The following is a 123,148-nucleotide window of genomic DNA, read 5'->3' on the forward strand; positions in this document are numbered from 1 at the left end:
GAAAAAAAATGTCATATTCTGCCACATTGCCATATAATGTGTGATGACAAGCACAAGGAAAAGGATAAGGGTAAAGTGCAGGACAAGAATGATGATTGCAGCATTATGCCTAGCAAGTCTAGTGTCAAGTTTGATGAGATTAATGTAGTGTAGCTTGATGCATTTGATAATCTTATATTGGCAACCTCTTCCTTGGATGCTTCACAGCTCATTGATGCTTTGTCAAGATATATTCAATGTTGGTTGATAGATTTAAGGGCTTCCTTTCATGTGACACCTCATAGAGAGTGATTTTACTCCTATCGTAGTATGACTAGATCTCTCCATTTGGGTAATGACCTGGCATTGGAGATAGTTGGTATTGGTGATACTCAACTGTAATTTGGTGATGTCCAACTGCAATTTTGGTGATGTTTCAGCTATAGTTTGGTGATGTCCATGTGGTTTGGTTCATGTAGTATATGTACTCTTTATGATATAAGTCATGTCCAACTGTAATTTGGTTCGGACAGCATACTCACTCTTCATGATTGAGACAACATATTCACTCTTCATGATTTGGTGATATCCAACTGCAGTTTGGTTTAGGTAGTATATTCACTCTTCATGATATATGTCATGTCCCAACTCTCATGAAGAGCCTTATCTCTGCTAGTATCTTGGATGTTGCAGGTTATATTGTCTCTTTTAGTGATTTCTCATGGAAGATTACCTGTAGGAATCTTGTTATTGCATGTGGTGCTAAGTCTAGTATCCTCTATCCTTTACTTGTATCCTTTACTTGTATCTAAGTTAGTTGACCATGTTTTGGATGTGACTACAGTTCCACATGTATCTCTTTGGCATCATCACCTTGGGCACATGTCTTTGAAAGGAATGAAAATGTTTACCAGTTTACAATATCTTCCTAGATTATAAGTGTTTTGAGTCTTGTGATTATTGTTTATATGACAGGCAGATACATAGTACACATAAGAAGCCTAGCATGAAGTGCATGAGCGAGCCTTTGGCTCTTGTTCATTCGAATGTATGTGGTCCCATGCCCTGTCAGTCACTAGGTGGTGCAAAGTACTTTGTTACATTCATTAATGATTACTCACATAAGGTTAGGGTATTTCCACCCAAGAACAAATCACACTCAGGAGAGTGAATCACACATTCAAAACCAAATTACATAGTTACCCTATTAACCAAAAATCGGATGTTTTGTCTACCTTTCAGCATTGGCTTGCTCTTTTTGAGAATCAATTTGGGAGTAAGTATGTCTTGAAAGATTTTGAACAATTTTGTGATGAGTTGGGTATTAAGCATCAATTGACTGCCCCTTACACCCTTTCCCAGAATGGTATTACCGTACATATGAATAGGACAATTTAGGAGAGAGTCCATAGTATGCTTATCATAGTAGTTTTGGATCGACACAGTTACTATTTAGCCAAGAAGGCTTACCATAGCACTTTTGGATTGAGGTAGTTACTATTGCTGTACATTTGATTAACTGGTCCCCTTACACTGCTATTGCTTGCCACGTTCCATTATATGCTTTTTTGTGCATCTTTGATTGTGAGGCCTTTTACCATGTCCCCAAGGACAAACGTAATAAGCTAGATCCTAAGTCCATGAAATGCATCTTTCTTAGTTATGGGAATATAGGTGAGATTGGCTTTTGCCTATGGGATCCGCAGTCTTGCAAGGTTATCTGTAACCATGATATAATTTTTCATGAGAAAAAGTTGCATAAGCAACTTGAGTAGGTAGTTGACTTACATAGGGTGATCTTTCAAGAGGAACCTCCTACACCTATACAACTAGCTAGATAGCCTACATCAATTGATGCTCTAGTGGCCCAAGCTCCACATGTTGTGCAAGATTTACCTACTTTGAGATGATCTACTAGAGCTAGACATCAACCTCTAAGCGCTTTATGCCCTCCATAGATTATGTTATGGTGACAGATGTAGGTGAGCCTCTCTCTTATGATGAGGCCATGTACAAAGATGATAACCACTCATGGGACAAGCTATACAATTGATGTTTGATTCCTTATAGACTAACCATATATAGGATTTGGTTTCTTTGCCTATTAGCAAGAAGGCATTGCCACACAAGTGGATATACAAGTTGAAAAGTATCCCTGGACATCCCAAGCTTGCTTATAAGGCCATATTGGTAGCTAAGGGTTTCAAGTAGGAATATGGTGTTGACTTTGATAAAGTCTTTTCTCCTCAGGTAAAAATGATGATCTTATGTTTGGTACTAGCATTGGTTGCTCAGCTAGATCTAGACCTTTATAAGTTGGATTTAAAGATGGCTTTTTTATATGTAGAGTTGCATGATAAGATCTATGTGCAACAGCCTAAGGGCATTGAATAAAAATGTAGGAAACACCTAGTGTGCATGTTGAGAAAGAGCCATTATAGCCTTAAGGAGATACCTAGGGAATGGTACTAAGGGCTTGATGCTTTTATGCATACACATGGATATAGTCGTAGTGCTATGGATCTTTGTTTGTACAAGAAGAAGGATCGTGATGGCACCCTTATGGTTTTAGTACTCTATGTGAACAATATGTTTATTGCTAGGAGAGCTTATGATGAGCTGGATGCCTTGAACCTTAGCTCAAGTATCATCCACATGTTCTAGATCCATCTTATCTAGTTCCCCTAAATATTTAGATATTGTATTCCTAGATATTCTCTAAGTACATGTTCATATGAGTACATTCTAATATTCTAACATAAAGATATGCAAGAAAGTACCATAAAGTTTAGGTCCTTTAGTAAGGTTTTGGATAGCCCCATACCCCCATGAGGCTAGACCAATGCGATGGCAATTTTAAAGGTAACCTCATACCTAGTAGCTACTCCAAAATCCCCACTTAAAACCCCCCACCCCCCCCCCCCCCCTTCGATGCTGAAAGAAACTAAGGTACTTTTGGGACATCACTTAGCTTTAATGGTGAGGGTAAATATGCTGAAAATAGAGCCCAAAATACATCAATCCCAAGTGGTCAAAGTGGTTGAAAATCCATTTCCCTAGACATTATGAAAGATTGGAGAGAAAAAGATATGTTTTAAGTGTGGAGATAAGCACACGATAGACCATGCCTCAAAATGCCCATACAAGATAACAAAGGTCAAAGTTCATAGCATGTAGGTTATGAAGGATTGGCAAAATGATGAGGAGGAATTACATACATTGAACGCTACAAATACCCTTGCACATATTGCAAATGAGAAATATGCAGAGGACTTAGACCATGAAAAGTTCTATGATCTGAAATATGGGTTTCCCTTTGACCTAGCTGGTTTCCCGCCTCATGATATTGATTTGATCACTCCTACTACACTCCCTTGGGCTACCACTTCCCTTTTCTCCATCTCCATGGATGCAAGGACTGGGCTCTAGGAGGCCCAGTACCTTATGCATTCAAGGAAGCATGAATGGAAAGCATATATTTATCCTAGTGGATAGTGGTAATATACATATATTTGTTAATAAATTAACCATTGATAGGTTGAAATGCATCCCTATGGAATTACAACACCCCCTCAAAGTTCAAGTAGCAAACAATGAAGAAGAAATCAACACACATGTATGCTCCAAAATTTCCCTATGCTTGGTTCAAAACTGTGTGGCATCAATTGATCTAATCGCATTAGACATGGGCCCCATTGATGTTGTCTTGGGTTGTGATTGATTGAAACACTTGGGTAAAATTTCTATGGACTTCTCTTGTCTCTACATGAAGTTTGTTATGGATGGACAGTGCATCTTCTTAGAGGGAGTTTATGATAATGCTGATTTTCAGCTAATAATAGCAAAGCAACTCAAACATGAGTTAAAAAAATGCTTACAAATCTTTGTCTTGCACTTGAATATAGAAAATTCAAATTAGCCCTCACAAGTATTAAAGAATTCATAATTAAAAGCCTTACTAGAGGAGTATGATAATTTATTTCAAATCCCTATAGCCTTTCATCCTAAGAGGCAAGTGGACCACTTGATTGGTCTAAAACCCCATTTTAAGTGAGTGAACAAGCCACCTTATAGACTCTCCATGTGTGAGCATGAAGAAGTTTCAAAGCAAGTCAAAGATTTATTTGAGATGGGTTTATTGAGCCGAGTTCCTCACCTTATGTATCTGTAGTTCTACTAGTCTTGAAGAAGAAAGATGGCTCTTTTCACATGTGCATTGACTACAAAGACTTGAATAAGATCATAGTCAAGAACTGGTATCCTATCCCAAGGATTGATGACTTGTTGGATGAGATGAAAGGGGCATGGTATTTCACTAAAATTATTTTGTGCTCTGGCTATGATCAAATATGTATGTGAGAGAGTGATGAGGTCAAAATGACTTTTAGGACTGATGGTGGGCTTTAGCATTTCTTAGCGATGCCATTTGGATTGAATAGTGTTCCCCCTAACTTTAGATGAATTCCTTATCCTAATGCTATTGCAAGGCATGCAAAAAATCATGGTAGACATCAAGTCAAAGTTAGGCAAAAGCTTTATGGAAGTGTAATCGAGAATAGGTATACCTAAGAAATAATGTCGGGCATCGGCCTCCAAAATACAAACTTGCTCCTTGTAGCTCAACATTTTGCCCCTCCAAAACTTGGCAATGCTCCATCAATAATTCTAGTTTTAGATTAGCCAAATAGCTACCTACAAAACAATTAGACATCTAGAAAGGGATCCAAAAGTGGCTGAGCTTCATCACATCGATAACTAGGGCTCCTCTAATATTGGTGTTTTACCTTTACCCATGACAACTCCTAGAGTAGCATGAGAATTTGGAGCAAGGACCAAAGTTGCTTGACTAGGTAGGATTCAGAGAGTATCGGAACCAGAACAACCTGGAGCTATTTAAACTTGGGCTGCGAACCACATGGAAGGAGTGGTAATTGAAATTGAAGTTGGAGTTACAATTTGTAGAAGTAGGATTCTACAAACCTACTCAAAATTTCGATATTGTCTCATCCCAATCATATTATATTTGCACCTAGAAGGGTACGTGCAGTGCCCCTAGAGAATTAGGAGAAATGGGTAGCACGAGCAAGCTAGTTTTAGATGGTATTTGCAAAATCTAACCGAGTGGCTTGGCAAGCAAAAATACATTTTTGTTGTTGTGAGGACTTAGCTTGATAGCAACATACTTGCTCTGGAAGGGTTGTGTGCTCTCCTATTGCACCACCACCACTTTTGCTTGCACAACACATCGAAATTCTTGCTGAACAATAACTCTATGTCCAAGCTTAGTAAAATAAGGTATGCTAGACAAATTTGGGCATATACATGCTGATCTAATTCCCTCGAAAAAGTGACAAAGGGGTCGAAACCAAGGAGGGGACCAAGTTTGGTTAATGTTTAGGAAGCAAGGGAAGTGGCTCAAGATATAGTAGCAAGAGTCTAGGAATCCTCCTTCCTCGGAGTCCACTTCATGCCATGCATGGATCTCTTCACCATCATGAACTAGGTCTTGAAATCGAGCTTGCTAGTAATAGAAACTAACCTAACAACACTAGTAGAAAGAGGTTGATCTACAGCATACCATTGACCTGTTGTTCTACTATGTACTACACAATGCCCTTGTGATCTGCTATTGTCTCCCAAAGCACATTGGATAGACCATTAGCCTCCTATTGCATGTTTGCCGCCTCAAGGGAGATGATTCTTAGCAATTCCCTGAAGCTTCCCCTTTAGCACAAGTTGGACATGTAGTGCCAATGATCATAGATGACATCAAGGCCTCTAGGAGCACAAAATTCAACCCATGTTAGAGCTCTTTATAGCACACCAAGAGACAGAAACAAAAAGATGAAGTGCGAACCACACATCATCCACATCAACTTCAGAGTGGCTATGTGATTTTCCACTCGCTTGCACTCAAGCAACATCCTTTCCTACAAGGTCTTGGGCCAATTGATGCAGGATGATCTTCTAAGAAGAACATTAAGGCCTTGGTCCAATGTAGGAAAATCTTTCAAGAAGAACATCAAGGCCACATTCTTAGACACATTGAAGGTTTTAGCCCACAAAAAGTTGAGGGCCTCTAGAAAGAATTTGAGCACATCGTGCTTTGCTTTGTGTATTTTCAACATGCCATACTCACCCAACACTTTGGACCGAATAGAGCCTCCATGTGGGGAAAGATATAAAAGTAGGAGGCTCTTTATTGCCACCAAAAGGCAACATCAAGTGCTTTTGGATGTGATGTGTATTAAACTCATAGTGAAGTCTACTAAGTTGCACCACACTACCTTGATGTAATCGTGTGACAATGGACTTTGCCTCTGGGTGAACTAGCATGGTACTCTAGGGCAAGGAAACGAATGTCTCAAGAAGTAGAGACCACATCCAAGGGTGAACTGCCAAATGATCTGGTAGCACATGCACAATCCTATCGAATGCAATATGATTGGCCACCATGGTTGCAGAAAAGATATTGTAGAGAAGAAATCATACAAAGAAGGAAAGAAGGAGATGAGAGAGGGTGAGCAAAATGCAACAAGGTGAGAACGAGTCTAAGTTCAAAAGAAAAGTGCATTTCTACGTCGTTGGGCCAATGATCAAAGCTTAGAAAGTTTGCACCAAGGGCCTGTGTGAAACAACTCACTAGAAGAGACTTTAAAGACCACATATGCAAAGATCATACTCCGCATGCAAGTGTCCTTTCATGGGCATATCTATTAGCTCTTGTCTCTCCCCATAAACAAGGTACAATACCAATGAGAAGACAAGCTTCTATCAATGGCAAAAGTTCCTTCATTGATCAAGCCTCTATCTCTGGGATACTTGCCTTGAGTACAATAAACCACTCTATTGTTACTTCCTCATCATTGACTTTGTTATCTCTCTTGAAGAGCCTTCTTAAGTTTGTTGATCTTACAATCACATCTAACTTAGAGAGGCTAGAAAGTCCTTGTACTACATTGTATTTCAAATGAAAGAAAATAAGAAAAGAAAAAGAACAATATGCATGTATAAACACGTCACTATACCTATAGGTCCTCAAGTTAGGTATATGCCAATGGCCTTGGTCAGCTAGCTCCCTCCTTAACCTCCTAGCCTTGCTTCCTATTTCCCCACGTACACTTAAGGCACATCGAGGTCTCGGTCAGTCATCCCTCCTTAACCCCTTAGCCTTGCCTCCTATTCCCCCACATAGACTCAATCATTGATGCAAAACTAAATCCATAACATTGTCTTCTAACTATGTAATATCCCATGTAAGCACATGCATTCACATAATAACTATGTCATAACCTATACACGGGTTGGGTCCTCAAGTGTAGGACAAAACTCTAGCTTTTGCATGGAGTTCGACCCATCTCTCCCAATCCATCAATATGTCATGTGCACATAAAACAAACTAGCACTCCTAACATGAGAGGTTTTCTCTTGTAGGTACAAGCGAATCTTGCAACTTGCGATTTCTACCCCAAGTTAATATCCTCCATGGTGACAAACTTCAACCATTCCATTCAAATCCAACTAGTCTCAAACTAGAATATCCTAGTCTCATGAGCTCCAACTAAATCCCATTATTGCTTCTTGCTTTACATCTAACGTACAAAACAAATCCAATTTCCACATTGAGCTCCTAGCAACTTCAATATCCTAATTGAGCTCCAACAATAGCCACTACTCTTGTCACAACTACCCCACAACCATCCTCGACATTCCTTGTCAATGGTGCAAGTCAAAGCATGCTATCTTTGATGAAGCATGCCATGGGATTGGCACTTGACTAAGGGGGAGCAATGTTAATTGTAAAATGAAAAAGATGGAAGAATGGTAGAATCAACCAAAAAATGTGGGCAAAGGTAAAAAAAGCAAAGAGGAGTACAAACAAAGCAAAAAAGTGCAAGGTTGACAAAAAGACTGTACTTTTTTATCAATGTTTGCAATTAGTTTTAATATTATTTTGAGCCGAGTGTAGCATTCATGTGAGTTGTAACATTTTCCACCAAGAAGTAAAACCTGCAACTTGGCAAGAGGACGGGGACTAGTTTTCATTCATTGTGGTGATGCTTGATGTGATCCAAATATGTATGCATGAATTAGAAAGATTGACCTAGAGCTAAATAGGAAGAATTGGTGCCCAACTTGAGTGGAAGCCCAAACTCGAATGCCATGTATAAAAGCAAGAAAGTGAATGGATATGCTTATTCAAACTTGAGAGTATGCTTCTCATTCTTGCTTTTACACTATCCTCTTGTGGTTTATCTTGAGAGTGAGGGACAGTGAGAGTGTGAGAGAGAGGGATAGAGTGAGGGACTCAAGAGGTAGCCAAGCATAGGTGATCCTTCCCCTTTAGCAAGTGGTGGTGGGCTGGCGTAGGCAACAACAACATCCAAGCCTACAACTTGTGAACTAGCGCCGCTCTTTCATCACACAATTGCTTAACTTTTCTCCCTTCCTATAAGGCATAGCATACTCATTTTGAGATGTGTACAAGATCCTTAATATAATTGGATTTACACCAATGAAATCTTATTTCCTTTTCGTGTCCCACGTATAAGTGTCCAATGTTGTTTCCTTTGTGTTTCTACGTTCTTTTAAAAAATACAAAAAATGTGTTGAATATTCTATGCTTATGACTTATCAAACACACTATCATACAAAAATCTTGCTCAGTTAAAAAAAACAAAATCCAAACATTTGTTATGTCAACAAACAAACAAAATAAAAACTATCTATTCGCATGTATTTTAGAGTGGCACATGCATACCCCTTCTAATCTATAATGTGAAGCATGCAAGTAACAAGGTGGCTAATGTTACCTTGGTCTCGATGTTAGAATCAAAATATTACACTCTATGAACTCAATGTTAGCATCATTGGACACATCCTTATTCGTTCAAGGATTTCAACCTACAAAGTGTATGGCAACCTCTCATCTAGCCTACTCACTTGCTTGACAAATCTAACGATTGGATACGAATAAAGAATGCACTTATCAATACTCATCACATTGTAATCATTGCATCGACAAGCCACATCCATGATCCACATGTGTACTTCTTCACTCTTGACCTTGCTTTCGTTGTTGTGGATGAATGAGAGGAGTTGACAATGACAAGCTTGAGGTGATGAAGAGAAGAAGAGAGCTTCATGGACCACATCTCTTGCACTCTCAACTTCACACACTCTTGCTCCCATTCATGACTCACCAAGAGGATGGGATGGAAAAGAAGGGGAGAGAATGCACGAAGCTTCTTGTTGCCATGTCCCTCACTCCATATACATTCTCACACTCCCTCTTCTTGACTCTCACAAGACAAGAAAATAGCAAGAAAGATAGAAGGCAAAGTTTGCACACACATAGAAAGCTTGTTCTATTCTTTTCATCTCTTTTGTACACGAGTTTTAGGGTTAGGGTTCCCCCATTTCCCTTAGGCATCCAATCCTTTTGGTGGCCGCATGATCGATGTCTCTTATTGTATACTATTCCTAAAGTGAAAATAGAATACAACCTCTTCATTTTGCCTTGGGAGCCTACATCATTGATAAAACTTTCATAAGGTTAAGCCCCAGCTCTCAGATCTACACAAATAATAATGCAACTACTTCATGATTTGCAAAATAATAGTACCACTCCTTTTTGCACATTGACAATGGTGATCCTTAGATTATGATAGGACCATGCAATTCTATTGTGCTTTTGCATGACTTAGCAATTGTCGCTTTTGTATGTTGCTCTTGCAGTTAACACCCATTGGTGACGATGGGATCATTGTGGTCACCGAGTGTAATGGGTATAAACATCTATATCCAACACACAGAGTGCATCTTGAATTTAAACAATTTACAAGTTAATTGCAAAAAGACAAAAAATAATTGAATACAATATACATAGAAATAATTCCTAGAGACAAAGAAAGGAAAAAATCATATATTGATAATTGTGAAAAGACCCTTGATACATTGCATGATCTGCATATATATGTCACATGATTACAATCGACAACCAACATGCATGTGGCTTCAAATAAACACCAATGGTGGTGGACTCATCACATGTCTCATGACTAGTGAGTTTTAATTGCTACTAAGGCTAATTGGCCTGACTCCCAACACTTACATCATATATTTCATAGCCAAACCATCCAAAAGTTAGAGATCCATACAAAGCTTCAACGTAACCCAACTTCTATCCATGACTTCTAACAAATCTTAGGAACATTATACATAAATAGAGAACTCTCTTTCTTGTATACAAACAAATAAACAACCTTTTTTCAATACATAAATAATCTCTAAACTTTAGAGACCCTTACCTACATACAAGACTGAAAGTAAATTCACAAAGATGAAATGCAAAATGATTTCCATGCTTATCAAATTTGTACTCAATTAATATGATTATAGTATGTAATAAGTTTGCAGGAGACAAAGTTTGAACATACTCAAAAGAAAACTAAGGAAAGAGCATCTAGATCATTTCAATTCCTACCCATAGCTATAAGGGGACAAGTCCAATGAAAGCTACATCTTATCACCCTATTGCTCAAGAAAAATGCATTAAGACCCATCACCTAATCCCCAACTTATGGATCATTTAGGCAAAGGGTACCTTGACAATCCACCTTCTCCAAAGTCAAGCATCTTCAATAAGAGTTGATCAATGCTTCTCCAATTAGCTCATAAATCTTCATTGGTTTAGTAAGTTTAGCTCTTCTTTGACAACAATATCATTATCAAGCTTTCAATCTAAATTAGTATCTTATTGAGTCTCATTCTCATGTAGCTCCCTATGTGCATGTCATTTGATTTAGAGCCAAATGATTAATTACCAATTGGACTTTCTACTTTAAATCCCATATAGGAAATGCTAAAAGCTTGATATAATAAAGTATATCACAAAAAATGAGATAAAAAGGGAAAAAAGAAAATATGCACTTACGTTCACTATACCAAACCAGGGTTTCTCAAGTTAGAGATGCCTGATGGTCTTGGTCAACTAGCTCTATCTCTAATCTCTCCCCACTAATGACAAGGGGTAAATTGTCAAGAATTGCGTGGTGGGGGGACTTGCTTGAGCCGCTGTGCCAAACACACACTGTATACATAAGAGAAAGCTCACTTAAGAACAAAGAAGAGAGATGGAGGCCAAAACGTTTTCTTGTTGATTTCTTCTTCTTCTTTCACACACTATAAAATGTACACAAAGTATAGATACGATACAACATAAATGAAAGTGGCCTACTAAGTCAAACAATGCATAATAGACTACACTAATCGACTAGTACTATATCTTTTGCCAACTGTAGGTAGGTGTAACAAATTAAATATAATAAGTGATAAGTCAGTGGCCATGTGAGTATCATAATGACCACCAACGTACTAAGTGTAGATGTGCGGATCCATCTATCCAGGCGGTCCATCATCAATGTCCGCACATGTTAAGCTTGCCATCTCAAAACTCCTCCTCAAGCTCAACTCTATCTTTGCAACTCCAAGTAAGCTTCGGAACTTTCGAAGCTTCTCTACACCCAATGCCTTTGTGAAAATGTCAGCTATCTGATCCTGTGTGCTGACATATACCAAGTCAATCTCTCATGTAAGTACCTTCTCTCTCACAAAGTGGTAGTGTACCTCAATGTGTTTTGTCCTAGCATGGAACATTGGATTCCTAGCTACCTGTATGCTGCTCATATTGTCACAATGAATAACAACTGGACCATCTCCCTGCACATCCAAATCACCTAATAACTCTTGTAGCCATATCACCTCACATGTTGCCATAGCAACACCTCTATACTCAGCCTCTGTACTCGATAAAGCAACTATAGGTTGTTTTTTGCTGCTCCATGTAATTGCTGTACTACCAAAGGAAAACATGAATCCACTAGTAGATCTTGTATCTGATATGCTACCAGCTCAATCTACATCTGTGTATCCAAAGACCTGTATATCCTTACCTACCTCATAAAAAAGTCCATAATATAAAGTGGACTTCACATATCTCAACATACGTCTAACTGCATCCAAATGAGGCTTTCTAGGCATTTGCATAAACTAACTAACAAGACCAACAACATAGCTCAAGTCTGGCCTTGTGATAGTCATGTAAATCAAACTCCCTACTATCCTCCTGAACATAGTAGGGTCTTCTATCTCATCCCCAATGTCGGCACTCAACTTCACATTTTGCTCCAATGTTATTGAAAGAGGCTTACATGCTGTTATACCATACTTGGATAACATATCCAAGCCATACTGCCTTTGTGATAGCCATATACTATCATCACATCTGATCACCTCAATACCAAGAAAGTATCTCAACTCACCCAAATCCTTCATCTCAAACTTTTTCTTTAAGAAGTCCTTAACTTCAGCAATTCCATTGTCACTATCACATGTAATAATCAAGTCATCCACATAGATGACTATGATAACCAAACCTGTATCTCCCTTTCTCACATAAAGTGAGTGATTGGCATAAAAAATACAAAATCCAATATTGACAAGATAATCTCCAATCTTATTAGACCATGCTCTAGGTGCTTGCTTCAACCCATAGAGAGCCTTATTTAACTTGCACACATATGTGGGATGCTCTAAATTCTCATAACCTGCTGGCTGCTCCATATACACTTCTTCTTGCAATTCGCCATACAAGAAGGCATTCTTAACATCCATTTGCTGCAAACTCCAACCTTTGGCTGCTGCCAAAGCAATCACTCATCTAATAGTTGACATCCTAGCAACTGGACTAAATGTCTCTTTATAATCTATGCCATATGTTTGAGCATAGCCATTTGCAACCAGCCTAGCCTTATACCTGCTAATGGAACCATTTGCATTATGCTTGACTTTGTAAACTCACTTACAACCAATAGCTTTCTTACCCTTAAGCAAGGATACTAAATCCCAAGTCTTATTGGCTTCTAATGTAGCCATCTCCTCATCCATTGTTGCATCCCAATAAGCATGGCCAGTAGCATCCTCAAAACAAGTGAGTTCAACATTCTCAACTAGTTTCACAATATAAGCATAATGGTGAGCTGTATAACCTTTTTAAAAAAATCTTTTAACAGGGTATCTGACCCTACTAGACTTGCGTATCAATGGATCACTCAATGGAGCCTTTACATGAACCACTAGAATCTCCATAAAATCCCAAATGACTAGTAGATACATCATTACCATCCAACATTTTCTTCTTTTCTTTGTCTTTGCCTACAACACTTATAGATCCACCTGAAGATGTGGGGCTACTCCTTAGTCTCCTAGACCAAGGGCTCACTATAGGTGTAGTACCAGATGATGTTTCTGGTCTACTAAGACTCCGTGATTCTTACTTTTCTTTATGTACATAGCTATCATGATCATTATCATCATCTAATATATCACTAGCAGGTGCATACCAACAACTCATCTAATAAAAAATAACATCCTTGCTCACTTTGAACTCACCTGTAACAGGGTTATAACAACGATACCCTTTCTGCTCTAAAGAGTATCCAATAAAAATATATTTTTCAATCTTTGGATCAAGCTTCTTCCGTAGCTCATCTGGCACATGAACATATGCAACACAGTAAAATACCTTCAAGTGAGACACATCGGGCTTTTTGCCAGTAAAGCATTCTTCGAGAGTCATCCCATGAATTGCAGTTGTGGGAGTTCTGTTCATAATATAGACAGCAGTATGGAAAGCTTCAGACAAAAAATATTTTGACATGTTTTTTTCAGCCATTAATGCCCGTGCAACTTTTACAATATGCATATTTTTTCTTTCTACAATCCCATTTTGTTGTGGGGTATACGTGCAAAGTAAATTGCCTCTTTATCCCATGAGTCCTCAAGAAGCTGCTAAACTCATTAGAGAGGTACTCTCCTCCTCCATTTGATCTCAAGCACTTCACTTTCAAGCTTGTTTCTGTTTCAATAGTTGCCTTGAAAGTTTTGAAGTGCTCAAATACATCACTCTTTTCCTTCATGAAATATACACATAGCTTCCTTAAACAACCATCACACCACCAAGAGATACATTTAGCATACATAGTAGCATCCATTGCAGGAATTTCAACTTCTAAAGTGAACATGCGATCAGCCTATACTTATAATTAAAGTCTTCTATAAAACAATCTTTTGCATTGAATCGGACCTACAACCCTTGCTCTACCATTTGGCCAATAGACACTAGAATCTTTATGATTGAGGGCACATGTAATACATCTGTCAGACTTTGTCTAGCCATCGTGCAAGGACAAGGAAACCTTTCCAATGTGTTAAATTGGGGGGCATGAATCATCACCCCCGTCTGCACATAACTTGGATTTCGTAAGTTCATCTCTCCAAACCATTCAACATGACTAGTCATATGACTAGATGCACTTGAATCGACATACCATACATCGTCATGTGCCCCCTTTCCTATGACTGCATTCATCATATGCTGCATAATAAACGGACACTCATTTTTGTATTCATTCTATCGTGAAGACGATGTATAGTTTCTTTGCTGCAATTTACCACTGTCTATATCATCCTTCTTAGCATAATAATGGGTTGCAATATGACTTGTTTTGCCACAATAATGAGAAACAATAGCAGAATTTTGAGAACCTCTATTCTGTCATCCATCTTTTCCTCTAGAGCTTCCCCTGCCTCTAAAGTTTCCTCGGTCTCCTAAAACCTGCATTTCACTAAATTTTTTGTTAAACCTGTTTTGCTAGTTATCGCTAGCACGTCCCATATCACGAGTAAAATGCTTGGACATGTTCACCATTTCTTTCAAACAAGTCACCTTGCATATTGATCTCTTCAGTAATAATAAGAGAGACTAGCTCATCAAAATCTGAAAATGGGTTCCGTACGTATACTGAAGGAAAAAATGATTTCTATACCTTCTCATTATTAAGGCCACTCAAAGTGGATGAAACTAAATCATCATCATCAAGATTGCATCAATGGCTGCTAAAGCATCCGTAATGCTCCTCACCTTCAAAACATACTCATTGATAGACATTTTCCTTTCTTCAAGGTATTCAACTCTTTCTTGACTTGAATCTTTTGTGCCTTTGTATTTACGAAAAACATGTTCTCAAAATTTGTCCAAGCTGCATGTGAAGTTTTTGTATTCCTGATATGTCCCAGCATAGTATTAGAAATGACTACAGATAGCCAGTACATCACCTTTTTATATTTTGCATTCCATTTTTTCCATACCTTTAATTCATCTGCAATCGAAGAGATACCTAGCTTTGGCTCCTTTTCTTCACTTGAAACAAACTCATAAAGGCCCTTTCCAATGACGAAGTTCGTTACACGGAACTTCCATAAATGGTAGTTGTTCTTGTCGAGCTTCTCAATAATGGGATTTTCATTGTTCTCTGTCATTATCACAAAAAAGGATACAATACAACAAGCTAGTATTTTGCAGCCTTTCACAATAAGTGCACAATAATACACCAAGCAACATTTTTCATTGATTGCTCAATAATACATGTAATCTGCAACTTGTTTGTAGATAAACCTTATGTTTGCTTCTTGGCAAACACCTCAAAAATTGTAGATTCAAAATTTGTGACATGTGCATCCACCTTCGGTCAATACAACTGAAATCACAGTGTACCCTCAAATTACTATTTGTAACCTTGTGGCTCTAAAACGGGGCCTGAAACGGCCTCAGAAGCCCAAAAAAGTTGCAAAAAAGTCCCCAAGGCCTTATCAACAAAGCATATAGTGCTCTGCTTGCACACCAAATCTCACAGCAATATGAGATTTTCACTCTATTCTGCTTCCAATGTCTCCACGTGCACTATCCAAGAGAATGAGTGAAAGAATGATAGAGCTTCTTACCGGTTGCTTGCTTGCTCACTCGAACCTTGCTTCTTTTCCTTTACTTCAGCCTTCAAAATCATCCTCCCTCAGTGGTGGAGCTTTGATACCATGTCAAGTATCGCATGGTGGGGGGATTTGCTTGAGTTGCTGCGCCAAACACACATTGTATACACAAGAGAAAGCTCACTCAAGAACAAAGAAGAGAGATGGAGGTCAAAACATTTTCTTGATGATTTTTTCTTCTTCTTCTTTCACACACTATATAATGTACACAAAGTATAGATAAGATACAACATAAAGGAAAGTGACCTACTAAGTCAAACAGTACATAATAGACTACACTAATTGACTGGCGCTATATCTTTACCAGCTGTAGGTAGGTGTAATAAATTAAATATAATAAGTGATAAGTCAATGGCCATGTGAGTATCATAATGACCACCAATGTGCTAAGTGTAGACGTGCGGACCCACCTAGCTAGGCGGTCCATCATCAATGTCTGCATGTGTTGAGCTTGCCATCTCAACACAAACAAATAACAATAAGGCTAAACTATATCATTCACAACAAGAAGATTCCTTATACAACAACTATCATCTAAAAAACTAATGGTGTTATAATTGAGATTGCTTCAATTACTAGTTGCATTAAACTCGCATGTTCACCAATCCAACATTTCATCTCATCACAATCTTCTATAGAGTTTCTTATATTTTCTCTTCTTCAACATTGACAAACTTCCATATCCCAGAACCATGGAGATTACTGTTGCTAGTACAATAATCTTCAACAAGAAGTAACTAGAGAATATATCTTTCATAATTATGTATTAGACTATAAATACGTATACATATATATTATTCATACTACAACCTATACACAAATAGGGCTTTCAAGTGTGGGAGATTCATGGGGAGTTCTCAACTAGTATTAGAACCATCTCTCAATCCAACAACATATATCTTGTGCATAAAAAGGCTACCCAGTGCCCTTAAGAAGAGATTGCATGTAAGATTTTAATTGCAGACATCAAAGTTCATGGAAAACTTGAATCTTCATCTCTACTCCTACAATCAAACTTTTTATTTTTCCACACCCTTAAATCCTTGACTTGCAAAGCTTTGAGGTAAATTTATTAAGACATTGATTACATTTCTTGCATGTAAAAACATGGCCATCAATAACCACCATTGCTCCATCCATGATTCACCACTTAACATTCCACCTTACTATGTGACACTATAGCATGCTACCTTTGACTACCAATGCTAAGGGACTAGCGCTCATCTAAGAGGAGACAAATGCACAAAGGTTAGGAAAAGCATCAATGTCACAAGATGCCACAAATAGTGCATGTGAAAATAGTAATTACTAAAAATAATAAGTGACAATCAATATTTTAAAATATTAAAAAAAGGCTACAGCAAGAGCAAAAATATACTAAATTAATTCTTGAATATAAATCCTTAGTCCCAAAACTAATCCATAACACTTTAGAATCAATTTGTAAAATATTCGCAGTATATAAAAAACATTTGTTGTGACATGTAAGTACTGAGCTCTTTTCCGTACAAATCATATAAATCTATTGGTAAAACTAAAATGTCTAACAAGCACATGTGCATTACATCTTGCAATACAAAAATCTCATACATGCACTAATATCTCATGTGCAAGCCCCAAACGACCTAGTTTAGAGACTTAAGGATTGTGAATGGATAAGAGAGGGATAAGGTATTGAGGATGCCCACCCAAAATATAAAATCTTGCGTGTATAATATTAAATTGAATCTAAAGCTCACTCTTGTGGGTGCATACTTGAGAGCTCCCCTTCTCACTTCTATCTCTCTCTCTCTCTCTCTCTCACACACACAAATTGGGAGTGAGAGAATGTGTGAGTGATTGTAAGAGAAGTATCTTCTCCATTCTATTACTTTTCATTTCTTCTTCCTCTTATACCCACTGCTATGTAAATAGCTTGAGACATTCATAGCCTTGCTTAAGAGAGAGAGGGAGTGAGTGGGGAGAGTATGTACGAGAGGAACCGAAGGAGAAGCTTCCCTTATTATTGGAGGTGAATAGTGAGTGGGTCGGATGTAAGAGGTGGCTTAAAGATGACCAAGAGAGCATCACTTGAGTTGTGCGGCAATTAGAGCTCCTCTTGGCAAATTGAACAACAAGAGAGATAGAATACAATGAGCCTACTACATCCATTCAAGCCTTCATTTGTTTTATATATTCATGGAGCTTAAGTGAAGAGCATGTGATCTGTTTGAAACTTGAGTATGAGATGGCTATGTGAGAGGTAGCTTGTGTCCAAAAGTGGCAGCTCTTGAAATAATTAGACTTTCAACTATTGCCACCATAATGTTGAGCTCATATTTGCGCTTGTGTCCACCTTCCGAACAAGGGACTCCTTGGGTGTACACAATATTATTATCAACAAAGTGATATGTATAACATCTAGTCAAAACCACATCATTTATGCCTTTGGGCCACCCTTTCCTAGTTCTCTCTTTGAGAAGAAACTTGGAGCCATGATGTCCTCTTGAGTAATCTACAATACCTTGCAGCATTTTGTCATCTCCAATCAATCCCATACATTTCACTCTACAATCTAGTCAAATCCTATGTATTGTCCGATAGTTGGATTGATGGTATGATCCACTATTGCAAATTGCTTGGTCACTTGGGCTAACACATCTTGCTTTGGTATTGTTGTATGGTGCAATGATTCTCCATCAAACAAGATTTTTCAAGGGTAGCCTTTCTATCGTCACTCCCTAGCTTCCATGACATACCCCAACTTGTGCAAACAAGTTCCTATTGCATCTATCGATGATTTCCTTTTGTGTTGCACACTTTCCTCATGCCCTTCTACATTCAATGGCTCCTCAAACACGGGCGTCCCTACCATTGCGCCATGCACCATACGTGCAACTTGTGGCAGGCTTGGGACGTTCTTTGCTGCAATGCGCTGCAAAAGTGCTTCCACGCCTGGGCCATCATCAAGATGTAGGCATGTTGCCTTACACTTTAAAGCATTGCATTTGCCGTGTTGCCTTACACTCTGAAGCACTGCATTTGCCATGTTCGGCAAACATGCATCAGAGTGAAATCTTGTCTTTACATAAACGAGCTCAATTACCAAAACACTCTTCATTCCAACCAATTCAAGGGACGATCCTGCTTTGGTAGTCCAAAAGTGGCTTGTAGTATGAAAGTGATGGTTGACTGTTGCTCATGTATGTTCAGATATTGCTAGCTAAGAAGTACGCTCCTCCAAAGAAGTTGGGAGTCCAGATTGGAGAGTAGAACAAAGTCTGGCTAGGACATATGGCAGAGGTACTTTGGTGGAGGGTTTGGCAAAGGTATGGTCATGAAATGTACACATCCTGTCTTATACAGGTGGGCGTCTGTTCTACAGCTCTCATGTGGTGAGGTGAAAAGATAAAATAATGTATAGTTGAGGCAAGTTCCAATGAAGTAATCCACCATACTAGCACCATGACCAAACAGGTTGCATGTGAAAGAACCGCAACCAGCTACATTGATCGTTCATTCCAAATGGTTAATCCATGAACACGCCCAAACACAAAATGTTACCCTTGTTCCACGCATGTAGCAGTACCCTCTTGAGGCCAGTATACTTACTCCAAACACACTGGAGTAAAAGGAGGAATGAAACAAACCCTAAACAACCAAACTCATCAGTGAATAGGAGTTAGGGATTGAAGAGCTACTGGGCAATTCAGTCACTCGCATTCTGTATTATAGCTGCATGTTCATCAGGAGCATCTAGCTGCTATGAATCTGCTTCCCTGACTGTAGCTTGGTTCCGATCTGGAAACACCTGTACAGGACGTCATGAAGCACTTCACAAACTGTCTTTACAGGTGGTTATAGTGTAATGTCTTGAATTGAGCATCTTCTCAATTCGATCGGTCATCTACACGACTCTAAAGTAGGTAGGTAGAGCACTTCTGTATCCTCTTTGGATCTGTTGTCTCAAAGTAGCTTTGACATGGCAAATCTATCTCCACAAGGCTTCACAGTAAGACAGGAACTTATGTTGCAGAAGCAATACAATCTGTCCCATTGGATCTCATATGGTCTGGTAGGTGAGATAACACCCAACTTAAAATCAGCACCAGGCCATGAGTGTGTCAAACTTATGGACCAGATAATCTGCAAAATCACAGGAAGATTTGGCAGATGACCAGCTAAGATAAGAACCCTAATGCAGAGAGAGATGCAACAGGTGGAAAGAGATTAAAAAGACCGAAGACCAGCAACATGTGAGCTGCCTCTAGGATGCAAAAGAAAGTGTCAACACCAAAAGATTCATCTATAATAATAGAGCCAAGGTTATTACTCATAGCCTATAACGTGTGATAGTCCTCAGGTCTGAAGCGCGCGCGCGCGCGCACACACATACACACACACACACACACACTCTCTCTCTCTCTCTCTCTCTCTCTCTCTCTCTCTCTCTCTCTTTTCGTAAACACACACTCTCTCTCTCTCTCCCTCTCTCTCTCTCTCTCTCTGCAATCCGAGATCGACAGGCTGAAGACACAAGTAACAAAGGAGCTCAACACGGTGGGCGAATATAGTGAAACAAGCACAAGCCGAAGTGGCCGAGAACTCCAAATGGATTGAGGTAGCCAAGAAGTCGCCAACAAAGGAGGAGGAGTTTGTGAATGCAGCACTGGAGGAGGAGAAAAGGAGAAAGCTTAGAGCGCTCCACATCCGGGTGGTCGGATGGAAGGAAGGGGATAGCCCCCTGGCAGATGCCCAACAGATATGTGGAAAGCTGGGAGTAGAGGACCCTCAAATAGTGGAGAATGCATGGCGTGTAGGGAAAGACCTCACCAAGGGAAGGCCTCTTATCCTCAAATTTGCCAACTTAGAATCCAGACGAGCCTTCCTCTCTAAAAGGACAGCTCTAAAAGGGGAAAAAGTCTACCTGGAGGATGACCTCACACCCGCATAGGTGGCACACCGTAAAGAATGCATGCCACAGATCCTAGAGGCTCGCAAAGCGGGAAAATGGGCAGTATACAGAGATGGTCGGGTCATCATCACAGATAAGCGCCAATGACGGGGCGCGGCCTATGAGACCCACCTGAGTTTTGTAGTGTGGAACTGCAACGGAGTTATGAAGACAGATGCAGGATTATTCCAGGAGACCTTCACCGGCAAGGACATCGTCCTCTACACAGAAACCCACCAAAGCCCAGGCACCTACTTACCAGAAGAGAGGGGATATAGATGGGAGACGGCATGACGCCCTAGAGCCCGAACAAAAGGAGGGACCCGAGGGTCCGGAGGGGTGGCTGTGTTGTACAAGGAGGAGCTACAGCCCATGATGCAAGTCATGCGGAAAGATGAGGAAGCCCGGTTCATGTGGATCTGGATACACACAGATCGCCCCCGAGACATATACATAGCGGTGTGCTATTTCCCACCAGCACACTCCCCATACGCACCACAGAAGGGCGAGTCACCATACCTACCACTGTACGAAGATATCATGCACTACTTCAGCTTGGGGGATGTCATGTTGGCTGGAGACTTCAACGCACGCACAGCACAAAGGCAGACCCCCTTCTTCGAGAGCGAAGACCACATGTACAAAGAGATTGCACCGGAGGAGATAGGACTCAACCGGGCGTCACAGGACATAGCTGAGTGCACCGAATATGGCGAACACCTACTGGCGTTAGGGGGGGCACACGGACTAGCCATCCTCAACGGCCTCGACAGATGGCCCGGGTCGGATGCCCTCACATGCTTCCCACACAAGTACGCGGCCAACTGCATCGGACGGGGGGCGCATGGAGTACCCACACAGAAACTGGGAGCAAGCACAGTGGACTATATCCTTGGCCCTCTATCACTTATCCCTGACGTCCAGTCCTTTAAAATATCACCTCGCCCACTCCCAGTGGCTGCCGACCATGCATACCTACAATTTGACATAACCTGCAGGTATGACCTAACCCCCCCAGCAAGCAACCCCCCAAGATTCCCCACGTACCACTTTACCAGCGCATACCCCGACCACCTCTATTGGAGCCTGCAAGAAATGAACCCCCACACACCCCTGGAGGAGGTCACAGCACAGTTGGCGGGCACACTACACACCTCAACTGCCGAATACTTCCCCCCACCCCACCCCTCCGAACGAGAATGTCCCACAGAATAGCTGGTACGATGCAGAGTGCAGGGAAACCCGGCTCCGTCTTCAACAGGACGAAGCACGGGGAGTACACACGCAAAAACAGGCACGCTTGATCTTCCGTCGCACTAGGCGACGGAAGAAACGAGCCTACCTCTCCAAAGTGGAACACGAATTCTACCAGCTATTCTTAGGACAGGACAGCAAAGAGGCATGGAAGGCGTTTTAGGAACCCCGAGCCCAGACGCCCATCACCTCCCCGGACACTTGGCACGCATATGCAACCTCACTATACCAAGTACCCAAGCAGCCCCAGCTACCCCGGCCCCCAGGGAGCAGACCCGGATCATCCACATTCTTCAGCACGGGGCGGGTTCGGACGCCATTGACAGACTCCAAACTGGCCGTGCCCAAGACCACGAAGGCTTGGTAGCAGAGCATTTGACCCATGCTAGAGACACACTGGCGCCCTATGCGAAGGCTTCCCAGCCAGTTGGTCAGCCAACACCATCATACCTATCCTGAAGGCCGGAGACCCCATGGTTCCCACGAACTACCGAACAGTCATGGTTGGCCATGTACTAGCCAAGCTCTATGGATCCATACTGGACCACCAGCTGAGCAAGTGGGCAAAGCAACACCAACACCGAGTAGTAGGACAAGCAGGGTTTAGGAGGGGGTTCTGCAGCCTTGACCATATCCTCACACTGAGAGCCATCATAGAGGAGGGCAGAGCACATGGAAGATGGGTGTACTGTTGCTTTGTGGACTTCCGCAAGGCCTTTGACACAGTCCCACGAGCGAGGCTCACGCAGAGACTACAGGAACTGGAGGTACCAACCGAAATACGATGGGGGATACTGGCACTATACGAATCGGTAACGGGCCGAGTTCGGGCACCGGGAGGGCTGTCAAAGGAGATCACCAGCACCATCGGAGTCAAGCAGGGATGCCCACTCTCGCCCACCCTATTTGGCCTCTACATTGATGAGATCTCAGAGTACATAGATAGATTGGGCGAGGAGGGATCGAGCCTGGGAGGGATACTGATACCTATCTTACTATATGTGGATGACATAGTCCTCATCTCCAGCACACCCAAAGGGCTGCAGCGCCAACTGGACGCACTACAGGCCTTCTGCCAAGACAAAGACCTAACTGTGAACTTGGGGAAAACCAAGGTCATGGTGTTCAACACGTCAACCCAATGGCTCCGACGGTCGGTACCCCCCTTCACATACGGTGGAGAAACCGTGGACATGGTCCAAAGATACGTCTATCTAGGGATTACATTCTCTCGACCAAGATTTACCCTGAGAAAAGCCGCGGAAGATAGACTAACCCGAGGCTATGCAGCCCTCGGGTCAATGGAGAACCAATGTGCCCGCATACAGTTCTGGGAACCCCGGACAAAGCTCTGGTTTTTTGACACCTTGGTCACACCAGCCCTCCTGTACGGGGCTCCCATATGGGGGTCCAATCTCTACCACACGCGGAGGGCCCCACAGGATCAGCCACTGCCTAAGGAGGAGGCCACCTATGAGGGATGGGACCAGATGGAGAGACCCCTAATACTTATGATCTCACGGATGATCCGAAGCAAGCCCTCCGTACCACACGAGATCATCCGCGCAGAGTTGGGGGCACCGCCCCTCGTGGCTGAGGCCCTCTTCCAGACCGTGACCTTCTTGTGCCGAATATGGGACCTGCCCCGGCACCGGTACCCCAGACTCGCCCTGAAGTCATCCAAACAGCTAGCAACACAAGGGGACATTGAGTGCTGGTATGCCCGAACAGAGACCTGGCTACGGCTCCATGGCCTGCACATGGACCACCTCCCCCCACTACAATACAGCCTAGACTGCCCACACCTGGAGCTCAGCCGAGAGGAGGTAAATCGCATCACCAGAATGGATATCATCCAGACAGACACCGACAGGACATGGGTGACCCCTACATCGGAACCAGGAACCAAGAAGGCTTTCTACCGAGAACACTTCCTGCATATCTCCCCGGATGGCTTCATCACCCGCCCAAGCTACATGGACACACACCTGTCTCACAGGGTCAGAAGTGCCATCGGAGGGCCCTGCCCTGCCGCTTTAGCCTCTCCATGCTAGACCGACCCATGCGGAACATCTTAGGATGAACACTCCAGGAGCAGTTCCACACCGCACTGGGAGTACCTCTAGATTGTATCTAGTCCAGATATCATTTTGTACCTACTCAATTTAGTTCAACATAGCATAAATATTAGCTTCACTGGGACTTACACTCCAAGAGCAGTTCCACACCGCACTGGGAGTACCTCTAGATTGTATCTAGTCCAGATATCATTTTGTACCTACTCAATTTAGTTCAACATAGCATAAATATTAGCTTCACTGGGACTTTTGAAATCTCCCAGACATTTGTATGCAACATTTTGGTCTCATAGGCCAACTTGGCCTGTTGTAGACGTTAATATAACTTTCTTTCTTTCTTTCTCTCTCTCTAATGCTCGGCTCATGTGGTGGAAGTGCCAGGCATTGCTTAATCATAACTGACAACATAACTGTAATTAACAAATCCAGTTCCATCTGCCAAGAATTGCGTGCACATGCGCACACACAAACCCCCCCCCCCCCCCCCAAAAAAAAAGCCAAAACCCCCACCAAAAAAGATTCATAATTTAGCTGCCAGTTAGAATGTTGCATGTAAATCAATTTAACATGTGTAGAATTTAAACAAATCATCAGTCTTTATTTATACAGAGTGCTGTGTTCATGATCTCAAGTCATGGGATCAAGAGCCTTGTCAATGAAATTAGGCATTGTCAACATGTCCGATTGAAACACTGTTTCTGCAGATGGTGTCTCCATGATATCAAGCTCATGATCCCTGCGGTCTTGATCTGAGACACCATGTTGCACCATTAATATAGGACCAAAGTCCAAGGAAGTCAGATCATCTAGGCCATAGTCATCTTCACATGACCCTTGTGGTGGTGGTATATCCACCCAAATCGGCACATTAGAATTTTGACCCAAAGGAATGGCAGGAGCATCCGACTTGGTAGCTGCATTATGAATATCTTCTCTGGGTTCCAAACTTGCTAGATGCAGCTGCTGCCGCTGCTGCTGCTGTGATGGAGACTGTCCAATAGAAAACAACTTTGCAGTTTCTTTGAATGGTGAACTGGATGTAGGAAGATAAGAGCGTATTGAGGACAAAGCAGGAGAGACAGAGTTGCTAAGAGCTGGATAAGATGGCCTTTCTGGGGTCCGAAACTCTTTAATTTTCTCCATGAGATCATGCTTGAGGGAACTTGACACAAATCTGTCGGATAACTTAGATGGGGTTCCAGGCTTCAACCCAAAGCTTCTCGAGTTTGTAGAAGTAAAGCTACCTGATGGCTTTTTAGATCTCGCTCTTTTCCAGGGATTTTTTGATCTTTCCATTTGACTCTCTTCCTCTAATTTTGCCAGCCTGGATACACACAAGACAGTTGTCCATCATCTGCAATGTCATCTGAAGAGGAGAAATCATAAGCACCTGCAAAATACCTGTGTCTAATCAGCTGGAAAGCTTCCTTTGTAGCATATGGTATCCCAGTCAACGGATCTATATACCTGCCATTTATGATACAAGCCAATGTATTACAGTTGCCAAACCAAAAAGCATTACTGTGAGTTAATTTGATCAAAAGAGCTTCTAAACAAATCATGTGACTGCATGCCATGTGCAACACCCTCACATACAGCAACACATTACAGAGCATATGTAGTCACCAAACTCAATTAGTTTGTTTGATGATCTTCCAGTACAACAACATATGTACATGCATACCCCTTTTTCTAGTAGTTCATTATCTTTCTTATTATATTACACATGGCAGGCCGGAATCTGAAAACCTGCCAGTGCAACAAGGCAGTCAGCTGAGAATGGCACACTCTCCAACAGACAAATATATATAGATTTTAACATCAGTGCATGAAAAGCTTTGGTTTTGCAAACTTGCTGGAAAGGCCATAGGATCCAAAAACTTTAGATGTCTGACAAAAGCACAAGCGCTTTATAATCTCCTAGGTTCCCAAGAAAATAACAAAATGTACCAACTAAACAAACCCTCATTAGAAAGACTATAAAGATGGGCAGTCTTCACTCACAAATCTGAGAACATCTCTAGCATTTTTGCAAGCACCAAGTTATGGTTCTCCACAAGCTTTAAATGGACAAGAACATGCCTTACATCTTCAAAGAAAAACCCACACCTAGCTAGAGAGAGGAACAACAACTATGATAGATGGAACTGAGAAGAGAGAGAGAGAGAGAGAGAGAGAGAGAGAGAGGGGAGAAGCGAGAGATGTCGCCGCACGAGCGTCCCGCCCTGCTGCCGGCCGCCTGACCTGCAGGCCTCGTCGCAGTCGTCGCCTGGCTGACCTGCGGGTCCTGGTCGGTGGTTGCTGTCAGGCCTGGGCGCTGTCGCCTGTCTGCTCGCCACAGATCGTCCTCTGGTCTGCGTCGCCTCTCAGCTCGCTACAGCGACTCGTCTTCAGCTTTGCGCCCCTGCCTGCTTGCGCAACCAGCATCACGTGCACAGGCCTGTGCAACTCTGCGTGGTCCCCTGTGCGCAGGGCTCAGGCAGAGAAAGCGAGAGAGAGAGCAAGCAAATCGGGGATGCTGTCACCTGCACTGGCCCTGGGCGCCCGTCAACGTCACCTGCACACTGCCTACCTGGCACGCCAACGTGACCTGCACACTGTCTACCTGTAACCGTGCGGCGCTGCATCGTGGAAGCCCTGACCAGAGAATCGCCAGGATCAAAGGGTGTGCTTGGAGAATACGTCCCTGCACAGGCCGGGACACGACAGTTTAGGGACAGGCAGATAGACATTTTACAAGGACAGATCTGTGCCAAGGAGGCAGCAGATTATCAAAGAGCAGAGACTGTAGACAGTACATCCTGCTGCTACAGTGAGGGAGCGAGCGAAAGAGAGAAGACAGCGGTATGGCTGGCCTGGATATGGATTTTCTCGACCGGACGGTGGCAGCCCTTGGCCCTGATTCCGATACAGAGGAGCCGGAGGATATGGTGCCATGCACGGAGGAGCCGCCTCCGGGTTCTGAACTGCCGCCGGCAGGCAAACGCTCTAAGCACACTTCAGACGAGCCAATGGGTCCTCAGGACCGTTCCTATGCGCAGGTTGCCTCCGAACCTGTGGATTCGCAGGAAATAGACTGGGAGCATTTGCTGGACTTTGCCAATACTCTGCTTGGCGATTATGTCCAGCATAATAATGAAACCTTCTCTGCTGCGGCTGCGGATGATGTGCTGGAAGCGACAGTGGACCCAAAATCAGTCTTGCGGTCCTTCTCAGTGTTCTATGACCGTGCAGTTATACTTTTTTTCACCGGCAGGATCCCAGTGCTCTCACATATTCGCCAGTGGATGCACCACTTATTGCAAGGGGAGTATGTTGAGGAGATCTTCCTTGGACCTCGCGGCTTTTATGAGGTGCTGTTGAAATCGGAATCGCATCGAGCTGAGCTACTGTCCAAGTTGCCACTATTCTTTGACCGCCGCTTGGTCCATGCGGTACCATGGCGCCCTATGGCTGACTTCCTGCGTCTGCTTCAACGCGAATGCCCGGTGTGGGTGGAAGTGGAAAATTGTCAAGCGGTATATTGGCCATTGTTGAAGGACGCGATGGCGGTTGTGGGCACAGTGCTGGTTCCCCCCAGCCTCAGGGCTATGAACCGAAACCGTTTATGCATGTTATGGGATACGGCCAGGAAAAGGCCTGCGTGGCTTCGCCTCAATTGCTCTGGCATGCATCCTTTGCATTTTCGCCTGAAATGGGGCAATTTTACCGGACACTGCTTTTCATGTGGTAAATTAGGGCATTTTGTAGCTGAATGCCCGGAACGGCAACTGTCTTCTGAGGAGGCGCAGGTTGTGCAGCCCAAGGATGACATGGTGCTTGATGCCCAGACACAGGAGACCCTTCAGCCCCCTACTGTCATGGATAAAGGTAAACAACAGGTCCGAGCTTTGGATTCTCCTAGCTCTGATTGGATTGAGGCACGACAAAAAAAAGGTAAAAAGTTGGACGCAGGCCTGGCAGATCCTGGGCCTCATGTTTCCCTGGATTCCGTGCGCACGTACACGCGCAGGAAAGACATGGTCACCCCACAGCAGGTTGCGCGTACCATGGCCCCGTCAGCCCCCCGCAATCCGTCTTCAAGGAAAGTCTATTCCGAGGGCCCCAAGGGCCCACCTGCTAAGCTGGCGTTTGATGCAAAAGGCAATGTGATTACTCCTTGGGATAGGCGTTATCCCCGCCCTGCTCCCAAGGTAGTGGATTTCCCTTCTACCTCTAAAGCAGGTCGCCCGAATTCATTTGCAGTATTGGCTGATTTTCTGGATGAGGGTGTCCTGGATGCCCTCGCGGAAAAGATGCAATCGAGGCAACAGGCGCCTCATTCTTGACTTCCTTTGTTTGAAAATATATGAAGATTGCCACGTGGAACGTGCGAGGCATTTGCTCTCGCCATAAGCAGCATACCATGTGGTCTGTCTTGCATGAGAATCAGTGGGATGTATTATGTGCAGTGGAGCACAAAAGTCATGGTGAGGCAGGAAAGGTTGTGGATTGTCGTGGATTTCGTCTGTTTTATGCAGGGACACATGCTAAGCATTATTCGGGCGTGCTGATGATTGTTCATGAGAAATACCAGCCTGTTCTTGTTAAAAATGATGTGCACGGCCGCTTTCTAGTAATCGAAGTCCTATTTGAAGGCGAGATTTTATGGCTGCTGGGACTTTATGCTCCCAATGATCCCGCATCCCGACGGGATCTATGGTTGACTTTGCAGGGCTCCATGGCACTTGGCCGTAGAGGGTTTTTGATGGGAGATTTCAATATGTGTGTTGACTCTTCTCAGTCCACCTCAGGGCATTCGGTAATGGATACGCCAGAAAGCCGGGTGTGGAACTCCTTTGCTTTGCACATACTTAAGCAAGATCTTTGGTCGTGGCTTCACCCTTCTGTTTCAGGTTTTACTTTTCATTCTGCGCAATATGCAACCACTTGGTTGCGATTGGACAGAATGTATATCATGCAGGGGGATGATTTTCTTCCCGAGATGCTGGAGATGAAGGTCTTGCAGCAATATGCGTTGTCGGATCATTTTCCCCTCCAGCTTGAGATGCGGGCACAATCTGTTGCACCTTTTATGCAATTACTGGATAAGCTCCCTTTACGCTTCAACTCCTCTTATTTGAAGCATCCAATTTTTTAGGATTATATGCAGCAACTGATTGAGAGGTTCTTATTGGACTTTGCCTCTGAGGGCTTGGCTTCGTTTGCACGCCTGCTCTCTAATGTGCAGCGGGTTGCTCGGCAGTATGGGATTCACACTGCCTCTCTTTGTCGCCGCCGTCGACTTGCAGCAGAGGACTTATTGGCCTTGGTCCGTTCCTTGCTCCTGGATTCCCCAGATGATGATTTTCTGCTGTCACTGGAGCGGCGTTTGGCCCATCTTATTCAAGTCTTTAGCTTGAAATCTTATCAGCAGGCCAAGCTGCATAACTTAACTGACACATTGCAAGATAATGCCTGCTAGTCTCATAAGTTCTTTCGCGCCTTGCATGCTTCTCCGGCTCGCGAAAATATGACTCGACTTCAGGACTCGGAAGGTCGCATGGTCACTGATCCGCAGACCATTATCAATATGTGCAAAAATTATTTTATGGATCTTTTTGGTTCTTCATCCTTGCCGTCTAGCCAGGTTACGCATGCCCGCTCGGTCTTCTATCAGCTGGTCCACCAGCAGGTTCCGTTTGATATGCAAGCCTCTTTGGAGGCGGATATTTGTGAAGAGGAGGTTATGGATGTGTTGTTGCACCTGCCTAAGGATAAAAGTCCTAGTTGGGATGGTCTCACTAATGAATTTTTTGAGCACTCAGCCACGCAGTTGGTAAAGCCTTTAGTGGTCATGTTCCAGCAGGTTTGGGAAACAGGGGTCATGCCTTCTTCATGGAAAGAAGGCCTTATCAAACTGATCCCCAAGGTCCCTTCGCCGTCAAAGCTGCAACACTGGAGACCAATTTCGTTGATGGGCGTGATGTATAAAATCTTTTCCAAAGTGCTGGCAAATCGGCTTCACAAGCACCTTCCAGCTCTTGTGCACCCCCTCCAATATGGTTTCATTAAGGAACGCAACATTTTGCACAATATCTTGAATGTGCAAATGGCTATTGATTATGCGAGGCACTCCAATCAGCAAGTGGTCTTGATTCAACTGGACCTGGAAAAGGCGTTTGACTGTGTGGACTGGTCTTTCCTCGCAGAGCTTATGTCTGCTATGGGCTTTGGGATCCGCATGTCCCGATTGATCTACACCATTAGTACTGAGGCTTCTTCAAGAGTTATGCTTAATGGTGGGGTCACAGAGCCATTTCTCCTTGCACGCTCACTCAGACAAGGCTGCCCTTTGAGTCCTCTCTTCTTTGCCTTGGCGACTCACCCGGTCCTTTCAATGTTATCCTCCATGGCGGCTTCTGCCCAGCTGGCAGGGTTATCTCTTCCTTTGGGGCAGCACTTCATTAGCCAATCTTTGGCTGATGACTCCTTTATGATTTTGCAAGCGGACAGGGATAACATTCGCAAGGCATTAGATGTTTGGACGCTCTTTGGTCAAGCTTCTGGTCTTCGCATCAATGCCTTTAAGTCAGCCATTCTCAGTTGCACGGAGCCTGATTTAGAGTCATTAGGCTGGCAGGGCCAGGTGGTTTCTCGTGGCTCGATTGTCAGGCATCTTGGATACCCATTGGGGGTGGATGTACGGCCAAAGGCCCTGCTGGAGTGGATTTCACACAAACTGGCCGTGAAGTTTATGTATTGGAAGTCGCAAGCCTGGCCGTTCCATGTCCGCCTCAAAGTGGCTCAGACAATTATGCTACCAATGCTGACGTATTTCCTGCCATTACTGCCATGGACGCCCTGTACTTTGAAGGCTCTTACTCATCCCATTCGTTTCATGCTATGGAAGAAAGATTCACTGCAGGCAGGCATTTCCTGGATTTCATGGTCACATGCATGTACCCCTAAGCGCATGGGTGGTGGAGCTATTTTGGATGCAGAAACTCATATGCTGGCTCTTCGTTGGTCTCTGTTTCGTGCCATGTGTGTGGATCATCACCCGTGGACCATCATAGCCCGTTATTTTCTTGAGGACAGCGGCCTCCGCCAGGGTAACACACGGCTTCGAGCCTCATGGTGGCATGTCCTTAATGCTGACGCTCGATTCTCCAGTCCCTCTTCCTCTTTGTTAGTGCATTTGGTCGGCTCTTGGAAAGTGGTGCTCCAAAAGGCCCGTTGGCATCCTGTAGGGGACCGCGTGCAGACAAATTCTTTTCAGCTGGAATTGTTGGCGGTATCCACATTACTTTCATGGGAAGATAAACATCAGCTCAGACCAAGATTTAACCGCATGGCCCGTTTGGGTGTGACTTCGATTGCGGATGCTACCCTCGCCACTCGCAATGTCCTTGCATCATTTCGGACTGCTAGGAGGCTTTTCAGGATCCCGCGCGGATACCGTGATTTATGGGGGAAGCTTTTCTCGGAACTTCAGGGTAGGCAACCCTTTCCTGCCCTGGCTATGGATCGCCCTTGGCAGGACTGGGACCTTGCAGGCCGGTTGAGTCTGGAAAAGGCCTCTACTAATCAGGTGTATCATCTTCTCATTAAAGATCACCAATGGTTGGGCGTGAAAGTTAATGCTGTTTGGGGCCTGCGGAAATCACTGTCATGGTGGCAGGCAACGCTGATGGAGGGATGGCAGAACAAGACACCTTTCAAATGCAAGGTCTTTCTGTGGCGGGTAATGATTGGTGGTCTTCCTCTTGCCTCGGCCCTTTCCAAGCGTCGAATCTCGAATGGCACTTGCTTCTTCTGCACCACTTCGGCGGAATCGGCCCGACATCGTTTTCTTTCTTGCCCGCTCGCCAAGAACATCTGGTCACTCTTGTCACGAATCTGGCACGCGGTGGTGGGGTCTTCACTGACTCCCTTCGATTGGGTTTTTGTGCGCCCGAAGTATCCCACACCGCCACCGTTACATATGAAGATCTTATTCCATTTTTTCAGATACTGGGGATGCTGACACATTTGGACTACCCGAAATGCTTTTCTCTTTGATTCGGCTTCTAATGTACTGCGACATATTGCAAGGCTTAAAGGGCTCTTGCATTGGCAGCTAGATCTCATCAGGCACTCTGACTTGCTCCCTTGGGAGGATTTGTATTCCTGGCATTTGGCAATTGCCTCTGGGTCCTTGCCATGATTGGTGTAACTTTTTAGTACCCTAGTCCGGGGATTTCCCACACGTTGGCCTACGGCCCTCGTGCCTCTTGTACTCGTGTAATCATGTAATCTTGTACTTTTTTCGTAATTAATACAATTACCTTTTACGAAAAAAAAAGAGAGAGAGAGAGAGTGTGTGTGTTTGTTGTATCTGCAAAAGGCCAAATCGGCCTATGAGACCAAAATGTTACATCAAAAAGTCCAAGAATTTTCCAAAGTCCCAAAATAGCTGTCATCTAATGCCATGACTAACTAAATGGAGAATAAACAATACATAGCTGATGAATACAAAATAATGTCTAAATTGCTCTAGGGTTACTCTCATCCCAAGATATCTCTCATGGGTCTATCTGAGAGAGAGAGAGAGAGAGAGAGAGAGAGAGAGTTGCAAAAGTACAAGGCTAAAATGAAAATATAGATTGATGTGATATGTGATATGCAAGTTTAAGTGATAGAGCTTCAATATATAGGCTAGGGTACACGCCCAAGCCTTTGACCGTTACAAAGTACTTGATGGTGTACTAGATGTTCACACTTTTATACTCACACTAACACACTATAAAGTGCGTTCACTCACAAAGATCATAAATAACTAAACAACCCCCTTCAGGTCATGGATGGTTGTGTTAAGCTAAAAGATGCATTATAAACTAATTTGCTATTTATAACCCCAAAACTCAAATCACCGAACTTTCATTTTTAAAAAAAATACATTCCAAGAGAGTGTGAGTCCCATAAGCCAAACCCTAATTTGGGAGGATCCACTCATTTATAAACAAACAAGCTGCCCACCACTCAGTCCTATCTTGTTTTGCAAGTTGTTGGTGCCTTGTCTTTGCTGTCCACACACTGTCTTCGGAGGATATCTTAGTTTGCACTGTTGTCCACTGCATGCCTACATCCAGCCCTCCTACTGCTGTAGACAACTATTTCCAGCTTGCTGTCCACATCAGACAGGCTATGTTTGCTGCTGTACATCATTACCAGCCTGTGTTGTCACCTGTGCAATTGTCGCCTGCTGCTGCTGACATCATCATCTACATCTGCATTTACTGATCATCCAGCTCAGCCATACAGCCTGCCATGTCATCAGATCAGCTGTTTTTTGCTGCAATGGCTGTCGCCTTTGTCCAGCACTGATCCAAACTCTACATATCTGTATTTGTTGCCGTCGTACACTTCCAAAGGCTGTTTACTGCATTTTGGGATGCATACAAAGGATGACACACTCTCGAGCTCATAGTCTCTACCCCAATCCTAGAGACACAGGAGTTTGAGATTCACTATTTACCTTGCATACTGTATTTGCTGCATTGAGTATTTTATTTATTCATTATCATTCTTTCATCTTCAATGTTCATTGTCTCCGAGTTACCCTAACCCTACTAAGTTCTTTTATCAATTTGTGCTTTGTCATACGATTGTGTTTGTTATATGTAGATGAGTATTTTTTTACATGGTATTAGAGCTAGGTACTCACTAAAGAAACCTCGGCTTTTGATTTGGAGAGCTTGTCATAAGAACAGCAACATTAGAGGGAAGATGACTTCAAACACTTCCTCACCATTTCAATCTTCGGAACCTTCAATGCCAAGAGCTAAGCAAGAGTGGGCTTCATAGCTTGCCCCACAAGGATCTAACACAGGTAGAGAGACATGGACTACCATGGAGTACAAACCATATGAGATCTTATGAGCCAAGCATGACCTCACCTGCCAGACTTCAGTCAATGAGGAAGGGAGTCCCTCTCTAGATTCTTTGAACCTGTATACTTATATAGATAAGGCTCACTTGCCCCACCTCACCATCCTCTCACGTTGACTCTTTGGCACTGGTGAGTCATAAGGGATGATTGCATCACCTACACTAGAAAGCAAGGGGCAGTCAAGCCCTTCCCTTGGTTTGAAGAAGATTACCCCTTCCATACCTTGGCCAAAGGATCCAAGTCATAGTTGGGGGAGGATGAGGATGACGCATCGAAACAAAGTGGATGCAACTATGGAAGCATAGAAGATTGTTGTAATAGACTACACAACACAAGGAAAAATAGAAACAAAAGAACATAGAAGGAAGCCATATACCAAACATGAGATAGTTGCCTACAATAATGAGTCACTAGTTGTGTGAGCACTAGCACCGGCTCCCTCTCTCCAACAAAACCTGCACTGGAAGTCTACAAGTAAATGATCATAATTGAGGAGGAGAGAGCCAAAATACATAGGCATAAAATAATACCAATCATGCATCAGGTCAGCCACCAATAAAATAATGATAAGATTTGGCACCAGAATCCTCAAAACAAATCACTAGAAAAATGCCTAAAATAATCTAATGTGCTCAGCCCACAAATACGCATGCACACAGACACTCACGATTTGATCAATCTGCTAATGTCCTATCAGTCTGAGTATATTTCAGATAACATATTTTGCAAATGTATGAAAAGTATGAAAGTACGTTATTCATAACATACTTGTCCTGTTATATCTTTTTAAAAGAGTCCCAAGTGCCCAGAATCGAATGATTTTCTCTTGGCCTGCCCAAAACTGCTGTGATTTTACACTGTAGGGCCTAGGTGATTTACATTTGGCCAAAACAACTATTGTCAAGTGTCCTGAAAAAACTACTACTGAACTAAGTCACTGACAACATCTGGCAAAAACGATTGTTGTCCTCAAAAATGACTGCTGAACTGCTCAACTACTGAATTGATGAATGCTCAATCCAGAACTGCGGCGATTTTTCACTCTATAGTGCAGGTAAAAACAATTGCTCCTCCAGCCTCAAATTTCAATCAATTTTCTTCTCCAGGTTTCAAGGTTACTTCAAACACTTCTTCAGAGTTCACTTCACTGCAGGCTGCAGCCATGGTAAGAAGAAAGAGATGTGAGTGGGAAGTATGTGACTAAAGTCAATAAACTCTAGCACGGCATGTGCATGATGAGGTGCAATTTTTGTGCCCATGAATGGGATGGTGGTCCAACCCAAATTAGATCACATATTTTGAGCTTGAAAGGTTTTGGGTTGAGAGATGCAAATGTCCTCTTGCTGATATAAAGAAATTGTGCGACGATTGCATGTTGGATAGGAGCAACTTGCAAGTGCACCAGGTGCAAATGTTGATCTTGAGGTTACTGATTTGCATGAGTTCATTGAGGCTTCCACAGCTGCAAATCATGAAGGAGACATGTCACACTCACAAGTGGCCTCTTCTTCCAAAAACCCAAAGAGCTGACAGTAGCAGTAGTGGCAATCTTACAAAAACATGGGCTTTACGAGCAAGAAAGAATGCAAACATGGTTGTCCACAGATTCTTTTATGCAGAGGACATCACGCAATTTAAAGTCTATGTATTTCTAGGCAATGCTGAAAGCAGTTGGAGAGGGGTGTTCTAGCTGGGAGAAATGAAAAAAGTATGGATGTATTATTGCAAGTGATAGCTGGTCAGTTAATAGGCATAGACTTATTATTAGTATCATGGCTACTTCCATCCATGGCACTATCTTTCTTAAGTTTGTTGATACTAGTGGCAACTAGGATATATGTTTGGTATTTTGAAAGATGTAATTTTGGATGTGGGGCAAGAGAATGTGGCTCAGGTATGCATGGATAATGTTAGAATTTGCAAATTCTAGGCAATGCACATGTAATTCGTGTGGTATGGACACTTATTGAAGTGTCAATGTAGTGTGCGTACACCTAGTGTCTTTGGACATTAAAGTAGTGACACTAGGGTCTAGAGTAAGTAAATCTAACTCTAGTTAGTTGGTGGAAGGCTGGCTAGGTCAACCTATGACCTAAACTGGAGTTTAGTTCAGGAAGTACACTCTACTCACTTTGCTTCAACTCACTCAATCACCATCTCTTGTTTCTCTCTCCTCCATAGCTAGTACATTTCTCACATTTGGTATCAAAGTAGCTTCCGTGTGGGTGGCCACTGCCAACTAGTGCTGCTCCGTCTAAGCTCTTGCTGCCACTGGCTTCCATTCGTGCGAGGAAAAGTTGTTGAGTTGCTCAACTCAACTAAGCCTCTGTAGCCAATGGCCAAGTCAACCCGCCAACACCACCACTACCATAACTCTAGTCCATCTATCTTAGCCCGCCACTCTACAAAAGCATCGCCTCCTAGGCACCTAGAGTACCCACTTGCATCGTAAGCTGGCACGCTAGAAGCAGTCTCTCTGCCACTCTATAGCGCATGCGTGCCTTATCTATCAACATTGCACCCCGCCAATGCCTCTTGCGCTTGTGTGGGTCCTTTGCAACGCCGTCTACATCTCCTTCCCTACACCCACTGCTGCTGCTTTCCTTGTCGCCTACGCCTCCTTTAGCTGAGCCGCCTTTTGTGTCTAACATCTATTGCTTAAGATGCCTGCTCCAACAACGCCACCCTGCCAATGCCTCTTGCGCTTGTGCTGGTCCTTTGCAACGCCATCTACATCTCCTTCCCTACACCCACTGCTGTTGCTTTCCTCGTTGCCTACGCCTCCTTTAGCTGAGCCGCCTTTTGCGTCTAACATCTATTGCTTAAGATGCCCGCTCCAACAACGCCACTCTTTGCTATCCTCAATCACTACCTCAACTCGGCCCGTTGAATCTCCCGAGCTCTACAAGTACATCTTGAGATACTTGAAATTTAGGGTTTTTGACCAACTTGACATCCTACGTGCAATCAATACCGAGCAAGCTAACATTACACAATTTCTTCTAGATTTGTGCAACAAATTTGGGGCTTTTTGATCTAGAGGCTCCAACACGCATAAGAAGGCAAATTACAATTGTTGGTTCCTATTGCGCTTGTCCTGAGGTAGTATTTTGCCAAAAATTCAAACTGTAAGATATAAATTTCTTCAATTTTTAAAAAAATTTGCAAAGAAATTTGGGGCTTTTGCCCGACATGCATTCCAAGGTAGAGAACATGTGTTACAACAACATTATCTTGTTGCATCAGGCAGATTTGGTAGTGAAATTCGGGGAGACTCCGCATTAAATTGCTGTAATTTGTCTTTTTGGGCATGCATTTCCAGGCAAGTGTGGTACAACAATGTATAATTGTAAATTGTATGCTAAGTGCTAATTTGTGCAACCTTGGGCACATTTGTCAAGAATTGTGATAATTTGGTACTTGCATTCTAATCCCGTGTGCAGATTTTTGGTACTCAGCAAAGTACATTCGATACTTCAGCTTCATGTATTTGGTTGCTAATTTTTGTGCATCATTGGCAGCTTGACACATCAGGGGCAAAATGACCAAAACAACATCCTTCATGTCATCACTTAGGAGGACAAGTTTGACTGCACCAACTACCCTTTGTGGAGTTTCATGATGCATAACCTTCTTGTGGCAAAGGATTTGTGGGACTATGTTGTCAGAAGTGGATGCAACAATATAAGCGTGAAAGAATGCTGAAATAGACTATTGAACACAAGACATAAGAGAAAGAAAGAGAGAACACACAAGAATACTGCAAAAAAGAGAACTCAAAGGAATGCTCGGAAAATGGAATCCATATACCAAACGCAAGACAATTGTGTACAATAGCGAGTCACTGGCTACATGGGCACTGGCACCAACTCCTCTCTCCAACAAGACCATGTGATGATTGATCTGACTAAGGAGGAGCACAAAATATAAAGGCCATAAATATGCCCTAAATAATAGTTGGTCAGCCAACATTAAATGTTGGTCGATTGGCATCAAAATGCCCTAAAATGACATAAATAATGCATAATAAAAATATCCAAAATATCAAGCATATGCCTAGTCCAATCTGGCATGCACAAACTCACACACGAGTCGACATATTACTAATACCCTCTCTCAGATCATGGGTGATCAAATACAATACAATGATACAATGATAATGACTCATCATAGGCCATACAACAAAGAACCACCAAAATAGAACCATGGATACCAAAGCAGTGGGTAGTCAAGCCACCACCAAGTTGCCTCAAAGAGAACCTAATATTGATGTTGATCGTACTAGCTCTTGAAAATAGAGAACCATAGTATCTCTCTATGTCTATCATCCATGTCTTGTAGTAGCATACATGAGTGTCAAGGGAGGGCTGAAGCAAAAAACGAAATTTTTTGCAACCCCTTCCTACTATACCCTGCAAATTGAAATAAACACTCAAAAGAATGCTTCAATACCTTTGAAGGAATGCCCTGAGGATGCCCAAATGGGTCGGGTAGGTGCTCGGGAAACTGGGGAGTAATCGAAGCTTGAAGGAGTCGGATATGGCTGCCAAGAGTAAGAACCAATGGTGTAGGGATTTGAATGAATGCTGAAGGGGCCATGAACCAAGCTCAAATGCTCAAGCAACCATGCTCTGATACCAATTGAAAGGTGAGAAGAATCAAAGCTTGCATGGGAAAGCTATGGCGGGAGAGTAAGAGCAAGAGAGAGAGAGAGTCACAATGTGGGAACTCCAACAGTCACAATGTGTGACCGGCCTTCCCTTTATTCATCTATCACTAAAAGAATAAAGAATAAAGTGACGCTGATGAGCGCCCGCCGCCTGGAGTGTACAGGCGAGTACTATTAGTGTAGTAACAAACGAGCGGCTAGACGGAGGCACCTTTACCCCCAACATTTAGCACGACTGTCAAAAATGTTGACGAACATACGTGACCATGGATTTCTTGCCTTTGGCCAAGAATGTCAAAGTGTCCCCTCATGTGAGCTCAAACTAGGAGCCAAGCCCACTTAAAACTGCTAACTCTTTGCAATCCTTGCGCAAATGTCCCTTCTTACCACACTGATAATATTGGGACTTCGACTTCTTTTTCTTATCATCCCTCTCTAAAGTTGTAAGGGCCTCAATGGAACCACCAGATTGTTATAGAAGCCTCCCTTGTAAGCGCAAAGATATCTCATGCTCAAGTAGCATCGAGAACATTTGTAGAAAATTGACAGGTATCAAGCTCACAAGGCATTGGCCACTCCAATGCCTTGTGAGCTTGTAGGACATAGTCCCCACAAGCTGAGCCTCTAAAAGGGTGGACTACATGTGGCAAAGCTGGTTCGAAACCTATATGACATGAAGTAACAAAGACTAAATAGTGTCCTTAGGCTCAAAACTTCATACATTGAAGTTGCCCATAAAGAGTGATAGTATGCATAGGCGAAGGAGCCTAGTACAACATCTAAAGCTTCACCCAAATCGTAGGATATGTCTTGCAAGTGGTGACTGTCAGAAGAACCTCTTTGGAGATGCAACAAAGAAGGGCAGAATATGAACGGGTATCATCAATATCCCATGTGAGCATAGCCTCTTTATAGTTGTCCTCATCAAAACGTGCTAGAAGAGGAGCAGGACGAACAAGATGCTCACAAGCTCCAAATACAAAGTACCATTACTATTTCTGCACAAACCAAGCTTTCATGACAGCACTCCATGTGAGATAATTAGGGCCATGTAATTTGTCATCAGTGGAACAATAGGGAGGAGCCATCTGGAGAGGATAGGAAGAGAAAATAAAGGAAAGAAGAGAAGAGAAAGAGAGTACAACCAGCCAATGGCATAGACTGCACAAAAACGGAGTTCACAAGCAGTGGACACAAGCTGATCAAAAAAATTGACTGCAAAGGATGGAGTACAACCACCAAACACTATCAAATAGCAGAATATGCTGTTGCCCAACCTTGAGAAGTATTAAATGCTGTAAACACAGCAGCTGTCCATGAAAACACAGATAAATCAGCAAGAAAATAATTAAAAACTGGGAAATGCAGACAGCTGAGACCAAAACACAGCCTCCAGAAGGTGGGGAACAAGGCAATGACAGCAGACAATAGTCACCAGATCAGCATGATGAAGACTTGAATTCAGCAGAAAAATATAGTAGAGTAGGAGCATAGATCCTGAAATCTAATACCATGTCAGAGGTGGATGCAACAATAGAAGTGTGAAAGAATGTTGAAGTAGACTGCTGAACACAAGATAGAAGAGAAAGAAAGAGTGAACACAAAACAATGCAAAGAAGAGAACTTAGAAGAATGCTTGGGAAATGGAATCCATATACCAAACATGAGACAATTGTGTACAACAATGAGTCACAGGCTGCATGGGTATTGGCACTAGCTCCTCTCTTCAATAGGACCTCCAGGTGATAATTGATCTAACTAAGGAGGAGCACAATACATACAGGACATGCAGGGCATAAATATGCCCTAAATAACAGCTGGTCAGCCAGCGTTTAGCCAGCATTAAATGCTGGCTGACTAGCATCACCCCTCCTAGGCCACCAAAGTTGGGGAGGTGCTTCTGGGGGGTCTCACACATAGTCAAAGTACTCTACTAGCATCCATGGCTGGATCGGAGAAGTATGCATCTTGATTGAAGCACTATCTTCACTTGGGCTTCATGCTCTAAAACCGTCAATATACCAAGTCATCATCAAAGTGTACTAGAACAAAATCCTAAAGGTAAGGTCGGAATATATCTTGAATTAGCCAATCGAAGGTTGATTGTGTATTAGTCAATCTAGAAGGCATAACTAGAATCTTTGGTAGCCATAGTGTGTATTAAAGGCTATCATGGAAATATCTTGATCCTTTATTTTGTTTTGAAAATATCCTAACCTCAAATCGATATTGGAAAATAATTTAGCAGCATATAGTCTATCCAAAAGTTCATTAATTAAAGGGATAAGATACTTGTTCTTGATAGTCACCTAATTTAGCCTCTAAAGACCAATTTAAGGATCAAGACATGATTGTGACTATTAGTGGCATTTAATTCACCATGTAATTTGAGAAAGCAAACTTTGTGCATTGCCAAAGTCTCCCTCCCTTTCTTATGCCTCTTGGTTTTCCACAAAATTTCCATAGCCATAAACATAAAAGTATCAATGCCAACCATTGTGGGTAGATTACAGGAATGATTCTATGGCCAGCATGCAAGCATGCACATACACACGTGTATGTGCATCTGATGATTTACACATACAAATCATAAGCAAATATTGGATAATCAGTACCATGACAACAAACTACATACTTGGCAGGCAACCCTGTCACTGCGCACACCAAGGCTCGTTTAGATCCTACAAACAAACCACTATTAGAAAAGATGTATTGGATTACTAAGAACATAAAGGAAAGCCAAACTCTGTACAAAAAATCCAAGCTATTGAACCTTGACCAGATTTGCGAGGTTTTGCATGACTAAACAACCCTTTCGCCATGGCATCAGCTCCTATAAACTCCAAGTAATTTTTGCCTGCCATAATTAACTAGCTATTATCCGTATGATATAGTATTCTACCACAAATAGTACTGTCGTTCAAAAATCTGAGAAAGTCGCTCGTACTAACCATCTTTGGAATAGAACCGTATTTGTGGACCACTATATTCAATCTTATGAACAATAGCCTTCTGTTTGACCTCCTCTTCACGTGCCAGCATTCTTTCTAAGTTTTGGCGATTTATGATTTCTGGAAAACCCACAAAGATCAGATTTGGTTCATGCCAAGTCTCTATACACAAGAAAATCCTGTGCAGGATTATTTTCTGACAGCAAGTACAATCCAGCTACCTACTGCTGTAGACCAAAATTTATAAGCATCTAAATATCTGGCTATTGCAAAATCCAAGTAATAATGCTCTCCCTTAAAAATTTGAAAACAGGAAAAGAGTACATTATCATAACTTTTCAGGAGTTTCCATTATTGTTCACTATCCACATGACATGTTGTGGTTCTGCCTCGGTCGCTCTCTTTTTTTAAAAATTTCAATTGCTCAAGCACTAAAGCATCAGCACCAGACAAAGGCATGAAAACAATGAATTCAATTTACAGATATGAATAATAAGACAATAATGCCAGCATGGATGAGAGTGCAGATGCAAGAGAACTCATCCAACAAGGACAAGAGCCAAAATGATCAAATAATGATTTTAGTAGAGTTAAGCTTAAAAAAGGTGCATTGCACATTAAACCTCATTAAACAACCCCAAAACACAAATGCACAAGTGTGCTTCGGTGTCCCATAAGCAAAACCCTAAATTTTGGTTGGTTCCATCTCTATAAACAGAAAGTGCACTAGGCCACTTGCATCCCAATCCTATCCCTGTTCATAATCAATCTACCAAACCCAATGGCTGCCATGTTCATCTACTGGCTGCTGCCCATCATTTTCAGGTGCAGTAGTGTCCAGCCATGCAACCTTAGGGAAGAATTGGTCCACTAACTGAAGGGTGCATTTCCATTGTGACACAAAAATACTAGTCAAATGCTGCACTATAGGCCATCTCATGGGCTATGCATTGATGCCCTTTGATCTATGATCCGGGCTCCCTAGGCATTTAAATTGTCATTGAATGTAGTTGTTGCCCCTAGTGTCCTAAGCACTAAGTGGCACTAGGGTTAGGGTTTCCTATGACGGTTAAGCCATTAGGGTTTCATTTTATTATAGACTTGTGCCTCATTAGCACATAAGTGTGGCATCATTTAGTGTGATTGCCTTGAGCGTTGTACTCTCTCTCACTCATTAATACACTAATTCTCATTCGTGATTGAGTATCATCGTGTATCGATTGATTCTTTCATTCTCATTCATTTTCCATTAAATTAATCACACAATTGCTCCACGCCTCGGCCAATAGTTGTTAAGAAACATGGATCTTGAACTTAGTTTAGCTATGGAGGCTTGAACTCGTAAACAAGAGACATGAAGAAGACTGATGATTAGATACAAACTTTTACTCAAGTGAATTAGGTTCCAAGATAGATTAGCTTGGACTTATAAACACAATCTTGAGTGGATAGAGTTACAGATTCTAAGTACAAAGTACAATAGCATTCATTCAAAAAAAAAGTGAACCAAGTACATGCTTTTATAGCTTTCCAACTTCTCCACTGTCCTCACTGTGCATATGGGATTCAGGATAGCTCTTCTTGGAGCCTATATCATTTGTCTATTTCTCAACACCCCCCCTCAAATGATGGGTCCCTACACTTGCTGGCTTTTGCCCCCCCTTCATGATAACATGGCCCGGAAGACTAGCTCATAGGCAGCCTAGTCAAGTTAAAGCTTGAGACTTTACATCTTGGCAAGGGTTGTACAAATCAAATTCACTAAGGAAAAGAAAGATCCACTATGGGAAAAACATATGAAAGATACAATGAAAGTTCTTCAAAACAATCTGTCAGAGTTGTTGATGGTAGTGGAAGCATATTCTTCTTCTTCTCTTTCTTCCATGTATTGGTTCTGGTGATGATCACTTTGCAATTGTTGGGCTCTCTTCTTGTGGAAACATTCACTGGCTACATGGCCAGTCTTACCACAATAGTGACATGTAATCCGATCCTTGTTATTGTTGTTGATGAATCCTCGACCTCTTCCTTTGGGTCTAGTAGCTCCTCTAGTGTATAAGAGGTTTTCCCTTGGGCTAGTTTCTTTTACATCTTTGCTTTTAAACTTGCTTTCTTCATCAAGCAGTGAGTGCTCAATATCTTTGAGTGAGAGACTCGGAACATTACTTGAGTGGACACAAGGTTCTCATATGGATCCTTGTTTACACTTGCAAGCAGTACGGCTATTGCTTCGTCTTCATCAATATTCTTTTTAAGAGATGCAAGCTGAGTTTTTAAACTCTTAAGCCTTCACCATTAAATTTTGCTATATGTTCTACTTCAGTCATCTTAGTAGGAGGTCTTACCACAAGAACTCTCGGACAGTGTCTATCCCTTTACAAGAAGATTGAGATTTACAAGTGATTTGATAATTTTAAAACCATTACATAACTTGAGAATGTTCTTCGAAATTGGAATCGAAAGATGAGTTACTCTTGAGTAACTGAAATATTCAAGTGCCAATAAGCACTATTTGAGTATCAATAGATACTATATCTTTGAAGATCTTGATATTTTGCTCGATGTTGCTAGGTAATCCTTGAACTTCCCTGGATCCTTCTAGATCTGTAGTAGGCTTCAGAGATAATTTCAGAGTGATCAACGTCACTATTGATGATGCCAATAAGAAAAAGATAAGGTTGCCAAGCTTTCTAAGTTCTTGGCTATGGCTTCCACTGTTTAGGGTTTCAGACAGCCCTGGTTTTTTTGCTGTAGCAGGAGCTTGGCGCAGCCATTCGAGCTGAAAATTGGATGGGGAATACCCTATAGTATAGGCTTTAAATGCCCCATACAAGCAGGGCGAATCACAGTCTCCAGACGTCGCGCAGGCTGTACGACTGCCACAGGGCGCAGCAGAGACAGCGAAGGCCGATTTCTGTAATGTTGGGCTCTGAGATGGACAATCTCGTGCTTTGATGCAATAGGGAGCTGCGCTGGGAGCAGAGGAAGAATTTCTCAGTAGACACCTTAAGCTGAGATTGCCTGTATGATGAGATCTGAGAGCTCCACTGAGGATAGGTACAATCTGGCTATGGTGGCCAAGAAGAAGTGTGTGAAGATAGAGTAGGAGATGAACTCAACCAGTTGTCCTGAGCTAGGGTTGAGCTATGATAAGCTAGAGAAGTTGGAGAAAGGGCTAAACTGAGCTCACCATAGCTCTGATACCATGTTAAGAAACATGGATCTTGAACTCAGTTTAGCTATGGAGGCTTGAACTCGTAAGCAAAAGACATGAAGAAGACTGATGATTAGATACAAACTTTTACTCAAGTGAATTAGGTTCCAAGATAGATTAGCTTGGACTCATAAACACAATCTTGAGTGGATAGAGTTACAGATTCTAAGTACAAAGTACAATAGCATTCATTCAAAAAAAAAAGTGAACCAAGTACATGCTTTTATAGCTTTCCAACTTCTCCACTGTCCTCACTGTGCATATGGGATTTAGGATAGCTCTTCTTGGAGCCTACATCATTTGTCTATTTCTCAACAATAGTGGTATCAGAGCAAGGTTCCTTCATCGCTCTTGCCATTGCTCGCAATCATTTTCCACGCAGTCATTTTCATTGAGCATCACACCTCCACTGGCTGCCACCCGAAGCCATTGCCATTGCGCCAACTTTCATAGCATTGGTTTTCAACCCCCCAACTAGTGGCCCTGACGGTCGCACATCAGCATGCTGCCATTGTCAGCTCCAATTAGTCTCTTCGGTTCACTAGCATCCTTGCTAACAGGCTCCAGCATTGCCATTTGCCTTACGCCTTGTCGCTTGCCTTACGCCTTGTCAACTAACCAACCATGTTGAAGGAACAAAAGAAGAAAAAAGAAGGAAAAAAAATTGTCACCTCACAGCTATAGTTTGTGGCAATGTCTGGTCATTAACCCCATCCCCTTTTGTCTGCCACCCTATCAACACAGATTGCCACACTCCTCTATTCTTTCTTTGTCATGCCAACCTGAATTGTTGCATCAACATCAACCATCTACCGCTTTGGGCCCTACACATTTCTTGCCATGTCAACACAATTGAGCCCTTGATGCATGGGATCTGTTTGCCTTTTGCAACACATCCCTATTGTGTGGTCACCGTCTTCACGCACTGCCCTGATCGCCACAAGTCATCGCATCACCTACTAACTAGGCATGTCAGCCACCGACAATATGCCGCCTTACGCCCGACAGCCTTGACATTAATTAAAATCGTTTTTTAAAAACAATTATTTCTCTCTCTCATTTTTATTCCAGCAGGCCCTTGTTTATACACATCTGCCCTACCCAAGCACAAATTTGGGTCAATTTGGGTTTTTCCATCAAATTTATCCAATCTTATCCAAGTTCAAAAAAAAATTCAAAGTTGTTATCAATTCCACCAAATTCTTCATCAAATTGAAAAAAATTTGGCATCGGTCATCGCCAATTTTGGGTATTTTCATCAAATAGGCCCAATTTTACTCCAATTTTGCCACCAAATTTAAAGCTTTTTCAAAATTTGGCATAATTCATCCATACTGAGGCTCAATTCATCATTGGGTGTGACATCTGACATTCTTCTGGTGAAAATTTCACAAAAATCTTTGAATTCCTCTTCAAATTTTGGACAAAATTTGGGGCTTTTTGACATTTGCACTCAATTTCACCCCAATTTCTTTAGAAAAATTTGGGGCTTTTCTAAAATTCATCAAATTTCATCAATATCGAGGCTCAATTCACCTTGATATGCGGCATTTAGCATTAATTCATTAAAGACTTTATCCACTTCCTTCAATTTCTCTTTAGTTTTTGGATCAAAATTTCGAGCTTTTGCCCAATTGCACTACAAGGCCCCCAACATTTGGGACCTTTGCCTCAATTCATTTTCTTGGCTCTTGATGTGCTCAAAAATCATATTACTTGGCAGTTGGCCCTGTTTTATCTTGACATTGAAGACAAATTTTATTATTTCGGCGTATTATTGGGTGAATTTTCAGTATATTCTGCAATTATTCACATTATTGGAGTAATTTCAGCCATTAATATCTTATTTCAGCATATTGCTGATTTCCGCCTTGATCGGGTAATAGTTTATCTTTGAACAGCAAGAAAACAAGAAGAAAAAAGTATTATTCTTCATATAATTGGACTCCATTGAGACAAGTAGCATCTCTTGTATCAGTAACCTATTATTATTCAGGCATTTATTCTCTCTCTTCACTTGGAAATTATTATTTTATTGCTCATCATCACTCATGGCCAACAATAATAATGATTTGTTTACTAACATAAGCAACTTGACGACATTCGCATGGAAAGAGGTAATATGGATGCCTATCTCACTGGCCTCAAAGATCTTATGGAGCAATTATTAAATATTGATGAAGTTGTTCCAAAGGGGGATATCATTATAACACATGTCCATATATTGGATAGCTTTTTCAACACTTTTGGTTTGAGGATTGCAAGCCCATGTATAAATCCTTGGAGCCTAGTTCAAATTCACTTTTGATGATGGTAGTAGATCCTTTGATACTACTTTATATCAGCAAGCTATTGGATGCTTGATTTATCTATTTCACATGAGACCCGAACTTTAGTTTGTTGTTCCCCAATCAAGTAAATTTATGCATAGCCCTTCAATACTTCATTGGCACGCAATGAAGTGTGTCTTTTGGTATCCTAAAGGCACTCAAGATCTTGACCTTCTCTACAAGGCTGATTCTTTACACTTTTTGTATATATTCTGACAATGATTGGGCTAGATGTTCAAATTCTTGTCTCTCTCATAGTGGCAATTGTTTCTTCATAGGCACATCTCTTGTTTCTTGGTTCAACAAGAAACAAACAACAATTGCTACTTAAAGTTGTAAAGCTAAGTATAGAGCAACATTCACAACCACAATGGAGCATATTTGGCTCCGCAAGTTACTTGTAGGTCTTCATGTACAACAGATGGCTCTAACACTTATCTACACTAACAACCAGAGTGCTTTGGCCATTGTGTAGAACCCAGTTTTCCATGCTCGCAAAAAGCATATAGAAGTTCATTACCATTATATTCGTGAGCGGATGTGAGCTGGAGAAATAGAGTTGTATTACGTATCCACTAAAGATAACTTGGCAGATCTTTTCAAGAAGATTCTTCCTCCACCAAAGTTCCTAGCTTTTTGACAAGCCTTGAACTTGATTACATTTGTTCCATGATTAGACATTTGTTGTATTGTCATAGGTGACTATATCCATCAAGATGAATATGTGCAACTGTGACTACATATATAATTTTTTCTGGGATTTTGTTATTATTCCTAGTCAATCCACTCATTTCATGGTGGGGGGTTTATAGACCATGAGGAATCTAGTTCAAGGCTTGCCAAAAAGCTTGGAACTTTGGTCGAGAAACAACCTTCGTTAAAAGATCTATCAAGTTGTCTTTAGCGGATACGTAAGACAACTCTATTTCTCCAATAAACATCCGCTCATAAACATAATGATAATGAATTTCTATATGCTTTCTGCGAGCATAAAAATTTCGATTTTGCACAATGGCCAAAGCACTCTCACTGTCAGTATAGATAACTGTCAAAGCCGTCTAGTGCACATGAAGATCTGCAAGTAACTTGCGGAGCCAAAAACACTCCATTGTGGCTATGAATGTTGCTCTGTACTTGTCTTCGCAATTGGAAGTAGCAATTATATCTTGTTTCTTGCTAAACCAAACCAAGAAACAAGAGATGTACCCAAGAAGAAGTAGTTGCTACTATGAGAGACATGAGAATTAGAACATCCATCCCAATCACAGTCAACATATCCATGCAAAGAGAGTGAAGAATCAGCCTTGTAGAGAAGGCCAAGATCCTATGTGCCTTTAAGATACCGAAAGACATACTAGGCATTTAAACTATCATTAAATGCAATTTTTGCCCTTGTGACACTAGGGTTAGGGTTTATTTTAGGGTTTGCTATGACGGTTAAGCACTTAGGGTCTCATTTTATTATAAATAGACACTTTGTGCCTCATTAGCACATAAGTATGGCATTATTTAGTATGCGATCGCCTTGAGCATCGTACTCTCTCTCACTCATTAATAGACTAATTCTCATTCATGATTGAGTATTGTTGTGCATCAATTAATTCTTTCATTCTCATTCATTTTCCATTAAACTAATTGCACAATTGCTCCATACTTGGGCCAACTGTCAAAGTGCAGCGGTGCGGAAGCGTAGGACTGAGAGAGAGAGAGAACGCAGAGAGAGAAGGGAGAGAAAGAGACAGTGTACAATGAAGATCTGCTTTATAAAGAATGCTGAATACAAAGATATACACGGGCGCAGTGCGCTGGACTGCGTGTCTCCACCTCGACGATGCGACCTGCTGTCCACCTCGAAGTCTGCTGCAGTCTGCACTGTCTGCTGTCTGAAATCTGTGAACAGAGACAAAAATCTGCACGGCACCGGTCTGTAATCTGCGACAGAGAAGAATGGGCAGACTGTTGGAAACGTCGGCAATATATAGCCGAAAAACTGCCTGAAATGGGGCGCCAGAAATAGGGCGCAGCCTGGAATAAGTCAGCTGCAGGCAGTCGGACTGCCACGTGGCAGTCCGACTGCACAGTCCGACTGTGCAGCAGCCTGCTGGTCCGACTGTGCAGGCCTGCCTGCCCACCAAACAGGCTATGATCTCTAACACCAACATGCACAACATCCATGCCCAAAAAATAGGAAAGTTAACTGTGGCCCATTATCTCAAACATGGAGCTAAGTTGTGTCTTAATGGAAGGGATAGGATCAAAGGGGAGTGCTTTGGCAATGAAGTGTTTTGGTATGCTCTCAAATGCAAAGCTTTCTTAATCAAGGCTTAGGTGTCAATAAATAGAACTCAGGTCTAATACCATGTAAGAAAATGCTAAGGCAAACAAAGAAGGCATAGAGTGTCCAACAAATACAATAACACAATCTAACGAATGCTCTCGAATCTAAAGCTTTCTTAATTAAGGCTTAGGTGTCAATAAATAGAACTTGCGTCTATCATCATGTAAGAAATTGCTAAGGCAAACAAAGAAGGTGTAGAGTGTCCAACAAATACAATGACACAATCTGACAAATGCTCAATGAAGGGAGGGTATGTAGAATAATTGGAATGATACCATCTCCGGCCTCCATGTCTGGAGGATCAGGGTTGAGATTAGTTGGAGTCCAAGATGCTCAAAATAGCTCCAAGAGTGTGTCATACCTGCAATAGATCCCAAAAGCAACAGCAGCAGTCCAACAATGATGACATGGGAACTTGCCAAAGCTGGGGCAGCAGTCCTCAAGGAGTGAAAATGCAGCAATGGAAGACCTCTGTAGGGCAGCAACAGCAGCATGTCACATGCGGTAGGCAACAGCAGGTATAGAAAGCAAAATGTAGGATAAAGCTATCCTCGAACAGCAGCAGCAACCCCAAAACAGTAACATTCCTGATCAACGTCAGCTCCAACAACGGCACACTATCCAAGCAATAGTGATGACGATGATGATGATGATGATGAGAGCAACAGGAGGTCACGAAGGGGCTGGCAGAGAAAATGCACTGAGAAGATGATGGTAATGACCAGCACAGAAAAGAGTAGGCAATTATGTTAATGAAAAAGTCGGGTAATGGGAATAGGAGTGATCAGCCCATGGCCACCCATCTATAGGGCTTTATGAACCATTTGTGTACCCCATTCAAAATAAAGGAAATTTACCAAAATGGCCCTATTGTATCATGGATTTTCTAAACAACCCTTGTAGTTTCCTACAAGTATTGATTTCTATATTAAAGTCATAATGACAACTTCACAAGACCAATTTAAGTTTTCAAAACTATGAGGGTCAATTTCGGAATTTCTCAATAGCACTGTTATTTTGAAAATTTTCCCTGTAAAATATATTTTCTTTCTAAATTAATCAACTTTGGGGCTATTTTTGGAGCAAAAAAACTATAACTAGTTATGTTTAAATTCAGGCATTAATGTAGGGCTGTCTAACAACCATCATCTTGTGGGAAATGACTTAGGGATCCCAAGTGCAGAAAACTACCAATGATTGATGCCAAATGATAAGGAGAAGATACCAAGCAGTTACACAAGCAGGAACAAAGTCAAAAAACAGCAATTCCTAACATGGAGGAGATTCAATGATGGGCAGTCTAGTACAGCAATGTAGCCATCAGGGATGATGACCAGTAGAGGAACAGGGAGAAGAGGCCAAAGTGCTGAATGGCATCAAAGATGGCAAGTAGCAGGCTGATGTGAAAACCTGATAGATGATTGTGGCGGTTATAAAATGTGGCAATGACTGCAGGATGCCAAAGAACCAACAGGGCAGAAGCTCCCAGACTGATGGGCAACAAGGTGGCAGCTGGAGTGGAGATGATGATGCTGATGATGGTAATGATGAAAGATGCACAAATGAATGGTAGGAAAGTTGGCACTGATGTGGGATGAAAGTGGCAATAATCGTTAAGTCCCTTTATAGAATTTTCTAGGCTATTTGTCCTATTAGTTCTATAAAATCATTTTAATGAAACAATTCTTTTTGGGACTGTTGAGAGCCAAAAAAAAAGTGATAAATCCATGGCAATTTCTAGGTGGCTTAACATAAGGTCTAGCTGCTTGTATGGATGAGCACACGCACACTAGATGTAAAGAAATACTCCTCTCTATAGTTAACAAACGCAATCATATGACAAAGCACAGACTAATAAAAGAACTTAGTAGGGTCAAGGTAACTCAAAGATAATGAACACTAAAGATGAATGAATGAATAATGACCAAATACAGTGCTCAATGTAGCAAACACACTATGTAAGGTGAATATTGAACCTCAAACTCCCTTGTTTCTAGGACCGGGGCAAAGAGTATGAGCTGGAGACATAATCTAATGGATCCCGAATCACAGCAAACAGCCTCCAAATGTGTTTGGCAGCACCAAACGCAAATCAAATGAATCTAGATCAGTGCCAGCCCCCAGGCGAAGCAAGAGAGCTTGGAGATGAAGCAGTCTGATGAGGAAGGCAGTAAATCTGCAAGCGCAGCCAGTTGAGGTGACTATGAGAGTGCACATGGGAAGACGAACACGAAGATGGAAAGGAAAGAGAAGAGAGAGACAACAAGAAAAGAAGAGAATGAAATGATCATTTGCATTGAATTTGAACACAATGCTAAATACAATGGTGGACTAATCAACCCCTAGATCATAGTAGAGGGGAGTTTCGAGAACAGGGAAACTAGAGTTTCGAAGTTTCGGCCAAATTTTGGAAACGGGGAAACAGTGTTTCAGATTGTACACTAAAATAAATATTGTATTATGTGGGTATGTAAATACATCAATGTCTACAACATGTACCCAAATTTCATACAAAACTTTTGAGTCGATATTATATGATTGAAATCATGATTCATTACACATGTCACGACTCACGAGTGAAGATTGAAGAGTCAAGGCTCAATGGTTGAGACTTAAGACAGCCTAACACAATTAAGACTTGATTTTCAAAACTTAAGGTAACAAATGGATTATAATTTATGACTCATGAATCATCTATGATCTAAAGAGCAGTGAAGACTGACATCAAGAACAATGAAACAAGAATCAAGATGCATAATAAGTGAAATCAAGATACAATGATACATGTAACTACATGTGAATAATTAGTTAAAACTCCAAAGTCCAGTGAGCACTAAGCATTGTGTACTAGTCTCTAGACTCTAGTAACTACTGAGTAATAAGTATCAACATCAATGAACCACTAGCAACTGTAGTCTGGACAACAAGGTCCGATGTCTTCGTTGGGACGCATGCCCAGAGGTCTTTCATGCATGTTACGCTCCCTAATTTCTCCAATCCACAATAGTTGCACCGCCATTTCTTTGGTCCGCTGGAGCCCTCGTATCCCTTGATTGGAGTGACGTGTTTCCAATATGGATCCGGCGCCATGATTAACCTTTAGGTAATGGGAAGAGGTAATGTGAATAATCAGTTAAAACTCCAAAGTCCAGTGAGCATTGAGCATTGTATACTAGTCTCTAGACTCTAGTAACTACTGAGTAATAAGTATCAACATCAATGAACCACTAGCAACTGTAGTCTGGACAACAAGGCCCGATGTCTTTGTTGGAATACATGCCAAGTGGTCTTTCATGCATATTACGCTCCCCAATTTCTCCAATCCACAATAGTTGCACCGCCATTTCTTTGATCCGCTAGAGTCCTTGTATAGAAGAAGAGAAGATGATGATGATGAGGAGAAGAAGAAGAAGAAGAAGAAGATGATGATGATGATGATGATAATGAGAAAAAAGAGGAGGAGGAGGAGGACGACGACGACGACGACTGCTTCTTACAATTCCATGAGATAGCTCTTGAGCCAAGGGAGAAAGCAAAACCTATAATGGAGTGTCCAGACTCCACGTCACCTACGTAATGTGAGTTACTCCATCCAACGAGACTGATACATGATTGTGTAGGATCGAGTTCCCTATAAATAGTGCAACATGTGCATAGCAGCTCTCCAATGAGCCTAAATATAAGTCTTCATAAAAGAAGACAGTAAAGCCACCATGAAAGAAACATCCGGCCTAGTATGGATGTGTCAGAGTGCAATTAATACAAAAGCGTATGACTGGACTGAAAGAAAATGAACACTAGAGAAGAGACAGAGAGGAAAGAGACAGTACAATGCAAAAATTGGCAGTTAATGAATGCTGAAACGAAGAAGGCAAATGTATATACAGGCCGTCGAAGTATCTCCATGAACCAATCTCTCTCTCCACCTAAAAACGACAAGTGAATAATGATTGAACCAGGTGGCCTATAAATAGGCATGAATAAAAGCAGTAAAATAGTCAGGTTGGAACTCCCAGAGTCTCACCTCACATATGTCCTGATAGTTGGTGTAGGGTCGGTCCTAGTACTCGCAACTCGAGCAACAACTCGATGGCCCTACGCGAGCGTGAGACTCAACAGTCAATCTCCTCTAGCTCCATATAAAGATCCCTGAAGATGGTCTCCTACTTCTCATTTCGCTCCTTGCTGACACTCTTCAAGGTAGCCCCGTCTAACTTGATGTCATCAACATTTACCCAATTGAAATAAAATGATATTTTGCATATTTAGAATCTAACTCATTATTTAGAATACGTAATAAGTGGAACACAACTTGTTACTTCTAAGTTCTAACTTACATGTCTAGCCATGGGCATCTCATGCATAATTCGAAGCATACGCAAGTTAGAGCGACAATAAATTAGTCGCTCTAAGTGCCGTGTGCTCAACTTGTTTTGGATCTTGGTGTGCATGAGAGAATACGCTGACTAGTTTCTCTCACATGTACAAGTTGAAAAATTCAAAATGTTTCAAAATTCAAATTCAATGATCACACAATAATTCAGCTTTAGGTGACAACTTACAGCATAGTGTCGGTAAAAGCGATTCCTCTTTGGTCACTATTATTGATGATTTTTTGTAAGAATGTTGCATGCTGGTCTTCAACCAATGCCTTCGGTAGGTAGGCATCTCTATTGGCTGCCAACTCTTGATCCATGAAAAGAAGTGGAGCTTTATAAGCACGATCAGCCAATCTGTGAATGGATCTTCTCATCCACTTTCATATTTTCTCCACTAAGTAAAGGATGTCATCGCATCTTAGCGTGGCATCCAATATGTCTATACTACATTTATAAAAAAAAAACATTTAATTTAGTCATTCGAATCTAAAAAATGAAACAATTTGCTTTAAACTTAATTAACTTATGCAAAAACAAATGTAGTTATCTTGGGTCCTCCATATCTAGTACTCTACATACCTTGATCTATTCAATCACCTCCCTCATGAAGTGCATAAGAAGCCCCAAGGTAGTGCCCTCCATGTTAGTTATGTGTAGAACCCTATATAAGGGAGGAATAGCAATGACTAGCGCTTGTACATCATTCCAAAATGTCTCTTTCCAAGCAAAGCCTCTGAATGGCTTTTCCCTCCTCCTCGCTTGAGAGTGGCTCCTCTTGTAGCCATGCCTTGAACTCCTCCGAGACCATGGCTCGTCTTATAGTCATGCCTTGAACTCTTCCAAGACCATGGCTTTCCCCTCCTCCACGCTTGAGAGTGGCTCCTCTTATAGTCATACCTTAAACTCCTCCAAGACCATGACTTGCTGAATTTTGTTTTGCACATCATATAGTCGCTCTAAAAACAACCACATGGCAGTAGAACGGGTCTTGGAGGGCTTCTTTAATTCTATATCACTGTAGATGTGCTATAGCCAAGACATTTATCTTCTTCATGACGAAATCTACTATGAGACAAGCATCCCCAACAATCTTCCTTACCCATTCCAATGACCCTATGTCTTCCATGAGGCGATCAATGCAATGGGTGGCACATGGGGTCCATACAATGGAAGGAAACTCCTTCAAGCAAGTGGCCTATCCTTCGACAATTGGAAGCATTATCGATGACTACTTACACCACGTTGGTCACACCATGAAAGAGAGGATAGGTTTGAGTTATAATGGAATCATGGATCATGGAGATAGAGATTTATGAATCATGATAGAGAATGAAGAGGTAGAGGTTTATGAACATTGAAGAGACAAAATGAACTATGATTTATGAATATTGAAATATAAAATGAGTAACAAATCATTGAATCATAAACCAAAAAAAAAAACCTCGATGATAGCTTGGTGAATATGTGAGTATATGAATGCACCCATAGTTCTTTGTCCTCTTTGCTCAACATACAAGGATGTTGATGATATCTCATTTCTTTTGATCGCTCCATCCATCGGAAAGTATGGTGCAACTATCCATCCGGCACACACGGGCTTGAGAGATTTACCGATTCTCTCTCTGTCCTCATCAAACTTCTCGGTCCACATGTCATTGTAGCTAACGCCATACCACCCCTCGCATGGACCAACCACGGCAATGGCTTTGGCCATTCTCTTCCACCTATCCACTCGAAGCAAGTGGAATGGGAGATTACACTCAATGATCTCATCTGCTACGGATTGAGGGATGGAACAGCATGGGTTGCATTGACCACCCACCTTGGTCAAGTGGATAATGAGCCTCGTTATGCTACTAGTCATCATCTTCCTACCAAACTTGCAAGTCCAACAATAGCAATTTGCACTGCCCAAGGCCTTCACAAGATTTGTAGTATAGAGACCAAAAGCTTCATGAAGAGGCTTCAACATTGTGGGTAGGGATAGGGAGAGAAAGAGGGAGGTGGATAAAATGAAGATAGAGGGAGAGAGTGGACAAGAGATAGGGTGAGGAGAGGAAGAGGAGGTGAGGGAAAGGGATAGGGAAAGGGAGAGCAAGAGATAGGAGGAGGAGAGAAGTGGAAGAGAAGGAGAGGGAGAGGAGAGGAAGAGAAGGTTAGGGAAAGGGATAGGGAAAGGGAGAGCAAGAGGTAGAGGTAGAGGGATAGGGATAGGAGAGGGGAGAAGACTCACAAGGAAGAGAAGGTATTGGAGATGCTCCAAGCTCAAGCCCAAGAGAGGAAGATTGAAGGAGGTTGATTTTTGGATGAAAAGATAAGAAGGGAGGGCCTTTATAGTGGGTTGAGATGAGGGAGACGAGAGAAGTTAGAAAGAGCCTAGAGGAGAACAACTTTCAAAAGTTACATAAAGTCCATCAGCCGAAGTTTATGTGTGCAATGGCAAGAAAAATGGGCAAAATTTTGAAAATCGTGTACAATTTGCAGCAGCCAGATCCGGTCAGCACCTACTAGAGGAATGCATGAAACATTGCATGGTACCATATGGTACGGTACCGCACGAAACATTCTGTGCATGCATGGAATGTAACCCTGACTAAGAGGTGTCATTATTGCCGAAAGACCACGCACAACATCATTGAACATCATAAGCACATTGTATCGAAAAAGAAGAAGAAAAACAAGGCTAACGCATAAGACCACAAACATATACAATCCTTCTATTCATGATGCTTGTTTTTCTATTATTGATGCGGTTTCTACTTGGTATTTCGACAATGGTGCATCTAAGCACATCACCTCTTATCAAGCACTATTTTCTCCTCTCTCTTATGTACCTAAGGGAAATATAGTCATGTGTACTAACAATGCCTCTTATGCAATTAAAGGCATTGGACATGTCCAAGTTGTCCCCATTTTAGATATCCTTTGACATTGCATAATGTTCTCTATGTACCCACCAGCATCAAGAAGGATCTCATTTCCATTTCAACCATTGCAACTTCAGGGTTTCGTGTCATTTCTTATGGCCCCCGATGTGCAATATATGATGATCAAGTTTTCTCTTCCATCGTCTTGACAAGCACCCTCACTAAAGGAGTCTATCGTATTGATACTTATGATTAGCAACTTGTTGAAAATCCTATTAACAATGCCTTATTAACAAAGCAATCCTTTCATGATACACATTTATGGCATCAAAGACTTGGCCACATTAACTATCAAGCATTGTATGATCAAAGATATTCCAAAAATTCACTTGCCATCAAATCACATTTATAAAGATTGTTTGCTTGGTAAGATGCATCGATCCTTCTTTCCTAAGAACTCTTGTGTTCATTCAACATCTATTTTGCATCTCCTCCACAATGATGTTTTGTGGTCCTATGCAAACCAAATCCATTGGTGGATCTCTATATTTTGTCACAATCATTGATGACAAATCCCGATTTACTTGGATATACGGGCTAAAATCTAACTCTGAAGTCTTCTTGTGCTTCAACACTTTTATTACCATGGTGGAAAACCAAAGCAGCTTTCACATTCGAACCCTCCGCACCAACAAGGGGGTGAATATCTTTCCAAAAAATTTTCAAAGTATATTGCATCTCAAGATATTCATCATCAATGCACCATTCCTTACTCCCCACAACAAAATGGAGTAGCAGAACGAAAGAATAGGTCACTCATTGAGATAGCAAGATGCATGCTGAAGAGTAAGAATTTTCCTAATTCTTTTTCGTTCGATGCTATTCTATGTGCCGCTTATATTTTGAACAAGAATCCCGCAAGAGCTTTATGCACCATCACTCTATGAGGCATATCCAAGCCTTCTCTCTCTCATATGAGGATTTTCGAAGCATTTGCGTATGCTCACGTGTCTTCTCAGAAAAGCCACAAGCTTGACAATAAGGGTATTCGCTGCATAATCATTGGATAAAGTGCTAAAAGTAAAGGGTATCACCTTTATCAACAGTTTACAAGTAAGGTTATTGTTAGCCGAGATGTTATCTTTGCTGATAATGCTTCGCACCCCTTGCAAGGCTGTCAAAAACAGCCTATTATTGATGCTACAGACATCTTTGACAACCTACTAACACTTTTCCATAATGTTTCCATGGCTAATTCTTCTTCTCAACCTTCATTTCCACCACCTACAAATAAATTACAACAGTCTGTTCAGCCTAATTTACAGCCATAACAGAATCGTGATACCTTGTCTGAAGAGTAACCCCCTATTCTTAATCAGTTGGAGCATACAAGGGCTAAAATTTAATAGCCTAAAAGAGTCCCTCACTAGCTGCTAGAAACTCTTTGAGACAGCAAGCAACCTCTTCCTTTGGCAGTCCACATACAAGCCTCTACTCGTAAAGAACAAGGTAATCTTCTTGCATGTGCATTGGTGGCTACAACATGCAAAGAAGAACCTCTATGCTATAAAGATGCTTTTTCAGATCATCATTGGGTGGAAGCAATGAAGGCAAAGATTGATTCCATCCATTAGAATGACACTTAGAAGCTATGTGACTTGCCTCACAACAAGCGTGCAATAGGTACCAAATGGGTTTAAAAAATTAAAAGGATGGTCCTATTGACAGGTATAAAGCCCACTTTGTTGCCAAGGTTTATGCCCAATAAGAAGAAACCGACTGAGGAGACTTTCGCCTCTACCTCCTACATTACTACTATCAAGAGTATCATTGCCCTTGCTGCCCACTTTCATTGGGAGGTGCATCAATTGGACATCAAGATGGCATTTCTCCATGGATATCTCACTAAAGAGGTATGTGTTTCTCACCCTCCAAGATTTGCAATCAAGGACTTTGAGCACAAAGTCTATCGTCTCAAGAAGGCTTTGTATGGTTTAAAGCAAGCTCCATGGGCTTGGTACTCCCATATATATTCTCATCTATTGCATCTTGGATTTCAAAATAGCCCTACTGAGTCTACTTTTTACATTCGACATCAGGGATCTGATTTTATTATTCTTGTGCTTTATGTTGATGACATGCTTATCACTGGGACCAATGTTGGTCAATTGCAACATTTAAGGTTGATCTACAGCAAACATTTACCATGACAGATCTTGGTCTCCTTTGATATTATTTGGGTATCCAATTTTCCATCATTGACAAGGGGATCATTATGGCACAGTCCAAGTATATTGGACAACTTATTCAATGCTTTTGGTTTGAGGATTGCAAGTCTGTGTCTATTTCTTCGGAACTTGGTTTCAAATTCGCTTATGATGATGGTAGCAGATCCTTTGATACTACTTTATATCAACAAGTTGTTGGAAGTTTGATTCATCTATATCACACGAGGCCCGATCTTCAATTTGTTGTCTCCCAGTTGAGCAGATTTATGCATAGCCCTTCAGTATTTCATTGGCAAATGTAAGAGAGGACGGCAGAATCAAAGCTCAGCACAGAAAACAGTAGACAGTAGAGAGTGAAGAACGACACCCAATGCAATAGACTGAAAGAGTGCAAACTGAAAGTACAAGGTACAACCCTTAAACCTTAGTGTTATAGGGGGGTGTTCACACCCAAACATGGTAAGTACCCGTAAGTGTGTGTCATAAGCACATATGAAATAATACCATAAGTCTGGGGAAAAAACCTCTCCTATCAAGAGTAAACAGTGCCCCAGTGTCCTACTGATCACCGACACTCCTATGTGAGCGTAGGCGTAAGTGAGGCATGAGTGAAATATCCAACAAACCCCCTTGGAGTGAAGAGTGATCAAGAGTACAAGGATCATCCGCCACCAAAGGAGATCAAATTTAAAGCATGGCGAAATGCTTCAAATTTCTCACGAGGAAGAGCTTTGGTAAAGATGTCTGCCACATTACTAGTGGTAGAACAATAGACAAGGCTGATATCACCTGCATGTAGCCTCTCTCTAACAAAGTGATAATGTATCTCAATGTGTTCCGTGCGTGCATGAAACACTGGGTTCCGTGCCACTGCAATGGCACTCTGACTGTCAGTGAACAAAGGAGTAGGCTCCGTAACAGATACATCCAGATCAGCAAGCAAACGTCTAATCCATACGCATTCAACTATGGTAGTGAAACCTGCCTTGTATTCAACTTCACATGACGATGTGGCAACAGTGGACTGTTTGTTACTAAGCCAAGATATGCAAGACGAGCCAAGAAAGAAACAATTGCCGCTAGTGGAGTGACGTGAATCATAATCACCAGCCAATCAGAATCACTGTAAGCATGTAACTGCAGTGGTCCCCCCTTGGCATAAAGCAATCCAAGAGATCTAGTATCCAACTGCGTGGCTGATCAGGGCTGATGCATATATCTGCTCAGGGCTGAAACTGCAAATTGTATGTCTGGCCTAGTGTTGCATAAGTAAATAAGACATCCAACTGCTGGAGCATATGTGTGTATATCAAACAAATCACTGTCATCATGTAATGACAGTTTAAGTCCAGGTTCCATTGGTGTACAAACTCGCTTGCAATCTTGTAAGCCAAACTTCTCAAGAAGTTTACCAATGTATCTTGACTATGATAACCCAATACCTCTAGCATCATGTATAAACTGAATGCCCAAGTAATAATGCAAAGACCCCAAGTCTGACATGTCAAAAGTTTGCTGCAAATTTTGTTTAAATGCTGAAATCTGATCAGCATGTGTCCTTGTAAGCAAGAGATCATCAATATAAAGACAAATGATCAGCATGGATCCCCCTTCTTTACATACGTAAAGGGTAGACTCAGATGAGCTGTTTATGAACCCTCGGCTAAGCAAGAAAGCATCTATCTTTGCATACTAAGCTCTAGGAGCTTGTTTCAAACCATACAAAGCTTTTTTCAGCTTGCAGACCAAGTGTTCCAAGCCCTCAACTGTAAAACCAATGGGCTGCTGTACATATACTTCCTTATGAAGTTTCCCATGTAAAAATGCAGTTTTAATATCCAACTGATGCACAGTCCATCCATAATGAGCAGCCAAAGCAACCATAGACCTAACGGTCGTCATACGGGAAGTAGGAGCAAATGTCTCCTCATAGTCAATGCCTTTTTTCCGTGCATAGCCTTTAGCTACAAGCCTTGCCTTGTATTTTTCAATGGATCCATCTGCATTCCGTTTCAGCTTGTAGACCCATTTTGTTCCAATGGCTTTCTTCCCAAATGGCAAAGACACCAAATCCCATGTTTGATTCTTAGTGATAGAATCCAATTCAGCTTTCATTGCTGCCATCCAATGCACACTCTGTTGTGCATCTTCAAAACATTCAAGCTCCTTATCATCAAAGGCGCTTACTGCCATAACAAGCTCCATGGTATGTGCAATATCATACATACGAGCTTGCCTTCTAGTACGACCAGCCATGGGTGCATCCAAATGACTATCTTTCATAGTATGTAAGTACTATCTAGGCATTTGTCTTGCCTCCTGATAGTGCATAAGCTCTTGCTAAATTTCAGTTTCGGCACTTTGCTGAATATTCAAATCAGCCAATGGTTGATTTTCTGCATTTTCCAAAGGAGTAGCTGGCTGAACATTGAGTTCACTTGCTGAAACTCCAGCTGAATCACCAAATGTAATGGGCAACAGCCCTTCAAATACATCACGGGCAGCCTGATATGTATCTTAACCAGCCAAGCACAATTCTGATTTTTCATCAAATAGTACATCCCTACTGACAAAAACCTTTTTAGAAACAAGATCATAGAGTCTGTAGCCTTTGCTCTCACTACTATATCCCATAAAAATGCATTTAACAGCCTTGTTATCCAGCTTTTTCCTGAGTACCTTTGGAATATGTGCATATGCAAGGCACCCAAAGGTACAAAAGTGTCCAACAGAAGGTTTCCAGCTGTTCCAAGTCTCAAAAGGTGTAATTTTCTTCAATGCTTTGGTGGGGCATCTATTCAAAACATGGCAAGCACACATGACGGCTTCCATCCAGAAACTGAGGCAAGCTCTTTGCCTTCAGCATACATCTGGCCATCTCCATGAGGGACCGATTCTTTTTTTTTTCCGTAATGAGTGACCGATTCTTTCTCTCTGCAACCCTATTCTGTTGTGGAGTATAAGCAATAGTGTACTGATGGACAATGCCCTTCTGCTTCAAAAAAGAATTCAGCATAGAGGACATGTATTCCCCCCCACGGTCCGAACGGAGATTCTTAATTTTACAACCAGACTGGTTTTCAACAAGTGCAATAAAAGCCAAGAATGCATCATACACTTCTGACTTTTTGACCAAAGAGTAGACCCAGCAAAATCGAGTAAAGTCATCAATAAAAGTCACAAAATAATAACATCCTCCCAATGACTTTGTCTGCATAGGTCCACATACATCTAAATGCACTAACTGCAACCTAGCTGTTGCTCTAAAAGCAACATCACGGGAAAACGAAAAACGATGCATTTTTCCCAAAATACATCATTCGCACAAGTGCTCAGGAGGTCTCTCCAGTAGAGGTAATCCATCTAGCATCTACGTGCGTTGTAAGAGCATCAAGCTGCCAAAGTTCGCATGCCCCATCCTAGCATGCCATAACTCTGCCTGTATCATAGCAGAAGTAAGAGTGGATGTCAAATACACTAACTGATCAACTGAAAGAGCATCCAACTCGTATAACCCATTACATAAAGTGCCTGTCAAGACCAAAGTCATATGTTCTTTTGTCTCTCACTATGCATTGGTCATCATCAAATGTGACCTGCAATCCACAACGTGCCCAAGAAGAGATAGAGAGCAAATTCTTCTTTAGGACTGACTTGCACAAATAAAGCATCCTGTAGGCGGAGAATAGAGCCATCAATGGCTGTGAGCACAATCTCGCCAATACCTCTAACAGGGTATGATGCATTGTTGATACACTGTACAGACTTGCCAACTGGAGATGCATGAACAGATGCAAATAAATCTCTGTGAGATGTAATATGCCTAGAAATACCACTATCAAAAAACCAAGTGCCTGCATCCTTAGTAGAGCTAAATGCTCGAGCTGCCCAAGTGGTGTCATAATTGCATGTGTAAAAACAATAGTCCTTGTCTGCAACAAAGGACGAGGACTCAGCAGCAGTGGAAGGAGCATCAGAAACAGACATTCCTGACTCCTTTTTCTTCTCTTTGGCAATGCACTTTTTGCACTCAGTGATGTAGTGGCCTGGCTTCTTGCAATAATGGCATTTTTCCTTTTTGGCTTGCATGCTCCCTTGTTTTTTGTTTGTCTGGGATGTGCCAGAAGTCCCAAAACTCTGCGGGGCATTCTTCACTTGGCTGCCTTTGCCCTTCTGTCTAGCCATAAAAGCCTGCTCAGAGGCTATAGCATCCACACCACTATTCCTCCGTGTTCGCTCCTCCTCTAAAAGCAAACTGACTAACTGAAGAAAAGTGATTGGCTGCGCAGCAATCCTCATGGTGAGGTTTAAGGTCGTATGAAAAGCCAAGTACGAAGGAGGTAATGAGTTCAAAGTGGTGGATATTATCTGTGCATCTGAATAGTACTCATCAACATTCATGAGTTGCTCTCGCAAGTCCTGAATTTTGTTCAAGTGATCCTGAATAGAATCACCTTCATACATTTTCAATGTCTCTAGCTCTTTCTTTAAGAAAGAGATGCGAGTCTCATTCTTGCCTGCAAACATCTGCTCCAAAGTTAGCCAAGCTTCTCGTGAAGAAGCTGCTAAACGAATGTGGGGGATGATTGACCGCTGAACTGCCAATGCAATTAGCGACAAAGCCTGTGCATTCTGTGTATCCCATGCTTTTTGAGCTGCTGTTCTTTGGGGAAGTGGCGAAAGTGGAGCAGGCTAAGGTGCCCGTGGTGCACGTCCTCTTGGAAAAGGAGTAGCTGGAGCCACAACTCCAGGTCGAGCTTCTTCTCCGCTGACATAATCCCAAAGATTTTTTGCCACAAGTACATTCTTCATCATGAAGGACCAAGTAAATAGTTATTTCCATCCAATCTGTCCTCCTTGGATACATAGGTGAAAACATCTCCTCCCTGATTTGCCATGATTTTCAATTACCAAAAAAATGCAAAAGAGCAATGTCGAAGCAGGACTACGCTGGAAATCTGAAAATTTCCAAAAATTGCAGGAAATAACTTTCTGCAATTAGTGTACAAAGGTGCACTCTGTCAAAACTGTCTGTAGTCCAACGTGCAATCAGTGTTGAGTAACACTGTTCCAGCAAAATCCCCAAAATTTCTTGCCCCAGATTTGTTCAAAACAGTCTATCAATGACTATAATTACAGTACATATGCCAATGTCCTCAAAAAACATAAAAGCCCCAAAAAAAATTATAAATGTGTCCAGAAATTTGCATCCAATTTGTCCCAGACATGTATCCTATATGTTGTGCCTGCTGCATAGGAACCCCCTCTTCCAGAACTTTGTTCTCGAATAAAAGAAAAAAAATAAAAAATAAAAAATACCTTAGTGATGACGGGCTGTCACTGACAACAGGCGGGTGTCAGAAGGGGTGGCATGGCTGACGTGAAGACAGTCAGGCGGGCTGGACGTCGCAGGCGAGCGGGTGTCTGAGCTGCTGCGAGCTGGCGCAATGGCGAACCGGTGGCGCAGAGGACCCGTCTGTAGAGGCGTCGCTACTAACGGGCAGCACAAGATGTATGACAGACGGCGCTTCTGGACGTGATGACTGCGGGCAGGCGGCACTGGCAACTGTTGACGGGCAACACTGGCGAGCTGGATACTGGCGGGCTTGACGTATGGCGTGTGGCGTGGCAAACTGGACTGGTGGGGCAGCAACTAACGTCTGGCGCTTTAGACTGTGACTGACGGGCGTGTTGTTAGGACATGGCCAGTACAGCAGACTGGCATGTGGCACAAGAAGCAATCGAGCTGCTGCAGGTCATGGCGAATCTGACGGACAGAGTTGAGCAGAGCCAGAAGCTCCCAAAGGCTGAGTGGAGCTGAGGAGAACCTGAGCTTCAGCTGAACAGAGCCAATGCTGCTTTGATATTGGCTCTGATACCAAATGTGAGAGAGGACGGCAGGATCAAAGCTCAGCACAGAAAACAGTAGATAGTAGAGAGTGAAGCACGACACCCAATGCAATAGACTGAAAGAGTGCAAAGTGAAAGTACAAGGTACAACCCTTAAACCTTAGGGTTGTAGGGGGGTGTTCACACCCAAACACAGTAAGTGCCCGTAAGTGTGTGTCATAAGTACATACGAAATAATATCATAAGTCTGGGGAAAAAACCTCTCCTACCGAGAGTAAAAAGTGCCCCACTATCCTATTGATCACCGACACTCCTATGTGAGCGTAGGCGTAAGTGAGGCGTGAGTGAAATACCCAACAACAAACAATGAAGCGTGTCTTTTGGTATCTTAAAGGCATTCAAGATCTTGGCCTTCTCTACAAGGTTGATTCTTCACTCTCTTTGCATGGATATTCTATCAATGAGTGGTCTAGATGTTCAGATTCTCGTGTCTCTCATCATGGCAACTACTTCTTCTTGGATACATCTCTTGTTTCTCGATTCAACAAGAAACAAACTATAGTTGCTACCTCCAGTTGTGAAGTTGAGTACACAACAGCATTTACAACCATAGTGCATGGCTCCACAAGTTGCTTGCAAATCTTTATATATACAAGAAGGTTCCAACACTTATCTATACTCATAGCTAGAGTGTTTTGAATATTGTGCGGAACCCAATGTTCCATGCCCACACAAAGCATACATAACATCATTACCATTATATTTATGATCGGATATCAACTAGAGAAATGGAGTTGTCTTACATACCCACTGAAGACAACTTAGCAGAGCTTTTCAGAAAGAATCTTTCTCAACCACTAAAGGAGGGTATACCCAAGCCCATCCATGGTAAAAGATTCTATAGAACTGGCCTATTGACCGCCTTGGTCAAAATATTTACATAATTATCACTAGACGATACAAACTCTAGGCGAATAGAGCATAACTCAACCTTCTCTCTAGTGAAATGGTAATGAACTGCCATGTGTCGTGTCCGAGGGATAATAATAGAATTACCCGCAAGAGCAATGGCACTCTGGTTGTCGTAGTAGACGACTATAGGCGATTTGCAAGGAAACTATAGTGCAGCCAGCAAGTTCCTGAGATAGATGCCCTCCATAGTACCATTGAAGAGAGCCTGATACTCCACCTCAGCCATGGAAGCCACCACTCTCTTGCTCATGGTTAGCCCAAGAGATAGGTGTTGTACCCAAGGCATAGAGATGGCCGCCATAGGATCACCATGTGACAGGATATCCTGTCCAATTAGAATCAGTGTACCCTTACAAGCATAAATCATCACCATAAGTTAGTTCATAATTATAGATACACCTTAAATATCCTAACACGTGAAGACAAGCAATTCAATGGGGCATTTTAGGTACATTAAAATATTGACTAAGCAAACTAACTGAGAAAGCAAGATCTAGTCTAGTATGAATCAATCGAAGTAATTTCCCTACAATAGAACAATAGGTATGAGAATTAAAAGGTTGACCCGAGGTACCCTTATACAGATGGACAGTGGGGTTTAGACACATGGCCACTGGTATGTCTAATCAGTGCAATATTGTTCCACCAACTATAGGACGTACTTCTGCTATGACAAAAAGATACTTCTCTCGGATCTAACAATCTCCATTCCTAAAAAGTAAGACAATAAACCTGGGTCAGTCATCTTGAATGTAGAGCAAAGTTGTGTCTTAATTTCTATAATACCTACAGAATCTGAGCCAATGATTAATATATCATCGATGTACAGCTAGACATAGCTGACACTATGCTGGTAATATACACATATAGATTTGGATCATAGGGGGTAGAATGGTATCCATGAGTCCCTAAGAACTCGTCCATCCTGTGGTACCAAGGCCTTGTTGCTTGCTTCAGTCCATAAATAGCTTTTGGCAAGCGAAATACCTTAGTAGTCCGATCAATGGAAGAAAAGCCGGGAGGCTGCTCCACATAGACTCCCTCCTCCAAATAACCTTTCAAAAATGTACTTTTCACGTCCACCTAATAGATGGGCCAACCATGGTGAGCAACGAGCGCAACCAACCGACGAAATGATATCAACCAAGCAGCACGTGCAAAGATTTTGTCATAGTCAATTCTCTGCTTTTGCTTGAAACCTTGCACTACAAGGCGAGCCTTGTATTTGTCTAAAGTACCATCGCCCATTAGCTTGGTCCTAAAAATCCACTTCATCCCCATGACCAAAGAATGATCCACCAATGTCCAAGTTTCATTTCGATCAATATTATCCAATTCCTTCTCTATAGCCTCATGCCATAGAGGGTCTTGGAGAGCCTCCTGTCAATTGTTCGGCTCCAAATGTATAATGTAATCAGCTGTTAACAGTGATGCATATGAAGCTTGAGGAGTGAGCTGAACCAATCTTCAAGGACCCTTCCAAGAGTAATCTGGTGGAAGGATATCCAAATCCTGCATGGTCTACTGATACCAACAAGATAATGGATCTCACGAGGAGGCCTGGGAGGTAAAGTATCTTCAAGAAAGTCAAGAGCGGGTAATAGACCCAACTCAATAGGCACGATCTCAAATGATGTGAGCGGAGGTGAGGACGAAGAGTTCAGTACAAAGGATTGCACTATGTCTCTCTCATCAATGACGCCATCCCTTCTAATGATCACCTTGTTGGTCCAAGGATTGAGGCTTTCACTTCGGAATAATAGTCCATAAAGATCAAGAGATCTACTCGAGGGGTGAGCTTTTCTATCTTGTCGTCAAGAGTGTGCATATAAATACGAATATCAAAAACTTTGAAGTGAGAAATAACACGCCAAGAGCCAAAAAAATGCCTCTTACAAGGTCTCTGTAGGGACCGCCGCAGTCTGACATTGATTAAGGATGTACACTGAAGTATTAACAACCTCAACCCACAAGCGCTCAAGGAGCTCAGCTACGAATAGGATAGATACAACTCCATTCTGTGCAAGGAAGTTGATAGAGATAAGCTAGCATGCAATGCCTTGCTCTTGTAGAATCTCAAAAAACTCATGGGAAATAAACTCAACCAAAATCACTCCTCAAGAGTATCCACACGATGACCAGTCTGCCAACAGCACCCAAGCATTGAAATAAGTGAAGGCATGTGACTTGTGCTTTAGGAAGTACACCTACATGTATCTAGGAAAATCATCCACTGCCAAAAATAAGTACAGTGCGCCATTGAAGGCAGTAGTGGATGTGGGACCACAGAGATCTACATGAATGACGCTTAGAAGTTCAGCAATACAAGTGACAAACTACTAAGGAAAGAGCGTACAATGCTGCTTACCTAGTTGACATGCTTTACAGACCTCTCGAGATAGTTTTAGACAAAGAAGGCCCTTAACCATCCCCTAACGTGATAGCTCATAAAGAGAGTCATAACCAAGATATCCTAAGCGAAAATGCCAAAGACACTTAAGAGTCCGTGGGCTCTCGTATGGTGATCAAGGCCTCAAAGCGATGCAACTCCGAATCATCAGCAGTCGGCTCGATAAGAAAATGTGTCATGTGGTAAAGGCCATTAGGCTGTGCCTTGCCACGTGCCATAGGTCTTTGCAAACCAATCAAACAAACCCTCTGGAGTTGAGTAGTTCACTGATTGTGATGATTGACCAATGCCAATGTGGGTTTGGCCTCCCCACTGCCTCTACTAGGGGTTACCGCCACCCTGCTTTCCCTGCTCGGGATTAATCGACTAGGGTGCGGAGGTCTAATTCTTGTATTTTGACTATGTGCCTCTTACCTTAGATCAACACTCGTCTGTCATAATGGCCAGCTTTTTGACAATGTTAACAATACCTATTCTTTATTTTGATTTGGATTTTGATTTGAGTTTTATTTACCCTTACCCTGTTGCAGCTTGCCCCCTCTGAGAAGATGCAACAAGAGCCCTCTCTACCGAGGACGTGTTATAAAATTGATCGAACAACCTTGCATAATGCGACAGTTGACACTCAAACTCATAAAATGTGGGCATTTGAGGCTGTGAAATCACCAGTTGCACAAAATGGAAATATTTTCTTGGTAACTTATTAAGGAATAGGAATAACATGAGAACTTAGGAGCCCCAATGGTTAAGAACTCAGCGAGGAGACGTCAATACTCAGCCAACTTGACATTCAAGTCATCCTTGTCTCTGATTTTAAAGTTTGGGAGCTCATGATCCAAATTGATGCGACAGGTCCTATCTTGAGCCGCATAGTGGTCATTCAAGCGAACCCAATGCTCAAATGCTAAGTGAAAATGCTAAAGCTGAGAGTGAAACTCACACAATAAGCCATGCATTGTTGGAGCTTGACAGGCCTGGACTTAGTGAGCTAAGGGTGAGCGCATCAAAGATTGCACAAAGAGCAAAAAGCAATAGAGAGGGGTGTGAGCATAACACACTAGATGTTCGGTACAAAGAGGAGTGTACCACTTTTAGGTTTTAATAATATATAAAGTACAAGAGTGTAAGGGTGCATTCACACCCAAACACTGTAAAAGGCACAATGAGCTTTTATTCCCATCTAAAGGCAATGTGCCTGAAGGTAGAGAAAAGAATCAGCTAAGTCTATGTATGTACAAAGCTGAAAGACATATATCATCCAATCCCCATCATCTGGTGGCAATGAGCAAACCGCTCGGCTAAAAGACCTTCGTGAGAAAGTCTACAAGGTTATCATTTGTATGTGCCTTGACAAGCTCAATGCCCTTGCTGTCAAGTACATCCTTGATAAAGTGATACTTCACCTGTATGTGCTTTGTCTTTGTGTGAAAGAGAGGATTCCGTACTAGCATGATAGCACTCTGACTGTCATAGTGGAGAATAGGAGCCTCTGTAATACCAAGCTCTCTCACCAGACGTGAAAGCCATAAAGTCTCTTTGCACGCCTCAATGGCAACCACATATTCTACCTCTGTAGTAGACAATGCAACACACTTTTGCAACCTAGATATCCAAGAGACGGCTCCACCTGTGAACATAAACACATATCCTGAAATAGACTTCCTGCAGTAGTCAAGATGGCCAGCATAGTCTACATCCATGAACCCAACAACACATGACTTCTGCTTACCAAAACAAATACACAAATGCTTTGTGCCCTTAAGGTATCTCATGATATCATTTGCTGCTTTCCAATGCCTTTTGCCGGGATATGCCATGTATCTGCTAACCACTCCCACCGCAAATACAATGTCAAGACATGTAGCAACCATAGCATGCATCAAGCTACCAAGAATGTGATTGGTCTCACCAAGATCCTTCATATTAAAGCTATTGTGTAAACTTTGCTTCAAGGAGTACAAGGCATGAACATCCTTGCTTGCAATCAACGTGTCATCCACATACAAAACCAAGAGAATAAGGCTGCCATATGCTGCTTTCTTGGTGTATAAGCAGTGATCAACTTCAGAACGATGAAATCCCTAAGATTGCATGAATGTATCAAATTTGTAATACCATTCTCTTGGTGCCTGCTTCAGCCCATACAAACTCTTGTTGAGTTTACATACCATGTGCTCTTTTTCCTCTACAGCAAAACCTTTAGGCTGCTACATAAAGATCTCCTCATGCAAATCACCATATAAGAAAGTGGTTTTACATCCATCTGTATGAGTTCCATGTCCTCAAATGCAACCAAGCCCAAGACGGTTCACAAAGTAGTCATTTTGACTACAAGAGAAAATATTTAATCAAAATCAATTCCATGTTCTTACTTGTACCCTTTAGCAACCAAGCGTGCCTCGTACTTTGGCAAACAACCAGAAGTGACTTTCATTTTGTAAACCCATTTGTAGAATAGCACTTTTTGTCCTTTTAGCAAATGCACCAAATCCCAAGTGTCATTCTTCATGAGGGATTCCATGTCTGATAGCATTGCTTTGTGCCATTTCTTACTATCTTGTCTATCCATTGCTTCCTAGAAGCATGACGGTTCACCACAATCTATTATCATGACATAATCAGCCACATAGTTTACACCAGGAATGAACCTATCTGGCTGTTTTTACACCCTGGTCGACCTACGGACCCAATGGTCAAGGTTTGCTGGCTGTTTAGCCTGCAAATCTGCATTAACAGCTTGCTGTTCTGCAATTTCAGCATGCTATACAGCTGGTTCAGGTTGTCCCAAAGGCACATGTTCTTGCTGAATTTTTGGGACACCATGGGCAAGATCCTGCCGATCATTTTCAGCATCATTCCCTGATATACATCTAAATGTACCAACCCTAAGGGTGAGGACTTTAGAGAAAGAGATTTTTTATGTGACATTTGAGCATGTTTACCATAAATACAATGATCGCACTGTTCAAAATCAACATACCTCAAAGACGGTAAATAACCCAAACAAGAGAGCACTTTCATTCCAGATTGACTCATGTGTCCTAACCGGCTATACCACAAAGAAACACTTGGCTATTGAGTTATGGCAACTACATGGTCACGCACACTAGATACATGCAAGGGATACAAGGTATCACTTTTGGACCCCTTGGCAACAATGTGGGAGCCCTTACAGATTTTCCATTTTGCTATCCCCAAATGTGATGTGATAGCCTTCATCATCTAGTTGCTTTGTGCTTATCAAGCTCTTCTTGAGCTGAGGTACATGTCTCACATTATGCAAAACAAACACAGAGCCATGCTGAAATTGCAATTTCACACTGCCAATGCCTACAATTTTACATGCATAGTTATCCCCCAAGTATACAACAACATGTACACCACCATTGTAGTCAAAGAACCACTCATGACGTGGTGTGACGTGAAAGGAAGTATCCAAGTGTACATATCATCCTTAAAATTTGCAATCAATGCATGTGCACTCAAAGAAGAAGCAAGAAGTACATCACCATCACTATCAATATCATGGGTGACTACATTAACCTCTTCTATTTTCACATTGCTCTTCCTTGCAGGCTGGCTGTCCTTGTTTTCAGCCTTGTTGGCTTCAATGTTTTTGTTTTTTCCCTTCTCTTTCTTCAATTGAAAATAGTCTCGTTTGTAGTGCCCTTTTTTGCCACAATGATGGCACTCCACATTTTTCCCATGAGACTTGCTGCATGCTCTATTTTCAAAACTTCCCTTGTGCTGAAATCTACCTCTAGTGTGTAATGCATTAGAAGACTTGTTTGCTGAGTTGTTCTGTCTATTGAGTTCTTCCATCAGCAAAGAACTCTCCACATTAGCGTATAGCAGCTGAGCATTCGAATTACTCAATGTTGTCCTGAAAGTATCCCAACTTTCAAGCAAAGTACATAGCAAGAAAGTATCCTTGAACTCCTCATCAATATGGAAATCCAAAGCAATCAGCTAACTAAAAATTGAGTTGAACTCATTCAAATGTACAGACATGGCTGTAGCTTCTTTCATGCGAAAGTCCATTAATTTTTTCAGTCAATAAACCTTGTTGGCTGCACTTTTCTAAGCATACAATTCTTCAAGCCTTTGCCACATTGCATATGCCAAATTCAGCTTCTCAATGTTAAAGAGCAAGTTGTCTGACACTGAGAGCTCAATGGTAGAGCGAGCAAGCTCGTCCAAGTCATCCCACTTATCTTGTTCCATGTCTGCTAGTTTGATTCCCTTTGTTTTGATGGGCTTTACATGTTTCTTTTGCACCAAGACATTGTAGCATTGTTTTTGCCAAATTGCAAAATTATGTGCACCCTCAAGCTTCTTAATCTGCAAAAGATTACTATTGTCATTGTTTCTAGCCATAATTTGCAGTCCCAAATTGACTAACGAGTCACCAAAGGTAAGCCCAAATGTAACACAAGTAACACAAGTAACCACGGTACACAAAAGTACCAATTAGCAATGAAAAAATCTCGAGATTGCAAAAAGTTTCAGATCTGCAAATAGATTTTCAGAGTTAAAAGGTGTCTATTGCTGCACTCCTCAAGCAATTATTAACACATTTAGGGACAAAGCCACCAGTTGCATGTGAAATCCCCAAAATTTCACTGCAATCTCTGCTCTAAAGGCATTCCTAGGTACAAATTTGACAATTTTGATCAAAAGCCCCAAATTACATCAATACATGTACCCAAGTGCATATACCAAACATTTGTTGCACAAATTGAAGGGATTTTGCAAAAGCCCCAAATTTTGGGTTCAAAGTGCACAAATTTTAGTGAAATTGAAGAAATTCCACTAAAATGTGAGAATCCCCAAAATTTCTCGGGCAGATGTGCACCAAATGTGCAATTTCTAAGTCAAATTGTCTTGTCCAGCGCTAAAGTCCCCAAATCTAAGAAAAGCCCCAATTTTCTTGGGCAAAATTTCACACTGTGTCTTTGCGTGTAAACAATCAGTAGAGAAGGGAGAGAAAACCAAAATTTCAAAATTCGTTTTTTTAACATTGACTATCGTCTCGTCTGTCGCTTGGCCACCATGGACTGGTCGTCGTGTGCAAGTCTCGTGACGCGTTGGTCCTCGTCGCGTGTGCCAATCCCGTCCGCCTAGCTGCATGTCGTTAGCTGCCTGACCCCCCATCACGCCTGACCTATCATATGCTCTATGGCATATGGCATATACAAACTGCCGCCTGCTACTAGTGAACCTGCTTGCACCTCCTGCAATACCTATGACACCTGCAACACCTGCCCGACTGCAACACCTATGACACTACAACAACACGAGTCTGCATGTTAGAGTGGAGATGCTCGTCTATCCCACGGTCTGACGCTCATCACTAGCTCTGATACCAGTTTGTTGGAGCCTGACGGATCTGAACTGAGTGAGTTGAGGGTGAGCGCGTCAGATATTGCACAGAGAGCAGAGAGCAATAGAGAGGAGTGTGAGTATGACATGCTTGATATTCGATACAAAGACGAGTGTACCACTTTTTAGGTTTTGATAATATATAAAGTACAAGAGAATAAGGGTGCATTCACACCCGAACATTGTAAAAGGCACAATGAGCCTTTATTCCCAACATGCATAAACTCAACAATAGCGGAGGCATTATGAGCCCTCCATGAGCGGACGACCTCGTATGAAACAAATGCGAAATCAAGTTGGGGTTTCAACCCCTGCACTAAATCTCGTAGATTCTAAGAGTCTTAAGACATGCCTCATCAAATTTGACCAAGTGGTGTAGTTTGACCCATTGAAACGAGTCTTGTCATTAAAAGCGGGCTTGGTGAATAAGGAGCTTGAACCATGAGGTGTCTGTGAAGATGGATAGGTGGGGTAAGATGAAGAATAGGTTGGTGGTAGTGGTGATGGATAAGGAGAAGGGGTAAAGGTGGACAGGTACAAATAGCCAATTAATGTTCAATGAGTGCGGATTGCTGCGGAGGTACCGAAACGAGCATAGATCCATATGATACCATGGGTGGAGGTGGAGTCACTAGGACACGATAACCCTGTCCAAATGTTGACTAGGACACAACATAATGACCGGATGGTCCACCAAGTAATGCCATAGAGGCAAATTGCAGTACCAAATGATCCACACTCGAGTATGTTCGGGTGTACTTCCAGAGGAATAACTCGAAAATGTGTGTGGGGGAGCTCGAGCCTCCATCACAAGTATACTACCTGGAAACAGATATATAGAGGTCCCTAAAGACTGTGCCCAAATGTGCAAAACCCCTTAGTATGGTATGTGGTGGATAATATGGTGCACTTAATGGAAGCGAAAAAAAAGGTGCAACGGAATATCAGAGAGGGATAGGTGGAAGCACAAATGGATTTGTGATGGATGTTATTGTGGGAAACATCGTTGGTTCCTTTTGTCCATTAAATGCATTAGATAAAGATGCATCTATTCCAACTCGACTATGAGAAATAAAATCATTTGAAGGAAAAGGAAAGGAATACTTACAAGTTCTTCTTTTAATTTCTTACCTAGTTTTGAGTTCATATAGAAATACATGTCTTCCTCGTTATTCAAAAACCAAAGGTTGCTTTGAAGAGTCCCTTCTTGACGAGCGTCTCCCAAACCAACAAAAAATACATAATAAATTGGCATAGAATCTGAAATAATAAAATTCGTACCTACATTTCGAGAAAAGATATAATATGGAAGTGATGTGTAATCCAAGCTAGATTCCACTTACGGATGGTCAGTCCATAGTGGAGATTCTGAAGGTCCTGCAAAATCATTAGTTATGTGCACCAAATCTAAAGAAGAAAACTCAAGCTTACCTTCAACCTCCGAAGGTCTGTGGACTCCATGGTAATTCGATAGTTCTCAGCAGAAGCGAGCTGGGAGACCCACTTCTGATCGTTTCTGTCTATGTTTGGCTATGGAGACTAGAGCAGTGCTGTGAATGTAAAGTCATCTGACCCTTCTGTTCTTCCTACTTTTACAGATGAGCTTTTCGATCAAAGGCCAAGGTTTCTCAAAGAATACCTAGCTCTAATACCATGTGAAGAAATGCTCTAAATGGCAAAAACACAAAACCAATCGTACAACAAAGCACAAACAAATAAACAAAGAACATAATTAGGGTTAGGGTTAGGGTAACTCAAAGACAATGAACACAATGAATAATAAAGTGAATGGATACTGAATATACAATGCTCATGCAGTAAACACACTATGCAATGAATACTAAACCTTGAACTCTCGTATCTCTAGGATCAAGGGAAAGGTTATGAGCTAGAGAGTGTATCGTACTCCGAATGGATCCCGAAACACAGTAAGGCAACCTCCACATGTCAAACACTCGCAAACATAGCCAAGGAAGACTGAATTTGATGCAAACGATAGTGCATAAGAGAGAAAGGCTAAAAAACGCAAGTACCTAAGAAGGGAGAAAAATTGGGCAACAGTTGTAATTAGCAAGCAACTATGCAAAAGATACAGGCAACAACTAGAGTAGAAAGAAACTCAACAAACACAGATTTTGGAGTTCGTGACGATGCCTAACTGATGGCGACAACACCAGATGATGATGTCAGTAACAAACACAACAACGTAGGCTATAGCTCCAGGGTACTAGGCGATAGTTGTAGGTAGGTAGCAACAACAGTAAAATGAATGTGAAGGTTCGAATTAGGTGCCAAATGGTAGCAAATGGCTAGGGAAAGCTCAGACCGCGATGTCCTCCACAAACGGGGTGTGGGTAGTAGAGAGACAACTCTTGAAACGTGCAAAAAAGAGATTAAGGGAGATTTTAATGTGCTACATGCCTATTTATAGAAAGTTTGGGACACCCAAATTAGAGTTGTACATGTGGGACATTGTAACTCTCTAGCATAGTTATCAAGTACGAAAGGTATAATACAATACGGTACAACATGATACGGTACAATAAAATACGGTACTAAATGGTACCTTAAGTTTTTATAAGGTACAACACGATATTAGTATGAAAAAAAAAATTAACTTGATTATTTTGGACTAAAGATAATAGAATAGATGTTTAAGGTCTAAATAGCAATGCTATTAGAGTATATAAGATGAATATTTAAGGGTAACATACCAAAACCTCATGTCACATGAGCTCCAAATGGTACAATCTCATGTGGGTATGGAGGGCCTAGCTCTAGCCCGAGCAATAATCCCTTGTATTGGCCTATGAAGGTGTCGTCTGTGTCTGTGTCGAGGCCTAGGACGTCTGGATCGGCTAAGCTGAACGGCTCGATCAATCAATACTCCTTGTCTGTGTGTGGGCTGTGTCAATGAGAGAGGCTCTCGTGTGGACTGTGGCTGTAACTATGTGGAAGTCTTCTGAGTCTCCTTTGCAAAGAAGTTTGTGAGTTGCCTCTGTGAAGAGCCTCGGTGTCTTGGAGCAGCTGTACTCCTGAGGCGCTTGTCACGAAGCCGTCGTATCTCAAGAAGAAAGAAGCCAAGGTATCGCTGATCCGTAAAAATCCATGACTCTAGATAGTGGTCCAAATCCGTCTCTAAAGAGACAGTGGAAACGACCACGGATCTCATAATAAGTTGGGCAGAGCAAATATAATGCTCCTCTGTCTCTGGCTCTAATTGGCATATCTAGCATATGCGCTCCTCTGGTAGGATGGATCTATATCTGCCAGTCTCAGTCTCTAGCTGATGTGAGGAGGTGCGCAACTGGCCAATAGTACATCTGATCCCATGGGAGAGGTGGGTAACCATGTATCTCAGGCGAACAACAAATTCATCATCTATAGTATGAAGGAAATGCTCGCAGTAGAAAGCCATCTCTGTCCCTAGCTCCTACACTGGCATCAACCATGTCCGCCTGTTATCCAACTGGGTAAGATCCATCCTAATGATCTTGTGAATCTCTAACCTGCTCAGATCAAGAGATGGTGCATCAAGGGAGTACTAGAAAGGGGGTAACTTGTCCATACTAAAGCCATGCAGCTTAAACCAGGCTGACATCTGTGCATACCAACATGAAGTATCACCCTCTCTGGCAAGCTGCCTGGAGGACTCAAGGGCCAACCGTGCATATCTGTGTCTGGGTAAGTCCCATAGGCTATGTACGTGTGCGACCGATCGGATGAGGGCCTCTACCACAATCAGTGTAGCTACTAGCTCGGCTCTGATGAACTCATGTGGCACTGAGGCCTTACATCTGATCATCCTGGATATCATGGATACTAGGGGTTTCTCCATCGACCTCCATCCGTCATAAGTGCACCCTGATCTGCTACGGTGGTCAAGACTGGGCCCCCATATCTGTACTCCATAAAGTAGTGTGGATGTGACCAATGTATCGAAGAGCCGTAGCTTGGTATGGGATTCTTGGAATTGCACCTGTGAGCACATCCTCTCCAAACCACCTAGTGATGTGTATCCGCGAGTCAGTCTAGTGTCTGCTGCCTTTCGTATAGAAAAGGTGGGCCCTGTGAATAAGACTCCCAAGTATGTATAAGAATCCACATACTCCAGCTCCTCAGATCCATATGTGAATTTAGGTATTGATCTCCTGACCCGCTGTGGTGTAGTATTAAATACCATCACCTTGGTTTTACCAAGGTTCATTGAAAGCCCACTGTCCAAAGTATAGAAGTGTAATGCATCCAAGTGTCTCTGTAGACCCTCTAGAGAGTCAACTATCAATACAATGTCATCTGTATACAATAGGAGAGGTATCCAAGTGCCAGCTAGTGGGACTCCTCTATCTCCTTCCTGTGAAATATAATCAACAATCCCATCAATGTACAAGCCAAATAATGTTGGAGAGGGGGGGGCATCCTTGCTTCACCCCAATGGTGGAGTAAATAGGTGTTGAAAGGCCCTCAGGTGTCCAGACTCTGCCCACAACTCTCTTATACAATGCCAAAATACCCCAACTGAGCTCTTTTGATACTCCCATGGCATGCAATCATGTATCAGCCTGTCACTCGGTACTGTGTCAAAGGCTTTGTGGAAGTCCACAAAGAAGCAGTAGGTCCATCGGCCAAGGGCCCTTTCCTCCTCAAAGATCGCTCTGAGTGTGAGGATGTGATCCAATGTGGAGAAGCCTCTCCTAAAGCCAGCCTGTCCCTATGCTCTAAGACCCCACATCTCTGCCCACCTGCTTAACTCATGCTCAAGGATGGAAGCATATAACTTAGCCAATGTATGCCCAACCATGATAGTCCAATAGTTACTGGGTAGAGTAGGGCCCCCTGACTTGAGGATAGGCACAATAGTGTTTGTGCTCCAGCTTTCTCGTAGGCCTTCACACATGGCTCTATTAAACATGTAAGCTAGGAATCCTACCACCAAATCTCTAGCATGGATCAAGTGCTCGGCTACTAATCCATCATGATCTTGTGCCTTTCCTCTGCTAGGTCTGTCAATGGCCTCTCGGATCCTACTTTTTGTAAAGAAAGTGGTGGTCTCTAGACAAGGCTCAAGTGGGTCAGGACGAGGTGGCTAACCCTCCACAGTACAAAGACTAGCTGCATACTCCTCCCATACAACGGTGGACGTAATAGGTATGGTCGGGCAATGCTCTCTAAAAAGCCTCCAAGTCTCTCTAGAGTCTTGGCTCAAGAATAACTAATATAGATCTCGCTCCAGCTGAGCCAAGAATGTTCTCTTCTTCCACCGTGTGAGGCGTCTAAAGAGTATCTGTACCTATCTGTGGGTAGTAGACCCCAATGCTATCTCTCTCTATAGCCGTGCTCTAGTCTCACGGCACTCATCATCATACCAACTGTTCTGAGGTGTCACCCCGATGGAGGCTCTCTGTGTGGATCGTGAGTGTGGAAAGGCTACACCTCCAGCGATGAGAGAGAGAGAGAGAGAGAGAGAGGCTTGAGAGAGCTGGAGAGGCTTGAGAGAAAAAGAGAGAGGGGGGGCTTCAAGGAGAGAGAAAGTTAATACATCACCTCTCTTTTAGTGATTGAGTTATTCTGCATTGATTAATTCCCTGATTATCTTTCATTCTCTTTCAATTAATCAAGCAATTACTTCATGCCTATGCAACAATCGCAATAAATAACAGTGGGAGAGTTGCATGGAAAATGAAGTACCGCCAATAAGCTCCTCAAGTAGATAGCCTCCATGGTATCATCAAGAGAGCCCTTTACTCAACCTCAACCGTGGAAGCTGTCACTATCTCCTACTTTACGGCTGGCCCAAGAGATGGGTATCATACCCAAGGTAAAGGGGTAGCCGCCATGGGAACGTTGGGTGTAAAGATCTCGTGCCTAGTCAGAGTCAATGTATCCCTGCAAAACCGTAAGTCAAGCCATAAGAATAAGTACTCCGCAAATATCTCAAAACACGAAGACATACAATCCAATGTAACAACTCCTTTGTCCATTACGTCCGTTCGTTCCTCATGACATCCTAGGTGCAGTGAAATACTGACTGAGTAAACTCAAACTAGCCTAGTGTGAATCAACCAAAGAAGTTTTCCTACCACAAATCTATAGGTGTACTCGTCAAAGGGCTAATGAGGGTATCCTTAGAAAGATGGACAATGGAATCAAGGGGCATGACCATAAGCCATGTTTGATCCATACAATATTGGTCCACTAACTGAAGAGCGTACTTTTGCTGTGACACAAAAATACTTCCCCCAAATCAAACTACCTGCATTCCTAAAAATTACAACAATAAATGAAGATCTATCATCTAAAAAGTAGAACAAAGTTGGGTCTTAATTTTTGTGATGGCAACAAAATCTGAGCCAATGATGTGTAAATCATTTACGTATATTAGGATATAGCTGATCCCCTCTAAGGTAATACGAACATATAAGTTCAAGTCATAAGGGGTAGAATGGTAACCGTGAGTTCTAAGGAACTCATTCATTCATCCTCTAGAACCAAGATCGCAATGCTTGTTTCAGCCCATAAAGAGCTTTCCGCAAGCAAAAGACCTTATCTTTCTGGTCAACAAATGAAGATCCAAGAGGTTGCTCCACATAGACTATGGAGAAACTGCCAACTATGGAACTGGTCGAATAGCCAAGTGTAACACAATAGCTGACACTCAAATTCATAGAATGTAGGCATAATGGGCTAGGAGATCACATGTGCACAAAATGGAAGTCCCTTGGCACCTTGTTTAGAAACAATGTGACATGATCATCCGAGGACTCTAAGGACTTAGGAGCCCTGTGGTAGAGACTCAACGAGAAGGCCCCGATACTTAGCCAACTTGATTTTCAAGTCATTTCAATTAGTGATTTTAAATTTTTAGAGCCCATGATCCAAATTGATGCAACAGGTCCTATCCCCAGCTACATAACAATCAATCAAGTGTGCCCAATACTCGAATGCTAAGTCAAAATGTTAAAACTATGAATGAAATTCAAGTAATAGACCTTACATTAGCTCAACAATAGCAAAGGCATTCCTAGCCTTCCATGAAAACTTCGTATGAAACAATTGCGGGATCACATTGGGATTCCAACCCCTACACAAGATCCCATAGGTTCTATGAGTCAATGACCTATCTCATTAGGTTTCACCAAGTAGTAAAGTTCAACCCGTTGAAATGAGTCTTGTCATTAAAGACATATTTTGCTAATGAGGAGAAAGAACCATGAGGTGTCCAATAAGCAAAACAAGATGGATTATAAGGAGGTGGTGGAGGGGGATAAGTAGGAGGGGAGGTTGGTATGCTAAAATAGGCTGGAAATGTCCAATGGGTACCGAATGATACAGAGACACTAGAACATGAATGTTTCCATACAATACTAGTGGAGGTGGAGGCATCTAGACACATCATCCCTCTCCACAGCTGTTTGAAAACACTGAACTTATCTTTACCAAGTGACTTGATAAAGATATCCGCAACCTGTTCATCAGTCTTCACATGTATAAGATCAACTCTCCCTACAAGATCAACTCTCCCTACAAGAACCATCTCTCTGATGAAGTGGTAGTGTACCTCAATGTGTTTTATCCTGGATGGTATACTAGATTCATGGCCAGGAGTACACTACTAAGATTGTCACATAGCAGAGTCACTGGAGCATCTACCTGTATGTCCAAATTAGCCATAAGCTTGAGCAGCCATGCAATCACACATGCTACCAATGCAACACCCCTGTACTCTGTCTCAATACTCGATAAAGCAACTGCAGGCTGCTTCTTGCTGCTCCAACTGATCATTCCACTTCCAAACCCGAAAGCATAGCAACTTGTCATATGAGCATCTTGCTCAATCTGCATCCGTGTATCCAACCAGTTTCAAAGGCTTATCTCTCACATAGAATAGCCCATAATTTACAATGGACTTAACATATCTCATAATGCGTCTAACTGCATCCAAGTGCGGCTTTCTAGGCTTCTGCATAAACTAGCTTATGAGCCCTACAGCATAGCTCAAATCAGGCCTAGTGATGGTCAAGTAAATCAGACTGCCAACCATCTACCTATACATAGTCACATCCTCAACTTCAACCCCAATGCTCATGTCTAGCTTTACATTCTCATCAAGAGGTGTATCCAGTGGTCTGCATTCAGCCATGCCATACTTCTTTAGCATTTCCATGGCATAGTGCTTCTACATCAACCATAAACCATTTTCAGCTGTAACCACCTCAATGCCCAAGAAATACTTCAAATCACCTAAGTCTTTCGTGTCAAATTCAGTTTTCAGCATCTTCATTACATATTGTATGCCCAAGTCATCATCACTAGTGATTATCAAATCATCAACATATATGACCAGCATTACCAAGCCACTGTCAGTCTTTTTCGTAAATAGGCTGTGATCAGCCCTGCCAACAGCAAATCCCAAGCTCTGCAAGTAGTTACTGATCCTTGCATGCCAGGCTCTCGGAGCCTGCTTCAGCCCGTACAATGCTTTTTTCAGCCTGCATACATAGTGCTGAAAATCAGGGTGTACATACCCTTCCGGCTAATCCATATAGACATCCTCTGCCAAGTCACTCTTGAGAAATGCATTCTTCACGTCCATCTACTGCAATTTCCAATCTCTAGCAGTAGCCAAAGCAATCACAGTGCATATGGTTGCCATCTTGGCAACATGGCTGAATATTTCCTCATAATCAAGTCCATACTATTAGGCATACCCCTTAGCAACCAGCCTGACTTTATACCTTTCCACACTGCCATCCGACATGCATTTGATTTTGTAGACCCATTTGCAACCAATGGTCTTTTTTCCTTCAGACAGTGGCACAAGATCCCATGTTTTATTTTCAGCCAAGGCATTCATTTCTTCATTCATAGCTGTACACTAGTTCTCATCTTTTACTGCTTCAGCATGTGTACCTGGATTTTTTATCTCCATCACTTTTGTCATGTAAGCATAGTGCTTTGCAAAGTAGCCACTATACGTCAACCAGTCAACAGGGTATCTGACCCTCTGCAAGCGTCTAGGCTGTGGTGCACTGCTTGATTTCCCTCTCTCATGAGGCGGAATGTACCTGCTCTGCCTCGTGCCAGGCGTATAGACAATCAGAATACCAAGCTCACTGTCTAAAGTGTCAGCAGACTCATATCCAGAAGTCATCCTACCAGGTGTCATCATACCAAATGCATCCTCAATAGCTTTCTCTTTTCCTTTGTTGTCTAAGATATCATATCTCCCCCTCACTAACATACTGATGTCAGTGGACAGTGAGCCAGAGCTCCTCAATCTACCTGTCCAAGGAGATACTGTCTAACCACTAGGACCTGTCATAGCAGTACTCTGCTGCGAATCAGCTATAGATACATGAGTAGAAGGCGTATCCAACGGCACTGTAGCCGCCGATGATACATACCAAGAGGCCATCTCATCAAAGATAACATCCCTGCTCACCAAAGTCTCCCTGGTAGAGGGATCATAGCATTTATATGCCTTCTTCTCCTGCGAATATCCAATGAAAATACACTTATGCGCTTTTGGATCCAGCTTCTTTCTTTTCTCATCTGGGATGCGCACATAAGCAAGACAGCCAAATACTTTCATGTGACTTACATCTGGCTTATAGCCATACAGCTTCTCAAACGGTATCATCTCATGAATACCTGTAGTGGGAGTCCGATTCAAGATATACATGGCTATCATAACACCCTCATCCCAATAATAGAGCGGCATCTTCATCACGTTCATCATGGCACGAGCAGCTTCCATCAATACCCTATTCTTACGCTCAGCCACTCCATTCTGCTGTGGAGTATAGTTTCAGGTAAGCTACCTACGTATGCCATTTTCAGCCAGAAATTTATCAAACTCATTTGACACATACTCCCCACCGTTGTCTGATCTCAAGCAAGAGATATAGCAGTCAAATTCCTTTTCAACCTGCTTTTTAAACTGCTGAAAAACAACAAACACCTCATCCTTTGTCGGCAAAATATACACCCAAGTATAGCGACTGTAATCATCAATGAATGTCACATAGTACTTCGAGCCTCCCAGAGATGCATTATGGGCTGGCCCCCAAGCATTAGAGTGCACTAACTGCAACGGATGTGTACTCTGCCTTACATGCCTGACAAATGGCAACCTCGACAGCTTACCAAACTGGCAAGCATCGCATACATGACCAATGTCTGTGTATTGGAACTTGGGTAAACCTTTAACAAGCTGTTTTTTCTGCATAATTTGCAGCCTCTGCAAATTCACATGTCCCACTCTTATGCCAAATTTCCAAATCTCTGACAGTGTCAGAACCATGGGCAAACATAGTTGAATTTAGCTCTGGCAAAGTGGCATCAAGAGTAAATATTCTGCCATTTCTATGACCGCGAGCAATCAACTTGCATCCATTTCCAAACTCTTCAATAAAGCATCCATGCTTATTGAGCCTAACCTGCAAGTTTTTCTCCATCATTTGACCGACAGATAGTAAGTTCTTTGTTATTGATGGGACATGCAGTATATCATGCAAATTTTTTTTTATGCCATCATGAACCATAAGAGGCACTTTGCCTTTATGCTCAATGCTATGCTGCGTGTCATCACCTGTGCATACATAGCCATGTCTTTCAACTACCATGTCAATGAACCAATCACCATGAGGGATCATGTGGTTCGATGCCCTTGAATCAATGTACCATACTGCATCATCAGTGGATTTTTCAACAGCCCTATCTTTCACATACTACATGGCAAACAATCTATCTCCTGAAGCATCATCTACCTGACTGGACATAGCAAAATGTCCATGCTGTTTGCCCTTCTAATTGCCCTGCTTCTTCCAGCAGTCCTTGGCAATATGACCATACTTTCCGTAGTAATGACAATTATTATCATTATTCGGATTGTCAGATGGACGCTGCTGCTGCCAAGAGCCTCTGCCTCTAGAGCTAGATCTTCCCCTGCCTCTAAAGTTTCCACCACCTCTTGCATTCGATATCTGCTGGTTGTTATTGCCATAGGATGCATTTTGTTGGCCTCCTTTGCCAGAACCATAGCCTCTACCACGGCTGCCACAGCCCCGTTGATTGGAATAAAAAACAGCATCCTTGCTTTTTGTACTACTAGAGCCTCTACCCAAGCCAAGTTTAACCTCCTCCTGGATAAGCAATGCAACCAGTTCATTGAAATCAGGCATTTCAGCCCGCACAGACACAAAGGTATCAAAAGACTTATACTCATGCCCCAAGCCATTCAAAGTCACAGCAACCATGTCTTCATCTTCAACCTGTGATCCAACAAATGCCAACTGATCTGCAATGGTCTTGATCTTCGTGACATAATCTTGTATAGATCTACTCTTTCTCTCCATGTTGTTAAATTTCTGCTTTAACTCGATCTTTCTGGCACTTGTGGTCGTGCCATAGTACTTGACTAGGATGTCCCAAGCATCCTTAGAAGAGCTGCAATTCATTATCTGCATTACCATGGCATCTGATATACATAGTGACAACCAATGCAACACCCTGTGAGCTCTTTCTGTCCAAGCTCGGTGTAGTCGTCTTTGATTAACTGTAGGTCTCGCTGGGAGCTCAGGTTCGGCTTCTACTCCAATCACCAACTCCCAATATCCTTTCCCGATTAAGAAGTTCTCCATGCGGAACTTCCATATGGCATAATTATGACTGTCCAATTTCTCGCCCACAATCTCAGTAATATTGTCTGTCCTGTCAACATTTGCCATGTCGTATGCTCTACCTGACTACCTACAAGCCAAAATCTTCCTGGCAATTCGGTTTCAGCCCCTGCAACTGTTTATGACAGTTTTCAGCACTCTATGTGCTCAGACAGTCTGTATTTCAGCCTGAAAAACAATGGTACATACACCTCCTGACACTTGGCAATCACCTAGGTATTGCAGCCTGCATGTACGGACTGCATTCAATGCAAAACCAGCATGTATTTGGGTTACAAAATCTCAGCTCAAAGGCATGAAAGTTACGCATATGTCTTCCAGGATTTATGTATGCTTCAATGGAGCCAAGAATGCATGTCATATACCTTCAATGCTTCAAGCATGTCCAAATACATGCTACCCTGTCAATATTAACAACAGATCTGACCTTATTTTAGTTCTGTACAACTGTCCCACAGTTCATAACTGAGCTCCCATGCAAGCATTAGAGCTCCAGGGTCTTCAACAGCATTCCAAGGATACTTTATCAAGCATTAAACCACATAGTAGTCATCCAGCCCCAAGATTTCAACCAGGCATTCAACCTGTCACTCAGGCGCCATATGCAATTCTCGCGTTGTTTGAGTAGGCCCACTCTGCAGTGTTGATGCTGAAGGTAGGGCAGGCTTAGTACCAATAGTCCATAGGATTAAATCAGCATGTAATGTAATGTCACTAGGTCCACTGTGTTTATGGCTCTTATTTGCAGGCCTCAGGTCCAGTGCGTTTATGGCTCTTATTTGCAGTTCTCAAATCGAGTATGTAGGTGCCTATTTGGGGCCCTCCAAAAGGGTCGTCCTGTAGGGCCTCCTTACGTATGCTACTTGCCAAAAAATCAAGAATAAGCTGGACATTTCTGGATGCAAGAACCTTGTAAGCGGTCTCTCTATTCCCAGCTGGGGTAGAAGGGCAAACCTCTGATGCCACATCAACAACCTGCACTTTGCCTTGCTCACCAAGCCTTTCAGCCAATGTTGCAGTAAGTTCAACACCAAAGTAACCAGCACCAACAACAACTACTCTAATGATGAAGATGCTTATGTACATTCAGGCCCGGATACTACTGATTATATGCTTCATCATATGGTATTTTGTTAGCAGGGGCAATATGCTTCTTATCAAGCATCACAAAGGCTGCAAATAGGCACATTTTAGGCTGCAAATCGGCGCATTATATCTTACATTTTCTTCCTGTCTCACGCTTTTTTTTTCTGCTGCTGGTCTTCACAGCTCATACATGAGCATTCACTCTAAATGCAAGCTCACCCAATGAGCTTCAAACATAGCTCATGAAAATCACCATTCTTCCCTCGTTGTCAACAGCAGCAAACAGGCATAATCCATCTATCAACACATCTTCAAGTAGCTCACGTTTTTGTGTCAATGCTTCAACCTTAGAAGCTTGTTCATATGCTAAATAAACCAAGGACCAAGCCTCAATAGGCTCAACAGTCTACAAAGACCAAATGAAGAGCTGTGACTTCACTTGCAGGTCATCATCTTCTTCTTCAGGTCAGGCTTTTTCCTTTTCATAGTGCGGAATAGTTATTCTCCACCTCCCACAGCCTCATGGATGAGGCTCTGATACCATGTTTGAAGTCAGAGAAGAGTTGGAGCTAACACCGTGAGGAGCAGAGAGCTCTCACAGGCACACTCTCATTTATTCTCAGTCATCACTCAAAAGAGTACAACCTAAGGTCACACTAGGACCATTCACACCAAAGACAACTAAGTAGAGCTTGAAGTCCAACAATACGAGAACCGTACCACTGCCTCTTCCATGATGGTTTTGAACCTCTTCGTTGCATCATGGAGTACAAGGACTAGAGATACCTAGGTCTTTTCCTCCTAGAGCTCCAGAGGCGCCGCACAGCACTATTGCAAGACAAGAGACCAGCTCATCCAGAGGAATCCACACAGAGAGCAATGACAAACTTTTTCCACAAACCTGACCCTACTCACACTACTAGCCTAGCAAAGACAAAGCCATCCTGCCAAAAACCTTACATGCCACATCGTGGTGTCACATTGGATAGACCAATTTCCCTTCGTCGAGCATAACGACCCCATCTACCAAGACCACCTCCGAGGAGACCGCACCACAGTCGGATCAAAGCCATTATCACGAGACACCGAAGACTCACCACCATACATATTAGTGAAGTAGCTAGGGACCGCATCATAGTTGAGATCATGTGCAAATCTTGAAATCAAGTTCAGTCTATAGTCTCCACCACATTTTTGTACATAGTTCTATCACATCCGGTTCTTCTTTTCTTTTTTTTTTCTTTTCTATTCTACCGATGGGACAACACTACATATGGTTCAACCCTAGTATATTCCCATTGTATAGTTATTCTCAGCATGGTTTCATAGACCACCCACTTATCTTTAATGTTATCTTTATCTTACTGATGAGATGACATTAGACATCGATGTACTCTGGATTTTTGTCTCATAGGCCACATTGGCCTTATGTAAACATTAATCTCTCTCTCTCTCTCTCTCTCTCTCTCTCTCTCTCTCTCTGTGTGCGGTCCTTTTCCGTTGCATACTCTCATAGAGGCAAACTATGATACCAACTAATCCACACTCGGTGATGGTTGGGTCCCAAGCAGTGAAAAACACGAAATGTGGAAATGGGAGAATGAACCGCCATCATGGAGACACCACTCAGTTGAGAAAAAGACGATGTCCTATAGGGTATGCCTAAGGGTAAAAGACCACCAATGTGATGCATGAAGACATGAAAGATACACTAAATGGAGGTTAAAAGAAAGACGCAGCGAAACTAGTGGATGGGATGGTTGGGATACCAAATGGATTTGTCATTTGTATAGTTGTGGGAAATATGTTAGGTTCCTTTTGTCCATTAAATGCAAATGATGAAAAAGATTATTCACCAAAATTAAATTGACCATGAGATATAAAAGTTGAAGGAAAAGATGAGGGAGCACTCACCAATGATTCTTGCAACTTTTTCTTATCTTTTCTTGAGTGCAACTGGAAAAATCTATCCTCTTCAGGGCTTATTAACCGACACTTGGTATGAGGAGTTCCTTCATCATGAGCATCACCAATATCTTGGGGAAAAGAGGAAATAAACTCAAAAGATTGACTAGTAATATGCGTACCTAACATAGGAGCGAATGAAGCTGGAGAAGTCATTGAAACACTCAATTAGTTGTCGCATATAAAATAGAGATACGACAAATCCCAAACACGTCATCACCTTTGGACTACATCCCCTCGAGAATTCCCACTCCTCGGTTGAGACCTCCGTCTCTTCGCGAAACCCTGCGGTCAAAGCTCGATGCAACCATCGTGTTTGACATAAACCACGGCATCTCCTCCATGCCCTCGGGATATTGAATCAGTCGATGGCGCGTACTATGTTGAAATTCAGATCACGCTTCCTCTCGATCTTGCCTAGCTTGCCGGTACCTAGCAAGCCATGTCTCCATAGAGGCATGGTGCAACATACAAAAGCGATAATGAAAAAGATAAAAGAGGTAAAGATGGATATGATGGTTGTAGAGAGGAAAATGGTTTGTACTCCATGCCAATTTTCACGCAGAATGGCCATCTGTTGTGGGGCTTCCATCGTCCTTCCTACAAAATTGAAAGAGGCAAAGACGGAAATAATGGTGGTAGAGAGGAAATGGTTTGTACTCCATGTCAGTTTCCACATCAAGATGGCTAGATCAAATTCACCTTCAATCTACTATTGAGCTCAATGTATGAGAATGAAATCGTATTCAGATCATGAGATCTCCTATGGTTTGTAGACTCCATGGTAGTCTACCAAAGACTCTCCGGCCATGTCAAAAGGAGGAGCAAGCTATGAAACCCACTCCATCTCGTGTCTCGATGTGCTAGGCTTGTGAGTATCATGTTGATGTGGTGAAAATGTATTCGAAGTCATCTTGCCCTCTTGTTGTTCCTACTTCTTGCAAAGGGTTTTCAGATCAAAGGCCAAGGATTCATGGAAAAGAACCTAGGCTCTAACACCATGTGAAGAATACCCTAACGCAAAAACATAAATGAAGATGTCGGACAAAGCATAAACTCAACAGAACAAAGTTAGGATTAGAATAACTCTAGGATAATGAATATAGTGGAAAATTGAATGAATAACTGAATACTGAATATACAATGCTCATGCAACAAACAAACCGTGCAAGAGATGAAAATCATATCCTGAACTCTCATGTCTCGTAGATCGAGGCAGAGGTGATGAGCAACAATCCCAAAACGCAACAAGGCAGCCTCTGAGTGTCAAGCAACAACAAATACAGCAAATAGTGATGCTAGATCAATGTCGAATAGGCAAAAGAGAGAGAGAAAATTGCAAACGCAGATTCATCTGATGACATGGCAGCAATCTGCACATTAAATGTAGGCAACACATGATGTGGCAGCAGCCTGCACAGTAAACGAAAGCAGCAGACTGATGGTGACAGCTAGGATGAGGTCGTTGATGGCTAGGCAGCAGCTAGAGCATGCGAACTGAGCAGTTTATTGACGTGAAGAGGCTATACGACAACAGAGCAGCAAAGAGCAACAGTCACCTGGCTGGAAACACTATGAATCAGTAAGGAGGCTGGAAACAAGCACCAAATTCATGTAGACAGCAATGGACAGCTTCGATTGAGATGTCCTCCGCGAATGGTGTATGGGTAGCGAAGCCTAAAGGGCCTGAAACCTACAAAAACGAAATTGAGCTGAATGGAGGGTAGCCTACCTATTTATAGAAGTTTTAGGACCGCATATTACACACCATTTTAAAACTCTCTCAAACCATGCACCATTTTAGGGTTTTCATTAATTAAGCATTTTTGGGGTTGTTTAAGAGGCTGATTCAGCATGTAATGCTTATTTTAGCTCAACACCCTGCCTTTTCCGAGAGGGATTTTGTCCCTTGAGTTAAATTATGGCATCACACTGCATGTTAAAGAAAAAAGAAACCCAATAATAAAGCATGAAATCAAGGTGATAAATTCTTAAGCATTAAGCAAGAAAGCAATCAATGAAATCCAGCTGGAAGATACTGTGAGCAATATAATCATACATGAACAACTTCACAAGATCAATGAAGTCGTGAGACCAAAATCGGTACATATGCCAGACAATGCAAGAGGGTAGAACACATCAGATAGTGCACAAGAACATTTGACTGGCAGAAAGCATATTACCAGTTTGAGCAGCTTCTAGAAGCATGTCTTCTTGTGTTATACGCCTCTCTCCTTCTCGCTTCTTTTTTACAGGCTGCACAAACAGACAACATATACTATCTTATTCATGTTGCGAAAGTATTGTTGTGCATCAAAAAACTTCTTTTTTGCTCACTCACCTTAATTGCAGTTTGCATCGCAGCTCGTAAAGCATCCCTTTCAGCCTGTCTAATGACAACAGCAGTCCTTGTAGACTTCCTTATAATTCGCTCTGCCTCCAAGCCCACTGAATTATCATTCAAATCATTTGCCTCGTCAATTTGCTTCATGTCAATGGATACTGAAATTGCCTTAGAATCTTCTAAATCTGGCTCTGTAGCTGCTGCAACAGCGGCCTCAATCACATCAAGTCCCTTGACTTTTGTAGAGCTTTTCTTTTTTTCTTTAGTTTTTTTGGTCCCAGGGGGCACAAGTTTTTTCTTTTTGATTCTCTCTCTCCTTTAAATTTCAAACAGAAAGAAGAGAAAACTCAGCAAACCTTGTTACTAATTCTATTGCAAACACTATACAAAACCACTTCATATGCTGCAAAATTCAAAGAAAAGAATTGCACTGCTTTGCAGTTCACAGTCACCTTTCATCAACCTCCTCTTCTGCTTCTTCCTCCACATTAGTTTCCTAAATTCAGGGAAGGGAAAAACATTGTTAACATATTCTCAAAACAGAGTAGGATCTTAAACTGATGCACTTACATCCTCATAAAAATCACTGTCAAATTCATCAACAACTTCTTCCTCTGCCTCATATTCAGCATCCCCAGCATCCTACAGCATCCAAACAAAGACATACCCCTTCAGCATCTATTAACATGTCACTTAACTCCAATACTTTAAATGTAGAAAAACAAGTCCTCTGTACCTCTTTAAATGCATCTTGACCCCAAAACTGTTCATCTGCTTCGGCTGCCTCATCAATCAACTTTGTTAACCTGATAAAATAAAACAGGAAATTGTTTTGATATTTGAAGTCACTCAAGTTTATGCCAGGGACAGAACAGATCATTTTGATGTGATCGTGACCAGGATCATTTAGATCAGTTAGTGAATCAAAATGCCAACCCTCAAACTGTCTATGGGATCCTTGAGGTTAACAGCTTTGCACGTAAGAAGAATAGAGGCATGATTCAGACCTAAACATTTACTTGCCCTTCTTAAGGTAAGAACATGACACCAAGAGGACACCGCCAACTCATCACCCAGCCCCTTCAAATACAGCAGTTTCAACTCTGAGTTTAGAGGATGAGATTTGCCCAAGTGTTGAGCCCAACTTGATGTGAGTCACTTGCTCAGCTTCATGGAATAGAATTAGCTCATTTTTCCAGTCACTCGCATCAGTGAGGGCACCAGATCACGCTGAAAACAATGGCAGCACTAGAGACAGAGTATGTCAGAGACGGAGTGTGCTCAGCAACCTACAGAAGAGAGAATGAATCTACCACAGCCAAGAGATCAATTATAAATAGCTGAATCCAGCCAAACTGGCCGACCTGCTGCCAAACTGGCTGACTGATCTGCTCGATTGTATTTAGTGCAGTTGGCAGCAATAAAATAATGTGAAAAATGCTGATGTGGCCACTTTGGGGAAAATTGCAGCATCCTAGAGCAGAATCACTAACTGACAGGGCAGGATTGACTGGCATTGGATTGGCAAACATAAAAAATGCACACTAACTGTGCACAAGGGAAAGAAATGCACACAAAACAATAAGATAACATAGTTAGAGCTCCAATGTCTCTATTAGACTCTAACAAAGCTCACAACCAGGAGATGACAGACTAACATACATGAAATAGGCAGGCTAACAGATAAATGGGCAAGTGAGTGTCCAAGGGAAGTGGGGGGGATACCCATCACTGCCGTCCCAAGGTAAACAGATGTGCTCACTTGCAGTATGGATAAGGCACAGTGTTAAAGGTTGGCATTCCCCCTAAAGATATACCAAGATGCAAAGTGGCATTCACTTGAGAGGAGACATGGGGTGGAGAGAGAGAGAAAGAACTAGGAGTAGAGATGGAAGACCCAACTCCCAATGCATTGGATGCAGAAATGGAGTGCAATCCTAAATTACTGAATGCAAAAGAAAGAGATTAGGGAGATGTGGGCGGGATGGGAGTGAATATAAAAGAGAAGTGCCAACTCCATGGCACATGCTTAAAAGAAACAGTAGATGCAGTTCTAGGTATATCTGTAGATTTATATATGCATCTAGAGCCTCCTCGATTAAACTTGGCACACTGAAAGTTATCTAGATCCTAAACACCAAAAGGAGAAACAAGGGAGTGTTTTGATTCATAAGACTCAAAAGTGTTATACAAACCTAACACTAGGAGTAGCTAAGATGAAGAAGATGGTTCACCAATCATCCCAAATGTCATATGTCCTCCTTGATTGGTGAGGTGGCCAACCTCACTAGCTAGTCCGAATATAGTAGAAAAGCTCGTAGGAGGGAGGTAAGTTGAACCATACTTGTTGCACATGAATTCTTGAAACTCCTCATCTATCATGAAGTGAGAAAAAGGAGAAGAAAGTGAAAGTGAAGGTGAAGCGTCATCCTCCTCATGAGTCCATAATGCCTCCTCAAGGCCTTTCGTAATGGAGAAGCCTGATAAGACATAGTGGGATCCTAAGGAGGAGTTTGAGACATTGTAAAATGGCTACATGTCATCCCTGTATCTCACACAAAATCAAGCCTCCACAATACCGCAAGATACTCTTTAAAAGAGCACCAACTTTGAGACCATGTGAAGATATGCTAGGGTCTGCACTAAGAAAACATAGAATGCACGAATACGACTAAAACAAAATAATTCAAATAGTAACGAGATAAACACAAACCCTAGACACGAAACGCAAAAACACAAACACAAACAAAGAAGAAAGAGAACTTTGGAGTGAATGAATCAATGTCGTAAATGAATGAGAGAAAGTACAAAATGCTCAAGGGCAGATCTATCCAACAACCAGTGGCTCTTGGGGGAGCAGGCTAAGGGAGGGGTTGTTATGTGTAATCCCCTGCAGATGGATCCCGAGTGCAGCAACCACCACTTGGAGCAAACGCTAATAAAGAAAAGAGCTGAAATCACAAAAATGACCTATTGAAGATAATGGCAACTGAGCACCGACAACAATGGGAGGTTGGGCAACAACTATCAAGAAAATGACTAACAAAAGAAGGCTCTGATACCTTGTCCAAAAATGACAAATAGACTAAAGAGACATTAGGGTGTGCGGGGAGAAACATAATGTGTGTATAGCAATCCCTGAGACAGAAAAGAAACTCAGAATCACAAGAAGAACAGGCTAATGATACACTGAATCATGCTATGAGAAGAAAAGTTGATACAACGAAGTCAAAGCTCAAAAGATAACTGCACTATCCTATCTAAATCAAGCGGCAGCACTTGTGGGAATCTGCACAGTGAAGGGAGCAAGATGCAATCCTCCACGCAATGGGCTATCAAAGTAATCAATGGAAGGTGAAGGACAACTCTTGAGGGAGCGAACCGCAGTACTCTGATGCCATCAAAGATGAGAAAGATGATCACCAGCTATCAAGGAAGCGAACCACAATCCTCAGATGCCAAGGAGAAGGCCATGATGCAAAATGCAAATACATGTGCCCAAATTGCTGAAAACACAAACTGTAGAAAGCTGACTCCCATATAGGAAAGGTCGCCAAATGGTAGAAGGTTGTTACCAAGTGATGTGGACTGACGCCAAGCAATGCAAAGACCTCCAAATGCCAAAACGCAGATCTAAGCAAGTCGCCGAGTGCAAGGAGCTGACACTAGTTGATGGAGAGTCTCCAGATGCAGCAAACGCAAGGAAAAGGATAACATCAACTGAGGGAGACTAACACCAAGGATGTGGGGAATCCTCCACATAGCCAAACGTAGATGGTAGACTGGCCTAAGATGACACCAAGATGAGAGAGACAATCGCCATGCTGGAGGAAAGAGATAGATGCCCACCACTAACCACAATATCTGCCTGAAGGGGTGTGAGGGCAAGAGCAATGGAGAGGCAGGAGATAGAAGGGAAGAGTGTCAAAATGACAAGGAAGAGGGTTGAAGAATGACTGAAGTGAATGTAGAATGAATGAAGTGACTGCCTATTTATAGACATAAGTTGTCTAGGGTGGCGCACCACTGTGTGGGCGCCCACTGAAAAAGAGGCCAAAATGTGGACATCAGCCCTTTTTGGGGCTATTAGTGCAAAACCCTAAATGAAGTGTATGAACAGAAGAAGTGGTTTCTCAACAATAACTATAGGCCATATAGCAGCAATCACTCAGGACTGGACAGCTATTAGAAGAGGGTTGATAGCTAAAACCTACAAGACAAGGATAGGGCCATGTAATAGCTATCACTCCAGGGGCTAGACAATTGGACGATCGTGTATTTCAAAAGCTTTGCTCATATATACCAGACATGCTTCTTATTCTAACAATCCCTGGAAAACTATATACATTCAAATAACAAGAGTGCTATTTTACCCATTATTTTGCAATGGACTATCTTTTGAGTAAAACTCTATCTAAAAGTTGACTATTTTTCATGTTGCCTTTATAAGTTTGCATAATTTAAATAAATAAAATAAATTAACATTGTAGCATTAGTAATTATCCTTCAACCACATGAGGTGCTATCTTCTTGATGAGGACACTACAACCAACAACAAACTATGAAATTATTTAACATACGTATGTTGTCTTGGGGAATTAACTATCTTAATGTCTTCTGATCAAGAGCTTACCACAACTTGTCTGTACTCCATATTTCCAAGTAGATCAAAAGGTATATGAGGCATTTTGTCTAGTTTTTTAATAATTATTTTTACTCTTATATCTCAAAAATAAATTAATGAATTAGACACTTATAAACAATAAGATCTTAAATGATCATATGGCCTTAAATTATTTTACTTACATCATGGCATCTCCATGGCACCCTTTAAAGAATCAAGTAAATAGCATTGCTTGTTATTGCAATCAAGCTCCAATGAGAATCGAAAATAGTCATACCTCCATAATTTAGTAAAAAGGTATTATGAAAAAAGCTATTAGAAGAGGGCTGATAAGCTGAAACCTACAAGACAAGGATAGGGCCGAATGGTGGGAAGCCTATCTATTTATAGATGCAGAAGGATCCTCCCAAATTAGGGTTTTGCATGTGGAACGCAAAAACTCTCTAGAGATGCTCCCCATTTAATGAAACTTTTGGTAATTTGCATGTTTTGGGGCTGTTTTAAAGAGATAATCAGTATGGAATGAATCTTTAGCTCAACAGGACATCCTATCAATAAGGCAATTATCCACTCAATTCATCAAGCCAATTCCCTCACTACCATACTATACCTTGTGCAAGGGCTGCCTTGTATCAGCCATATTCATTGCGCTTATTATTATTATTATTATTATTATTATTATTATTATTATTATTATTTATCACCTTCGTCTCAACACTTCCAAGGTTTTCTTATCCATTCACTCTTTCTTGGCACAGATTCTAGAATATCCTTCCCTTGAGTCTCTTTATAGGTATGTGTCCCTTGCTTGTGGAGGAAGGGATTACACCATAAACCTTATAATAACTCGACCAATAGTTAAGTTGCTACAATCATTTCATCATGGACAATTTTAAAGGAATGTTGCTTAACTTCAGTCCACTACTGCTACTTGAAATGAGCCTTGAAATGTCATTTGGTGCCATGGCTTATACCAAGTTGGACAAGACTCCTCTCTGATCCAAGTGAGAAATTTACCGTTAGTTGACATTTGAAAAGCTATTAAACATTACATAAGTAGTATTAGACAGATAAATGTCTTCAATGTATAATCCCGGACTGGTGCAGTTCAGCCTGTGTGGGTGTAACATTCAGCCTACCACACTAACCTTCCAGCTGTGTTGCAGCTTGATTCTCTGATCATGGTCTCAGCATCCTTATTCTCCACTAGATGGTCAGCCCAACCCTCAGCCGAGCTTGGGTTGGTGCAATCTGATCCAAATTGAGGCGGATACTCTAAGGTGGAATGAGAGATGAATGACTTTGGGACCGTAAAAGGTTTTGCAAATGTCTCACCCAACTCTCTCTCAACTACACTTTTGTTCAAGTTATTGACTAATGATAATTTGTGGAAGAGTGGTTCGTAATGGAAACTTCAATCTGACCTTACACTTCTGCATGCAACAACAATACGCGGATAAGCGGAGGCTAGTTCCTGAAATAGCAATTCGTAATGGGAACTTCGATCTGCCCTTAAACTTCCGCATGTAACAAAAATAATATGGAAATTACACACCAGGGACCAGTTCTTTTACATTGAAGGATTAGGGCTAAAAATCTTCAAGTTAGCCAATGGCCATCATGTGATCAGAAGGCCCAAAAACATTTGAAGTGACTGTAAACACAATGTAGAACCCTGGAGAACAAGGAAAACTGTCTCATGATTTGAAGACATTTGATATCAACTTGCTTCATTCTTTCTTCAAAAATGGGGCATATTGCCAACCATTCCCTCTCCTTCCATGGAATATGAGCATCACACTACCTCTCCGTTCAAGCTCGTGATGGGATATCACAAGAAGTTTTAGACGAATTCCCACTGTAATTCCCGCATGGTGAAAGGGACGAACAGAAGACGGTGCAAGGAAGTACTTCTTACCTCTTTCCTCGCGTTGCCCGACTGGAGCGTTCCAGGTAGACGGTGGGAGTTCCTTTGTCGCCTGCTGTTCCCGTCGCCATCTCTCTCTCCCCCTGGTCTGTGAGATTGCCTGGACCAACTCGATCACATGCGTTGGTGTCCCACGCGAACTTTGTCTCATTAAGCCAGGATTTGATCGAAGTATCTACCTGGCTTAATATCATACTTAATTTCACACCTATGAATTTCCGTATTTAGGTCGAGCTAGTAAGGGCACGTCCTTCCACACTCTTGTTACCCTAGTGTAGTAGTATTCTCGCTCCATTGTTTTGTTTGCTTTCCTATTGCTCAATTTCAGTATTTAACATCAGGTAATATATTTTCTTCGATAACACTTTGGTTTTCCCTTATGCATCATGGCTTAAACGGCTAACATTTTCTTATGTAGAATAATGGAAATATCGTATCCTTGGACTTCCATTGGGTTTCTTTATCGAATAATTTATTATTTTGCAATAAGTTCTCTCTTTCGCTCTACCATCAAAAGCCATATGCCCAAGTTATCATGTGTTGTTACATTGAGTGTACTTCTAGAAACACGAACAAAAACTTGATGTACATGGCATGAGAGTTCACATTTGATTATCATTTGCATCATCATCTTTTCCTCCATGCTAAATATTTTTGCCATCATCATGCGATAACCTACCTTCTTCCTTTTTTTTCTACTATTAAGTAAGCTTCATGAAGGGCTAGCATTGCATCACCTTGAGTAGATGCGTCATGAGTGTTCATAACACCAAAGAAGTGGGAGCAAACTTGGTTGAAAAGTCATCATTATAAGCATGGTGATGGTAAAAGCATCCACATAGAGATCCCAACTCTTGTTCTTTATCTAAGCATCTATCAACCAAGCCTCGTAGAGCTTCTTGACTATTTGACATTGTCTAGTACTTCCTCAAGAAATGCTAAATCCTCCATGGTTACCCATTCTCTATCTTTTTGGCCCTTCAGATTCTTTCCAAACTATTCAATGCACTAGCATTAGCTTCTTTGGCTTCAATAGACAAGGAAAACATACCAAATTGCAAGGCTTACATCATTGTGTTTGCTCCATTGAGGGATGAATCTGTGGTGGGGCTTGCATTTGAACCTAGCAAATAATATTGAGAGCTAGAGGTCCACTCTTCCTAATGAGAATAAGATGAGAGAGGAAGTGTAGAGCAAGAAGCCCACTCTTCATAGTTATTTGATAAAAGAATGGCATATGCTTTCATATTGTTTGGGAAGGTATGGCTAAAAAGCTATGTTGGTGTATGTGATAACTACATTGATTGGCTAGATAAATGCCATCATGGTGAAGTACAAGGATGGGAGCCATATTCATTTTCACGGTGGAGATTCTCATGGGTTCATTGTACAAGTTTGAGGCATATATAGTAGGGGACAAAGACCGTATTCGTCAAATGTCGTAATCTCGCACTCAATCCTTTGATTGGGAAGGAAACCTATATGAGCCCAACAAAACTTAAATCCAAAAGGCCTGAAGCAAGGTGATAACCTAGGTTTTGGGTTGTTAGGAGCTCTTCGAAGCAAATATGGATGTAAATATTGCAATAATACAAATACATTATTTGTGACAGAATGTCTTTGCGTTTGTGTAAATAAATGTTGTGTAAAGGCTAATTAAGGAAGTTGTTTTTATACGTCTTACAACGTGATTAGCATGCTTGCTTAAAATACTGAAGTATGACTCATTCAAATTGGGAAAATGGGTGGAAGGAATCCCAACAAAATTGTCCTACAATTGGGTGGACCTGGTTAGCTAGGTGGCTTCTCTCAAGTATTAGAAATAGGGCTATATAATTAAGTCTTGGAGCCAAGATAGCACCATTTTAGGGAGCCAATGTGAGACATGCCTTATCAATAGAGTAGCGATGCCTTGCTTCCCCTTGTTTCTAACATTCATTGAACCAAGTGTGGTGATCGCCTACCTCGAGTCTTTGACGGCTCATGCAATAATGACATCTTAGCTTAATGTTAGTATGATGTTAGAGACCATAGTGTGTCATTAGGAACTTGCATAACGATCCTCGTAGGTCAACCATGAAACATTGTGCTTGTGAGGTAGACTTAGGGAACACCTAGTTGTCCAAAATCGCATGCCCATGGATAGCATGGATAGTGACAATTAGGATTGGATCCCTAGATGACTACCAAACTAGCCACCCTACGAAGAAGAGTTAGGTACATTTCACGTGGTATTAGAGCCATCAATTTTAGTATGTTACATTAAAAAATCAATCTTAGGAATTATTTGATTGTTGTAATGAAAAAAATCAAATTAACTTAAAATTTAAGTTCTTTTATTATCAACTAATTAAAGCTTGGATTTTCTTAAAATCTCTTTGAACAACTAATGAGCCACGAGGTATTTCAAGTAATGTATACATTTGCATATGGTTCAAGTGATTTCCACTTTCAATGCAATGTTGCCTTGGTTGCTTTCAAAGTCATCTCTTTAGATCTAACTAGTTTTGGGAGTCTGAGTAGAAGGTTGGCAACTGCAATGTTGGAACTACTTAATTGATGTTGAGAAGGTAACACACATTGAGAGAGACATAAAGAGGGGCAAGATGCTTAAGAAGCTTAGCTTGGTTGAAGCCGTTTGTTCTTTGAAACGAAAAAACCCCAAGCCTTTATCTACGTGAATGGGCAAATGGCCAATCAAAATTAATATGTCTACTCACCTCACAAAAGTCATAAACCCTAAATGCATTGAAATTTGGAAGAGGAGATAGGTGATGGAAAAGAGAAGAAAGAAGACAAGAATACCAAGCCAAAAGAAGAGTTAGATAAAGAAGATTAAGGCAAAGAAGAAGACAAGAGATGAGAGATTCTCAATCTAGGTTCGCAAATATTTTGTTCTTGACAACCTAAAACATATTTAAGCATTCACTATAGTCACAAATATTTGCCTTTTTATGAAACCTTTGCACGACAAATGGCATACAATTTGTCCTTCATGATTGCCATGATGTTTTTCTCTTCCCACCTGACCTCATAAGCCTTGAGTAGGTTTTGCAATGTCAAGATATTTATAGCCCCTATCTTTAAGCTTGTTTTCCTCCTCCTTTTCTATGAATTGTTTTGTTTTTGTATCAAAAATTAATAATTGCAACTCTCTCAACCACAACTCTTCCTTACAATCCTAATGTATTGAGTGATGTCTAGCTTGCTTACTCAATGTTGTGTGTCTCCAAATAGAAAAAATGAGATTTTATTGACTTTGGCATATGCAAAGGAAAAAGGACCTTCCATGTCACATATGGCTGATTTGAATAAATTTTTGGTTTACATGCACTGGGAGGTGTATTGCTAGAACCTTCATGGCAAATCATTGTTACTTGTTAGGTCATTGCATGTGGATGGCACTATTTTGGCAGACCGGTTTGAGAGAGTGTATTATTATTGTAGTAGAGCTTGAAGGTGTTCCTCTACCTGAATGTGCATCAACCAATTCAGAAGACCACATTGTTCTAGATATTGTCCTGAAAATCAAGAGCAACTTGAGGAGTGTGTCTTTTTGTCAAGGATTGGAGGCTATTGAAGGCTAGTAACTCGGGTGGGTTGTAATTATGGTGGAAGCTACTATCAATGTACTCAAACTTGATAAGTTGGCAAATTATGATAGTAGCACGATATATGAGGAGGTGGAAACTAAACTATCATGACTGACCATTCACAAGATTAGAAGGGACAGTGTGCCTTTCAAAGGACCAAACTTGTTTGTAGGCTCAATTGTCATTGTGAAGAGCTATATCTTCTTGTATCATGTTGGTCAGAACAGAATGATGATATGCCTAGAGCCTGTGAGAGCTAGTCATCGGCGTGTTGACAATGATGATAGAAAGGAGGACTTCATCAACAGCAAGAAGAGATGGAAGCTTAAGTGGAGAATATCATGAGGTTAAAAGCCTTGATGCTTTAGCTTATAATTTTTGTTGTTTGCTACTATTGAATGTGTTATGGAAAGAGAGAATATTGGGGTGATGAGATGAAGATCATGTTCTATGTATATTCGCTAATTATATATGGAGTTATTTGAAATTGAGTTCTATTTTTGGACAATGGAATTGCACTTTTGAAATCTTGGAATAAGATTGCCTAGTGTTGCAATGGGTGAAGAACTTTACTTTTATCGATGTTGGTGTTACTATCTTGAGCAAAGCTACTCAGCTTGTACTTACTAGATATCAAGTTACTAGAGGGAAACATCAATCCACTAACACATACCAGTGCTCCTTTCTCTTGTGTCTCCAGGTTGTGTGAGAGGGTTATACTTGATCACTGCTCATGTGATAACATTCATCAAGCACTTTCCTCCTCCATGATGTCGGAGGGGTTTTAGTCGAAAGGTTGTATCCACCGGGGATCAAAGAGAGAAGGAAGTAGAGAATAGGAGATATAAGAGAAGAAAAAGAATAAACAAGAGGTACACAAGATAAAGACAAAGCTCAATAATTCAAAGCACTATGTATTCAATGAACCTGAGAAGATAAACAAAATCCTTTTCTAGGACTACTCGAAAGAAATCTCCAACATTAGATCTCCTAGAGCTCCCTAGTAGACCAAAAGTAGAAGCATGTATAGCCACATAAGCATTTTGGATAGCCAAGTTTTCCAATGATTTTTGCATACCTCCTTTTCCAATATCCAAAGTAAGAGGCAATCTCGTTTCTTTTACATGGGTCTTGCCATCTTTGCAAAAGATGAGATGTCATGCCAAGGCTTCTTGATAAGTAGCAGAATCCTTCCTTTTATGTTGCAAATCATCACACCACGTACATCTTTTTCCTAGTTTAGGAGCTGCTACTCGTCCCCTTTCCTCTTGTCCTTTCTCATCCAATTTTGTGACCTTCAACTGAAGATCCGGCATGCCTTTAACTAATTCATCTAATACACCTTCCCTAATAATGTGAACAACAAGTGCAGCCAGTGGGTGGCTTACTCGGTACATCAACTATTTTGCATGTAACAATGAGCAAGCTAGATACTTGCAATCTTTCTCTCCTTCTATGCTTTTTCACCAATGCAGTAACAACATTCTCTATAGTCAGATCCTCTAACAAATCATCAAGCTTCTCTTGAAGCTCTAGATTTGCTACTTGTAGAAACAATTCAAGTTTTTGACTTGCAAAAGCTTGTTGTCCTATAAGATCTAACTGCTCAACCCAACTTTCAAAATCTCTCCATAACTTTGTAGCCGCAAGACCCTTATTGGGTTTTAGAACCCACTCCTAGAAAGTCTTGTGGGTAATCAAACTAGTGCCTTCAATGTAAAATTCTTCATGGAGTGTCTTCTTGAAAGCTACCGAGTCAACATTCTGCATGTACAATTCGGTAACTCAGGCTGGCAATTCATGTATATGACTCGGGCATGTTCATATTTTACACTAACTACTGCAAAACATCACTAGAAATTGTACTTGAAGGTTCTCCCATCTTGTCTTTCCTTTCGACAATCTTTCACGTCGGGTTCACCAATGTGAGAGGGGTTTTAGTCGAAAGGTCATATCCACCATGGATCAGAGAGAGAAGGAAGTAGAGAATAGGAGATAGAAGAGAAGAAAAAGAATACACAAGAGGTACACAAGATAAAGACAAAGCTCAATGATTCAAAGCACTATGTATTGATATAACTTGAGAAGATAAACAAAATCCTTATATGGAACTACTCAAAAGCAATCTCCAAGCATTAGATCTCCTGGGTCAGAATTCTCTAAGATCGCTCTGTCTTCTTCTTTCCAATTTGAAGTGCTATTTGCTACCTAAAAATTGCGATCACACATCACGCAAATTCGAAAGCCCCTCCTTTTTGCATGAGATCTCCCAAACTGGCTTAAAAGCAACTTGCTTTTTGCATGTCACCCTATTCTAGAAGTTTTCTACACCTTTTTATGATATTTACAAGAAATAATATCCAAAATATCAAAAATAGACTAAACTTGTCCAAAAATCCTGTATTTTAGAACCATCCATACTATGGACACTAACACTAATGACTAATATGATGTTGACTCTCTAGATTAATAAGAAAGCTGGATAATGATGATGATGTCCTCTACGGTTTTTCACATTGTATTCACATAATGGCATGACAACGATTACAATGATCACCTAGTAACATAATAAATGGTAAGAAAGCAAAGCAAAGCAAAGGCATTATCTGACATGGAAAAATATGATTACAAGAATATCTCATGATGAATGGGTTCCATGATGACATCATGTATTAGTGTTACTATTAATGCAAACTTGAACTTGAAGCAAATGGATCTAGTCTTTGAACACGGCCATGAGGTGTAATATACCCTCCTTGGTGCCTTAGAAAATTAAAGATGTTGTGTGTTTTGTTGCATGTGAGCAATGTTATTAAATAATAATGTTTAGGATTATGAAGACCTTACTTTTATTGGTCCTTTTATGATATTCATAAGAAATTTTTATGGAAAATATGGAGATTGAATTTTAGCTTTTTCAAAAAATTTCAAGTGCTCAAGGTGAAATGATAGACTTGTAGAGCTTATACAATTGCAATTCTTTAAATGGATTTGTATTCCAAGTCCTATATCAAAAGTTATGGATTTTTAAAGTTTTATCTCTTATGTAGGAATTTTTATGTGTCAGCTATGCGTGAGAGCAAAAAAGCAAAAAAAATTCCCCTTTTTGGCCATTTTGCAGGAAATTTTCTTACTTTTATACCCACTAAGCTTTGAAGATTGCTTTTGCATTTAATCTTTTCTGTCTAGAGGAACAAAAACTTGTTCCCCAAAAGAAAAAGAATAGAGCTAGATGCCATTGAACCCCCCTAGCACACACAACTATCCTCCAAACGGGGGGGGAATGGCATGATGTAAGGTACAAGCTATGGATTACAAGAGGAAAAAGAGAACACAAGAGAGTTATGTGGGTATAAAATGAATGGTGCCCTTATTTTTTGGTATCTTCACTAATATATAATTGTATAATATGTACTTATAAAGGGGTGGTTGCTTGGCTATTGGCCACTGGACTTCACCCTAACAACCTCCCACTTATAGGCCAATGTGCCTTTATGGGAGTATAAGAAGAAAGTGAAGATACTATTCGATTCCCATCAATAGTTCATAGTGTGCAAAGGGCTTAGAAGGTAAACTCACCATGAGAATCTGAATGGATCTTGACAAGCTCAATGTGCTTATCCTGAAGAACCTCCCTAATGAAATGATATTTTACCTTAATGTGTTTTGTCTTTGCATGAAGGATAGGGTTTCATACCAACCGAATGGCATGTCGACTATCACAATGCAATCTAGGTACCTCTCTTGAAATGCCCAAGTCTCCCACTAGAAGAGTAAGCCATATAGCTTCCTTGAAAGCCTTAGTGCCTACAATGTACTTTGCCTTAATGGTAGATATAGCCATACATGGCCACAATTGAGAGACCCAAGAGACTTCATGGCTTTGTAAAAGTGAATACAAAACCCATAGTAGACCTCCTTGAGTCTACACTCCCTGTAAAGTTAGTAACTACAAATCCAAGAATACATGCATCCTTCCTTCCAAAGCATATGCACGTAGATCTAGTATTGGTCAATAATCTCATTATACTCTTTATTGCCTCCCAATGCTTCTTGCCAAGGTTTACAATATACTTGCTAATAACTCCCATTGCATTTGGATGTGTAACAATCATTGCATAGACAATGTCTGGACATGCAACAACCATGGCATACATCAAGCTACCAACTACAAAAGCATAAGGAACCTTGGCCATTTGAGCCTTCTTCTCATTTAATTTGGGAATGTCACCTTGGGTAAGTCTCAAATATGGAGGCAATGAAACATTGATAGCCTTCTGTCTCTCCATATTGAAGGCTCCGATAACTTTCCAATGTATTCCTTGTGTGACAAATAGAGTATCTTTTTGTCTCGATCTTGCATTATACACATACCAAGAATGTGACTAGCATTCCCTAAGTTATACATCTTAAAGATTCAATGCAATCTTTTCTTTAAGGCTTTTGCATCCTTGAACAACTTCCCAGCAATCATCATTTAATCCACATAAAGAATCAAGATTATAAGGCTACCATCTTGAGCATTCCAAGTGTATAGATGGTGATTGATCTCAGTTCTAATGTATCCAAGACTACATAAATGCATCAAACTTATGATACCCTTCCTTAGGATCTTGTTTCAAACCATATAAGCCCTTATGCAACTTATATACCGATTACTCCTTGCCTTCCATAACAAACTAGTTAGGCTATTGCATGTAAATATCTTCATGCAAGTCCCCATGTAAGAAAGTAATATTTACATCAATCTAAATCAACTCCATATCCTCTTTAGTAACCAAAGTAAGGATTGTACAAAGGGTAGTAAATCATCAAAGTTAATTCCCTTCTCATAGTTAAATGCTTTGGCTACTAATCTTACCTTATACTTAGGTAATATATTAGATGGAGAGACCTTTAGCTTGTAGACCCACTTACATGGTAGTGGATGTTTGTTGCCCTTATGCAGAGAGGCTAACTCCCATGTAACATTCTTTTCTAGAATCCATCTTTGAATATATAACTCTATTCCACCTATGATTATCATCCCTAGTCATAACATCAGCATAATGAGAAGGCTCACCGCTATCCATGACCAAGACCATATCTATCTAGGGCTCAATAGGAGCCTTTGGCTATCCCATCTATCTATCATGTAATACATGAGGCTATCCACCATTCCATGGTACTTCCACCTCAAAATTAGCATGTTATCCAAGCCTTGTATTATGTGGAATAGATCATACAATCTACTCATATGCTAACTACCCACTCACTACCCATCCTCTTGAAATACCACTCTACATATCTTAACTATTTGATAGGCTACTTATGCAATTTATCTTCATTAAAGATGATATCATGGTTGTGTACTATGCTTTTAGATTTAGGATCCCACAAATGATAGCCTATTTCATATAATTCTCCATGGCCATTAAAAAACACACTTTTTGGGCATAGGTTCGAGATTACTATGCTTCTCCTTAGGTATATGCATAAATGTCTAGCAATATTTTTCTATACACCATATGTACCTATGCTTTTCACATTAAAATACGTAGACATTGAGAGTGTTAGCATTATAATGGAGTGTGCCAACTCATCCAATTCCTCAAAAACATTTGGATCCGTGTTCTTAAGCCTGGTCCCACTACATTTGATTAACTTCACTTACTTCTTTTGGATGGATACATTGTATATTTGCTCTTTCCAATACAAAAAGCTCATACCATCAAAGCTTTAAATATTACACAATGCATTGCCTAAACTTGATGAAGAAGTCTAATGATAATAATTTACCTTGCATACCAAAATGCCCAAAGTACTCTCAATAATGAGTCAAGAGAGACCAAATTGGGTGCCTTGCAAAGCCAAACAATGGCTAAAATAGTATCAAAGCCAAAAATTGATCCAAATGTGCACCAAGCAACCAAGTTACAGTTCATAGTCCATTACAAGACCAAAAAATACAAAACTAAGTGCTCATCGCAATGGCAACGACAATACTATAATAGCATGTGCACTCTTCACTGTATACCAATCTTCTTGTAATTCTTTTTGGAATTTCTCGATGATTAATTTGAGGCAAAACAACCTCCAAAACATATGTTATTTCTATAGTATGAAATTGATTTTAACTCCATTGGCATTAATCCAAAGGTTATAGAAAATGGTTTTTGAGATAAAATGTATGCCACACAACTTCCACAACATGAGAAAACGTGGGATAATAATGTGACCAGCACGACCCACCAAAATACATCAACACAGGTCATTTTTAGGATAAGTAGCCTCTTGAAACATTTGGATAAGCAACATAATCCATAGACATCCCAATCTTGGGAAATAATCAAGTCTTTCTCTCTTTCCTTTTCTCTATTACGGATTATAATAGGCACGTTTCTTGAAGGCCCTACTTAAACCCCTTGCTTAAGCACTATACATTTGAGAAGTGGGCCTCTTGCTTCCAAATGACAAGCTTGCTCCCTACTTAAGTAGGCCCTATGCTTGTATATAATAAAACCATGTTCCAAGATTTATTCACAAGCATCTAAAGCCAAGTTGTTTTTCTTCAATCATAGCCACTAATAGCTACCAAAATAAATGCCAAAATAGAATATTACTATCCCAAATCAAGCTTTAGTGGGCTCAAGCACCTACTTGACTCGGAACTAGATTTTGATGAAGAAATGGGTATCTTTATCAATGTGTGAACAACAAAAAAACATCAATGTTGAAGAAGAAGCTTGAATTCTCAATCTTCGTGACAAAGATTCACTCCTCATGCTCTTTACTCTAGGCATAAGCTCCCATGAATGTTGAACACTGCTCTTATGGTAGTTGAGAGGGAAGCAATGGTGGGATGAGAGGTAGAAGCTATGGAGTGCAAGAGGGTTGGGAGATAGAGAAGTGCACTAGAGTGTTATGTGGGTAAAAAATGAATGGTACCCTTATTATTTATTGTCTTCGCTCATATATGATTGTACAATGTATACTTATAAAAGGGGAGCCCCCTGGCTATTATAGGCAATTGGCCTTTACCTCAATACTATTCTCTCTATAGTTATTCCATGGGAGCTCTACCAAAATCAACCGAGCTTTTTTTTCTCTTATCCACCATGATTTTGTGGAAGCTATACCAAAATCCATCGAGTTTTATTTCTCTCTTCTCCATAATCACACAAAAGATCTATCAAAATCCATTGACATTTTCTCCTCTTCTCTAGACTCCCATAGGAGCTCTATTGATATCTGATGTCTACATCCCACAAGTGCAATAGTGGGACTTTGGATGGAGCTCTTATGGTTTCAAGAGCTTCAATCTACCTTAGCATTTCTATCTCTCACCTAACTACCTATACTTTCCTTTACACTAATTGTACACTCTCCTCTCAATCATCAAAAGCAAGGCTTAAAAATCAATGACAAGCTAAAGTGAGCTCATCTTCTTACCTTATGTCTTGTAATCAAGACTTGAGAGGTTCAAACATGGCTCCATGACTCCAGTAGTGCCTCCCTGAGTGGAATTGCTACTCCACAGTCTCCATGCTACTCCATAAATGCTCCATGGTGAAAGAGAAGTGGTAGTAGTAGAAGGAATGGAAAGAAGAAGAAGAAGGAGGAGGAGGAGTTGAAGAAGAGCTTCTCCTATTGGTCCCTCACTCTTCTTCACACACAGTTGCACTCACTAACTCTCTATCCCTCAACTGTCACCCTTCACACATAGTCTCACTCCCTCACTCTCCTTCACACACAATCTCACTCACTCACTCTCTATCCCTCCTCTATCACCCTTTGCACAAGTGCAAAAGAGGGTAAACTCAAAATGAGAGATGACTCTCTCAAAATTCCACACACAACAATGAGATCTTTCATTCAATTGTTGGTTTTTATACATACTATTAGGTTGGTCACCCTACCCTCCTATTTGCCCTTTCACAAATCCTCCTTTGATTTATGCATCCCCTTGGGTTGATTAGACTAAAGTGAATAGAAGCTCTATGCCTATAACCTTATATTCATTGTGGGCCAACTAACCTAGCTCAAAAATAACTTACAATTTGCACATGACTCTCTTAAAAAAATATAGTTATAAACATGATGTCCATTGAAAAATACAAGTGCCAAAAAAATCTTGGCAAGGCTAAAAAATTAACACATCCTTTAATCAACTTCTAGGACTTGTGTCTTTGTCTTCCCGATTTTATAAAATCCTATAAGAAGGTCAATATCGCCCCCTCTCCAAGATGAGTGTTAGTCCATGGCACTCAACATCAAGGATAGATGCTTCATGTTGGTGACAACCATGGTGTGTAGTGGTTGAGTTGCAGGAGTGGTAGTGGGCCACGATGTAGAGATTGGAGCTACCTTCATTGCTCTAGTAGGTGATTATTTAAAGAAGAGGATAATGTTTTTGAAGGCATGTGGTTATCACAAAACAAGGAAGAGATGAAAGAGGTGGAGGATGCATGGTCACTAATATAGATGGATTATATACATGATCTTCAATGTATCTATAATTAGTGTGCACTTCCTAGGGTGTGCCTACCTTACTATGTAGCGATGAATCTGCTCATGCAAGTGCAATTGGTGATGGGTCAAACTCCAAGCAAGCAAAGAGTGTTGTCCCATATTTGAAGTCCTAGTTGGTGTATGGTAGAAAGTGTGATGTAGTGCTCAAGGTGACAAGTAACCTTGGGATGTTCTATTCTTGGCAGTCCTTCGGATTATGAAGTGGGAAGGGCTAAGGGGTTAGAGATAGACCTAGTCAACCAAGGCCACTGAACATACCCAACTTGAGGATCCCTAAGTGCAACCCATTATATGCACTTATTCTAAGATACAACTTTTGCTCTTTTTTTTTCTTTTCTCTTTTTAAACACAAATCTTTATTTTCTTGTGCATACAAGAGGATTGGCTTTAGGGAGTGCTCTATACATGCTTTACTCATGAGGTAGCCCTTGAAGTTGCAGCTGGTGAATTGACTCTCATTCATGTCCTCTAACAAGTTAGGATAGTAGACTAGAAACATGGTAGCATAGACAATGAGCCTAACCATAGCATATTTGTCTATACACGTGTTTACATTAAAAAATAATAAATGGAGGCCTTCTTCTTTTGGTGCTCTCCTTTGATTCAATAAAGTGAGGGGGAGCCCGAGATAATTGCAAAGTGGTGATGAAGGATGAGTCTAGGTAATTGAAAAATCTTTCACAAAGTGTTTAAAGGAGGGAATCCAATATTTCTTTTGAAACTTTAGATCATCCTCCTCCTTCAAGCATTGATGTTAAAGATGAGGGAGAAATCAAAGCAGCCATGGGTTTTAAGGTCATAGTACACTCCATGCCTTCATGCATAAGGCAAATGGGTGGGGTCTCCTCTTTCCAAGGTCATGGTAGTAGAAAGCAATCCAAGACTCATTATTTGAATCCAAAACATTCTTCCTCTATCCATGCTATGGCACTTCAAAAACTTTGCTTGCTTAGTGGATTTATTGTTCTTGTTGCCATAATCCTAGATCCAATCTCTTGTGGTTGAGTTGTCTTTTCCCCAATGTTGCTTCAACCTCAATTAACTTTTTACATCACATCTAAGGGAAGCACAATTTTGCGTCTTCAATGGAGATTGAACATGAAGTTTGTGGGGACATTCTATGATTCCCATTGTTCTACTATAAGGATATTTCCTTTCTAGTTAACGGGGTGGGTTACTCTTACTCATAAGAAATTGCATGTTTGGCACATGTTGAGATGAGATGGCACATGCAAGGGTGAGATGACAAATAGGGTGAGAGGGAAAATTTCCTCCTAACATTTTCTAGCCTCACTCCTCCTCTGTTTAGGATGTCTACTCATGTCCAACAAGGTGTGTTTGTTTAGTGAGCCTCCCATGGTTGGTTTTTGGGTGTTGTCTCCAAGGTACTTACTAGGTCTAAGTCCTTGATATTAAAAGGTGGTGGTGATGTCCGTGGCTCTTCCTAACCAAGCTAAATTTCTTCCAGTGTTCTCTTGAGAAACCTACTTTGCTAAGTTGTAGCACACATTCTTCTCTTGTAAGTTTGTAATAGGGCTGAGGCACCATTACTCCCAAACTTGTTTTGAGAGCCTCCCTTTCTATTTGCAAATTCCTCTTCATTTCCTCAATTGAGTCCTCCTCACTTGGATTGATGGCTATAGTTATGGTATGGGTGAAGCTTTGTTGTTGGATGTGCGTTAACCTTTCTATCAAATTGGCCCTTTTGTTTGACCATTTTCTTTCATAATTTGCTTGTGCTAATCTAGTGGCTAAATAAAGGATGGTGTGTCTACACTCGAGTTCTCTTGTTGCTCAATTTTCTACTTAATATGTTCCAATCCACAATTCTTCCACTTGGTTAAGGTATCTAGAACTATTTGCTCCTCCTTCATAGCCTTTAGCAACTCATCCTTTTCATACGTGAATAGAGCTATCTTTTTCTTGAGCAAATCTTGATTGTGAGTTGCCTCTTCTAGCTTGTTGGCCTCATCAACTTTTGGTTTTCTTACTTCATCTATTCCATTGCCTTCTTCATTTTATCTAGTTCCTCACACAATTGCCCTTGCTACTAAACCTAGTTGTTCAATTCAATATCCAAGCAAGCCTTTCTCTTCAAGACAATTGCATATTGGGCATCTAGCTATTTCTCCTTTAAAACAACCACCTTTTTTTTTTGGAGTGCATACATTTCCCAAAATTTTTGTCATCCAGAGGTAGCAAAAGACTCTTTTTCCTTTTCTACTAGTACCATAACAACTTTCCTCTTTTTCCTTTTCTAGCACTACCATAATAACCTTCCTCTTTTCTCTTTCTGGTCCTTTACTCCTCTAGCTCCAATAGCAAATCTTCAAAATATCGAGCTTGGATGCGTGTGAGGAGAGGGATGGAGGTAGGTGGTCCTATTTTAGGTTTCTTCTAAGCCCTTTTCTCTTTAACTTTGTCTTCGCTACTACTATATAGATCTTGTTAACTCTTAACTCTTCTAATTGTCTGTGATAGTGCTACAAGATAAATTTTTGGTTTTTGTATTTGATTTCCAACTCACTTCAATACCTACCTTTCTTTGGGGATTTTGTTAGGGCTACCTAAATTGGGGATGGAATGGTGGTTAGAGTTAGATCTCTTGATTGAGGGAAAGGGGGTGATAGTGCTTCGATGGGTGCCTTTTCTTTGCCTTTCATTGTCTTGGTCTTCACTCCACTCTTGCTAGATCTAACTTTTGTTGGGGACCATAGGCTTGGGTCCATGGTAGCTAGCTCCTCAACCCCTACTAGGCTACTCTAATTATCTTTGGATGGCTTGGTGCTTGTCTTTTTCTTCTTTCCTTTTGAGCTCTTTTCCTCTTGCCGACCTAGCTTATCATTGCTTCTCTTTGATAGTTGTCTTTGCCATCTTAGTATCCTTCTTAGAATATTTTTTCATTTTTCTACCCTTGGTAAGGGTCTTAGTCTATCCGTTCCTTGCTTTCCTATCCATGGGGTCTCATTTGATTTAGTTATTTTCACTATTGGGGGTATAGGTGCCTATGCCTACACCACTTGTATATTCACTACATTAACAATATCCATACACCTATACATGGAAGTGTAACGAGTGGGATACATGGGAACTAGGAGTTAGACACCTAGTCACACAGACTAGGGTATATAAGAAATAAGAGTCCCAATTTAGGGCAACCAGTTATTATCAAGAACATACTCTTCATCGTCATCTTTGGCTTCCATGGCTTCCTCCTCCTTTCTCCCCTCTTTTTTATGTATTTCTCTCTCTTCTTTTGGTCTTTCTTTCTCTTAGTTCTTCTCTTTTTATATCTTTAGCTCATTCTCTTCTCTCCTCTTAACTTCATTTATTACAAGTGGTATTAGAGCATCATGCTTTAGTCTTGTTTTCCTTTCCTCTTTCTCCATCCAGTCTCTTTTCAAATCTCAAACCCTAGTTACTAAGGTCATAGGTACAGGTACAACAGGAAGGACCATAGTTAGTTTTAGCTTTGTTGAGCAAGCGAGAGCTATGGCTAGAGACTCAGACATATCTGGAGTTAAAATGTCTAACTTAGTAGACCGTCACTCCTTTTCATGTAAATTCTAGGGGTTCCAAGGCAAATTGGAGGTTCATGAGTTTAGAGGAGGGTAAAGTAACAGTTGCTTTTTGCCTCAGTCCTCCTTCTCTCTCTTCTCCTACAAGCTACCATGCTTGCTAGCCCTGTATAATCCCCAAGATCTTGCTCTAGCTTCCTCCAGAACATTGGCCACTAATTAGGCTTGATTCCCCACACTCCCAGCAGTAGAGTAAGCACCCTAGAGAGTAGAGAAGACCATGCTAAAGCTCTAGGTAGCAACACGCAATTTGTAGCACAAATTGCACTGTCACCCCTACCCTCTTTCTACCCCTTTTCCCTAGTAGTCAAACTCTTCCCTAGCCTTCTTGATACTGGGGAAATTGGTTGAAGCTCTTGAGCAAGATTTGGACATTCTTCTCCAATATTTGAGCTCCCACATGTTGAAAATCCTATTGTACACTGTCTGAGATAGCCATTAAAAGTCAGTCCAAGCTCACAAATTGGCCCACAACCTCTGGAAGCTCATCCCTCAAGAGACCTTTCAACCCCTTTTGCCCCTCTTACTCGGATTAAAGACATGGAGCTTAGCATGCAGGGAATTCTTGTGGGATGCCATGAAAGCTCTCTTTGAAGCTTTCAATTACTGAAGGTTAAGCTTGTATACAACCTCGAAGCCCCCATCATTAGTGAAAGCATTCAAATGCTTGAAGGCTTCATCCATCAGAGTTATTAAAAAAATCGGGCTTGCTTGATGGAGAAATTAGCATCATGGTGGATCATGCTTCAACCATCTTCCCCAAACACTAAAGAGGTATACCAATCATGTCTTGATCCCTCATCTTAATCCACTTTTGCTGAGCTTAATTTCTTTATTGGAGAGATTAAGGTTGCATGGACTTTACTAGTTCAATCCTTCATTGTATACATGTATCCATTGAAATCAATGCCCCGCTTGCTCCCCAATGCATCATGATTAATCCTAAATCAATTGCATTTGCTGACATTAACTCTTTCCTTATCTTTTGCACTTTGTATTGATCCCAAGTAAGTAATAAGCCTTTGTAAAAAGGGTTAAGTAGTAGCCAGTGAGTCACTAGACTACCAAGGTAATCCCTATCCAAGCTCTTGTTCATCCTTGCATCTCATAAAACGGCCCAATGTTTCCTTTCCAATGCATATCGTGCTAATTATACTTAATAAAAATGTCTGCCATGTATACTCTAGTTGAGGAAAAAGGCTGATGCCAAGTGAGGTGGTAACGCCACAGAGAGGTCACTCTCCCTTACCACTTAAGATCTTGAAGGGGTGCACAACCCATCCGAGAGAGAACTTTGCCCACCTCCCAGTGATTTGGAGCCTGATACTTGTATGCAAGTGCAGGTACCATCCTATGGTCACCACCAATCCTAATGAAATAAGTCCTTTTGGACACCCTTTTACTGCTTATGGTACCCATGTATGACACTTGAGATGTATGTAGTCAAAAGAGATGTATGGCATTAAGCTCCACTTATGTAGTGATGACAAAGCAAATGGACATGTAAATGTGCTTGAGATTATGATCAGTATACTCAAGCAACTATTTATGATGTTGCTCAAGCCTCTCAGCCTATGAGCTATTCGGAGCCCACGCTCAACCACCAAGACCCACTATAGGCTATTGGGAGCCTACAATCGACCACCAAGACCCACTGACCACTTATTGTTCAAGTGTTTCAAGCCGAGCACTAATGGCTACCTCCACATATCCGACATGCTATCCCTCTCTACGAGTGTAGTGGATTACCTCAATGCCCTATTGAGTACCCTCCTCCTTCAAGCACACCAATAGCTCCATGATTTGTGATGTAAGCACAAGAAACCTCAAGCCTCCACCTTCAAGCTCCATCCTCCATAGCCGTGCACAAGAGAAGAGAAGAGAAGAGAAGAGAAGAAAAGAAAAGAAAAGAAAAGAAGAGAGGAGATGATGAAGAGCTTCTTCTCCTTGATCCCTCACCCTCACACACTCACTTCCTCACACTCTCACACCCCCTCTCTCAAGCACACACAAGCAAGCAAGAAGGAGAGAAGAAGATGAGTCCACTTTGCCACACACCAAAGAATGACCTTCTCATTCACTTTTTGAGTTTGTATACAAAACCCTTATCCCTTTGGGCACTCATCCCCTTTTTAACATGATCGGCCATTATGGCAAGGTCCTCTTTTCCCATCCTTCTAGTTGCCATTTCTCTTTATCTATGCTCATCTACCCTTTACAATTTGCACAAGAGGGAGCTTTGGTACTCTTTTACAAAAGTTTTATGGGTGGCTTGCATTTAAAAATGTGATTTTTCCTTTGACTTAACTTTTGAGGCCGCTCTTGTGCTTTTAGCCATTTCCCTTCCTGCTTCTTCCTTTGTGTCTACATTTGGAGTTTTCTTGGACTTTTTCTTCTCCATCTCGAACTGTTAACATTACCCCCCTCCTAGATGAGTGCTACTCCCATGGCACTTGCGTGTCTGTGTTGATGAGGGTTCGAGGATCTCAAGGGTGGTTGGTGAGTTGATGATGACGAGGCCTCGCGGGGATTAGTTGTTGGAGAGAAACTGATCAAAATGTTGAGGTGGTGGAGGCCGAGAATGGTTGGACTAGATGACAGGGCCTTTGAAGTTGGCGGTTTATCACCTTTATTTATACTTGAAAAGAAAAGAAGTGCTCTACCTAGGGGCAATGTCTACCTTGCTGCGTGGTGCATTGTGCTCATGCTAGTAGAACTGGGAGCTGGGTTGAAGCCTGTGGTGTTGTCCCACCCTTGAGGACCCAGCGTTGTTGTAGGTGCAGTGCACGGCTTAGGGAGACAGGTCTAGAAGTCTTGCCCTTGAGGTACCCTAAGCGTGAATTGGGGGATAAGGCTAGGTAAAAATCCTAGGTGCAGTGATTGTGGCACTCAAATAATTTAAGGGACTTGGTTTTTTCCTTTTCTTACTTTTTCTTTCCTTCCTTCTTTTCTTTTCTTTTTCTTTTATTTTTTTTCTTTGTCTCTCTCTCTCTTTTTAAAAAAGATAGATAAACACAATCGACATCATAGATATGGGGTTGCTTTTAAGCTATACTCAGATCCTCTTCTGATGATGCATCATAAGGTGGCCTAAGGGATTTACCCAAAAAGGCATAGCTTTGCATGTAGCTCTTGAGATTAGCAATGATGTTTAGAGGCATGGTTGACAAAAAGGGGTGTCCACACCTCGTAAACCAGTTATCGTTCATGTCTTCGAGTACCTTCATAGAAAAATAGGGTAACAATGTAGCCCTCTTCATTAGCCATGGGCCATGGCACAACTATCTATTCCTAGGTTGAGATAAAAAAAGAATGGAGGTATGCGGGCCTCCTCAACAGCTGGCTTTTGCTAATGGTCCTAAGGCAATTACAAGTTGTGATGAAAGAGGGATCTGGATAGGATGAGAAATCCTCGAGGAAGTGTGTGATTGAAGGACGGACATCTCCTACCTTGAAGGTTAGCCACTCCTTGGGATTCTTTGCATTGGCATTGTAGATCTTGAGAAAGTCATACTTACCATGCTCCTCCCTATTGTAATCCACTCCGTGCTTGTGAGGGTAGGGCATGTAGATAGGATCGTTCCTTTCTTCATGGAGTGTGCTGGAGAATGCTATCCATGCATCAAGGTTTGTATCCCAAATCCTTTTCTCCACTTGGGCTATGCTTCATAGCCTTGGATCGTCTTGGGAATCTAGTACACCTTGTCATGCCAGTAGTCTGGGACCTCCCGCCTCTATCAAGTGATAAATATGCTTCACTCTGCAACCCATCGATTGACCAAGTTATTGGCCATTCGAATTATGTTGTCCACTACTTCCATCGGTAGGACTCGATCCAGGGCCCATGGATAGAGGAATGATAGCTTGAAGGGTCGAGTTTGGAGTTCTCCTTGCTCCCAAATACTTACTTCATGGGCCAGTTGACGAGATATCAATCCTCGCATTGTGGCATGGGCTCTCTAGGAAGTTATTAGGTTTGCACTCTAACCCTCTGGTGTGCTTGCTCCACCAATTCATGTCTTCTTCTCTTAACTACAATGATGCGCTCGGGTACTTGGCTACCTTTTGGATCTTCCTAAGGTACATTTGGTAGTGGTGGGCTAAGCTTTCGAGCCTATTGCTCTTCTCTTAGTTCCTGCTCGAAGTTCGGCCCTTCTTGGCAGTTATTGTGGGGTCGGAACAAGGGGTGGATGTGGTTGGTCTTGCTCTTCAAAACCTAGCTCCTTCAACTCATTGGTGGAGAGGCCGACTTGCCTCAAATACTGGCATTGTTATTTTCTTGTTAGGCTAGTGCCGGTTGGGAGAGCATGCTCTTGCAGGCCATACTTTAGGGCTCTAGTGGTCAATGCTAACTTCCTTATTGTCCTCTCCACAAAATCATTGCTATCCACTTGCGTTACATGGAGCACTGTGCAGCTTAAGAAGGCTTGCGGTTGTGCCTCTAAGCTTGCCTCTGCAGTTTTGGTTTTGGCCTCTACCAACACCCACTCGCATTCCACTAAGGCTAAGTGCTCAACAAGTTCTCACACCCATTCGAAGTTGTACTCTTCCCACTGTTTGGCTCTCTCTTTCAACTCCTCTTTGCCCTTCTCCATGCTTTGAGATAACATCATTACCACCTATTGTTGTTCGTTCCATACTTCTAGCATGTGTGTTTTTTCCTTGTTCCGGCGGTTCAATTGCTCCTCGACTATCTTCTGGGCAAGTTGTGCCATGGAGAGCTGCATGGAAGTTTCTGACAGCCTTTTGGACAGATACCTCTCGTTCTAGGTTCTTTAGCTCCTCCTACGACCCTTGGGTTGCTTCTTTGATGGCTTCTTCCTTCTCTTTCACCAAGCATTTGGTTTTCTTTCTAGTCTTCCTTGTTCCTCCAACTCTAGGGCAGTTCTTTTTTTCAAGTCTTCTATTTTTGTTTGATATCTTCGTGCCCTCTCTTCTATTGCGGCTTCTAGCCCATGTTTTTCATATCTCCTTGCAGCTCTTTATACAACTTTGCTAGCTCCTCATTAAGTCGTTGCATGCTCACGAGGTTCTATTTCTCCTCAGCCAACCTTGCTTCCCACTTTCCTTCTTCTCCTTCCTTAGCTTTGAGCTGCTCTTTTAGCTCTCAAATTTCTCATTGATGCTTTGCTGTCTAACAAGTTGCTTGCAATTTGAGTGGTGGTGGGGCTTCTCTTTCGATCTTCAGCTTAGTTGCTGCCACTCTCTTCTCTACCTTGGCCTTTTCTAGCTACGCTAGGATCTCTTTGACATACTCATCATATGTTGTGGCCATGGGCATCGTGGGGGATGTTGTAGTTGTGGAGGCCTTTAGCTTATGCCTCTTGGAATCCTGCTTCAACTCAGTGTCACAACTACAGCCAGTCTTTTAGCTCCTGTAGTGAGGGATGTTGTAGTCGTGGAGGCCTTTAGCTTTTGCCTCTTGGGATCCTACCTTGACTCGGCGTCAACTGCAGTCGGTCTTTTAGCTCATGTAGTGGGGACCCTTGTACCCGAATCTGGAGCTATCTCTTGTATTTTCATCACCAAAAATTGCATCATGGACATTAACTTGCTAGTGTCCATGGTAGTTGCAGTGTCTTGGGCAATCGAGGTGGTTGTGATGTGGGACATGAAGATTGATGGTAGGGGGTGCATTGGGTCCTTGCCCTTACCTGATACTATTTGGACTGCATCAATTTTTGAGGTCCTAGTGCTACTGCTTGGATCTCATTCCCTTCGGAGGCTCATGGTGGCTAGCTCTTCCATACCCAAAGTCTCCTCCACAGACCTGTGCATGGCCTCGGCTATGTCTTCATCTTACTTTCTCCTTAACTCTTCCACCTCTTGCTTTGCTTTTCTTTTTCTCTCTTCTTCAGCACTCTTGGACTCTCTTTGGGCCCTCTTTAACTAGGCTTGTTTCTCCTTTGTCATTGTTTCTTTTATTTCCTTATGCGGCTTTGATGGGGTTCTCTTCTTTGGTGCCTTGGGTTCTCTCTGGCTAGATTGTGTCTCTTGCGCTTCACTATCACTTATAGTCCTCTCACTAGACTACTCCTGCTCGGGGTGTGGCAATCGGTCAAGGGTCTCCCCTACTTTCTCTTCACCTCCTTTTATGTCCTTCAGGGCCTTCTAGATGATGGCCATCAGTACTCCACTGCACCTGATGGTGGATGCCTTAGAGGAGGACTTTTTCTGGGCCGACCTTGTTGTGGAGGCTGGGGACTCCCCTCTTTTGCTGTTGCTGTGCCTGTGGTCAAAGCTTTTGCTGAGCTTTTGATGGTCTTTCGCACGAAGACGTTCCAGTCCACCTCATCTGGGGATTCAATTGCAATGCTTTCCAGCAATGGTACCCTGATTATGTTCATGAGGGCATTGTATCTTTGACCGGAGAAGGGGATGTGAATCATTTTTGCTTGCATTTTTTTATTTCAGGGTTTGGGATGTTTGCCAAGTTTATCCCATCCACTGTGCACATGACAGTCTTGCTCATCCCTAGCATGCTATACACATCCCTCTTTGGGCATCTCTCTGTCCTGCTAGCCAAACCCAAGGCCTTCTCCACCATTGCAAGGCTCAATTCCACCTTTACTTGGTGGCCTTCTTCTCTTTTTCTTATTGTCACCATACCACAGCTTCCTTTAGTATAGAAACTCCTCAGAAATTCTATGCACTTGTTGTAATTGATCGCCCGCCCGACCTTATCTACATACTTCTGTAGGTTGCATTGGTCCATGAGTTGTTTTATGGGCAACTCTTCCATGATGGTGTCTTCTAGGTTTAGGATATGCTTGAATGTGAACTAGCTATAAACTCTCGTTTCTATCGTCAAGCCGCACTTTGCTTGCTCTTCCTCCGTGAACGGGAGCTTGCCGCCCTTTATCTTGCCCTACCATTTTAGGTTCCTGACATATATCATGGCCCACCATTAGTTTTCTGGAGTTAGCTTCCACGAAGAGGTAGATAAAACATACTTGAAAGCTTCTTGAGAATGTGAAATGCTTTAGTATAGAGTAAAATTTCCACTTCAAGCAATCCACATGATTCAAAAGTATTTTGTACACACTATAATTTTTTCATATTCTAAGTCTTTTCATTTCAACATTGATTGACACTTAAGGCATGTTTGTTTTCTTCTTTTCCAGTTTTCTCTTTATGCTTGTTTTCTTTCCACCTTACCCCCTCCCTCCCTCGGAAATGATTTGAATCCTTCCTAGGATTGGAGAGTGAAGGGCTAAGGGTGTCTAAGCACCTTTGAGTGGGGCATGACCTTGCAAAAGCCAGGGATAGAATTGTGGGTTATATTCTAAGTGAGCACGGTGGTCCATATTGTGAGGTCTAGTGCCTACATGTGCAATACAAGTTAGGACATTAGTGATAAGATCACCAAAGTTGATTCTACTAGCAATGTGTAGCTCTTCTTTAGTAAGGACTCGATCTAGGTAAGGGTGGCTCATGACATGATCTTCCAACGATTGATGCGAGTGATGTCCAATATCTTAAAAGAGGTAGGAGCTATGTAAGTGGGATCATACTCGGAGGTCCTAATAGCGCTGCTGCTGCTCAGCATTGATCATGATTTGGAAGCCTTCTTGTTCCCACTGAAGTCGAAGAGTGTACCATTTGTGTAAGAAAGAGGAGTCATTGGCAACAATGAGTTGCTTCAATTGCTCAATTTCTTGGTCCATGGCAAGGACATTGCTCTTAATATAAGATGTATTAGGCGTTATTTGTGTGCTTTGTTCAATGGAGAGCTCGGTGGCAATGAGTTCCTCGATTTCCTAGCAATTTTGATAAATACGAATTCAAATTCCTCCCATGAGAAGGATAGCATTCGCACTTTTGTTACTAAAGGCTCATCTAAAAGACCTAAGTCCAGTCGATTGTAACTCTTAGCAAGCATGCTAAATGTGGCATCCAAGTGTGTGAGGCAGGCAACCAAGTCGTCGCTTGTATTTTTAGCTAAGTTGGCGGCTAGGGTTAGAATGGATCTCTGCTAGTAAGAGGGTCTAAGGCTTGTAGGTGGGTGAGGTTTGGTGGGGTTGGAAAGTCTTGCAGCTATTGGGTGCATCTGTGGTTGTGGTTCTAGTGTTGGTGCACTAGGGGCGACCCGTGCAGTGGGTGGCACACTGCTAGATGCTTAGGCGATGGTTGGGGTACTAACAGGGCAAGGTTGAGGTGGTTTAGGAGTAGCGGGTTGCGGTTTGGGTTGTTAGACTTGTTGAGTTGCGATGGGTTTAGGTTTTGGAAGGGCATTAGGCCTTGCAGGTAGGGGGTTTTGTGGCATTGATGTTTGATTTGTCTTGATACTTCATGTGGTTAAGCTTGAGGGTGGCATTTGGATAGTGTGCTTGGCCATCGAGGCTTTAGGTACCCAAATCCAAGTAGTACCCTCGTAATAACCTTGCACTTGGAATAAGGTCTTGGGGACTCATCACGATTTGACCATTTTTCAAGGCCTATAGTTTCTTTTGGGCCTCCTAGGTTTTGAGGGAAGGTTTCTAGCCTTGTGAGTTTGTGGTTTGGTGCTCCTAGGTGGTGGTCTTGGATGTTTCGGTACCCATTTGAACTGGTATTCAAGGTTTTTAGCTTCATGGTTGGCTTTTTGGTGGTGTTGAGGTTTGGCGGGGTGTGACAAATCACGACCCCCTTCTGAGGCTTGATGGTGGGTTTCTCTACCGGTGGCTTTGCAGATAGTGATGGAGTTGCGCAGCCCTTACTGAAGGCTGTGATGATTTGTACATTGCCAATGGCCAGATGAGTACGCTGTGACTAGTATTTGACATTACATTGATCATGCTTCTTAAAGGCTCGTCTTAACAGCGATTCTGTGCTTACGTCTTTCACATTTGGCAACACATAAAGACCATGGGCAAGCTTTCAGACTCGATAGAGATTGCAACTTTGCACTTTCCCAAAAGTTCATATGTGCAGCTACCAAATGGGTTGAGTTTGGCATTAGTGGCTCGTAGCTGTGGTTTGTCTATTTGAGTCCAATGATTGTAAGTCCAGGACATTAAAGTCAATGCCGTCATTGATCAATGCATCAATGGTGTGTGTCTGCTGGGCTGTAATTGTTGAGATATCGAGCTCCACTCGTGATACGCCAGGGTGACCGTTGTATATTTATGTCACCGACTTGTCAGTTGCAGACGCGGTTGGTACACCGCCCATGAATAATAGCTACATGATAGCTATCCTTATCTACTCTAGTTCGTGGCTCAGTTAGTATGCCACCTTAGTTAGTTGAGTTTGGTTTGAGACCCATATATAGGGTTCTTCTATTTCTTTGTACTTGAGTTCTTTTGGCTTACACAACTAAGAAGAGGAAAACTGTTTTCAGCCTCCACCCTTGTGTGTCTTCCCCCATTGTGCAAGCAAGAAAGCTTCAAGCGAGACTCCTTCCTTCTCTCCCACAATCTTGACATGGTATCAGAGCCTTGTTCGTGGTAAGGAGCTCAAGAAAGCAAGCCAAGCTCGCGGTGGTCTGGTAAGAGGAGCAGTGTTGCTTTCATTTCCTGTTTTGGGAGCAGATCTCTGCAGGTAGCACAGCCGGAAATTGCAGGAGTGCATTGTCTCAGGTTGAGACGCCCTTCGCGGTGAAGCAAGAGGGCAGTATATGTTGCGGGTGAGGGCTTTAGCCCTCGGCGACCTTGTTTTTTTGATTTGAGGCCATTTCGGGGCCTGTTTTGCAGACGGAAGTTTTCTGCACGCACTCAAGAAAAGGCTGAGTTTTATGCTGTGCGACCACTGTTCTACAGGTCGGTGAAAAGTTACTGTAGAAATTGCATCGTATGCTTGTGCGCAGAGACATTGGGAGTTTCAGAATCATCCTTGGTTCCTGTTTATGCAAAATCGTCACTAGGAAGTGACTGTGTGGTCAAATACCACTTTCGCCAGTTTTGCAGATTTGCCCTTGTGAGGGTGAAGCTGTGTTTTTTGCAGTGACAGAATTTCTTGCAGTATTCTGTAATGGCGTCTGATTCTCTTTCACAGATTGTCACTGAAAAGCTTGACAAGAACAACTTCCAGGCATGGAAGTTTAGAATGACGAATTTCCTTATGGGAAAAGGATATTGGGAATTTGTTGCAGGAAATGAAGAAGAACCAGTTCTTCCTGATGTTCCCAATCAACAACAAATGCAGGCATTTAAAACATGGCATGAGAGAGCCAGGAAAGTTATGTATTGGCTGTCTATCAGTATTTCAGACTCTATGATTGTGC

The 123,148-nt window shown here is 41.8% G+C and overlaps 1 protein-coding gene across 1 annotated transcript; it reads right to left on the bottom strand.

Moving 5' to 3' along the window:
- Positions 1-24,668: 24,668 nt before the first annotated feature.
- Positions 24,669-97,468, bottom strand: SWC2 (DNA binding protein SWC2). Its single transcript, XM_087695481.1, has 11 exons — positions 97,254-97,468; positions 91,448-91,517; positions 91,282-91,353; positions 91,164-91,207; positions 90,709-91,027; positions 90,551-90,623; positions 41,666-41,785; positions 41,488-41,571; positions 41,350-41,395; positions 25,534-25,599; positions 24,669-25,456 (listed from the first exon to the last, which is right to left on the bottom strand). The coding sequence occupies exons 1-11, from the start codon at positions 97,454-97,456 to the stop codon at positions 24,760-24,762; spliced, it is 1,794 nt and encodes a 597-aa protein (XP_087551607.1). The 5' UTR covers positions 97,457-97,468; the 3' UTR covers positions 24,669-24,759.
- Between the last annotated feature and the right edge of the window lie 25,680 nt (positions 97,469-123,148).

Source organism: Lygodium microphyllum, chromosome 16 (assembly GCF_053477565.2).
Source record: "Lygodium microphyllum isolate KBCC chromosome 16, Lygodium_microphyllum_v1.1.10, whole genome shotgun sequence".
Lineage (NCBI taxonomy): Eukaryota > Viridiplantae > Streptophyta > Polypodiopsida > Schizaeales > Lygodiaceae > Lygodium > Lygodium microphyllum.

Bases quoted from the DNA above. Each gene is read 5' to 3' on its own strand.
- SWC2 (XM_087695481.1), bottom strand. From the start codon at position 97,456: ATGATATTAAGCCAGGTAGATACTTCGATCAAATCCTGGCTTAATGAG. The intron at 91,354-91,447 runs GTACAGAGGACT...TGGATGCTGTAG, and splicing joins GTCAAGATGCATTTAAAGAG to GATGCTGGGGATGCTGAATA. The intron at 90,624-90,708 runs GTGAGTGAGCAA...CTGTTTGTGCAG, and splicing joins CGATGCAAACTGCAATTAAG to CCTGTAAAAAAGAAGCGAGA.